General features: G+C 56.5%; 4 protein-coding genes across 5 annotated transcripts in view; 2 read left to right on the top strand and 2 right to left on the bottom strand.

The window, feature by feature from the left end:
- The window catches only part of ALG8 (ALG8 alpha-1,3-glucosyltransferase), a 13,072-nt gene extending 3,163 nt beyond the window's left edge, over positions 1 to 9,909 (bottom strand). Inside the window, exons 1-11 of one of the 2 annotated variants that reach the window (XM_078881233.1) lie at positions 9,746 to 9,909; positions 7,699 to 7,777; positions 5,996 to 6,189; positions 5,296 to 5,411; positions 4,461 to 4,537; positions 2,946 to 3,072; positions 2,713 to 2,816; positions 1,717 to 1,837; positions 1,096 to 1,235; positions 585 to 724; positions 14 to 111 (exon numbers count right to left, since the gene is read on the bottom strand). In XM_078881233.1, coding sequence (XP_078737359.1) covers positions 14 to 111; positions 585 to 724; positions 1,096 to 1,235; positions 1,717 to 1,837; positions 2,713 to 2,816; positions 2,946 to 3,072; positions 4,461 to 4,537; positions 5,296 to 5,411; positions 5,996 to 6,189; positions 7,699 to 7,777; positions 9,746 to 9,828 — 1,279 coding nt within the window. In that variant the 5' untranslated portion in view covers positions 9,829 to 9,909. The remainder of the gene's footprint in view (positions 1 to 13; positions 112 to 584; positions 725 to 1,095; positions 1,236 to 1,716; positions 1,838 to 2,712; positions 2,817 to 2,945; positions 3,073 to 4,460; positions 4,538 to 5,295; positions 5,412 to 5,995; positions 6,190 to 7,698; positions 7,778 to 9,745) is intronic. The other variant, XM_078881234.1, reaches the window with a different exon arrangement.
- Positions 9,910 to 13,537: 3,628 nt separating this feature from the next.
- LOC144950951 (protein diaphanous homolog 1-like) lies at positions 13,538 to 29,348 on the top strand. The gene is made up of 4 exons (XM_078881134.1): positions 13,538 to 14,049; positions 26,502 to 26,681; positions 28,317 to 28,453; positions 29,297 to 29,348. Exons 1-4 carry the CDS (start codon positions 13,831 to 13,833, stop codon positions 29,346 to 29,348), a joined length of 588 nt encoding a protein of 195 aa, XP_078737260.1. The 5' UTR covers positions 13,538 to 13,830.
- A 632-nt stretch (positions 29,349 to 29,980) lies between these two features.
- Positions 29,981 to 76,839, top strand: LOC144950996 (protein diaphanous homolog 2-like). Its single transcript, XM_078881206.1, has 24 exons — positions 29,981 to 30,201; positions 31,022 to 31,096; positions 32,162 to 32,231; positions 33,117 to 33,253; positions 33,907 to 34,027; positions 34,563 to 34,673; positions 35,397 to 35,515; positions 36,677 to 36,793; positions 37,056 to 37,174; positions 38,283 to 38,347; positions 38,913 to 39,017; positions 40,194 to 40,454; positions 40,961 to 41,075; positions 48,798 to 48,896; positions 50,769 to 50,863; positions 51,485 to 51,586; positions 52,295 to 52,534; positions 52,993 to 53,122; positions 56,061 to 56,185; positions 69,999 to 70,163; positions 70,748 to 70,886; positions 72,599 to 72,694; positions 73,095 to 73,157; positions 73,569 to 76,839. The coding sequence occupies exons 1-24, from the start codon at positions 29,996 to 29,998 to the stop codon at positions 73,724 to 73,726; spliced, it is 3,033 nt and encodes a 1,010-aa protein (XP_078737332.1). The 5' UTR covers positions 29,981 to 29,995; the 3' UTR covers positions 73,727 to 76,839.
- A 1,245-nt stretch (positions 76,840 to 78,084) lies between these two features.
- On the bottom strand, positions 78,085 to 100,053 carry LOC144950995 (protocadherin gamma-A4-like). The gene is made up of 7 exons (XM_078881205.1): positions 99,690 to 100,053; positions 91,665 to 91,762; positions 89,793 to 90,701; positions 85,291 to 87,180; positions 83,994 to 84,043; positions 82,258 to 82,496; positions 78,085 to 81,390 (listed from the first exon to the last, which is right to left on the bottom strand). Exons 2-7 carry the CDS (start codon positions 91,752 to 91,754, stop codon positions 80,708 to 80,710), a joined length of 3,861 nt encoding a protein of 1,286 aa, XP_078737331.1. The 5' UTR covers positions 91,755 to 91,762; positions 99,690 to 100,053; the 3' UTR covers positions 78,085 to 80,707.
- Positions 100,054 to 103,369: the final 3,316 nt, after the last annotated feature.

Here is a 103,369-nt window from a genome sequence, read left to right as displayed (position 1 = left end):
GGCCGCCGCTCACCAGGCAGGGTGAAGATGAGCGGGAACAGCGAGAGGTGGCCCGTCGTGGCCAAGATCAGGAACGTCTCCGCGTCCTCCCGGCTCTCCACCGCCAGGAGTCTGCGAGGAAACGGCGTCGTTAGCGGCGCCGCTCAGAGGACGCCGCCGGTCAGAGGTCGCCGCTCAGAGGTCGTCGCCGGTCAGAGGTCGCCAGTCAGAGGTCGTCAGTCAGAGGTCACGGGGCACGGCCTGCGCCCCGCCCGCCGAGCTGGGTCGTTTGCCGTCACGGGAACGTGGAACTTCCGGCACTTGCGCAGGAGTCTGAGCGCCGTTCGATGCTCGTTTTGTTCCAAGGCATCGGAGACGTGACGACGCATCGTCGTCGTCATCATCATCGTCGTCATCGTCGTCGTCATCGTCGTCGTCATCATCATCGTCGTCATCGTCGTCGTCGTCATCGTCGTTGTCATCGTCATCATCGACGATGAATATCGAGTGGCACCCGAGCGCGGCTTCTAACACTAAGCGACGGCATGCACGTTCGGTGGTGGCGTTGGTGGCGTTGCCGCCGGTGGCGATGGCGCGGCACGTACGTGAGCGGGAGGATGGCGATGAGGATGGCCTTCTCGTGGACGTGCCACCCGAAGAGGAACGCCGCCAGGGCGCAGAGCGTAGCGCAGCGCACAAAGTGGCGCGGGCCGCACGGGCGCGACCACAGGGCCCACAGCGCCGGCTGCATCGGCCCTCGCGCGTCACCCGTGGGAGGGGAGGGGGAGGGAGGGGGAGGGAGAGAGTGAGGAGGGGGGGTTGAGGGGGGAGGGGCATCAACTATCCAAAGGCTCGGAGGAAACCAACGTGCAACCCAATCGTCGTCATTGTCGTCGGCCATTGTCAATCCACTGCTAGCCTGAGCTCGCAGCCATCTTTATGGGCAGTAGGCGAGTGGGGGGGTAGGCGAGTGGGGGGTAGGCGAGAGGGTGTTAGGAGAGGCGGGGTGGGTGCAGGGTTGGGTTAGGCGAGGGGTGGTAGGTGAGGGGGATTAGTTGAGTGGGTAGGAGCTGAGTGGGTAGGAGGCGAGTGGGCGGTGTGGCTGGCCCGTCTCACCAGCGTGGCGAGCAGCGTGCAGGCGACGGTGGCGCCGGGCGGCACGGAGGGCAGCACGGCGTGCTCGGCCTCGCGCACCAGCCCTCCTGTCATGGCCGCCGTGGCCACGGAGCTTCCGTTCCAGAGCCCCGCACGGACGCCTGCAGCGGCGCAGAGGAGACGCATGGAGACGGCGCGGGGGGGGGGGCATGGGAGGGGGGGGCATGGGAGGCATGGGGGGCTGCTGCTGCTGCTCTCTCTGCTGCGTGCGCGGCCGTCTGCTGTCGGGTACAGCTGTCTGCGAGTGCTGTGAGCGAGTAGCACCTATGAAGGTCGGTACGGCACACGAGGGGGTGGGTGGCCAGCACCACGCCGCGCCAGGTACTAATTTGAGGCCAAGTCAACCTAGGGGGGGTCCAGGACCGGTTCAGATAATTGTCATTGGGGTTGGCCGCGAGCGGAAATCTAACTCGGGTCGCCAGGTTCATAGCGCCCCGCGTTGACCGCTACACCACCGCCACCATGGCGTTCCGGGTCGTTCCGGCCCCATTTCCACCGCTGGCACCGTGCGAGTCTCCACAAACAATTCCCCGGTCGGGGGGTCACCGAGCGGAGGCCATCGCTGTGGCGGCAGCAGCTCACCGGCGATGGCGAGCGCCTTGTCGGCGGCGTTGTAGAGCGCCCACGCGTTGGGCGCCCAGTAGGCGTGGCAGAGGCCCCGCCGGAACGGGAAGAGGCGCGACAGCACCTGCGGCAGCTGGCCCTGCACGCACACGCCAGAGCGCCACCGTTCTAGCGCCAGCGCAAGCCTCTTACGGCCGGGCCGCGGTGGCCGCCCTACTTAGCCAGGCGATCCAGCACTGTGGAGCGAGGGTTGGTGGATCACGCACAGATGGTGACGACGACGACGAGCTGCCTTCAAACGAACCGTCAGCAACAATAACGGCGGCTCAGATTTGGCATCGCGAGTGTCATCGTCACCATCGTCGGTATCGCCACAATCGCCATCGTCGTCATCGTCGCTATGCGCGTGGCTGCCCGTGACCCAGCACTGAGCGGGAGAGGGTTGGCGGATCACACACAGATGGTGTGCGCAACTCCCTTCCCGTGGGCGTCGAGTAGGAGCCGTAGCCCGGCTCTGCCAGGAGAAGGCTCCGCCAGTCCCAGGGTGTGAACCCAGGGTGTGAACCCAGGGTGTGAACCCAGGGTGTGAACCCAGGGCGTGAACCCAGGGTGTGAACCCAGGGTGTGAACCCAGGGCTTGAACCCAGGGTGTGAACCCAGGGCGTGAACCCAGGGTGTGAACCCAGGGCGTGAACCCAGGGCTTGAACCCAGGGTGTGAACCCAGGGCGTGAACCCAGGGTGTGAACCCAGGGCGTGAACCCAGGGCTTGAACCCAGGGCTTGAACCCAGGGTGTGAACCCAGGGCGTGAACCCAGGGTGTGAACCCAGGGTGTGAACCCAGGGCTTGTACCCAGGGTGTGAACCCAGGGCGTGAACCCAGGGCGTGAACCCAGGGCGTGAACCCAGGGCTTCGGAGCTAACCAGCTCGGTGTCTCGTTACAAGCCCTCCCGTTGCAGACGCCCGTTGCGGGGATTGAACTGGGGCCTTTGAGACGCGGGCAGGGGCCGCTCACCATGGCGATGAACGGGCCGAAGGAGCAGGCGAACACGGACAGGACGATCGCGGCCAGCCCCAACAGGCGGGCCACGCTCAGACTTCTCCAGAGCACACCCCCGTCTAGACGCACGCACACACGCACGGGAGACGGTGACGCACGTGGAAGATGGACACGCACAGGAGATAGTAGACAAGCATATGGAAGATGGAGACGCACACGGGGGACGGACACGCACACGGGGGCCTCACCGGGGCGACTGCGCGTGAAGCAGAACGTGCGCAGCATGTAGACGCCGTACGCCGGCGCCAGGTACAGGTAGATGTGCTTGAAGTTGAGCAGCAGAGAGAAGAGGAAGGCGGCCGTGTAGACCTTGCCCTGCGGGCGGAGAAACGCGACGCGTCGCCAGCCACTCGGAGGAGATCGCGACAAAAGCTCCCGCTGCTCAAACTAAAAACTTCAGTTTTCATTGTTTACTTTAGTGAAGGCCCCGCTTAGCTGTACGGCTCTCGTTTCAGAAGCGACCTGGCCGTCACGAGTGATAGCTCGACCAAGTGGCTTATCATCGCGTGGGAATTTACGGCGGCCAAGTGACTCTGAACGCAGCGTTGTTGCCTCTAAATGTGGAGGGGAAACACTGGAGGACCCGGAGACAAATCCACGCGACCACGGAGAGACACGCAAACTCCAAATTTACAGCAGCAGGCGTCAGGGTCGGGATTGGACCCACGACCTCCTGTACACCAAGCGAGGTAGTTAACATCTCACCACGGAGAGAGAGACACGCAAACTCCAAATATACAGCAGCAGGCGTCAGAGTCGGGATTGAACCCACGACCTCCTGAGGACCAGGCGAGGTAGTGAACATCTCACCACGGGGAGAGAGAGACACGCAAACTCCAAATATACAGCAGCAGGCATCGTCAAAGTCGGGATCGAACCCACGACCTCCAGTATACCAGGCGAGGTAGTCAACATCTCCTAGCCACTGTGGAAACCCAAACAAGCATCGAGGCAATGAGGCTCACCTCCTGTTAACAGCCCTGCAGAGCCGGTGGTGGGAAACTCCACATTCCTATGGCAGGAATGTGGGCAGCCATTCGTGTGGACCTGTCCCACAAATTGTTGCTCGTTTTATCTACCCCGGAGGGATGACGATGATGGGCTGATGAGTCAACACCCCCCCCCCGCCCAAGTGGGATTTGAACTCGTGACCTTCCGACTGCGAGGAGCTCGCTCTGCCGCCGGGGCCACCCGGCCGCTGGGGCACGGTCCTCGAAGCGCGGTTCTTTGACGAGCGATTTATTGTTCTCATTACGACCACCACGATATAAAGAGATTCGTCACCAGCACCAACCGGTTGATCGGCTTGGCAGAGCTCGCAAAGTAACTTAGAGCAGCTGCCACACGTCTGGGAGGCCCCTCCCACCCTCCGAGGCCCCGCCCACTTTCACGTAGACACGCCCACTCCGCCGCCAGCCCCCCCCCGGCCACACGGCGAGTGGCACCTTTCCGACACCGTCGCCCTGCCCATGTTGCCACATTCCCAAAGCCTGACTGTGCAGCGATTGTTAACGACACAACCGCTATTTTTTTATTTAAAGCTTTCGTGACTGCAGGGATTCATATTCTTGGTTCTTTCGGTAAAGTGACTTTACCGAAAGAACCAAGAATATGAATATACAACCGCTATTGTTCATGATGTAACCGTGACGAAGATTTGGCCTCTGTGCAAGAAAACAACCAACCACAACAAACACGCTTACGGGCATCACCTGGTACAGGCGGGCAATGGACAACAGCATCAGGCCGGAGAGGAAACCGTTGTATTGAAAATGGATATCTGACAGGATGGGGTTTAGAAACAATGACTTTAGACAGAAGGGTAAACAGAAATGGATTTGGCATTGGCTTTATAACATCCTCTTTACGGCATGCAGGGTCATACTCTTTATTTTCACGCGGCAAATTATCTTATTTACTATGAATTATCAATAATATTTATTATCCAGAATTTTAATCAAATTGTGCTATTGGTGTCAATGCCATTAAAACAAAAATATCCAATCAGGAGCTCTCGTGAGAAACAGTGCTGTACCCCCCATGCCATAGGACGGGCTGCAGAAGCAGCCCTCACAGAGCTACTGCCGAGATCCCTCCAATTGACTCGTGGTCCACGTGGTAAGGGGCAGCACTTCCCCACGGCGCTCCCCCACCGAGAGGAGTGCTCGCTGCACGACGGCCAATCCCATATTTTTAATTCTCAGAGATGGAGTGTCGGCCCGTAGTGGCTCGTATAGGGGGGGGCGTGGCTCGTAGAGGGGCGTGGCTAGTAGAGGGGCGTGGCTAGTAGAGGGGCGTGGCTAGTAGAGGGGTGTGGCTCGTATAGGGGGTGTGGCTCGTAGGAGGTGTGGCTCAGAGAGGCGTGGCTTGTAGGGGGTTTCCCACATTCAGGAGGCAGGATGTGGGGGGGGAAGGACGGCTGCCCCTTTTTTTTTAAGTAATCAACCACAAGAAGAAGTCGATTATACATTTTCTAGCCGACTAATCGACTTTGTTCGACGAATCGCCTCAAGCGCCAAGGGGCGACGGCCAGGATACGGTCAACGAGCAGCAGCCCGACGTTGGTGACGATCAGAGCGGCGAGCACCAGGCCGGGGCTCAGCGTCAGCTCTCCCGGACGACCCTTGGCCTTGCCACGCACGCACCGGCTGCACCTACACGCGGCAACGGTCAGGCACAAGGCGGGGGGAGTGGGGGAGGGGGGTAGTGATGCCATTGTCCACTGCCAAGTTGATTCAAGTCGTTGAGTGAAGTCAAGTTAGGGTCACGGTGTCTTGGTGGGAATGCCACATTCTTATGAAGGGACCAAACTAGGATGGACAAAGCCATGCTGATCATATTGACACCACCAAAGACTCGTCTATCAGTCTATTGTCTAGAGACCCCACCAGAGTCTCGTCTGTCAGTCTATTGTCTAGAGACCCCAGAGACTTGTGTATCAGTCTATTGTCTAGAGACCCCACCAGAGTCTCGTCTGTCAGTCTATTGTCTAGAGACCCCAGAGACTTGTGTATCAGTCTATTGTCTAGAGACCCCACCAGAGTCTCGTCTGTCAGTCTATTGTCTAGAAACCCAATCAGAGACCGGTCTGTCAGTCTATTGTCTAGAGACCCAATCAGAGTCTCGTCTGTCAGTCTATTGTCTAGAGACCCAATCAGAGTCTCGTCTCTCAGTCTATTGTCTAGAGACCCCAGCAGGCTCTCTTCACTGCACTTGCGCGGGTGACGCCGCCACTCACTCCCACGCGGCGTAGATGAGCAGCGCGTCGGTGGCCGTGACGGACAGGCGCTGGAAGAGCACGGTGGCCGGGCTCGCGTAGCCCACGTTGCCCACCGCCAGCATGGCCGGGTCGAACCAGCGGGCCGCGTGCGACAGCGCCAGCTCCAGCCACGCGAAGAGCGGCGGGTAGTCCAGCGTCCACTCCGACGTGTCCTGCCCGGCGAAGCGGCAGCGCATCCGGGTCAAGAGACGCGAGCGCCTTCTCGTCGTCCGTCCGTTCGTTCGTCACGCATATTCCAGCGAGGGACTGTCGCACCAACAGTGCAACGCGCCCTCTCCCGACGGCGTTTGAGTAAACTGATCTGGGCCGCCGTAGAGCGGCGTCTCGGGTGATCTGTGTGATCCACGGATCGTGGCGGGGAGGCAGGGGGGCGACGCCATTCCTTTTGAAGGTCGGAGTCGGGTTCGCGGCCGTCGTTCGAAGCGACAAGTGCGCAATTCACTGCAGGAGTTCGCGCGTCGAGAAGGGGGTGGGGGGGGCGACGCGGTACACAAAGTGACGCCGCGGGCCGTCCCCCTCGAACTGAAGCTCTCGGTCGCAGACACCAACGGTGACGTCCCTGACGAAGTCGAACCATCGGGTTGTCAAGAAGGGCCGTCGTTGGCATCGCGCGTGGAAGGACTGGCAAGCCGATCCACATCAGCTGGAAGCAATGTCCAGGCCTCGACACCGTACCAACAACAACGCTGACAAAGCCTTCTCATCACGTGCGGTGTTCGCTCATCAAACTCGGGCCGCGAGTTCGCAGTGAAGCGCGTTAACCACTGCGCCACCGCTCCTCAGCTAAATAAACAAAGTATGGCGATTGTGCCCGGGCGTAATGATGCCCCATCGAGTCCTCTGCGTATGTGGCTGCTATTGTTAGTTTAGAGCAGTGTTCTTCACTGCCAGGCCCCGAGAGCCACTGGTTGCCCCTGGTGGCCTATAGTGCAGCCCCCGACAATACAAAAGAGTGAAAACACCACCACCCCATCATCTCCATCGTCGTGCTGCTGTCAAACCCACAATGGTTTCCAACGTGTGGCGGCCCTCGCAACCGACGATGTCTTATCGGCGCAAAGTGGCCGCGCCTCTGAAGATGAATGACGAACGCTGGGCCAGAGCTACTTGTATGATTTTACATCGGCGGAGCTTTGACGAGCCAGATGGTTGCGTGTGAGAGTCGCCGAGCGATGCGTCGCCACTTATCTTAACGTGATTTACACAGCGCCTTAACCAAGGCGCTTTACAGAGAATGAAGAACGGTACAATAACGACGACGCGTGTGTGAATGTAATGGTGGAGATGCGGTGAATGAAATGGACGAGAGGGAAGCAACGGGGGCGAAACTGTGATGCGTGAATTTGGTGAAAGAGAAATTGATGACAGTAGGTGATGATGGTGATTGGGGTGAATGAGTGATAGCCCTCTAATGCTAATTATTCTGACAGTATATGATGATGAATGGAATGAATGAATGGGGTGAATGATATAATGAAAATATGAAGAGGGAACAGGAACGGTGATGGCGGTTACGAGATGGAGATTAAGGGGGGTCGTGGGGTGATCTCGGGGTACCAATAAGTGAGTTGTAAGGAGCGAAGGTGACCGATCACCACCAACTGGGTGAGCGAGCGAGCGAGTGAAACGCCGCATGCGTTAAACACAAGCGGCGGACTCACCTCGTAGTACCATTTGGAGATGGGCAGACTGTGCGTGATTGCCAGCCAATTGCGGTGCACCTCAAAATCCGTGGAACGACTTCGCACACGCGAGACAGAGAGAACGCACGCGGGCAACACAGCACACAACACAAAGGCAAAAATTCCCCGTGTAGCCTTAACAAGCTGTTGGGGCAAGTGCTGTTAGCGAGTAGCAGCACCTACGATGGCCGGAACGGCACACGAGGGGGTGGGTGGCCAGCACCACGCCCGGCCGCCTTTGTCTCCCTAGTGGCGATGTTTACACACCGCACCAGGTACTCGTTTGAGGCTGAGTCGACCTAGGGGAGGCCCAGGATCGGTTCAGATAAATCGTCACCGGTGTTGGCCGTGAGCGGGAATCCAACTCGGGTCGCCGGGTTCGTAGCGCAGCGCTCTAACCGCTGCATCACCGCTTCCCACCAGGTCAGACACGCTTCGCCAGCATGTTCAATCCACTGCTGGATGGGACGCAATCCCTGCCGGGTGCGGTGACTTTATCGACGGTTGGTGGATCACGTAGAGATCGGTGCGACTCCCAAACTACTTTCACACCACGCTGATCGGCGCGGTTTGGCGAAGGCGTGGGAGCATGCAAGTACAATACAATACAGGAGTACACAAACGAATGCCCACAGAACGTGCAAATTCGTCACCAGTACAGCACACCGGTGTGATGGAGAGCCAAGCCACAACATTTACATTAATTTACAAATGAATGTGGCTTCGCTGCACTGCCCTCTGCTGCCCACTACACTGCTAGGCAGCCCTGCAACTTATGACACCTGCCCACGTGTGCCACACATTACAGAGGAAAGTTTAAACAGATGCCGAAATGTGCAGTGGACACCTACGGCCTTCTGCCCATGGATCGGGATGATGATGACGTATGGTCCCAGTAACATTGCAGTAACTGTGCGAGTCTGTGGGTCTCTGTGCGAGTCTGTGGGTCTCTGTGCGAGTCTATGGGTATCTGTATGAATCTGTGGATCTCTGTGCGAGTTTGTATGAATGTATGGGTCTGTGCGAGTCTATGAATGTATGGGTCTCCGTATGAATCTATTGGTGTCTGTGCGAGTATGTACGGATCTATGGGTCTCTGTATGAATCTATAAGTGTCTGTGCGAGTTTGTATGAATGTATGGGTCTGTGCGAGTCTATGAATGTATGGGTCTCCGTATGAATCTATTGGTGTCTGTGCGAGTATGTACGGATCTATGGGTCTCTGTATGAATCTATAAGTGTCTGTGCGAGTTTGTATGAATCTGGGTCTCTGTATGAATCTATGGGTGTCTGTGCGAGTCTGTACGGATCTATGGGTCTCTATGAATCTTTGGGTCTCTGCGAGTCTGTACGGATCTATGGGTCTCTATGAATCTATGGGTGTCTGTGCGAGTCTGTATGGATCTATGGGTGTCTGTGCGAGTCTGTACTGATCTATGGGTCTCTATGAATCTATGGGTGTCTGTGCGAGTCTGTATGGATCTATGGGTCTCTATGAATCTATGGGTGTCTGTGCGAGTCTGTACTGATCTATGGGTCTCTATGAATCTATGGGTGTCTGTGCGAGTCTGTATGGATCTATGGGTGTCTGTGCGAGTCTGTACTGATCTATGGGTCTCTATGAATCTATGGGTGTCTGTGCGAGTCTGTATGGATCTATGGGTCTCTATGAATCTATGGGTGTCTGTGCGAGTCTGTACGGATCTATGGGTCTCTATGAATCTATGGGTGTCTGTGCGAGTCTGTATGGATCTATGGGTGTCTGTGCGAGTCTGTACGGATCTATGGGTCTCTATGAATCTATGGGTGTCTGTGCGAGTCTGTACTGATCTATGGGTCTCTATGAATCTATGGGTGTCTGTGCGAGTCTGTACTGATCTATGGGTCTCTGTGCAACGTGGCAATGTTTACTGCGGATTGTGACCACACAGATCCAAGCACGTTGCTCCCAGGCTACCCCCACCACCCGCTCCCCCTCGGGCTTAGCCTGCGGCGACGAGGCGAGGCGGCTGCGAGCGTGACCCACTAGGCAGGGACGAGGAGGCACTTGAAGAGGGTCACTCCGGCCACGGTCAAGATGAAAGCGCACGTGTCGCTGGGCGCCGCCATCTTGGGTAAGGGCGGGGTGGGGAGGAAGTCACTCACTTCCGGGCGCGGCGGGGGGTGTGGTCACGTGGTCGGGACCCGCGCGCGCGCGCTCGTAATCGGAGTTTTAGCAATCGTCGAGCGCAGGCGGTGCACGGTTAAATAAAACTCGTAGCGATTAATAACTCGTAGCGATTAATAACCTGCAGCGATTAATAACCTGTAGCGATTAATCGCCTATAGCGATTAATAACCTGTAGCGATTAATAACCTGTAGCGATTAATAACCTGTAGCGATTAATCGCCTATAGCGATTAATAACCTGCAGCGATTAATAACCTGTAGCGATTAATAACCTGTAGCGATTCATAAATTGTAGCGATTCATCTGCTTATAGCGATTAATAACTTGTAGCGATTAATAACTTCTAGCGATTAATAAATTGTAGCGATTAATAACTTCTATCGATTAATAACCTGTAGCGATTAATAACCTGTAGCGATTAATTATATCCATTCAATATAGGGACACGGTACCTTATACTGGTAGGAACCTCCTGGTTACACCAGCCCACAGGGGATTATTGTGTCCGTCGTGCAGGGACGGGCTGGGTGGGGAGGGAGGGGTTGGTTGGGGAGGGTGGGGTGGGGCTGGGTGGGGAGGGGAGGGTGGGGAGGGGCTGGGTGGGGAGGGAGGGGCTGGATGGGGAGGGGAGGGTGGGGCTGGGTGGGGTGGGGCTGGGTGAGGAGGGGAGGGGCTGGTCCCCCGTGGTGTCCTTATAAAACTCAACGTTTAACCTACTCACGCCGGCTTGTGCCCGCCCTCACAGTCGGGCATATTTGCGGAATACACCACGCCGCCGTTGACCCTGGCCATTGACCGAGCAACCCGACGTTCCTACCAGCTCCCTCCGCAGGAATGTGTTTCTTGTATTCGCGTGCGTGCGAATTAATAGCGGTGTAACGAGAGCGCCATCGCCTGGATTATCAGGGGGGCGTACATTCACCTTACAGCCCAGGCTTATCGACAGTAGGGTTTACATCTCGGGGGAAGGTGAGAGGCGGGTCCACCAGGGAAGCCTCTGGAACATTCGGGGAGGTTCCAGGAAGGGCGTGGCCAGAGGCGGGGCTTAGCCCCGGGAGGGGGATATAAGCGGGACCCCCGAGCAACGCGGGGCGTCGGTATCCGGAGTCTGAAGAGGAGCCAGCGGTGTGTGTCGGAGAGCGGTGAGCGGCACGCGGCGCGGGGCAGCGTAGCCGCCCCTAACTAGGAAGGAGACGGAGACTGTGGCTGTACCAAGCTTTATTTGAACTAAACCTACAGGTTACTGACCGTGTCGGAGGCCACTCATTACAGCGGTACGGATATGTTTTAATGTTGTGTTGCGGAAAAAAGACGAACGTGTGTTTAATGAAAGAGAATCGATGGATTATCATACCAGCACGATTCATACTCAGGATAGTGAGCGAGGAACCGATTCCAATTTGTAAGTCTGTGGGTCTGTTTGTGAATCTATGGGTCTCTGTGCAAGTCCGTAGGTCTCTATGTGAATCTATGGGTATCCGTGTGAGTCTATGGGTCTCTGTGCGAGTCTGTAGGTCTCTACGGGAATCTATGGGTCTCAGTGTGAGTCTATGGGGGGGGGGGGGGGGTCTCTCTTCTGTTAGGTTAAATTCACCCAAAAACACTACGCAAATATAACAACACACCCATCCCCAAAGACGCGTGTCTTTTTTGTCGAGAGAGCGTGACTGGTGGCTACGGGAATGATCGAGAAGGGGGGCGTGGCCTCGTGTAGGTATAAAAGGGGGAGATGCGTGGGAGACTCGGGGCTGTTGCAGTGGAGTCTCCGCCTGATATCGAGTGAAGTGTCTTCAATAAATTGCCAGCTCAAGAGAAGTGTGTCAAGCCGTCATTACACAAGTGCCGGAGGAGGCTTTCGCGACCACCATAATCCGTAAAGGTGTTTGCGGGTTAGATCGCGGAAATATAAATGTTGTCGTTAACCCGGCAGTACCCGGCACGGACAATTCGTAACTTCGTAAATGTTGTGGGTTTACTCTTCAGCACACTGGTGTGTGCTGAAGAGTAACTAAATGCCACGTTTTGTTTACGAGACAAAGCTTAATAGACGGCTGTGTAGGGTTGGTGGTGGGTGAACGGACTCATCGATATGCACGCGACCTAACCCAGGTGATGGAGGTTACCGGGTCTGAACACGGATGCCAGCTAGGTCCACATTCCCATCTCATTCGTTATCAATTATCACCTGCCATGACCCTATCCACTGCTGGATGAAGAATGTGGCCAACTCTCCCGGGGCCCTCAATGATGGATGCACCAATCCTCGTGGTGGGTGTCTGGGTGGCCTCGATGTCAGAGACGGTGCGCATGGCACCACTGAGAGCCTCGGTTCGAATCCGGGTTCCAGCCAATGCCTGCGATTAAACTCGTGTGTTAGAGAGCTGATGGCTTATATAGAAAATCCATCCATAGACTTACAAAGAAACTCATTACACGTACACAGAGGCCCCATAGACTTATGTTGAGAATCGTGGGCTTGTATGAAAACCCGAAGGCTCACGTAGCATCCCAGACTGACATAGAGTCCCATGTGTTTATATACCCAGGAAAATTGTAACTTTGGACCAACACGTTTACCGGGGTACGGCCGACTCGGGCCCATGCATTGGGCATGGGCGGATTCATTTAATTTGACTTCATTATTCTATATTTAGAAAATGTGAACGCCCCACTGATCGTACATGTGTGTGCGTGCATGTGGCTGTGTCCATATGGAGGAGACTAGTGAAGGATGCCGCTGGGCAGTTGGAGGCAGTCGCCCTCCAACAACAACGGAGGGCAGAGGAGCGACGCTCACAACAACGAGCGGAGCGCCGGGCGGATAAAATACTAGCTGGCACAGTAGGGGGTACAGCTGGTGGTGCATCTGCCAGACAGCCAACCCACGGCACCTGCCGGGTCTGTCCCGTGACCTCCTCCTGCCACCGAGGCTTCGACACTTCACGTGGCCTCAAAGTGCACCTAGCCTGGCACGGGCTCCGTGGTGACGTCGCCGTCACTTGGTGGCGAATGGCGTGAGTTGGTGGGGTGGGGGTAGGTGGTGATGGGGGTGGGGGGTGTTGGTGGGGGGGTGATGGGGGTGTTGGTGGGGGGTGATGGGGGTGGTGGGTGGTGGTGGTGATGGTGGGGGGTGGTGGTGATGGTGGTGGTGATGGTGGGGGGTGGTGGTGATGGTGGGGGTGGTGGTGATGGTGGGGGGTGGTGCTGATGGTGGTGGGTGGTGGTGGGGGGTGATGGGGGTGGTGGTGATGGGGGTGGTGGTGGTGGGGGTGGTGGTGATGGTGGGGGGTGGTGGTGATGGTGGTGGGTGGTGGTGGGGGGTGATGGGGGTGGGGGTGTTGGTGGGGGGTGGTGGGTGATGGTGGTGGTGGGGTGGTGGTGGTGGTGGGGGGTGGTGGTGGTGGTGGGGGGGGTGGTGGTGGGGGGGGGTGGTGGTGGCGGGGGGGGGTGGTGGGGGGGGTAATGGTGGGGGGGTGGTGGTGGCGGGGGGGGGGGGGCGATGGTGGTGGTGGGGGGCGATGGTGGTGGTGGGGGGGTGAGGGTGGTGGGGGGGTGAGGGTGGTGGGGGGGTGGCGGTGGTGATGGGGGGTGGTGGTGATATATTTTTGGGGTGCAGCTTGTAAAAGCGCCGCGCCCCACCCCACGTGTCCAGCCACGCTGGGCTCCAGCAGCAGCAGCAAGCGGTGCCACACGCGGGTACACACAGATACACACACAGATACACACAGTACACATACACACAGTACACATACACACACAGACACACGTACACTGATACACACAGAGACACACAGACGCACACTCACTCAGACAGTGGTGACACATGCGTGCTTTGCGGCACAGTCCTCGCTGTTGCTTGCTGTACCGCCGTCGACAACAACAACAACAGCAGCCACAACATCAACAACAGCAGCAGCAGCAGCGGCGGCGGCAGTGACCGTGATGGAGAGCGAGGGAGAGAAGGCGGCGGGTCCGGACTCCTCTCCTCCTCCTCCCTCTGCGCTGCTGCGGCGAGAGTCGTCGGCGTCGTCTCACAGGGACCAGTTCGGCGTCTCCACCACCAACACCACCAACTCCACCACCAACAACACATCCACCTCCTCCTCGTCTTCGTCGGCGGCTTCGGACGAGGTCCCGGACCAGCTGAGGAGGTCGAAATTTGTGAGTTGGCCTTCGGCTCCCACGGGCGTGTCGGTTGGTCCACTGCTGGATGAAGGCCGGCAATCATTTCTCGAGTGTTCGCCATCATCACCGTCACCACCATCAACATCATCATCATCACCACCATCATTATCACCATCATCATCATCACCGTCATCATCATCACCACCATCATCATCAACATCATCATCATCACCACCGTCATCATCACCGTCATCATCAACATCACCATCACCACCATCATTATCATCATCACCATCATCATCACCATCATCATCACCACCATCATCAACATCATCATCACCATCATCATCATCACCATCATCATCACCGTCATCATCACCATCATCACCGTTATCATCACCATCACCACCATCATCATCACCGTCATCATCACCATCATCACCGTCATCATCATCGTCACCATCATCATCACCGTCACCATCGTCATCACAATCGTTATGATTTCTTCTCTCGAGAGCATGTTTATATATGACGCCGTCATCGCTAATGATTATTGCGACGAAATAATCACCAGGGGCAGTATTGTAATCGTGATCGATAAACAGTCGAGTTATTGACGTTAATGATACGCGATCTGTATACCATTCAAGGATACTGTACATCAGCAATAAATCGGTGTTGAAGTCATCAATAATTAATGACTCTTAAATAACCAACAGTCGATGTCATTCGTGAGCATCGGTAATGCATCGTCATCAATAATATTGTGAAAGCGTCATTGGTGTTAAATAGTCGTAAATAATTCAACCATCACAGGATTATAATGAATGAATGTTCACCACCATCATCATCATCTGCTGCTGTAGTTGGTTAGTCTCTCCACTTATTGATGGAAACTAATCATCATCATCACAGTCATCACAACATCATCATCACAGACATCATCATCACATCATTATCATCACAACATCATTATCACAACATCATCATCACATCATCACAACATCATCATCACAAACATCATCAGCATCATCACAAACATCAACATCATCATCACAACATCATCATCACAGACATCATCACAAACATCATCATCACAGACAACATCATCACAACATCATCATCATCACAGACATCATCACAGACATCATCATCATCACAACATAATCACAACATAATCATCACAGACATCATCATCACAGTCATCATCATCACCACCATCAACTTTGTAGTCACCGCTGGTATCACAATCATCATCATCATCACCACCATCAACATCATCATCACCACCATCATTGTAGCCATCACTGGTATCACAACCATCATCATCATCACCACTGGTATCACAACCACCATCATCATCATCACCACCACCACCATCAACATCATCATCACCACTGGTATCACAATCATCATCACCACCACGTTCATGCTCAGCCATCGTCATCATGAATCATCGTTACAACAATTACCATCATCCTAAAATCACGACATCAACAAGACGCCGTCACGATGATCACAATCACTGTGAATTCTGTCTTAATCGTGGCGATGATTGCTAAAATGATGATTGTGATGACGATGGCTCTTGATTAAGATGGCAATGGTACAGTGATGTGGGTAGGCCTTCATCCAGCAGTCGATTGATCATCATTGATGATGATGGTGACGTCACATGTATAATGATCATGGCGATGATGAATCCATAGTGATGCTGACGATGTTGATGTATGTTTAGAACGACCGTTGCCATGACGATGGCTGTGGTGATGATAACAAGAACGAAAATGTCGCTGGCAATGATCACGACATTTTCATGATCATCAAATACAACCAGACACAGACAAAGATCCCCCGTGTAGTCATCACGGACTGTTGGGGCAAGGGTAGCAGCACCGGTGAAGGCCGGCACGGTGGCACACGAGGGGGTGGGTGGCCAGCAACCACGCCCGGCCGCCTTTGTCTCCCCAGTGGCGATGTTTACACGCAGCACCGGGTACTCATTTGAGGCTGAGTCGACCTAAGGGAGGATGCCCAGGACCGGTTCAGTGTGTGTGTACACGTGTGTGTGTGTACACGTGTGTGTGTGTACACGTGTGTGTGTGTACACGCGTGTGTGTGTACACACAAACACGTGTGTGTGTACACATACACGTGTACACACACACGTGTACACACACGCAAACACGTGCGCGCACACGTGGTAGGCATGACGTGTTGACAGCTGGTAAGGAAGTGGTTAATATTTGACAGCGCCTGTTTCATAAACCCAGAGTGAGACACCGACACATTTGAACATCATGTACTTGTAAGCGTGCGTGCGTGTGCTCGCCTCGTAAGTGCACCTAGCCTGGCACAAGCGCCGTGGTGACCTCACCGCCGCTGTTGTTGTTGTGCTCGCTAACAGCACTTGCCCCTAAAGTCTGTTCAGAGCACTGCGGTTGGGCTGGGGGATCTTTACCTTGTGTGTGTGTGCGCGCGTGGGGGAGCGGTGGCGCAAGTGGTTAGGCCACTGCCCATTCGCACCTGTCGATTCCGAGTTCAGTTCCCGCTCACGGCCAACATAGGTGACGAATATGTGAACATGTGCCCCACCTCTCCTAGGCCGGCTCAGCCGTAAATGTTGAGCCCGGTGCATTGTGTATGTACAGCACATCAGCGGTGGGGAGACAAAGGCGGCCGGGCGTGGTGCGCCGTGCCGGCCTTCATCGGTGCTGCTCGCTATAGCAGCACTTGCCCCTACAGTCTGTTGTGTGTGAGTGAATGACATGTGCGTGAGTGTGTTAGCCACTGCTGCTGTCACTGCAAGGGTCCATATTGCAGTGGCAGAAGCGAACAGAGGGGGGTGAGTGTGAGTGTGGGTCACCCGCCAAATGTATTTGAAAGTCCCTACACGGACCTCGGTAGTCCACTTGATTCCGTTTGGTGATGATGTTCGGTGATGACGCTCGTGTGTTGAACTTCTTTCGCACCGTACGGGGAGAAGGGAGAAGAAACTAAACACAAAGACGGTTAGACGGGCTCGTTCCCAATCGCCTGTACTGGACACAAACCTTTCGACTGTTTAACCACAAGCCAGAAAAACACCCCCCCCCCAACAGTTCAGCCCATGCGCGATGGCTTTGGTTTATTTCCTTATCAGCCACGGCCACTTTTTCTTACGTGGTTTCCACTTATTATTCTACTGGGAATGGGGGAGGGAGCGGCGGTGCAGCGGTTAGCACGCTGCGCTTGGGAACCTTGCGGACGGACCTGAGTTCGATTGCTGGTCGCGCATGACGTCGTTTGCAAGTGATTTCCAAAACCGGTTCTGGCCCTCTCCGCTTCACCAACTTGTACTGAGCATTGCGGTGAAGTATGGCCAAAAACCACCCCGTGACCGGTACGGCGAGAGAGAGGATGCCTTGGTCAAGCGGTGGATTGAAAGTGCTGTCGGTTGTCATTATTGACGTGCGCATGCAGGATCATGCTTGGTTAGAAGTTCATGGTAAGGGTGACCTAACTCCCTCGCCTGGTAAACCGATGAAGCCATATTGCAGGCGCGGGTGGGTTGATTCTAGGATCTTGAATTGTGAGAAGAGACGAGACGTTGGGAAATGAGTGACAAACGGTTACTCACCAGTGACTCACGGCCTACCTGTACCCGTACCCGGCCGCACCAGGGTCGCAAACGGGTACCCGTACCCGGCCGGGTATCGGGTAGGGTACGGGTATCGGGTACCCGATTGCGACCTCTGCCTGGTATACAGAAGGCTGTGGGTTCGATCCCGACCCTGCCACCTGTACATTTGGAGTTTGCGTGTTCTCCCCGTGGTTGCGTGGATTTTTCTCCGTCCACGTTTATCAACGTGCGTTTTAGAGTTTTTGGCTGCTGCTCTGCATTCCCACGTGATGATGATGATGATGACGATGAGCCACTTGGCGGAGCTGTCATTTGTGGCCAGGTCGCTTCTGAAAAAGAGCTGCACAGGACCCGGAGAAAAATCCACGCCACCAGCAGGAGCACACGCAAACTCCAAATATACAGCAGGCGTCGGGGTCGGGATCAAACTCACGACCTCCTGTGTACCGGGCGAGGGAGTTAACATCTGTGGTACCCATTTGTTTACCCCTTTGAAGTATTTACACAGCGGCGGACAGGGTGCGCACCTCCGTAGGCCGCTGTGAGACCACGGGGCTCTGCTGGGAGGGCCGGGGGGCCAAGGCCAGACCTTTTAGCGCTGGTTTGTTCCTACAACCTTTGGGCAATTGCCCTTTGATCAACGTGGCCGGTTTTCTAATAGGGCAAGTCCCTAAGTAGCAACGTGACCTCGCGCTCAAAGTTTCTATTGCATCGGACGGACGGGTGAGCGGACAAAAACAGACGGACGCAGAACGGAGAGAACGCGCACAAACGCATTTGAAAACTTTTATCTGCAAAAGCGCTAAAAGTGTAAATGACTCATTGGGACGTGAAATGCCACGGCGCCCTCACTCCCAAGCGGTAACCGCGGGGCGCGGCTGTCTGCCGGCTTACGCGTCCGCCACCTGGTTAAACGAGCCGGCGGACGAGTTCCGCGCAGCGTCGCACGGAGCCTCCACCTCTTCGATTAAAATGCCGCGGCGGCGTCGTCATCGTCGCCGTCCGATGTCATTATCCGCCCTGTTCGGGCGACGCCGCCCTGCGGTCCGCGCGTCGCCCGCGGTTGTCCGAGTTCGAATCCCGGTCGGGGCGAGGAGGGGGGGGTTTGACTCGGCGCGCAATCGTCTGGCAGCGTCGGCGGTCGTTGGAGTGGCCGGATTGTTCGGAGGTCAGGGCGCTGGGCTGACGACCGCTCAAGTGTTGGGGTTTAAACCCAGGCAGGCCGGCCACCCGTGCTTAGACCGGGTTGCCAGGGGCAGTGAGTTTGATGGTCTCAGCCCAGTCCCGACCGCTAATAAAACCATGAAATTTAATTTCTGCGTTTTATAATTTTGATAAATTCCAGCTGTGAGAAGTAATGAAAGCTACCGTTGCGCGCTGAGCGTTACTCTCTGTTGGCGTAGCCGGCGTGACCGCCGGAGGGGCGTGCTGCTTCCGAACATCGACGGGGGGGGGCTGGGGCGTACTCCGTGGGGACCCGGCCGTGTGAAGCAGGAGAGCGCGGCGCACATCGACTCCGGCTGTGAAGTGCGTCGGGGCGTGCCGGGCGGTACTGCTGGTCACCGCTGTACGTGGGAGGAGGAGGAGGCTCTCCCGTGGCTTTGTTGCTACGTGGGGCTGACGTCCAACTCATAGAACATCGACACATCCATTTATTTAGTTTGTTATTTAAAAAAAAAATCACTTGGTGCTCTTAACCGCGTCCAAAGTAACGCGCAAAAAGCATTCGCCAAGTCAAACGCGGCGTGGCGGGCGGGAAAGCGCCGCTCCCCCCCCCCCCCCTCGTTGTGAACCAGAGTTCGCTTGAAAAAGTCATTTCGGGGAGGTTGTTCTGTGATGTCTACTTCCGCGGGCCATTCTTCCATGAAGGGGGTTGGGGGCGGTGACGTAGCTGGGCGGCGGTGCCTTTGCCCCCCCCCCCCCCCCCGTGGCTTCAGCCCGGCGGCCGTCCTGGTTTAACACCAGGACGGCCGCCGGGGGGGGGTGGGGGGGTTGAGTGTAAACTCGCGTCGCCCGCTTCACGGCGGACGTTAACGATCCCGTGACGTTCAGAAAAGCGGGCCGTGGATACCGACTTCGCCGTCCCAAATTCCCCCCCAAAAAGATGTATTACCCACAAATTAACACGTTTTGTGATTCCGCCTTGTGCGATCAGAACGGCGTGAATGCCACGTCATCATTATTATTATGATGGTACTGGATTCCCAGTCAGTGTCTCATCCAAGTACTGACGAGGCTAAAAACCCCGCTTCGCTTCCTAGATCTGATCTCATTTGTTCAGAACTGCTTGTTGTGTTTAGTTTGTTGTCTTTCCCCCGCACGACCAATTGGCACGGTTGGCTACGTGCGGTGCGAAAGTCGTTCAACATACATGCATATGTGATCTGGGGCGCCGGAGTGGCGAGATGTTCACTCCCTCGCCTGGTGTACAGGAGGTCGTGGGTTCGATCCTGAACCGGACGCCTGCTGTACATTTGGAGTTTGCGGTGTCCCTCTCCCCGTGGTCGCGTGGATTTTTCTACACATTTTCGAATTGACGTCGCGCGTTCAGATTAATATTTGCCCGCCGCTTTAAATTTCCCCACGCGACGCTAAACCACTTCGTTGAGCCGTCATTGGCGACGGCCAGGTCGCTTCTTCAGAGAGAAAACGCCGAGCTAATCGCTCGGTGGGGCTTTACCTGGTAAATGAAGTGAATAATACATTTAGTGATCGGCGCGATTTCCAGGCTACAGCTGCTGCAGCGCTACGCTTGTCGCTACTGGCGGGAAGCCCCCTCTTTAGAGCGCCGGGGTTGACACCTTTACCATCTCCCTCGCGTCAAAGTCCGGAGAAGTACTAAACTTGTTTTAGTTTCGGAACCGCACCCCGCTCCCCAGCCCCACTCCCCCTGCTCCTGCCTCCCTCCCGGTTGGCATCCCGTGATTTTCAGACACCCTGCCAGCGTCTTTGGGGCAGGGCCTCGGGCGGAGGCTGAATTCATGGAATTCCTAAATCGTCACTCCGCCCTCTCCGCATTCATCGTCACGAGGTCGGTCTGTCGGTCGGGGAGCTGTGGAAGCCGCGACGCCACCGGCGCTCTGCTGCGCTGTGCACCCCCCGGCCACCCGAGTTCGATTCCGGACCAAGGATGGACTGTAGTGGGCACCCCTTTACCAACTCTTACTGACCAATCTTGATTTGAAGCTTTCGTGACTGCAGGAATCCATCATTAGACGTTTCGATCGGACAACCACAGCAGTTTGTTCTTGCTGTGGTTGTCCCACCTGATGACGATTGCTTGTGTTGCGATCGAAACGTCGTGATCTGTTATTTTTCTACCCACGTGACTTTACCGAAAGAACCAAAGAGTAGTATGTCTTACTGACCAGTGTGGTGAAGTATGGTCAAAACAACAACCCCTGTAGTTGTAGGGGTGGAGCGGTTTCGCGCGCTGCGCTGTGAACCCGCTGATACGCGAGATCGATTCCCAGCCATGGATGGACTTTAGTGGGCTTCCCTCTACCCCCCACCTCACCAACTCTTACTGACCAGTGCGGTGAAGTATGGTCAAAACAACAACCCCTGTAGCTGTAGGGGTGGCACACTGCAGGTGGGTACTCCCTTCAAGCCATGCTGACCAGCGTGAAGTACAACCCGCCATGGCTGACACCGCATGGGCAGGCCTTCATCCAGCAGCGGATTGGCTAAGGGGCTGTGAATTAGTGGCGTGTCAGCCTACCGTTGGGAATTCGTTCAACCGGCGATATGGATACTTTAAAGTCGCGTCTAAAAACACATTTTTCTTAAGTCTGTTTACTCTATTTAGCTCTCCTGTTCTCTTGGCCTTCCCTTAATCTTATTTACAAGGCGCCCTTGCAAATAAATGTTAATGATTATTATTTTATTTTCTGTATGCATCGAACGTGCGTTAGTGTGCCAGTCGCTTCTGTTCCTGCTGCGTTGGCCGCGGTGGTGCGCCAGCTCAGACATTAAGCGAACACATTCCTCCACAACACCGTGCTTGGCCTTAAAACAGACAGATATATAAAGATAGCCATCGTTACGGGCAGAGGCCCTTTGTCATGGCACGGAGCCATTGCCCGAAACGTTGCCTTACGATTAAATGTTTCCTTTTGAGGCCCCACGGCGTTCTTGAGGAGTGTGAGTCTTCGTGTGACTGGAAGAGAGCAGTTGCAGTGGCAGTAGGGAGTCGAGGTTCGTGTGTGTCGGTGTGTGTGTCAGTGTGTGTGTCAGTGTGTGTGTCGGAGTCTATAAGTGAGTGTGTGTCGCTGTGTGTGTCAGTGTGTGTGTCGCTGTGTGTGTCAGTGTGTGTGTCGCTGTGTGTGTCAGTGTGTGTGTGTCAGTGTGTGTGTCAGTGTGTGTGTGTTGGTGTGTGTGTGTCGGTGTGTGTGTCGCTGTGTGTGTGGATGATGGTTCATCTGAAAGAGTGATGCTGAACGAACATTAAGTTGCCCACGCCTCCTGTGCAAAAGCACGTGGTGGTGGCGGCGGCGGTGGTGGTGGTGGCGGCGAAGGTTTATAATTTAACCGTGGCATGGATATTCTCCACGGTTCGCTCCCACACAAGCTGTCACGAGACCCCAAACCCCGGAGAGTCGCCGCAGTCAACCGAGTAAAACAAATCATCCGTCTCCACTGCGATTCTGTTGGATGGCCGACTTGCGTTTAAAAAAATTGACTTTCATTCCCTGAAGTTCTATTTTGCCATTCCCCCCCCCCCCCTCAATGTATCCCGATCACGCTGACTGCGTCACATCACTTGGTCGAAGATTCCATTTGGAAATTCCGCATATCAGTGCAATGCCTTCTTGTATCCGTCGGCCGGTTTATTATATTATGCGAGGCACCCTTAGAAGCCCTTGCAGCATGGCCCACGGAAGCTGATATCAGAGAACTACCTCTTGAGGTCCCTTCAAGTAACGTCTGGTCCCCACAGTAGGGGGCAGCACTTGCACACCCGCTCTGCCACAGCGCAATGTTTGTCGGATGACGGCCAAACCGATATTTACATTCTTGAAGCTGCAAGGTGGACACATTGAGTGCGGATTCAGTGATTTGTTTTTTGCAGTCGTAGGTAGCTCGGCCGAGACAATCAACTTGTCACTGTACTTGAGAACCCGGTTTAAATCTGGAGTGAAAACTAATTTCTTTAGAACCTACTCGCACGGGCAGCTACGTACAGTGCGAAAGAAGTTCAACATACTTGCTGTACGTACAATCGCAGGCAGCGGCTGACACCTGGACTCGAACCCAGATTCTCGGCGGTGCCGGCTCGGTGGCTCGGCAGCGTCTCCGCCGCGCGAGCCGCTCCGGTTTGTTGTTTTAATTTTCCCGCTTTTCTGTTGGCCGGCAAAAAACGTTTCGGTGCAAAGTCGCCCACTCAGCTCACCGTCACCTTCTTTTTGTTTTCAAACGGGCGCGGCAACGGCACGCGATTGGCCGGTGCGTCGTAAACGCGCGCACACACGCACACACAGGTAAGCGCGCGCGCACACAGGTGCGCGCGCTCCCACCCACACACGCAGCACACCTGGCGCGCTCCGACCTCTCTCCACGTCCCGGCGGTGACGGAGTTTTTCGAACGTCGCCCGCCGCTCAAATCCTCCGCTCCGTGGAGTGCGCCCGCCGCCGTGAGTCTCTCTCTCCTCGTGCCTGCGGTAAACTCCTCCTCCCCGCGTCGCGCTTCCCGACCCGGTGTTTCTCCCCCACTCGCGTAACGTGGACCCCCCCCCCCGGCCAAACAACACGCCGCGGGCCGCGGCGTTGGCAGGGGTGCGCTGCCAAGCGGTACGGATTTTACCACCATCGTCGCCGGCGGTTGCGGCGAGGGCACGTCCGTCCCTTGGGGACAGGACGGTGACACCAGCGGCAGCAGCAGCTCGCTCCTGGCCGATGCGCGATTCACAGCGTCGGCAACACTCGCCGGTAAAAGACCCCCCCCCCCCCCCTTTGTTGTGGAGGGTGGCACCCATCGTATCTTGCGATAGGAATGTGGAAATTCCACATGCCTACGAACCATGTGGTTATCGGATTTAAAAATCAGGTGTCATGTTTTGATCCAGTGATCTCACAAACGTTCGGATGCAAAATATGTTTTGCATAAATACCCAAAAAAAGTTAAACATTTGTGTTCTCTTCCTCCCCATTCAGAATTATTATTTTTCGAGTTGGATTTGTTCCAAGTGTGCTTCTTCCTAACCCTTCTTAGAGCAACGTTGTCCTTTACAACGAATCTCCGTCAGTCAGCCCCAGCTGGCTCCAGATCAGTGGTTCTTCTTAGCTTGGGGTGCACGCACCCTCTGGGGATGCGAGATGCCATAGACTAACACTGCCCATAGACTCAACACTGCACCATAGACTCAACACTGCCCATAGACTAACACTGCCCATAGACTAACACTGCCCATAGACTAACACTGCCCATAGACTAACACTGCCCATAGACTAACACTGCCCATAGACTAACATGCAGTAAAGGTTACGAACCGCTGCTCTATACATGCGCTGGATGTGAATGCGTATAAAGTTGTTGTTGTTGTGTTGTTGTTGTGTTGTTGTTGTTGTGTTGTTGTGAATGAATGCGACTTGAGCATCGGCAGTGGTAACCGCCGGCCGCCCCGCTCGTTGCGCTCAGCACGGCAGATTGGTGCTCGCGTGGCGGTGGTGGGCGGTGGTAGCGGTGGTGGCGGTGGCGGCGGTGGTGGCGGTGGTGGCGGTGGTGGCGGTGGTGGGCGGTGGTGGCGGTGGTGGCGGTGGTGGTGGTGGCGGTGGTGGGCGGTGGTGGCGGTGGTGGGCGGTGGTGGTGGTGGCGAGTGTGGCTGAGTCAGAGTCCCAAGTCCACGAGTTTAGATCTTGGTCAGCGACTCATCTCATCATCATCATCAGTCATTGTTGTCGTTATCACGATCATCGAATAATCATCATCGTCGTCGTCGTTATACTGTCATTGTGGTCACGATCGCAATCATCGAATAATCATCATTGTCGTCATTATCACAATCATCATTATTATAAGCATCGAATGAGCATCATCGTCATCATCCAGTCATTGTGTTCATTATGATCATCATCATAATGGTCGAATAATCATCGTTATACAGTCATCTTCCTGGTGACAACCGCTTGTGTTGCGATCGAAACGTCGTAGTTTTTTGTTATTTCCTTTGAACTTATCTACGTGACTTTAACGAAAGACCCAAAGAATATCAGAAGCGTCGAATCATCATCATCATCGTTCTACAGTCATTGTGGTCGTTGTCACGGTCATCATCGTAATCATCAGCAGCAGCATCATCCAGTCATTGTTGTCATTTCCGTGTTCGTCATTCTAATTATCACCATCTAATTATTCATCATTGTCAACCAATGATCGTAATCATTGTCATTTATACCGCATCCGCAATATTAATCGTCACATTCTTTTGTATTATCCATAATCGCGGTTATTGGGGTTAGATGGCGTGAATTTAAATGTGTCGTTAAACCCGCCACCACCCAACGCAGCCGATTAGTACGGTTTATCGCGTAAACAGAACATGCCACTTAGTTACTAGTTGAGCTAAACCGTATCGGTTGAAGGGTAAATTTCGATTTAAAGCTTATGTGACTGCAGGGATTCATCTTCTTGGTTCTTTCGGTAAAGTCACGTAGAAGGGAAGTAATAAAATAATAAAATTAAAACATAATAAAATAATTCTCACGACGTGTCGGCTGCTTGCGTTGTGGCCGAAACGTCGTGAGAATTATTTTATTATGTTTTATTTTTATTATTTTATTACTTCCCTTCTACGTGACTTTACCGAAATAACCAAGAAGACAAAAAAAGGTTGAAGGGTATTCGCATATTCTTTTTGTCCAATTAATTAAATCACTGCACGATGTCACTTTAACGATTACCCGCCTCTTCAAAGTGTCCGAGACATAGGTCTGAACATTTTTTATAACCTTTTACCGGGTATGGCGGTGGGGAGGGGGGGCTTCTTATTTTGCTGCACGTTTGTTTTGATCTCTCTCAAGTCCGAAGTCCGTAAGGCGGAAGTGAAACCAGCCGTTCCCGTGTCCGCCCACACTCCGCGATTTGTTTCTGCTCCGTGAAGGCTCCAGTCCCGCGATGAACTCGCACGCAGCGCGATAACATCGACACGCGCGGAGCCAAGGTAGAAACAAAGTTGCCCCATGTAGCCTTGATAGACTGTAGGGGCAAGCGCTGCTAGCGAGTAGCACCTATAAAGGCCGGCACGGCACACGAGGGGGTGGGTGGCCAACACCACGCCCGGCCGCCTTTGCCTCCCCAGTGGCGATGTTTACACCGCACTGGGTACTCATTTGAGGCTGAGTCGACCTAGGGGAGGCCCAGGACCGGTTCAGATAATCGTCACCGGTGACAGCCGTGAACGGGAATCGAACTTGGGTCGCCGGGTTCGGAGCGCAGCGCACTAACCACCACACTACGGCACACACGCACACATGCACACATGCACACACGCGCACACGCGCACACACGCGCACGCACACACATGCACACACATACACACACGCACGCACACACATGCACACACATACACACACGCACACACGCACACACGCGCACGCACACACATGCACACACGCGCACGTACACACGCACATACACGCACACACGCACGTACACACGCACACACACGCACACACACGCACACACGCGCACCTCGTGAACGGCTGCCGCGTTGCTGTGCAGCCGGGTACGGGTAGCCGGGTAGGCGCTTGTGGTGAGCATTGATCTTCGTCATCATAACGGCAGAGAGATGATGACGTGGTAAACGGCGATGATGGTCGTCGTCGTTGTGGTAACGGCACCTGTGGATGACGTCGCGTCGTGGTGCAGATGGACTTCATGAGGCCGGGCGGCCGGCGCGAGCGCCCCAACTCGGTGCGCTACGCCAGCGGCGGTGCCGGCGGCGGCCCCGTCGAGATGTCGGAGCCCGTCCTGGCGTCGCCCTCCGCCGTCCTCGCCTCCTCCAACCTCTCCGAGAAGGAGATCCAGCCGCTCTTCGAGAAGATGATGGTAAGCCGGCGCGCGTGCCGTGAACCGGGGGGGGGGGGGCGGCTGGCCGCTCGCCACCGAGTACGCGGCGGGGTGGGGGGGGGTGGAATGGGCGCGGCTTCCCGTGGCCGCCGGAGCGACGCGGGGAGCCAGTGGCGCAGTCGCGACGGGGGCCCCCCCCGTGCAGCTGTAAGTGCTGTGATACGCGTGGCGCTGTCTTCGCTAGGCCATGAAGAAGGCCCTGACTGGTGTAGGCCAATCAGTTTCAAAGACAACGCATCAAACTCTTTGGTTTTTTTGGTAAAGTCACGTAGGTATAAAGTAACGCATCGTGTATCTTCAGAGCCACGTGCTTGTTGACATGTTCACCGCAGTTACTGTGTGTGGTTAATGCCGTAATTTGATTCCTTGCAAAAAGGTTTCTATTTGGTGTTTACGCATCTTAACACCATCCCTTTTATTGGCAGGAAAGGTGAAGCCTCCTCGTGTTTTTTCATGCGTTCGTGTTTTTGTTCATCAATCTGAGATCGTCAACCATCAATCGGGATCTTTGTTTAGGCCGCGTGAAGAATCCGAAAAGCTACGAAGCTCTTTTTGTGTCACCGATGTCCGGGGGGGGGGGGTCACAGCAACGTCGCAACAACAATCACAGACACGAGCCCAGTCACAAACTATAGGAAAGGTAAACGAATTGCTAAAACTTTTATCGATTTTTATTTTACCGGGTGAAGCCCCCTACACCAGGTGCCATGCGCTCCACCACCATACAAAGGCAAAGGTCCCCCCCTCCCCCATGTAGCCTTTAACAGGCTGTTGGGGCAAGTGCTGTTTGCGAGCAGCACCTATGCAGGCCAGTTGGGTGGCCAGGTGGTGGGGTGGCAGGGTGGGACACGGCAGGGTGGGACACGACAGGGTGGGACACGGCAGGGTGTGTGTATGTTGAACTTTTTCGCACCATACGTAGCCAACTGTGCTAATCGGTGGTGGTGACGGTAATGGTGGTGATGATGGTAATGGTGGTGATGGTAATGGTGGTGATGATGGTGGTGACGATGGCGATGGTGGTTGTGGTGACGACGGTGGTGGTGGTCGTGGTGACGATGGTGGTGGTGGTGACGTTGGTCGTGGTGACGGTGGTCGTGGTGACGGTGGTCGTGGTGACGGTGGTGGTGGTGACGGTGGTGGTGGTGGTGACGATGGTGGTGGTGGTGACGATGGTGGTGGTGGTGGTGACGGTGGTGGTGGTGGTGGTGGTGACGATGGTGGTGACGGTGGTGACGGTGGTGGTGGTGGTGGTGGTGGTGACGATGGTGGTGACGGTGGTGGTGGTGGTGGTGACGACGACGGTGGTGACGATGGTGGTGGTGGTGGTGACGATGGTGGTGGTGACGATGGTGGTGGTGACGGTGGTGGTGGTGGTGACGGTGGTGGTGGTGGTGACGGTGGTGGTGGTGACGATGGTGGTGGTGACGATGGTGGTGGTGACGATGGTGGTGGTGGTGACGATGGTGGTGGTGGTGACGATGGTGGTGACGATGGTGACGGTGGTGACGATGGTGGTGATGGTGGTGGTGGTGGTGGTGACGGTGGTGGTGGTGGTGACGGTGGTGGTGGTGGTGACGGTGGTGACGGTGGTATTGGTGGTGTGTGCCGCAGGAGGACCTCAACCTGAGTGAGGCTAAGAAGGCGCCGCTGCGGGAGAAGGATCTGTGCACCAAGCGTGAGATGGTTGTCCGCTACGTGGGCAACTCGTCCAAGTCGGTGAGTCGCCACGAGCGCTGGCTGGGGATGGCGTTAGTGGGTGAGTCTGTGTGTGTGTGTTAGTGGGTGAGTTTGTGTGTGAGCAAGTGAGTCTGTGTGTGTGTGTTAGTGGGTGAGTCGGTGTGTGAGCGAGTGAGTCTGTGTGTGTGTGTGTTAGTGGGTGAGTCGGTGTGTGAGCGAGTGAGTCTGTGTGTGTGTGTTAGTGGGTGAGTCGGTGTGTGAGCGAGTGAGTCTGTGTGTGTGTGTTAGTGGGTGAGTCGGTATGTGAGCAAGTGAGTCTGTGTGTGTGTGTTAGTGGGTGAGTCGGTGTGTGAGCAAGTGAGTCTGTGTGTGTGTGTTAGTGGGTGAGTCGGTGTGTGAGCATTTGAGTCTGTGTGTGTGTGTGTTAGTGGGTGAGTCGGTGTGTGTGTGTTAGTGGGTGACTAGGTGAGTGGGTGGGTGAGTCGGTGTGTGTGTGCGAGTGTGTGAGTAGGTCAGTGGGTGTGTGTGTGCGAGTGTGTGAGTGGCAGCGTTTGCCCACACGTGACGCGACGACTCGGTTTGACCGTCGCTCGAAGTCGTCGTGGCCCCCGCGACGACCCGGCTCTACGACAGGCGGCTTGTGCACCTCGACCAATTTCCCGTCGCTGTGACTCTTAACGATCTCTGCAACCCCCCCGCCCCCCCCCCCCTTGTCTGTGTCGTCCCCGATGCCGCCCCCGCGTGCTGCCGCTCGCCTCGCGCTCTCCTCCCCCAGCTGGTGAGTAGGCCGCGTGCTCACCCCGCACGTCCACCTTTACGCGACAACCGGTTTGGGAACTTTCTCCCATCCCCCTCGGCCCATCGTCAAACATCCGCTCTGCCTCGGCACTTTCCCCCGCCCCTGTCCGCGTCAGACGCGTGTTGACGCCCGCGGGCGGGGGCCGGGCGGTGCCACGGCTTTGTTGAACTTGCGTCTCCGAGGCCCTTTGAAGTCGCAAAGAACCCAGAGACGCAACATCTCCGGGCCACCGTGGGGGCGCCACGGTGGCTCGGAGATGTTGACTACCTCGCATGGTCTACAGGAGGCCGTGGGTTCGACCACGACCCTGACGCCTGCTGCTGTATATTTGGAGTTTGTGGTGTATCTCTCTCTCTCACCGTGGTCGCGTGGATTTTTCTCCGGGTCCTCCGGTTTTTCCCTCCACGTTGAGAATCAACGTCGCGCATTCAGATTATTTTGGCTGCTGTAAATGTGCACGTGATGATGCTGATGAGCCACTTCGTTGAGCTATCATTTGCGATGGCCAGGTCGCTTCTGAAAAAGTAATATTAAAAAACTTTTAAAAAACACGCTTTTATTAAATGTACTAGTAATGGCAGAACTCCACGACTCCAGGAAGTGGCCCCGAAGCTTGCCATAACGTAAGGGACCGTGGGCAATTACAGCCAACGGCAGTTCACCGTGGAAACATTAAAAAGAATGTTCAAAATATATATTTTTATGATAGAATATAGTATTGTCATCAGTATGACATAAGTATACCAAGTTGCAGTCGATACCACATTGGGAAGTGGGTTAAAATTGAGTTGCAAGATTTGAGGATACAACAACAATGACAACAACAGACAGAGTCCGTTCAGGCTACGCGGGGGATCTTTGTCTTTACTTTGCGTGCGTGCAGGGCGTGCGCTCGAGCGAGGAGAGCGCGCTGTGCTCGTCGCAGGAGTACGTCTACGGCCTCAAGACGAGCCTCAACGACGAGAAGCTGCTCACGTGCCTCGAGTCGCTGCGAGTCTCGCTCAACAGCAATCCCGTCAGGTGCTGTGAGTGTGTGCGTGTGCGTGCGTGTGCGTGCGTGCGTGCGCGTGCGTGCGTGTGTGCGTGTGTGTGTGTGTGCGTGCGTGCGTGTGTGCGTGTGTGTGTGTGCGCGTGTGTGTGTGCGTGCGTGTGTGTGCGTGCGTGCGTGCGTGTGTGTGTGTGTGTGCAGGTGTGCGCGTGTGTGTGTGCGCGTGTGCGTGCGTGTGTGTGCGTGCGTGCGTGTGTGTGTGCGTGCGTGTGTGTGCGTGTGTGCGTGTGTGTGTGCGTGCATGCGTGCATGTGTGCGTGTGTGTGTGGCGCAGCGGTCGGCGCGCTGCTCCACCAACCCGGCTAGCCGAGTTGGGTTCCCGCTCGCAGCCATCGACAGTGACGATTTTCTGAACCGGTCACGGGCCTCCGCTAGGTCGACTCAGCCCCTCAAATGAGTGCTTTGTGTGGCGTGGAAACATCGCCACTGGGGAGACAAAGGCGGCCGGGCGTAGTGCTGGCCACCCACGCCCTCGTGTGCCGTACCGGCCTTCATAGGTGCTCGCTAACAGCACTTGCCCTGACAGTCTGTTAAGGCTATAAGGGGGGTCTTTGTCTTTTGTGGAGCGGTGGATTAGTGGTTAGCGCACTGCACCACAATCCCAGTGACCCGAATTTGATTTCCACTCAGAACAAATACCAGTGACGAATATTTGAACCGGTCGTGGTGTTGGCCACCAAGCCCCTTCCCTCGCGTGCCGTGCCGGCCTTTACAGGTGCTACTCGCGGACAGCACTTGTCCCAACAGTCTGTTAAGGCTACACGGGGGATCTTTGTGTTTGTGTGTGTGCAGCTGGGTGGAGAATTTTGGCAAGGAGGGCTGCGGGCTGCTTCTGACCTCGCTGAAAACTCTGCAGGACTCAAACCGGTAAGAGGCAAGCTTGGAGGTCATTACAACTTGGTCAATGTGACGTTCGGTCTATGCAGAGTCTATGGGTCTCTGTGTGAGTCTACGGTTCTCCGTGTGAGTCTATGGGTCTCTGTGTGAGTCTATGGGTCTGCGTGTGAGTCTATGGGTCTCTGTGCGAGTCGATGGGTCTCCGTGTGAGTCTATGGGTCTCTGTGAGTCTATGGGTCTTCGTGTGAGTCTATGGGTCTTCGTGTGAGTCGATGGGTCTCTGTGTGAGTCTATGGGTCTTCGTGTGAGTCTATGGGTCTTCGTGTGAGTCTATGGGTCTTCGTGTGAGTCTATGGGTATGCGTGTGAGTCTATGGGTCTTCGTGTGAGTCTATGGGTCTGCGTGTGAGTTTATGGGTCTGCGTGTGAGTTTATGGGTCTCCGTGTGAGTCTATGGGTCTGCGTGTGAGTTTATGGGTCTCTGTGTGAGTCTATGAGTCTCTGTGTGAGTCTATGGGTCTCTGTGTGAGTCTATGGGTCTCAGTTTGAGTCTATGGGTCTCTGTGTGAGTCTATGGGTCTTCGTGTGAGTCTATGGGTCTTCGTGTGAGTCTATGGGTCTCTGTGTGAGTCTATGGGTCTTCGTGTGAGTCTATGGGTCTTCGTGTGAGTCTATGGGTCTCTGTGTGAGTCTATGGGTCTTCGTGTGAGTCTATGGGTATGCGTGTGAGTCTATGGGTCTTCGTGTGAGTCTATGGGTCTGTGTGTGAGTTTATGGGTCTGCGTGTGAGTTTATGGGTCTCCGTGTGAGTCTATGGGTCTGCGTGTGAGTTTATGGGTCTCTGTGTGAGTCTATGGGTCTCTGTGTGAGTCTATGGGTCTCCGTTTGAGTCAATAGGTCTCCGATGTGAGTCTGTGGCTGAGACCCGGATTGGAACCCAGGCTCTCAGCTGTGCCGGCTCCGTGTCCCTGACCGCTGGGTCACGCGGCCTCATCAGGCCCGAGTCTGCGTCCGCTGCGTTTGCAACGACGAATATTCACCCTGGGCGACCACCGCCGCTGACCCCCCCTCCCCCACCCTGCCCGTCTGGCCGTAGCTCCGACGCGATCTGCAAGAAGAACCAACACGAGATTATCCGCTGCCTCAAGGCCTTCATGAACAACAAGGTGAGCCGCTCGCTCGCCCACGTTGCCACGCTCCCACGTCCCGCCCGCTCGTCCACGTTGCCACGCTCCCACGCCCCGCCCGCTCGCTCGCCCGCGGACGGAGGCGGTGGCGCCGGCCTTCATCGGCGACGCTTGCTCACTAACGGCGCATGCCCTGGCAGTCTGTGAAGAGCTACGCGAGGGGTCTTTGTGTGGGCGCGCGCGTGTGTGTGTGTGTACGTGTGTGTGCGTGTGTGTGTGCGCGTGTGTGTGCGTGTGTGTGTGCGCGTGTGTGTGTGTGTACGTGTGTGTGCATGTGTACGCGTGTGCGTGTGTGTACGTGTGTGTGCGTGTGTGTGTGCGCGTGTGTGTGCGCGTGTGTTTGTGTGGGAGAGCAGTAGCGTAGTTCATCTTCTTGGTTCTTTCGGTAAAGTCACGTAGAAGGGAAATAATAAAATAATAAAAAATCTACATAATAAAATACAATTCTCACGACGTTTCAGCTACAACGCAAGCAGCCGTCCTCAGGTGAAGAACAGACAGACCGAAAGAACCAAGAAGATGAATCCCTGCAGTCACGAAAGCTTTAAATCGAAATTTAGTAGCGTAGTTGTTCGCGTGCTGCGTTTCGAACCCGGAAACCCAAGTTCGATTCCCGCTCACGGCCAACACCGGTGGCGATTATGTGAACCGGTCCTGGGCCTCTCCTAGGTCGACTCTGCCTCAAATGAGTACCCGGTGCGGTGTGTAAACATCACCAACAAAGGCGGCCGGGCGTGGTGCTGGCCACCCACCATCTCGTCGGTGCGCACCGTGCCGGCCTTCGCAGGCGCGACACGCTAACAGCACTTGCCCCGGCAGTCTTTTAAGGGCTACGCGGGGGACCTTTGTCTCGTGTGCCCGTAGTACGGCATCATGCGGATGCTCGCGGAGGAGAATGGCGTCTACCTCCTGTCCCGGGCCGTCGACCCGGCCTACCCGCCCATGATGGCCGACGCCGTGAAGCTGCTGTCGGCGCTGTGCATCCTGGATGAGGGCGGCATGTGAGTGTGGCCCCTCCCTCCCTCCCTCCTGCCCTCCCTCCCTCCTGCCCTCCCTCCCTCCCTCCAGCCCTCCCTCCCTCCAGCCCTCCTTTTTTTTAACGATCAGACGAGAAAGATGCTCGGTCTTTCGGCACTTTACTTCGTTCATCATGTCGTTTTTTGTTTGTTTTGTTTGCTTATGTGCTCCCTTTTTTTATCAAAGACATAACGCGGGTTTTCCCGTGTAACATTAGTCCCATTGTGTGTTACTGTGTTCATAGACACCAACAAGAAACACAAATCACCCTCAAAAACCCATCACCAGATCCCCTGCTGCTGCGCTACCAGCACCATAGCGGCGAAAGCACCTGCCTGACCTCCCTCCCTCCCTCCCGCCCTCCCTCCCTCCCTCCCGCCCTCCCTCCCTCCCTCCCTCCCGCCCGCCCACGCGGCAAAGCGAGAGTTTGCATCCCGAGAAGGACCAACGTACGCGGCCGGCGGAGGCGCGGTCCGTCAAAGATCAGCGCTCACCTTGACGGTGGCGGTGTTTCCCGTCGTCGTCATCGTCGTCGTCATCGTCGGCTACGATCGTCGTCGTCGTCGTCACATGACCGTATTCGTTATCGTTGTGTTTGACCCCCACCGCTGACCCCGCCCCCCTCCCCCGTGTGCAGGCACGGCAGGATCCTGGAGGCTCTGACCCGGCACGTGGAGGCGAGTGCGGTGGAGAAGGAGGAGGAGCGCTTCTCCCGCATCGTGCGGGGGGTGCAGCAGCAGCAGAGCTTCCCACTCAAGGTGCGGACCCCGTCGCCAGAAGCAACCTCGCCGGCGTCACCATCACACCCACCATCATCACCATCATCATCACCATCATCACCATTATCATCACCATCACACCCACCCTCATCACCATCATCATCATCACCATCATCATTATCATCACCATCATCACCATCACACCCACCCTCGCCATCATCACCCTCGCCATCATCACCCTCGCCATCATCACCATCATCATCCTCACCATCATCATCACCATCACACCCATCATCACCATCATCATCATCACCATCCTCACCATCATCACCATCATCATCATCATCCTCACCATCCTCACCATCATCACCATCCTCACCATCATCATCCTCACCATCCTCACCATCCTCACCATCATCACCATCATCACCATCATCACCATCCTCACCATCATCACCATCATCTTCACCCTCACTGCCAGCTGAGCCTCTTTAACATCAATCGCCCTGCCCTCCCTTCCTCCCTCCCACTCCCTCCATCCCCCCGCCCCCCCCTCCCCTCGCCCCCCCCACAGGTGGCGTGCATGCAGCTGATCAACGCTCTCGTCACCTCCGTGGACGAGCTGGACTTCCGGCTTCACCTGCGCAGCGAGTTCATGCGCTGTGGCCTCGTCGACCTCCTGCCGGTGAGTGGTGGTGGTGAGGTTCAGGTGAGTTGGTGAGTGGTGGTGGTGTTGAGGTTCAGGTGAGTTGGTGAGTGGTGAGTGGTGGTGGTGGTGGTGGTGGTGAGGTTCAGGTGAGTTGGTGAGTGGTGGTGGTGACCGCAAGGTTCAGGTGAGTTGGTGAGTGGTGGTGGTGAGGTTCAGGTGAGTTGGTGAGTGGTGGTGGTGTTGAGGTTCAGGTGAGTTGGTGAGTGGTGAGTGGTGGTGGTGGTGGTGGTGGTGAGGTTCAGGTGAGTTGGTGAGTGGTGGTGGTGACCGCAAGGTTCAGGTGAGTTGGTGAGTGGTGGTGGTGAGATTCAGGTGAGTTGATGAGTGTTGAGTGGTGGTGGTGGTGGCAGCAAGGTTCAGGTAAGTTGGTGAGTGGTGGTGGTGGTGAGGTTCAGGTGAGTTGATGAGTGTTGAGTGGTGGTGGTGGTGGCAGCAAGGTTCAGGTGAGTTGGTGAGTGGTGGTGGTGAGGTTCAGGTGAGTTAATGAGTGGTGAGTGATGGTGGTGACCGCAAGGTTAAGGTGAGTTGATGGCGAGTCATCGTCTGTCAGGCGAGTGTCGTCAGGCCACCACATTCACAGGACGGCTTCCCGCGCGTGCGTCGTTGTGGAGACGCAGTGCCATCCACTCGCTCCCCCCCTCCTCCTCCTCCTCCTCCCCCCCTCCTCCTCCCCCCTCCTCCTCCTCGTCGTGGCCGCAGGAGCTGAGGAAGCTGGAGAACGAGGAGCTCGAGGTCCAGCTGAAGGTGTTTGATGAAAACCGCGAGGAAGATTCTCTGGAGCTCTCTCACCGCTACCACGACATTCGCTTGGAGATCGAATATCCTTTGGTCGCGACGGAGAGAACGCACGGAGATTCGTTTACATTCAAAAGATAACATTTTCATTTTATTTTAGCAGGCTAGGGCCCACTGAGCAGCGTGGCTCTTTTTCGGAGGCGACCTGGCGAACACGAACGATAGCTGGGCCAAGTGATTTGTCGTCATCGCCACGTGGGAAATTTATAGCGGCCAAATACTCTGAACGCGCGATGTCAATTCTAAATGTGGAGGTGACCCGGAGACAAATCCACACGACCACGGAGAGAGAGAGAGAGAGACACGCAAACTCCAAATTTATATAAGGTGTCAGGGTCGGGATCGAACCCACGACCTCCTGTACACCAGGCGAGGTAGTCAACATCTCCTAGCCACCGTTACGCCCCTATGGTCAAGTGCCGCCAATCGCTGGCACCGCTGAAATTCCGATTTCGAGCCGTGGCCCCGGCTGCGCCACCGTTGCCGAGGTCTGAGGACGGTGCACCCGTCAAGAGCTGCTGAGCTGGAGAACGTTGAAGTCGAAGCCGAATGCGCCGCACTCGAAAACCCCATTTAATAACAAACCCAGATTTGAACCCGGGGTCAAATCCGTGGCTCGGTTCGGCGCCCCAGAGCCGCGGTGGCGAGGAGATGTTAACTCCCTCGCCTGGTCTACAGGAGGTCGTGGGTTCGATCCTGACCCTGACGACGCCTGCTGCTGCTGTATATTTGGAGTCTGCGTGTCTCTCTCTCTCCGTGGTGAGATGTTAACTACCTCGCCTGGTCTACAGGAGGTCGTGGGTTCGATCCCAACCCTGACGACGCCTGCTGCTGTATATTTGGAGTTAACGTGTTTTCCCCGTGGTGTGGATTTTTTCTCCGGGTCCTCCGGTTTTTTCCGTCCACATTTATATTGAATGTGCTTTTCGAGTATTTGGCTGCTGTAAAACATTGCCACGTGATAAGCCACATCGTTGAGCAATCATCTGTGGCCATGTCGCTTCTGAAAAAGAGCTATATAGCTCCGTAGGCCTGACCTGGTAAAATACAAATAGTTAATAGTGGAACCCAGGACCTCAGCGGTTCCCCTCGGCGCCCCTGACCCCTGACCCCTGAACCCCCTGAGCCCTGAGCCCCGAGCCACCCATCCCATCTCAACACGGCGCTCCTTGACGGGCACTCACCGATGTCCAGGAGGTCTTCTCGGTGGTGGCGAACGTGGTGAAGGACACTGCGGCAGAGGGCTTCCTCCTCTCCCTGCTGCAGCACCTCCTGCTCGTGCGCAACGACTTCTACGCCCGGTACGCCCGCCCGCCCGCCCCCGGGTCCGCTCGGCCCAAAATCTCTGGGGGGAAACGACCGATATGGCGGCAGCGATATGATGTGTGTGTGTGTGTCTGTGTGTGTGTGGCGCGGTGGTGTAGTGGTTAGCGCTACGAACCCAGCGACCCGAGTTCGATTTCCGCTCACGGCCAACACCGGTGACTCGCTACACTTGCCCCACACCAGTCTGCGAAGGCTACACGGGGGCCCTTTGCCTTGTGTGTGTGTGCGTGCACGCAGGCCTCAGTACTACCGGCTGGTGGACGAGTGCGTCTCTCAGATCGTGCTCCACCGGGGCGGCTGCGATCCCGACTTCCGGCACGGCAAACGATTCTGCCTGGACGTGGAGCACCTCATCGGTGAGGGGGGAGGCAGGGAGGGGGTGCTCCCCCTCCCCTCCCCTATTGGGGTGTGGAGGGAGAAGCCTCGCCAAGTTCTGGGTTCAATGGGAAACCACGGTGGCCAGGAGATGTTGACTACCTCGCCTGGTCTACAGAAAGTCGTGGGTTCGACCCCGACCCTGACTACGCCTGCTGTATATTTGGAGTTTGCGTGTCTCTCTCTCTCCGTGGTGAGATGTTAACTACCTCGCCTGGTATACAGGAGGTCGTGGGTTCGACCCCGACCCTGACGCCTGCTGCTGTATATTTGGAGTTTGCGTGTCTCTCTCTCTTCGTGGTGAGATGTTGACTACCTCGCCTGGTATACATGAGGTCGTGGGTTCGACCCTGACCCTGACGATGCCTGCTGCTGTATATTTGGAGTTTGCGTGTCTCTCTCTCCCCGTGGTCGCGTGTGGATTTATTCTCCGGGTCCTCATTTAGAATCGACGTCATGCGTTTAGAGTATTTTTGGCTGCTATGAATATTAATTTGATGATGATAAGTCACTTTCTTGAGCTGTCATTTGTGATAGCCAAGTCGCTTCTTGAAAAGAGCCACGTAGCTCAGTGGGCCTTTCCTGGTAAAATAGAATACTTTAAAGTCTTATGGGAATTTTTTCAGGAGGGGTGCTGCCATGAACCGATGGTGAAATGAAAAAAATTGATATCGAGAGCAATGAAGGATCGATTTTTGAGGCCGACGGTCGCTGTGTGCGATCGCAGCCCAGTCGCCTGCGGTGAGATTCCTCTGATTTGGCTAATTTGGAACCGCGTCGCCGGCACGCGACGGCCCAACCAACTCTAGCAAACGACGCCGCGGGATCTTTAAAGTCGTCCGCTTTGAGCGAAGCAATGGCGTCTTAACCGGGCGCGGCCGCCGAATTTGAACGCGCGATGCTCTCTGCAACAACGAGCGCCGAACACGCCACCGCTGCTGCGTGTAGTCGTGCCCATTGCTAGGATTGCGGCCAAATCACGCCGTGGAGCACCGCGGCGGCCTTCGTTAGTGCCACTTACCGCTCGCGGCACGATGGAGGCTACACAGGGAACCTTTGCCTTTTTTTGGTGTGTTTGTGGGCCCGCAGAGGGGATGGTGGACAAGGAAAAATCGGCGGAGATCGAACGGAAAGTGGAGGAACTCGCAAAGCAGGTGACGGAAAAATCTTGAGAACCCCGCCCTGTCCAATGCGTCCGCAACCGGCGTGCGATGTAAAACATTTTTACTCTGCCGGTCGGGTTGACTCAGCCTCAAATGAGTACCCGGTGCGGTGTGTAAACATCGCCACTGGGGAGACGAAGGTGGTCTGCGGCCACACAACCCCCTCGTGTGCCGTGCCGGACTTCACAAGTGCCGCTCGCTGACACGGCACTTTCTCATCAAGGAGCATAAACCATCACGCTAACGCCGGTCATCCTCGCAGCGGCAACAGCAGCAGCTTCTGGCTGGCCATTGAACAAAGGCGGTCGCCGCATCGCGCCGGCGCTTTCGGACGCCCTTCTGTGGCCGTCGGGAACGTTCCTCCGATACTAGGAAGCCACTGCAGCTGTGTGCACTCTTACATCGAAATTGAAAGCTAATTTCTTTTAGAACTGCTTTTTGTGTTTAGTTTGTTGTCCTTCCCTGCACCTCCAATTAGCACGGTAGGCTACGCACAGTGCGAAGGCTACACGGGCGGTGTGTGTGTGTGTGTGCGTGTGTGTGTGTGCGCGTGTAGCTGGAGATGGAGCTGGCTGCGAGGCAGGAGATGCAGGTCGCGCTGCAGCAGAAGGAGAACCGGGAGCGCGAGCTCGAGGGCGAGGTGGCGCGCATCCAGCAGCAGGCGAGTGGGTGTGCAGCCGTCCCTGGGCGTGTGTGTCACTGTGCGTGTGTCACTGTGTGTGTGTGTCCCTGTGTGTGTGTCCCTGTGTGTGTGTGTCACTGTGTGTGTGTCCCTGTGTGTGTGTGTCACTGTGTGTGTCCCTGTGTGTGTGTGTGTCCCTGTGTGTGTGTCCCTGTGTGTGTGTGTGTGTCCCTGTGTGTGTATGCGTCCCTGTGTGTGTGTGTCCCTGTGTGTGTGTGCGTCACTGTGTGTGTGTGTATGTGTCCCTGTGTGTCCCCATGTGTCCCTGTGTGTGTGTGTCCCCATGTGTCCCTGTGTGTGTGTGGGGCCTTGTGGAGAAACACTGTCGCTCCACACGAAGCTTCGTGTCTTCTCAGCCACGGTCTGGCCTGCCTACGATCCATCCTGGGTTTAACGAGGCTGGATTGTGTGAGGAGCTTACAATTCCTTGAAAGATGTGGACAAAGTCCCATCGGTGAGCTCCTCCGGCAGGCAAGGCTGCGTTGGCTGGGTCATGTAGCCCGCATGCCCAGCCACCGCATGCCCAAACAGCTTTTGTTCGGCCAGATAGAGGGGGCTAAACGGGTGCGGCACGGCCTGCAGAAGAGATGGAGTGATGTGGTACAGGAGGATGTGGAGCTGAGTGGACTTGCCGATGACTGGTACCAGCGGTGTCAAGATCGGCCTCTGTGGAGGAGGCTCGTGAAGGACGCTACAACAACGGAGGGCGGAGGAGCGGCGCTCACAACAACGAGCGGAGCGCCGGGTGGATAAAGCACAGCAAGTTGGCACAGTAGGGGCACGGATGGTGCATCGGCCACTCATTTCAGTCAGTCGACCTATGGCACCTGGGTCTGCCCCGTAACCTCCTGCCAGCGGGCGTTCGACACTTCACGTGGCCTCAACGTGCACCTAGCCTGGCACAGGCACGATGGCGGCATCGCCGCCACTTGGTGGCGAATGGCGGCTGTTGTTGTTGTGTGCATCCCTCCTGTCTGTGCGCGTCGGCGTGCGACAAAAGGCCTTCAACACCCCCCCCCCCCGTCGCCGGCCTTCACGGGCAGCGCTCGCTTGACCGCACTTGCCCCGACAGCTCGGCGCAGGCTACGCGGGGGACCTTTACCCCTCGCCCGCCACGCGCGACGACGACTAACGGCCGCCCTCTCCTCCCCGCAGATCGTGTCGGGCGGCGGCGCCGTCACGGGCACCGCCGGGGCAACCTCGCCGCCCCCCCCGCCGCCCCCCCCGCCGCCCCCGCCACCCCCGCTACCCCCCGGCCTCGGGGGACCGCCCCCTCCCCCGCCGCCCCCTCCCCCTCCGGGGGGGCCTCCGGGCGCGCCGCCGATGGCGGGGGCCTTCAACGCCTTGCCCCCCGGCGTGAAGCCCAAGAAGGAGTACAAGCCCAGCGTGGTGCTCAAGCGCGCCAACTGGAGCAAGGTGCCCGCCCCGGGGGGATGTGCGTGTGTGTGTGAGCGTGTGTGTGAGCGTGCGTGTGTGTGCGTGCGTGTGTGCGTGCGTGTGTGCGTGCGTGTGTGCGTGCGTGTGTGCGTGTGTGTGTGCGTGTGTGTGAGCGTGTGTGTGTGCGTGCGTGTGTGTGAGCGTGCGTGTGTGCGTGCGTGTGTGTGTGTGCGTGTGTGTGAGCGTGCGTGCGTGTGTGCGTGCGTTTGTGCGTGCGTGTGTGTGTGTGCGTGGTGCATCGGCCACTCATCTCAGCCTTCATAGGGGCTTGCTAACAGCACTTGCCCCTACAGTCTGTTAAGGCTATTTGGGGGGTCTTTGGTTTTTGTGCCAGTCATCTCAGTCAGTCGACCCGTGGCACCTGCTGGGTCTGCCCCGTGACCTGCCGGCGGGCGTTCGACACTTCACGTGGCCTCAACGTACACCGAGCCTGGCACAAGCGCTACACGGGAGATGTTTGTCTCTGTGTGTGTGTGTGCGAGTAGATTGCACCACAGGAAATGCCGTCGGACTGCTTCTGGCTGCAGACGAGCGAGGATCGCTTCGAGAGCCCCGAGCTCATGGCTCAGCTCGCCCTCACCTTCTCCTCGCAGGGCAAAGGTGCCGCCACTCACTCCTCACCCACTCACCCGCTCGCTCACTCATTCACGAACCCGCTGGCTCGCTCACTCACGCACTCACTCGGTCGCTCACTCCCTCGGTCATTCACTCACCCGCTCACTCACTCACCCGCTCGCTCGCTCACTCACCCGCTCGCTCGCTCACTCACCCGCTCACTCACTCACCTGCTCATTCACTCACCCGCTCGCTCACTCACGCACCCGCTCGCTCGCTCTCTCGCTCACTCTCTCGCTCACTCCCTCGCTCACTCTCTCGCTCACTCCCTCACCCGCTCAATCACTCACTCATTCACCCACTTACTCTATCACCCGCCCGCTCTCTCACTCATTTCTTTATAGAACTGCTTTTTGTGTTCAGTTTGTTGTCCTCCCAACCGCCGCCTCCGACTAGCAGCGCGGCTGGCTACGTGCTGTGGTGCGATAGGCGCTCAACGTGCCCCCACACACACACCATGTTCAACGTGCACACACACACACCACGTTCAACGTGCACACACACACACCACGTTCAACGTGCACACACACACACACACCACGTTCAACGTGCACACACACACACACACCGCGTTCAACGTGCACACACACACACACCACGTTCAACGTGCACACACACACACCACGTTCAACGCGCACACGCACACACACCACACTCAACGTGCACACACACACACCACGGGCCTTTGCGACGACCTTTCCTCCATCCGTTGGTGTAGTAGCGCTGCTCAGACGCTTGGCGGGGCTGTGGCATTGCCACTGTTTACGTTCTGGACTCTGGTGAGCTCACTGCCCGGCAAGAGCCGCCTGCACATGCGTCTGTGCGTGCGTTGAACCGTACAGACACAACCATGCTCATCGGGCGGATGTCGACTGCACGTCCGTTTTAAAACTACTGGGACATCTGTGGACGCAGAGCTTCGCGGATCATCGGATTCCTCCAGTGCAGATAAACATTCTGATTCTCATGAAACATAGGCATCGATTCGGATCGATTTGGATAGATTCATCAGTTTATATCGAATTCTCCAATCATATCGATTATTTGCGATTCAGATTAAATTCTGATCGATTCGTAAAGTTAGATTGATTATTTGATTTATATGGATTTGTTGGACTCGGATGGATTATGATCGAGTCGTCAATTCACATTGATTATTCGATTCGGTTGATTCTGGTCGATTCATCATTCCGATCGATACAGATCGACTTTTCGACTTGCATGTGTGCGTGCGTATGAGCGTGTGTTTGCATGAGCGTGTGATTGCGTGTGAGCGTGTGTGAGCGTGTGCGTGCGCGCGTATGCGTGTGTGCGCGCGTATGCGTGTGTGCGCGCGTGTGTGTGTGTGCGCGCGTGTGTGTGTGTGCGTGTGTGAGTGCGTGTGTGCGTGTGTGAGTGCGTGTGTGCGTGTGTGTGTGCGTGCGTGCGTGTGTGAGTGCGTGTGTGTGTTGTGGTTGTTGTTGCTGTTTGCTGCTGCAGCGCGGGAAGTTTTGGGGCCTTCACCAAAATTCCCCCAAAATTCTTTGGGGCTCCCCCCTACCGCCCCCCCCCCCCCACGAGTGCGCACAGTTTCTCCTTTCCCCACCTCCGCCCTCGTCCGCAAGCCAGTGGGCGCGCGGTCGTCACACCGCCTTGCCGGGATTCTGCGAACCGCGATTTGCGCCCCGCGTAGCCGACGGCGGCGGCGGCGGCCGTCCCCCCGCTCCACTCCCGCCCCCACCCCCGCTCCACTCCCGTCCCCCCGCCCAATTCGAGAGGACGCCGGGAACGCTCGGCGTGCCAAATGCTCCGGAATCCGGATCTCGACTCCCCCACCTGCGTCCGTGACAGAATGCCACGTCGAGCGGACACGCGTGTCCGTCCCCGCGTCCTCCGCACGTGTCCCTCGTCCTCGTAAACCACGCGCCCCCCCCAGCCCCCCCCCCTCCCCCCCCCCCCGCTGTTTTCCTGCCGGCACAGATTTTACCGGAAACTCCGCGAGCCGCGCAAGTATCGGGAAGCGGCACCGCGGCATCGGCGGGGTGTGTGTGGGGGGGGGTACGAAGCGCGACCAACACAGAACCCTCATCCCATCCGATACCCACAGACCCCGCCGATACGGAACCCTCGCTCCTGCGCCCCACGTCACCGTCTACTCGCGGTGCGCAAGGCGACCGCAGTGGCGGCACACGCGGAGACTCGCGCACTCTCTCTCTCTCTCGCTCCACGCGGCCCCTTACGTTGTCACCGCCGACGTCGCCGTCGTCATCACCGCATCCCATCTGTTGCCGACGTTTCGCTGTCATTCATCTCTACTCTCGTGTCACCGCCACCTCCTCCTCGTCAGTCCGTCTTTCTGCCGCCCACCATCTGCCCTCCTGCTGCCATTGCTTTTGGTCAATTGCTCTTTGGTGGCGTTGATCTTACAACTGGGCCCTGGGGACCGTGGGGTCCGTGGGGTCTGCGGGGTTCCGTGTGTCGTCTCCACGTCGGAGAATTTCCCGTGAGCCAGTCGCTCCCATCGCTACCGACAGATAATCTGGATCGGAATTTATGAAAAAAAAACAAAAAATGTCACTTCACTTGTTGGGTGGCGGACATCCGCTTGTCGTGTTCGCAACAGGATGAGCGGCCCTTAAAAGCGAGGTCGCTTTGACGCAAAATACCACGGGACAGGAACAAACACGGGGCGGGCGGGAAAGGCTTCCCACGTCCATCAGTCGGTTGTTAGTTTGCGTGAGCGCACGTGCGTGCACTTGAGCGCACGTGTGCGAGCGTGTGCGACTGTGTGTGTGTAATTGTGTGTGTGTGTAATTGTGTGTGTGTGTAAATGTGTGTGTGTGTGCGGAGCGAAAGTTGTAGCGGTGAGCGCGCTGCTGCGCTACGAACCCGGCGAGCCGAGTTCGATTGCCGGTGACAAATGTCTGAGCCGGTCCCTGGGCCTCCTCTAGGTCGACTCGACCTCAAATGAGTACCTGGTGCGGTGTGTAGTAAACATCGCCACTGGGGGAGACAAAGGCGGCCGGGCGTGGTGCTGTCCACCCACCCCCTCATGTACCGTTGCGGCCTTCATAGGTGCTCGCTAACAGCACTTGCCCCTACAGTCTGTTGAAGCTATATGGGGGATCTTTGTTTTTATCTTTGTGTGTGCGTGTGTGTGTGTGTGCTTGCAGAGGTCTCAGTCCGAATCAGTCGAGCGGCAATATTTTTTCATCGGTTGCGTAACGCTGTGTGGAAGCTACCTGGTCTGTCGCTCCGCACGAAGCTTCAGGTCTTCTCGGCCACGGTCATTCCCTCCCTTCTCTACGCTTGCGAAACATGGACCCCCCTAATGGAGCATCTTCGCCGGTTAGAAACATTTAGGCTGGCCTGCCTACGATCCATCCTGGGTTTAACCAGGCTGGATTGTGTGAGGAGCTTACAAATCCTTGAAAGATCTGGGCAAAGTCCCATCGGTGAGCTCCTCCGGCAGGCAAGGCTGCGTTGGCTGGGTCATGTAGCCCGCATGCCCAGCCACTGCATGCCTAAACAGCTTTTGTTCGGCCGGATCGAGGGGGCTAAATGGGCGCGGAACGGGCTAGAGAAGAGATGGAGTGATGTAGTGCAGGAGGACGTGGAGCTGAGTGGACTTGCCGATGACTGGTACCAGCGGTGTCAAGATCGGCCTCTGTGGAGGAGGCTCGTGAAGGACGCTACTGGGCAGTTGGAGGCAGTCGCCCTCCAACAACAACGGAGGGCGGAGGAGCGACGCTCACAACAACGAGCGGAGCGCCGGGTGGCTAAAGCACAGCAAGTTGGCACAGTAGGGGGCACAGGTGGTGCATCAGCCAGTCATCTCGGTCATCTCAGCCAGTCGACCCGTGACACCTGGGTCTGCCTCGTGACCTCCTGCCAGCGGGCGTTCTACACTTTACGTGGCCTCAAGGTGCACCTAGCCTGGCACAAGTGTCGTGGTGACGTCACCACCACTTAGTGGTGAATGGCGGCTGTTGTTGTGTGCGTGTGTGTGCTAATAGCACTTGCCCCTACAGTCTGTTAAGGCTATATGGGGGATCTTTTATGTTTTTGTGTGTGTGCGTGTTTCCGTACGATGGGGCAGGGTTTATATCCGGCCGCGTTCCCCCCAATGTGGTGTTTTTGTTCTGTCCACAACAAAACAGAACCGCGTCAATATTATGTCCTGTCGGTGCTGTGGGTGGTGCCGTCGATTTAGAAACCCACATTTATTTATAGAGCCAGAGATTCACATGTACGCTCATGGATCGAAAAACAGATCAATAGACTTGGAAAACCACATATTTAATATAGAGCCATAGATTCACATAGGAACCCGCAGATTTAAATATAGTAAAACCTTGGATTGCGAGCATAATTCGTTCCGGAAACGTGTTTGTTATCCAAAGCACTCGTATATCAGTTGTGATCACGTGACGCTCGGCAGACAAAGCGTGTATACACGTACTACTCGTATTGCAAGACCTCACTCGTTTATCAAATTAATGTTTATTTTAAAAAATTGCTCGTCTTGCAAAACACTTGCAAACCAAGTTACTCGCAAGTTTAAACTTACATGGAGACCCACAAACTTCTCCACAGACCCAGAGACTTGAATCAAGATCCGCAGACTTATAGACCACTGGACTTCAATAGAGACCCAGAGACTGAACTGTTGAGTGGCCAGCGATTGATCGCAGCAGCTTTACGAGCGAGCGGTGGCCAACTGGCTGCGGCGCAGCGAGGCGTGTTTGTGTCAACAGGAGCGGTGTGGACGTCCGTCCGGCGAACGACACACACGGACGGAAATAATATTTCCCCGGGAAGAGCGATTATTCGGCTGCCGGTTTGAACAACAACAACACATTTAGCGGCGTGAACAATGCCCGGCCCACCTGTCGCATCTCCCTCGGAACACAACGTGGCGGGCGGGCGGGCGGGCTAACGAGCGCGGCTCGCTATCGCGACATCCGCCAATTAGCGGAGTCAGGACAAATGCACGTGGGGCGGTGGGGGGGGGGCGTGTGGGGGGCGGTGGTGGTGGTATTCATTGTTCCCGCGCGGCCACGTGCGTCCGCGTGCGCGTCGCAAACATCCTGCACGCACGCGCGGGAAGCGGAGGTCCCGTGGAGCTCGTGACGACTCCCGCACATCCTCCCTCCAGCTCGCTCTCCCTCCCGCTCGCTCTCTCTCCCGCTCGCTCGCTCTCCCTCCCGCTCGCTCTCTCTCGCTCGCTCGCTCGCTCTCTCTCCCGCTCGCTCTCTTTCCCGCTCGCTCTCTCTCCCGCTCGCTCTCCCTCCCACTCGCTCGCTCTCCCTCCCGCTCGCTCTCTCTCCCGCTCGCTCGGTCTCTCTCCCGCTCGCTCTCCCTCCCACTCGCTCGCTCTCCCTCCCGCTCGCTCTCTCTCCCGCTCGCTCGGTCTCTCTCCCGCTCGCTCTCCCTTCCACTCGCTCGCTCTCACTCTCGCTCGGGTCGAGACCCGGCGTTGTCGTGTTTTGCGAGTTGGCGGTGTTGGCGAGAGCTCCCTGGTGTTTGCGTTGTCCTGCGTTGTTGTGTTTGTGCGATGTTGTCCACGAGAGGTCGGTGTCATGTCCGACGTTTCCCTCCACGTTGTTTGTGGTTGTCGTGTCGCCGGCGTGTCCCGTCTTGCGCCTCAAAGAGGGCGCACCTGGCCCGGCACGACCGCCGCGGTGACGTCACCGGCACCGAGTGGCGGCCCTCTCGTGTTTGTGAGATGTTGCCTTTCACGAGCTGCGCTTCGAGCGTTTGTCTCTTTCGCACCGTCTCATCCGTTCCGCCCCATTCGTCTTGGCTTTCCACCTCCGTCGTCCGGTCTCGTTCCTTCCCTTCGTCTCCCGCACAACGGAAACATTCGCAGTTCGCCAAAACCTTCCCCATCTCGGATTCGACCGTTCCCGCCAAAGTTCGCCGGTTCGCCGGTTCGCCGCGACTCGATCGGCCGCGAGATTCCCGCGCGCCTCGTAACCGCGCTGCTCGCGACGACGACCACGATGACGACGACGCTGCTGCTGCTGCTGCTGCTGCCGGCGGAAGAACGCACGCGGCCGCCGTCTCGCGCCTGCGAAGCGGCCCGTCGCCGGTCCCAGACGCAGCGAGGTTCAGCTGCCCCGTGATTATATTTGTTAATTGTGCTTAACATTTTTAAATACACCTCCTGTTTCATGTTTGCTTTACCCCCGCGGCGTGGGGGGGTGGGGGGGGGAAAGCCTCGCCGAGTCTCGTGACTCTTTTCGCAGGAGGGTCCTGGAATCGCTTCGCAGATTCCCGCCGTCGAGAAATCTGCGGTGAAACCTCTCAAACTTGGATGGCGGCACCCCGACGGGCCCGCCTCTTGCGAGCGACGTCACGGGGATCTTTAACGCTCACCGCGAGCGACGCGGACGGCGCTCGGTGGCATTATCATCACCGTCACCGCAAGGCGGTCAATACGCGCACGGCAGTATTTACCGGGGGCGGCCGCTGCATTCGAACCGCGAACCTCTCGCAACGACGAGCGGGGGAACGGACGACGCTGTTGTCACGCCCCCCGTCTCCCGAGACCCGCCCCGCGTCTCGCGTCAGCCCTCCGTGTTGTCGCTCGGCACTTTTCTGCGACGGCGCCGAGCGACAACAGGATACGCGGCAGGCACTCGACGCCGCCCGCGGCTTTCCCATTTTGGCCTTTGTTTTTGTTTTCTTGTTTGCGTTCGTTATTTCCAGCGTCCGAGTCTTTTTTTGTTGCTTCGGATTCGACGCTTCCGGAAATATGCACGTTGCGGTTTCGTGACGCGCTTTCAGGGTTCCTGATTTTGTGTGTGTCCTGTGTGTGTGTGTGTCCTGCGTGAGTGTGTGTGTGTCCTGCATGTGTGTGTGTGTGTCCTGTGTGTGTGTCCTGCGTGAGTGTGCGTGTGTCCTGCGTGAGTGTGCGTGTGTCCTGTGTATGTGTGTGTGTCCTGCGTGAGTGTGCGTGTGTCCTGCGTGAGTGTGCGTGTGTCCTGTGTATGTGTGTGTGTCCTGCGTGAGTGTGCGTGTGTCCTGTGCGTGTGTGTGTCCTGCGTGTGTCCTGTGCATGTGTGTGTCCTGCGTGAGTGTGCGTGTCCTGCGTGAGTGTGTGTGTGACCTGTGCGGGCGTGTGTCCTGCGATGAGCGCGCTGTCATAGCGGTTAGCGCGCGTTGCACTATCCAACCCGGTGACTCGAGTTCAATTCCCTCCCACGGCCACCACCGGTGACGATTACCTGAACCGGTCCTGGGCCTCCCCTAGGTCGTTGTATTGTCAACCCCGTTTGTATTGTCTTCTCCGTTTGTATTGTCTGGTCGTTATCACGTCACTGGCGTCAAAGTCGCCCAACAGCCCTCGTTATGACTGCACTGCTGAACTAGGACGAGGGCCTCCCCACGCCCACGTGGGTCGCGACGGGGTTCGTTGCTTGACCTTTCTGTACCGCGCTGGTCAGCCGCGTGGGCTGGCGAAGGCCGGGAGCATAGACGCGGCACAGCATAGATGTGCAGTACAACTCCGCTGCTCTTTGCTGACCGCAAGAGAGAAACGATGGGGAACATCGTAGCTGGCACCTTGGCGTGGCCACATGGCGACAATGATGACGATGGTGACGACGACGATGATGACGTCGATGACGACGACGATGACGACTGATGACAATGATGACGACGACGCCGCCCACGGAGGTGCAAATGCTAACGGCTCGCGGCGTTCTCGTTTGGCTTCGGCAGGAAAGAAAGACGATGACGCGGACGGCAATAAGCTGCTGACGCAGAGGAAGAAGGTCAAAGAGCTCAAGGTCCTGGACCCCAAGGCGGCGCAGAACCTGTGTAAGCCTCGCCGCGATTCTGCATCGTCGCGTGTAGCCAGCTACCCAGCTAGGTTTGCAAGCGAAGGGACCGGTGGTGCCGTCGGCGCGGAACGACGGCGACGGCGTTCGTCGTGCGGGCGGCATAACGCGACGGAACGCGTCGGAGGCGGTGCGGGTTCAGACTTGACGCGCAAAGAACAACACAAAATGAACGACGTTCACAAAATGAACAAACGGGCACGCCCCGTGCGGGCAACGGGGACGAGGCGACGAACGGTGGGACAGGAGGGGAGGGGTCGAGCGAATCGTTCCCAAACAACAGCAGCCACCGTCGCGCAAAGGAGAGAAGTGAAGGCACGCGGGTTTGGGTGCGGGGTACAGTGGCCCAGCCGTGCACTCTGAGCTCGGAGAGATTCGAAGCCCTAGGGGGGAGGGTGGGAGGGGAGGGGAGGGAGGGAGGGAGGGAGGGGGGGTAGCGGTGGGAGGGAGGGGAGCGGAGGGGAGGGGTTGGAGGGAGAGAGGAGAGGGGAGTGGATGGGAGGGGAGGGAGGGAGTTGAGGGGAGGAAGGGGGAGTAGCGGTGGGGAGGGAGGGGAGGGAGCGGAGGGAGGGGAGCGGAGGGAGGGGAGGGAGGGTAGCACAGGGGAGGTCGCCGGGATTCCAGCTGGTGACCTCGATGTCCGCGGGTTGAGCGCTCTGACCTCCGCGCGACCTGACACGCTCACATCACCTCCACTTGACCCAGAATAATCATGAAGCCCGTTGGAGGATGTTAATGATAATCATAACAGAGTAAATAACGCCTTCCCATGTTTGCCAATGGACATTAAACAAATATATAAAAGGCTTATTTACTATGAAGGATTATTTACTCGTGTTAATGTAAGTATAGCTTCTTACAATCGGTCGGCCGCACGGCCTTTCGGGAGTTAATCTTATCGGCATCCTTGCCTTCATTACAAACAAGCGTTTGTTGAAGCGAGTAGCCTGGCTCTGCTGATGGGAGACTGAATGTTGAAACCGGCCCAGAGTGTTCCTTGTCGGCAATCAATGCCGCTGATAAGATGTCGTCCCAGGAGGAGGTCGTGCGGCTTGTGGGTTGTGTAAGAAACTAAAATAAGTTTAACGGTTTTTTGTGGAGGAGTTATTTATTTAATTACCTACAGCAAAGCCTCGTCGCTTCTCCAGACTCTGGAACAGTGCAAAACCATTAACCCTCAGTGCTGATAGTGACTCTGCGTGTGTGCGTGTGTGTGCGTGTGTGTGCGTGTGTGTGTGTGTGCGTGCGCGTGTGTGTGCATTTGTAGGGAGCGGTAGTGTAGCGGTTAGCGCTACTCTGCGCCATGAACCCGGCGACCCGGGTTTGATTCCCTCTCACGGCCAACACCGGTGACGATTATCTGAACCGGTCCTGGGCCTCCCCTAGGTCAACTCAACCTTAAATTAGTACCTGACGCAGCGCGCCATCGACGGGCAGGCGCGGTGCTGACCACCCACCTCCCTCGTGCGCCCTCCGTCCCGACCCGAACAACTTTCCCATTCCGATGACGTACGCGTGAGGACGGTACACACGTACGTCATCCAAACGGAATCGGAAGTCAAAGGCCACGTGGGTGGAGGGCGTGCGGCACAGGTTGGCGCCGGCTATCGCAGAGCCGTGTCGCTGCGGTTCCCTGAGTGACAACGTCTTTCAAAACAACGCCGCCGCAGCCACGCCTCTCTCAATTAAATTGACCGCTAACTGCTCGGCGGTGAACGGGACGCCCGCTCGCCCCACCCTGCGACTCGCAGACGCCTCGGAACGGGAAGGGGGTTAACGGGCTGCTCGCTGACCGCTCAGCGGGGGGCGGGGGGGATCCCCGCCGTGACCGTGCGCGCGTCTGTCTCGGCAGCCATTTTCCTGGGCTCGTTTAAGATGTCCTACGTGGGCATCAAGAACGCCGTTCTCTCCGTGGACGAAGAGAATCTCACCGAGTCCATGGTGCAGGTGAGAGCTGCACACCCCCCCCACGCCCACCTCCCCTACCGCCCACACCCCGCACAGACATCCGTGCCCGCCACTCCCTGCCCGGTTCAGGTCCAGGCAGGCTTCGAAGGCCTCTATGATGTGGAATTCGATTGTTTGGATCTCTCAGAACACTCCACCAAGACGCTTTGTCGGGCGTTAATTTCGATTATTTGGCTGCTGTACATGTCCACGTGATGATGAGAGCTGTCATCTGTGGCCAGGTCGCTTCTGAAAGAGAAGCAAAATAGCTCGGTCGGCTTCAACTGGTAAAATAAAAATAGTTTAGTTAAATTTCTATATTCGTTCAGCGATTTGTTTACATTTCCCGTACTTGGAACTCCTATTGTGGTTTTGTATTGTCGGTTGTTGAAACGTTCTGACCCCGTGCCCCGACTGGACGCCTGCGACAAAGCGCTTCACAGCTCATCGGGTTCCTCCCGCAGTCTCAAGTCAACATTCTGACTGCGGTGTGTGTCGTGACGGCGTTCTCGACGTCGCTTCTGTGCGACGGCCCGTCAACGACGCGTCGGTGTGGCGCGTCGCTCGCTCTGACGGGTGTCCGTGTCCGTGACTCGGTACCCCCACCCCCCACCCCCCCAGAACCTCATAAAGCAGCTGCCGGAACCGGACCACCTGGCGTCGCTCATGCAGATGCGCGACGACTTCGAGGAGATGTGCGAGCCGGAGCAGTTCGCCGTGGTGGTGGGTGCCTCTCGCCGGTGAACGCGCGCCGGGCCGGTGAACGCCGGTGACCCTGGGTTCGAGCCCCGCTGTGATTAAGCCACGGGGAAACGACGGCGAAATCGACCGTCGCGAAAAGGAATAGAGGCTCGGGGCCCGGGAAGCATCGCTCCACCGCTCCCTTACGGACTTAGCGGCAGGCAAAGATAAAGATCCCCCGCGTAGCCTTCACGGACTTTTGGGGCGAGTGCCGTTAGCGAGTGTCACCTGTGAAGGCCGGCACTGTGGCACACGTGGGGGTGGGTGGACAGCACCACGCCCGGCCACCTTTGTCTCCCCAGTGGCGATGTTTACACGCGGCACCGGGTACTTGTTTTAGTCGACCTTGATGAGGCCCAGGACCGGTTCATATCATCGTCACCGGTGTCGGCCGCCAGCGGGAATCGAACTCGGGTCGCCGGGATCGTAGCGCAGCCGCACTAACCGCTAACACCAGCGCTACGCGCAGGCACGTAACGCACACGCAACGCACACGCAACGCACACATAACACACACGCAACGCACACGGACGATGCTCGGTCCCTGAAGGAGATGCCAGCATGCCGGGGGTGGGTAGGGGGAGAGGTGGCGAAACGTTGGGACATCATGACGACAGCCGACCCTTCGTAACGTTCACGTCGTCGTCGTCTCCATCCGTACCCCCCCCCCCCCGCCGTCGGTCGGCTCAGATCGGCTCAGTGCCGCGCCTGCGTCCGCGCCTCGCCGCCATCCTCCTGCGCCTGCAGCTGGCGGAGCAGGCCGGCGTGCTGAGCCCGGCCATGGTGGCGGTGAGCGCCGCGTGCGACGAGGTGCGGCGCAGCGCCGGGCTGGCGCGCCTCCTGGAGCTGGTGCTGCTCGTGGGCAACGTGATGAACGCCGGCTCGCGCAACGCCGGCGCCCACGGCTTCCAGTTCTCCTTCCTGAAGCGGGTGAGCGAGCGACGGCGCGGACGAGGGCGTGGACCCGACGGGAACGGAGATACGACGGGACATTGACACACGGGACGCGACGGGACGCGACGAGCTTGGACACGCCCGACGTGGGGGGCCCACGCGCAACGCGGTGCGGTGTAGAATGCCGTGAGACGCGGGACACGAAGCGACGTGGGACACGACGAGATTCCCGCTCACGGCCAACACCGGTAACGGTTATCTGAACCGGTCCTGGGCCTTTTCTAGGTCGATTCGGCCTCAAATGAGTACCTGGTGCGGTGTGTAAACATCGCCACTGGGGGAGACAAAGGCGGCCGGGCGTGGTGCTGGCCACCCACCCCCTCGTGTGCCGTGCCGACCTTCCTAGGTGCTCGCTAACAGCACTTGCCCCAACATTCTGTTAAGGCTGTACGGGGCATCTTTGTCAGTTGTTGTCGTCGTTGTTGTGCATGCAGCTGAAGGACACGAAGTCGCACGACCAGTCCCAGACGCTGCTGCACTTTCTGGCGCGGCTGTGCGAGGAGAAGCACCCGGACGTCGCGAGGTTCACGAGCGAGATCGCCAGCGTCGAGATGGCGGCCAAAGGTGAGAACCTACGGGAACCAGCGGGAACTCCGTGGGAACACACGGGAAGGCACGGGACCCTACAGGAACCAGCGGGAACACACGGGAAGCAGCGGGAACTCCGCGGGAACCTGCGTGGCCAGTCGGAGGCCGCACCGTCTCCCGCGCGCGGCGGGCTCCTCTGAGCTAGGAACTAAACTCGCTTTCACTTGACCAGCGGGGCGATGCCCACCGAGCTACGTCGCCGGCTGTTCAGACGAGCGCCCCTCAGGCCAGCGCGGGCGACGGCCAGAGGTCACAACCGGGTACCCGATACCCGTACCCTACCCGATACCCGGCTAGCCGTACCCGGCCGGGTACGGGTACGGGTAAGGAATCAAAACCCGTTTGCAACCTCTGGCGACGGCTCTCGAGGGGCGCCGCCACCGCTGGAGGCGGCCGTCGTTGTCGTTGGCCTCGCCTCTCCCCGGAAGGAGGGGCAGCAGCAGCAGCAGCGGTAGCAGCAGCAAAGCCATCGTGGCGTTGGGAGGGCTTTCCCACCGTTCTCTAGGGAACCTCCACTTGCGGGGGGTGGGGCGGGAAGGTGGGGATTGGGGGGATGTGGGGGAGGGGGTAGAGTAGTTGCCCCCCCCCCCGTTTTGCCGAGTCGCCCGCGGCGGGCCTGCCCGGGGCCTAGGGAAGAGCGAGCCTCGTCCGCGAGCCTCGTCCACGAGCCTCGTCCGCGAGCCTCGTCCACGAGCCTTCCTGTTGATTGTTCTCGTCTCCTGCTGCGCGAGGAGGAGGAGGAGGAAGAGGGGGGGGGAAGAGGGGGGGAGGAAGGGGGGGGGGTTATTTATTTCGGAGGAAGCAGCTGCAGTGGAAGAGCGCGAGGAGCAGGGGGGGGGAGGTGGAGGAGCGGTGGCCGCGTGGACAGGGCAGCTGCGATATCCGATTCGTCGAAGCCGTCGATTCTCTCCGCCCACCACGACCGTTGGGTTCGATTCGGCTCGACCAATCGGATAAGACGAAAAATACGCAACGGGTGACGGTGCAGCCCCCCCCCCTCCAACCCCCTCACCTTGCAATTTTCTTGCGCAAATATTCCTTGAGAAATTCATCTTCACCCACCCCCCAGTACAATCCCATCATGGCCACGGCGCGGGGGAGGCCCTCATCCAGCAGTGGATTGAGCATCCGCAGGGGCTGCCGCCTGCACACAGTGGGCTGGGCAGGCCCCCCTGTTGTGGGCGGGTGGTGTCGAGATGAAGGTGCAGACCCGCAACCGCTGGACACTTCCCTGCTGGAGGCAGGGCCGCCCCTCTAGAGGGAGCCCTGGAAAAGGTTTTCTCTGAGCGACTCGCTAGGCTTGAGAACCCGGTTCAATCGCAACCCCCCGTCTGTGTGAGTCTGTGGGTCTCTGTGTGAGTCTATGGGTCTCTGTGTGAGTCTATGGGTCTCTGTGTGAGTCTACAGGTCTCTGTGTGAGTCTACGGGTCTCTGTGCGTGTCTACGGGTTTCTATGTGAGTCTATGGGTCTTTGTGAGTCTATGGGTCTCTGCGTGAGTCTATGGATCTCTGTGTGAGTCTACGGGTCTCTGTGTGAGTCTATGGGTCTCTGTGTGAGTCTACTGGGCTCTGTGTGAGTCTATGGGTCTGTGTGTGAGTCTACGGGTCTCTGTGTGAGTCTACGGGTCTCTGTGTGAGCCTATGGGTCTCTGCGCTTGAGAACCCGGTTTAACCACAGAGGGCAGCTGAAGCCCAGATGAGAACCCAGGATCCGTGCCGAGTCGGCGTCTCTCACCCCAGAGCCACCCGGCCGTCTCGGGCAGGCGAGGGTTTAATTAAGCGCATCAGTCTAGACTCAGCATTAGCGCGTTTTATTACATTAGGGACACGTGCGTGACACTGTGCCTGTGTGTCTGGAACTGAGCATCGTAAATTTTCCTAATGAACAAATGAGGCCGCATAGAACGTGGTAAGAAAGCCACGTGGACAAATGGCTTGGATTATAATTTTTATAATTTTTTTATATTGCGATTTATATTTTTTCGCTATTGTGAATTCGCCCGTGAAGATGCGGCCGTTCTGAACGCCGCCGGCGTAAGCCAGCGGTCACGTGGGCTGTAGCGGCGCAGTGGGAACACTTGCAGCTCACGGATGCGAGTCAGTGAGTGTGTGAGTGAGTGTGCGAGTGAGTGTGCGAGGTGAGTGTGGAACGGAGTGGACTTGCCGATGACTGGTACCAGCGGTGTCAAGATCGGCCTCTGTGGAGGAGGCTCGTGAAGGACGCTACTGGGCAGTTGGAGGCAGTCGCCCTCCAACAACAACGGAGGGCGGAGGAGCGACGCTCACAACAACGAGCGGAGTGCCGGGTGGCTAAAGCACAGCAAGTTGGCATAGATGGTGCATCGGCCAGTCAACCCATGGCAATTGGGTCTGTTCCGTGACCTCCTGCGTTCGATACTTCACGTGGCCTTAAAGTGCACATAGTCTGGCACAAGCGCCGTGGTGACGTCACCACCACTTGGTAGTGAATAGCGGTTGTTGTTGAGCGAGTCGGTGAGTGTGTGGAGTTTGTATGACCGGGCGAGATGTTCACTACCTCGCCTGCTATACAGGAGGTCTGTATATTTGGAGTTTGCGTGTCTCTCTGCCTGTGGTCGCGTGGATTTTTCACAGGGCGCTCCAGTTTTGTCCTTCCACATTTAGAATCGACGTCGCACGTTTTAGGGTATTTTGCATCTACGCGTTTGCACACACGACGATGATGATGGCGAGCCCCTTCGTTGAGCCGTCATTTGTCGTGGACAGGTCGCTTCTGAGAAAAAGAGCCGTATAGCTCAGTGGGGCCTTTACTGGGTAACATAAAAAAAAACATTGTTTTGGTTTCAATAGCGGCATTGTCGCGTTATCACCGGACCGCCGTCGTTTTAATCCGGCATTCACCCGCCCGGCATCGCTGTGCCCGCCCGCCCGCCAGTGTCGACGGAGAACGTGCAGAAGAGCGTCACCGCCATGGGCACGCAGCTCCAGCAGCTGGACAAGGAGCTGAAGACCTTCCCGGCGAGCGGCGACCCCAACGACCAGTTCGTGGCCAAGATGACGATATCCTCTCTGGCGCGCGTGACGTCCTCCGGAGGTGCCGCCGTGTGGGGTCACGGTGGGGGGTGGCGGGGGGGGGCGATCGTTACTCCCCTCGCGCGCCGGGCGGGCGGGAAGGTTTGTCTCCGGGTGCTCCGGTTCCCTCGCGCATTAATGGAGTTGGGTCGGACATCCCGATGTAGGACCGCGAGAGCTTGGGCGATTGTCGTTGTTGAGATTGAGTGGTAACGGACCCCCCCTGTTAACACGTGCGGGGTTTGTCTCCGGGTACTCCGGTTTCCTCACACGTGGAAACACTCACGGTCTGGTGTTGGTCAAGCATAACAAGATAGGAACGCAGAGCTTGGATAATTGTTGGAGTGTTAACACTTTTTACTGGTACCGGTCAGGCATAGGACCCCCACAGACCTTAATAATAATCATTCTTTCACTTGATTTGGCGTCATTCATGCGAACAGCATTACATGACGCTGTACATTAATTATATACAGGGCGCTTAAAAAAAAAGTTCACTTCTGAGAATTTGCAACAACACCACGAGAAATGTGCCTCCTCCTCCAGGCTCTGGAGACCCCCTGGAGAAGATCCCAGGCCACGCGTTGACAATGATGGCGGACAAGTGGGAGACTTTGACTTTTAGAAGCTAGTTACATACAATTTGTTATGTTACAGGGCATTATCCATTCTTTTTCCATTAAAAACGATAGTCCCATATAAGTGTTAACATTTTTTTGAAGCACCCTGTATATATGAGGACCAAATCCCATATACAGCCACTGCCAATCAAATGAAAACCATATGGCTGCCACTCCTACCACGCAGAATCAAAATGAATTAAAAAAATTGAGAAATGGCACCAAAGCAGCTTGATAGAGGGCCGCAGAGCTGGGCAATTGTTGGAGGTGTGTGTGTGTGCATGCCTGCATGTGTGTGTGCGCGCGTGTACGTTTTTGTGTGCGAGTGTGTGTGTACGCGTGCGTGTGTAGGTGTGTGTACGCGTGTGTGTGTAGGTGCGTGTGTGTGTAGGTGCGTGTGTGTGTGCGCGCGTGTACGTTTTTGCGTGCGAGTGTGTGTGTACGCGTGTGTGTGTACGCCAGTAAGCTGCACCCTTTATTGACCCAAGCAGAAAGCTCTCCGTTTGCCGGGATGTCGTCAGATACCAGAATAGTTCCATTTGAACGCGAGGCTTAATGGAGGCAGAGGAAATGGGTGTGTGTGTCCGTCCCTTTATGTGTGCGCTATTGTGCGCGTGTGCGCGCGTCCATGCGTGCGTGTCCTCCTGCCGGGCCGCTAAAACGCAGCGAGTTGGCACGGCAGGGGGCACGGCTGGTGGTGCATCTGCCGGTCATCTCAAGTCGGTCATCCCGTGGCACCTGCTGGGTCTGTCCCGTGACCTCCTCCTGCCAGCGAGGCTTTCACACTTTCACTTGGCCTCAAAGCGCACCTGGCCTGGCACAGGCCCCGTGGTGACATCACCGTCACTTTATTGCAAATGGCGGTTGTTGTTGTTGTTGTCAACAATCAACATTGAGAAGGTGGCCGGGCGTGGTGCTGGCCACATCGTTGCGCCGTGTCGGCCTTCAGAGGTGCCGCTCGCTCGCAGCACTTGCCCCAACAGTCTCTTAAGGCTATACGGGAGGTCTTTGTCTTTGTGTGTGTGTGTGGTTGCGTGAGTGCGAATGTTTCTGATTCTCAAGTCTCTCTCATGTGATGTTTTACATCTGTAGCTGTTTATTCTCCTACACTATCATGGGGTGACGTGGGCACAATTCTATCTCGCAGCCTGCGCTTGTCCACTCGCACGCGCGTGTGTGTGTGTCTGTGTGTGTCTGTGTGTGTGTGTCTGTGTGTGTGTGTGCGTGTGTGTGTGTCTGTGTGTGTGTGCGTGCGTCTGTGTGTGTCTGTGTGTGTGTCTGGCCTCAAGGTGCACATGGCCTGGCACAAGCGCCGTGGTGACGTCACCGCCACTTAGTGGCGAATGGCGGTTGTTGTTGTTGCGTGTGATTCTGTGAGTGTGTGTGAGTATGTGTATGTGGGGAGTGGTGGTGCATCGGTTAGCGAGCTGTGTTACGAACCCGGCGACCCGCGTTCGGTTCCCGCTCACGGCCAACACCGGGACAATTATCCGAACCGGTCCTCGGCCTCCCCTAGGTCGACTCGGCCTCAAACGAGTACTTGGTGCTACTCCGCGAACGGCACTTGACCCCACAGCCTGTTTAGGGCGACACTGGGGAAGGGAGAGGGGGTGGGAAATCTTTGTTTATATTTTTATTTGCTTACGACGGAAATCGGCGGTATGTGGAACGCATTAACGGCCTAGTGGAATATAATGCAACCACGGTGTTTTCTCATTTGTTCCATTATGTCACATTTTCAAAATCTAGCGCCCTTCCGCCCCCTCCCCCGCCCCCCCGACGTCCCCGCGATGGCGCTGCTATCGGCGTCGATCGACTCGGAACTCTTAACGGCACCGCGCCACCCAACGAGACCGTTACCCCCCCCCTCGCCCGGTACGCGGGAGGCCCCTGGTTCGATCCCGGACCCTGCGACTGCGTTGGTGGAATTATTTATTGTCCACGAGCTTTGGGAGGGAATTCAGGGTGGGAGCAGAGCGTGGGGGGGGGGGGGGGAAGAATCTGGAAGGTGTGAACCCTGTGAGTGGGCGAGTGTGTGGGTGAGTGGGCGAGTGTGGGGGTGAGTGGGCGAGTGTGGGGGTGAGTGGGCGAGTGTGTGGGGAGTGGGCAGAGGTCGCAATCGGGTACCCGATACCCGTACCCGATACCCGGCCGGGTACGGGTACCCATTTGCGACCCTGGTGCGGCCGGGTACGGGTAAGGAGTCTAAACCCGTTTGCGACCTCTGGGAGTGGGTAGGCAAGTGTGTTGAGAGTGGGTGGGCGAGTGTGTGGAGAGTGAGTGGGCGAGTGAGTTGAGAGTGGGTGGGCGAGTGTGTGGGGAGTGGGTGAGTGAGTGGCTGGGCGAGTTACTTTTCGTGAACCTGCACGTGTGGTGGTGGTTGAACACAGCGCGGATGATGGGACGACGACGCGGTGAGCGTCTGGTACAGACCGAGTCCTCAACACGGCTGTCGGACTCAACGAGTGCAGCTCACGGGAACAGGAACCCGCGGTGGTGGTAGCGATAAAAGAGCGATGAGGAGGTGACTGACCACCGGTGAGTGAGATGAATTGGCGAGCGCCGGTTCGTCAGTCCACCCTGGCTGCTCCCAGCAGGTGCTGCGGCTAGGTAGGTTGGGGCCTGGGCCCAGGTGTGACCGCAACAAGGAGTCCAGCTTTGGTCTAATCCGTGCTCTTGTATGGATCGATCGATCGAACGATTGAGCGAGCGAGAGCGACGCACCCAGCCCCAGAGTTTGAACCCAGCAGCCTCGGCCTTGGCAGCTTGGTGTATCCAACACGGCCACCTCCATTATTGTTCGTTCTTAATGATGGAGGGGGGGGTGTAACTGCCTGCAGTAAACAGTGCTAACAAAGTCATCCAATTCAAACAAAGAACACGTTTAACTTTTCCCAAACAACAGATTATAAAAATATTGAGATGCAATCTGCCGAGGAACAACGGAAAGGCAATTATTGTTATTGTTTTATACCGATTATTAATATGCAGCTGTGTGTGCGTATTCGTTTGTGCGTCTGTGGGGGGTGAGCGGTAGTGTAGCGGTCAGCGCGCTTTGCTACGAACCCGGCGACCCGAGTTGATTTTCACTCGCGGCCATCACCGGCGAATATTATCTGAACTGGGACTGGGCCTCCCCTAGGTCGACTCGGCCTCAAATGAGTACCTGTGTAAAACAGCGCTGCTTAGGCGTGGTGGCCCCCCGCCCTCCCCCGTGTGCCGTGCCGGCCTTCATAGGTGCTGCTACTCACGAACATACAGCACTTGCCCCAACAAGTCTGTTAAGGCGGCTATACGGGGGATCTTTGTCTTTGCTGCTGATTTTATCTTAGCAGGAGGAGGGGGGGGACGCCTTCATCCAGCAGTGGATAGAACTGGGCCGATGTTGTTGACGATAAGCGCCGTCCCCCGCGAGAGGAAATCTGCACAAAGCCTGACGTAGGCCGCCGCCTGTTTTGCAGGCGTCCGCCCCCTCCCCTCGTGTCGCCACCTGTCCAGGTCCTCCCAGGCCACGTCCGCTCGTTGGAGGAGCTGACGTCAATACGCGAGTCTCCCTCCCCAGGTGCGCGAAGAGTTCGCCCGGCTTTTGTGAGTTTGCGCGCGGCCGTGCGCCACGCACGACGACGACGACGACGATGCGTCGTTTGCACGGAGCTCTCCCGCTCCCTCCCCGTGTGGCGAGGGTCGCTCCCTCCCCGCTTTGTTGCGTCGCCCCCGGAGGTGGCAACCAGAAGCTTCCTTCCCCCCGCCGCTTGTCCGGCGACGCAACGCAGATGTCCCCCGCTCGGACCCTGGGGGGGGGGGGGGGAACGAACGTTTCTCTCGACACGTGCTCCTAAGTAAAGGGGCCCCCCGAGCGAGGAAAAAATTAAAAACCGCGGCGGCGACGGCTTGATTGCCAAATTGAGTTTGACGTTCGCGTGGAGCCGGTGGCGTGGGTGCACGTGCACACCCAACGGGCGGGTTTAATGAGATCGCCAGCAGGCCCTCTCGCGTGAGGTCATCGGACAGAGACGCCCCCCCCACCGCAGCCTGGGTTGTTCGCCGAGTGGCTGCCACGGTGGCTATGAGATGTTAACTTCCTCGCCTGGTCTGCAGGAGGCCGTGGGTTCCATCCCGACCCTGAAGATGCCTTTTGTATATTTGGAGTTTGCGTGTCTCTCTCTCTCCGTGGTGAGATGTTGACTACCTCGCCTGGTCTACAGGAGGTCGTGGGTTCGATCCCGACCCTGAAGATGCCTGCTGTATATTTGTAGTTTGCGTGTCTCTCTTTCCGTGGTGAGATGTTAACTTCCTCGCCTGGTATGCAGGAGGTCGTGGGTTCGATCCCGACCCTGAAGGTGCCTGCGGTATATTTGGAGTTTCTCTCCCCGTGGCCGTGTGGATTTTTTCCGGGTCCTCCGGTGTTTCCCCTCCACATTTTGTTATAATCGAGCGTTCAGAGTAATTGCCTTGCTATAAGTTTCAATGTGTTGATGATGATGATGATAAGCCACTTTTTTGGAGCTCTCATTTTGTGTTGGCCGGGTCGAATCTAAACAACAGAGCTGCATAGCTCAGTCGGGCCTTAACCCGGTAAAATAAAAAGTTATTTTTGTTCGTTGGTGGCCGGGGGAACTCCTAAATCTTTGGCTGAGTTTTTTCGCTCGCCCAGTGACGAGCCACGGAGGCCACTGGGGGGGGCCCTGGGTATAATACTCAATAATAACAATTTAAATTTCGATTTAAAGCTTTCGTGACTGCAGGGATTCATCTTCTTGGTTCTTTCTGAATGTTCAGACGCTGTCTTTCCGACAGACCTGTTCTTCACCTGAGGACGGCTGCTTGCGTTGTGGCCAAAACGTCGTGAGAATTGTTTTATTTTATTATGTTTTATTTTTATTATTATATTATCTCCCTTCTACGTGACTTTACCGAAAGAACCAAGAAGAAGAAGAATTTACTTGTTTATCCAGGAAAGCCACAATACCAACCCGTGCCGTGCGTTATAACACACGGCAGCTCGTGACGTGTCATAACGCACGGCAGCTCGTGGCGTGTCATAACGCACGGCAGCTCGTGACGTGTCATAACACACGGCAGCTCGTGACGTGTCATAACACACGGCAGCTCGTGGCGTGTTATAACACACGGCAGCTCGTGACGTGTCATAACACACGGCAGCTCGTGACGTGTTATAACACACGGCAGCTCGTGGCGTGTTATAACACACGGCAGCTCGTGACGTGTTATAACACACGGCAGCTCGTGACGTGTCATAACACACGGCAGCTCGTGACGTGTCATAACACACGGCAGCTCGTGACGTGTCATAACACACGGCAGCTCGTGACGTGTCATAACACACGGCAGCTCGTGACGTGTCATAACACACGGCAGCTCGTGACGTGTCATAACACACGGCAGCTCGTGGCGTGTTATAACGCACGGCAGCTCGTGGCGTGTTATAACACACGGCAGCACGTGACGTGTCATAACACACGGCAGCTCGTGGCGTGTTATAACGCACGGCAGCACGTGACGTGTCATAACACACGGCAGCTCGTGGCGTGTCATAACACACGGCAGCTCGTGGCGTGTTATAACACACGGCAGCACGTGACGTGTCATAACACACGGCAGCTCGTGGCGTGTTATAACGCACGGCAGCTCGTGGCGTGTTATAACACACGGCAGCACGTGACGTGTTATAACACACGGCAGCTCGTGGCGTGTTATAACGCACGGCAGCACGTGACGTGTTATAACACACGGCAGCTCGTGACGTGTTATAACACACGGCATCACGTGACGTGTCATAACACACGGCATCACGTGACGTGTTATAACACACGGCAGCACGTGACGTGTTATAACACACGGCAGCTCGTGACGTGTCATAACACACGGCATCACGTGACGTGTCATAACACACGGCAGCTCGTGACGTGTCATAACACACGGCAGCTCGTGACGTGTTATAACACACGGCAGCTCGTGACGTGTTATAACACACGGCAGCTCGTGACGTGTTATAACACACGGCATCACGTGACGTGTCATAACGCACGGCAGCACGTGACGTGTTATAACACACGGCAGCTCGTGACGTGTCATAACACACGGCATCACGTGACGTGTCATAACACACGGCAGCTCGTGACGTGTCATAACGCACGGCAGCTCGTGACGTGTTATAACGCACGGCAGCACGTGACGTGTTATAACACACGGCAGCTCGTGACGTGTTATAACGCACGGCAGCTCGTGACGTGTCATAACGCACGGCAGCTCGTGACGTGTTATAACGCACGGCAGCTCGTGACGTGTCATAACACACGGCATCACGTGACGTGTCATAACGCACGGCATCACGTGACGTGTCATAACGCACGGCAGCACGTGACGTGTTATAACGCACGGCAGCACGTGACGTGTTATAACGCACGGCATCACGTGACGTGTCATAACGCACGGCATCACGTGACGTGTCATAACACACGGCAGCGCGTGACGTGTCATAACACACGGCAGCTCGTGACGTGTCATAACACACGGCAGCTCGTGACGTGTCATAACACACGGCAGCTCGTGACGTGTCATAACACACGGCAGCTCGTGACGTGTCATAACACACGGCAGCGCGTGACGTGTCATAACACACGGCAGCTCGTGACGTGTCATAACACACGGCAGCTCGTGACGTGTCATAACACACGGCAGCTCGTGACGTGTCATAACACACGGCAGCTCGTGACGTGTCATAACGCACGGCAGCTCGTGACGTGTCATAACACACGGCAGCTCGTGACGTGTTGACTCTGGCTGGGCGGGAGGGGGTTGGGCGGCTGATAACAGTTGGCGTGTTTCGTGTAACCCGCGCTCGCTCGCTCGCTCCACTTTAATAATTTTCTTATTCTGCCGACTTCCTGCCATTGAATGTTGGCCCCAAACGAGTGGGCGGGCCTCCAACGGGATAGTGGGGAGGCGTGGGTGGTGGGGGGGCTCTTTGTGTGTACGCGAGAGTTACAGATTAGCGGCGGTGCGATCGCTCTCTCCGGCTGCACTCGATGGACGCGACGCTAAGCAGTGGGGGAGGGGGGGCCCCCGCGCTGGCGTCCCCCCGCGCCGGCGTCCCGGTGACTGCCGGAACCGGATGTAGAGCAAGCGAGAGAGAGCGAGAGGCCTTTCTTGCCATCCGCCGTTCGCCGTCGGCTGGTGCGACTCTCACTACTTTTGGACGCCCCCCCCCCCACCATCTCCCGTCTCGATGCGCAAACTCCTGCAGCGGAATTGCGCTCACTTGGGTCTCGCGGTCGACGTTCGAAGTGTCGACGTGAGAGAGACTGCGGCCCTCGTAGGAACGGTGCCACCCTCACCCGTGGCCGCCACCCCCGCCCCCCCTCCCCCGACGTGATCCGCGGATCAAACAAAATCTCTCGAGACGCCGGCGTATGGCAGCCCGGAGCGGTTCACGCGAAGGCCGTCGCAAGAGGTGGCGCGTTTTGGCGCAAAGCTCCTTCGCTGGACTACGCGTGACGAGCGAATGGCTTCTCCTGCTACCTGTCTGCCAACCTGCGTTCCAATTGATATGCCGACCTTACCCGGCACACGTGGAGTGGTAGGCCAACGTTGAGGCCAGCCGCGGGCCCGACATACCAATGAACCTACCCACCAATGTCGCTGCCCTCCAATGTACCTACCCGTACACTCATCTACGTTAACGACGTAGCCACCAACTTGCTGGCACGCTCGCACGCTAACCGCGCTGGTAAGCGCACGGCGCAGCGTTGCATTTTTTCGAACGCAAAACACAAACGGCCCGTTGCGTGATGTTGTTATTTTTTGTGGAGGAGGAGGGAGTTCCGTTGCGTGCGTATCCACGTACACACGCGCACGTGGATATATGCGTGTGCACGCACGCACGTACGTACGTGAGCCTTTTGCCGGCCACCGCGGATCTATCGGACCCCGGCCCGGATATGTTCTCATGCGGTGTGTCCGGCCTGAAACTAAACAGACAGTTTCCATCTCGCGAGCGAGCTCCCTTTCGGCTTCTCCAAGTCCCCCGCCCTCAAAGCAAGACCCACCCCCCCCACCCCCCCCAACAAACAGCAGCCCCCTACCACACGGTGCCGGCCGCCCGCCCGATTGTTCCCACGCCACGACCCGTTTTCAAAATAAGAATAGTAAAAAAAATGTTAAAGTACCGGCGGTGAAAAATGAGCGAGGCCGACATTGGGAGGGGGACATCAAAGCGGCCCCGGGAGGCCGACGCCGCGGGAGACGGGAGGCGGGCAGCGAAGGGAGACGGGAGGCGGGCAGCGAAGGGCGTCGCGGTGCCGACGCGCCGGTGGCGGTGGCGGTGGCGGTGGCGGCCAGCGCTCTGGCCGGATTAACGGAACCGCTGCCGCGGGTGGACGGGTCGCCGGGAACGGCTCCAGGACCTCGGAATCGCCGAGAATCTCATTTGGCGGGAGACTCGGGAGTGTCGAGTTTGGACGATACACGACAAGTGTGGGTGACCTCGCGGTCAAAATGTCAAACTTGGTCATCATCATCAATCACAATCATCATCAATCACAATCATCATCAATCACCATCATCATCATCAATCACCATCATCAATCACAATCATCATCATCAACCGTGCACCGTCCACCGCCGCGTGGATTCCTCCCCGAGCCGTCGCCATCTCTCATTGCGACGCGATGATCCACCGGGTTCCTGCGCCACGCGTGGATTAACTCGCTCCGCCTCCGTGGTGGACGTCCTCTGGAAGCGCGTTCCGTTCCTCCCCCCCCCTCGTCTCTCTCGCTCTCCGAGGCTCTGTGAGAACCCATCGCGAAAGCGGAAGCCCCGACTTCCGCACAGAAACAAAGTCGTGAATATATATTTTTTAAACGTTAAGGAAAGTCGAACGAAGAAGGAATGGCTCCTTCCTAAGGCCCTCCCTTGAAAGCTGCTTCCTTCCTTCCTCACTCCGGCTTCCTGCCTCAGTGGCTCCGAGTGGAAACATCTCCAGCGCGCCTCTACGAGCGGCGATGCTACCGCGGGGGTCGCGGGGTCACGGGGTCGCGGCGTCATCGTTTTGGGGGGGCGGTCGTTGGGGGGGGTGGTTGGTCGGTGGTGTCGGTCGTCGGGCGATCGTTTGATGACCACATCGCCTGACCTAAAGTCGTCGTCATCGCGCAGAGCCCGGCGCTGGGCACGCTGACGAAGTAACGACGATGGATCGATCCTCTGGCCCCTGCCCAGAGGATCGGTAAACGTTTCGTGCAATCGAACGAGATGCCGATTGTTTTACTTTGAGGCCGACAAGGCGAAGGAGACCCGTTGGCCACACGAGATGGCGCCGATGGGATCGGTTCCGTGAATGGCATCGCGATTCCGCCCCAAGCGGCTCATCACGTTGTACTGTACTGCTCCGCTCCCTGCCCCGACAAACTCTCGCACCGACCGGCATCATCAATTCTAGTCGACGACAACGGCCGCCCGTTCGCTACTAAGCGACTGTGACGTCACTGAGGCGTCTGTGCCAGGCTAGGTGCACGTTGAGGTCACGTGAAGTGTGGAAGGCTCGCTGCTGGCAGGAGGTCACGGGACAGACCCGGGTGCATGTGCGTTGAACTTTTTTCACACCATACATAGCCAACCGTGCTAATCGGAGGTGCAGTGTTGAGCCTATGGGCAGTGTTGAGTCTATGGGCAGTGTTGAGTCTATGGGCAGTGTTGAGTCTGTGGGCAGTGTTGAGTCTGTGGGCAGTGTTGAGTCTATGGGCAGTGTTGAGTCTATGGGCAGTGTTGAGTCTGTGGGCAGTGTTGAGTCTGTGGGCAGTGTTGAGTCTATGGGCAGTGTTGAGTCTATGGGCAGTGTTGAGTCTATGGGCAGTGTTGAGTCTGTGGGCAGTGTTGAGTCTATGGGCAGTGTTGAGCCTATGGGCAGTGTTGAGTCTATGGGCAGTGTTGAGTCTATGGGCAGTGTTGAGTCTATGGGCAGTGTTGAGTCTATGGGCAGTGTTGAGTCTGTGGGCAGTGTTGAGTCTGTGGGCAGTGTTGAGTCTGTGGGCAGTGTTGAGTCTATGGGCAGTGTTGAGCCTATGGGCAGTTACACTATGAGATCTCTTTTACCAGTGGCAAAATATAATGGTAGGTTTTTACCCTTTTAACTGGTACAAAACTGCCTTGAATCAAGGTGTCAGTTTTGTACCAGTTAAAAGGGTAAAAACCTATGGGCAGTGTTGAGTCTATGGGCAGTGTTGAGTCTATGGGCAGTGTTGAGTCTATGGGCAGTGTTGAGTCTATGGGCAGTGTGTGTGTGTACATTGAACTTCTTTCGCACTGTACGTAGCCAACCGTGCTTCCCGGAGGTGCGGCGTTGGAAGGACAACAATACTAAACACAAAAAACACTTCTATAAAGAAACGAGTCGCCGTGGGTTTGACCGAGCATGCCGACCTTGGTCAAACAACGACCCACGCAGGAGCGGGGAGAGGGCCCCCCATCCATCCAGCAGTGGATTGACAATGAGTCTGGGGGGGGGTGGGGTTGGGTGGTGGGGTGGGGGTTTCTGTTCGACTCCCGTGGGGGTGCTGGCGATCTGAGTGGGTGGGGGTGGTTGGGGGTTGGGGGCGGCCGTGCTATTGTGTTTGCCGCGGTCCATCCTGGCGCTCGCCTTCCTGCGCCGTCCATCGCGGGCCGAGCGGGAGTCCGCAGAGGAAGGGCGTGGGGGGGGTGGGGGGCGCAAACGCTCAGTCGGAGCTCCCCTCGGCTCGCAAGCCTCCACCGCACAACCACGGCCAGATGTTGCCCCCCCCCCTCATCCCTACTTGTAGGTAGGCCCCGGGGGTGGGGGGCGAGGGGGGGACAGGGAATCTGCCGACTGATTCGGAGCCCGAATGTGACTTTTCAGCCACCTCCGCCACCTTGGCGTTGTTCAATTTTAACGCAGAATAAGAATCGGGGCTCGCCGACTTGCAGATGGCGGAGTTGCGCTAGAACTAGAAGCATCGGTGTTGCCCGGTCAAACTTATCCTCCTGCCTCCCAAACTCTCATCCCTGATTGTTGGGTGCCGTGGTGGCGAGATGTTAACTCCCTCGCCCGGTAAGCAGGAGGTCGTGGGTTCGAGCCCGGCCCTCTCTCTCTCCTCCCCATGGTCGTGTGGATTCTTCTCCGGGTTCTCCAGTGTTTTCCCTCCATATTTAGAATCGACGCGCGCGATAAATTTGCACGCGATAGCAAGCCACTTGGACGAGCTATCGTTTGTGATAGCCAGCGATACAGCTCAGTGGGGGCCTACCTTACCTGGTCAAATAAAAACAGTTGAGCTCTTAGTTTGGTCTGAGCCTGGTGGCCGCGGAGTGGCGGCTCATCGCCGCCGTGGTGCCTCCTCCTCCTGCTTCGTTTCTTCCTCCTTCCCCCGCACCTGCGATTAGCACGGTCGGCTAGGCATGGCGCGAAAGAAGGTCTACGTGCGTACGTAGCCCTCAATCGGCCCGCGAGTCGTCTGTTCTGGGTGGGGACGACGGTCGCTGTCCACTGACCGGAGAGATTTTCAATTTCCGACGTGTGCATCAACGTCGTCGTCGTCGTTGTCGACCTCGTGTCCCATATCGGCTGCGTGGATGATGCCGTTCACGGCTTTTGTGGCCTCCCGGAAGCTTCAGGAGGCGGGTTGATGGAAGCCCCGAGGGCGCCTCCCGCTTCGTCGTCCTCGTATCACGTCTCTCTCGCGACGACGGCGACGACGACGAGGAGGAGTTTGTTTGTTTGTGGCTCGGAATTCTCGACCGCTGGCCAGGAGCGACCTCCAAAACCGTCGCTGGCCCCTTCCCCTGCGCCGGCTCGTGTCGTGCCGGGTCGTGTTCCTTCGTCGGCACTGGGGAGACAAAGGTGGCCGGGGGGGGGGGGGGGCGGTGCTGGCCACACGCCACCCCGCCACGCGCCGTCGCCGGCCTCCGTCGGTGCTGCTCGCTCACGGCACTTGCCCCGACGCTCCGTTGAGGCTACGCGGGGCACCTTTTGTCTCTTGTCACAGCACCTGCCCCAGCGGCCTGTAAGTCTACACAGATCGTTGTTCTCCGTCTTAACGCAGTTTCCTTAATGGAGGTTCCGCAGCGCTCGGGTAATAACTTTAAATGTAAATGTTTTATTTAATTATCGTGGCCGGGATCGAGTTAACAGCTTTAACTACTTATCGTTCCGCTCGCCGTTACGGGGTGACAGGTTCAGCTCTCGCTGTCGTCATTACCATCCCCACTCCGGGTTGGATAAAATACCAAGTACCAATTTGTGGGCCCGCGGTCGTCAAGTCAGCCGGAACGCATCCGATCCCCTCGGATGTCGGAGGCTAAGTGGGGTTGAGCCCGGTCAGGGCTTGGATGGGCCACTAACAGAGGGCGGTGCGGCAGAACCATCGTCGCGCTGTCGTACGTTCCTCGGCGTTCGCCAGCCCCCCCACGGTGACCAGCGTGGTGAAGTACGGCCGGGGGGGGGGGGGGGGGGAGTCCCCCGACCGGCAGTGGATCGCCCGCAAAGTGCCCGCGTCGAATCCCGTTGACTCGCGTGTAGATGACATGAAGGGAAGTGCACCACCGAGTGTTGCTACCACTACTACCCCCGCTGCTGCCGCTGCTGCTGTTGTTGTCAATAACAAGGCAGGAAATGACTGTACAGGTCATTAGCAACAACAATGGGGGGAATGTTTTTGCTGAGAATTTGGGGCGGTGTTTGTGCCGACGACGTCGCTGTCGTTGTCTTTGTTGTTGTGACGCCAAAACAACAACAACAAGCACCACAACGCAACAGCGTACAACAGCACAACAACACCACCACATCACAACACCACCACAACAACACACCACAACAACACCACACAATAACACAACCGCACAACAACACCACCACATCACAACACCACCACAACAACACACCACAACAACACCACACAATAACACAACCGCACAACAATACCAATAACACCACAAAACAACAACCACCACACAATGCAACAGCGTACAACAACACAACACCACCACAACACCATCACAACACAACAGCGCACCACAACAACACCAATAACACCACAACACAACAACGCCGCACAACGCAACAGCACCGACACCGCGCGCTAACACCACGGGAGAGAAGGCCTGGCGAGTTCCCCCCTTGACTCCGTGGCGGCGTTGGCGGCGGGGCTCACGGCTTCCTGCGCGCGGCGCTCGAGACGCACAGCAAGCTGGTGCAGCAGCGCGACGGGATGGACCGGCGCTACCGCGAACTGGGCCGCTTCTACGCCTTCGACATCGCCAAGGTGCCCCCCGAGGAGTTCTTCGCCGATCTCGAGGAGTTTCGCTCCGCCTTCCAGGTACGGGGTCGCGGGGGTGGCGGGGGTCGTGGGGGTCACGGGTTTTGTGGGGGAAGCGAGGGTCACGGGGTCGTGGGGTCACGAGGGTCGTGGGGTCGCGTGGGAAGTGGGGTCGCTGAAATTGTCGCCGCCATAGCCACCGTCAATATCACCATCGACAGCGGTGGTTGGAATCGAACTCGGTTCATCGAGTTTGTAGCGTAGGGGGCTAACCACTGCTCTGCCGCTCTCCACCACAATAAACATCACCACCACCACACCATCACCACCACCACCACATCATCACCACCATCAACAACAACAACACTATCACCATCACCACCACCACACCATAACCGCCATCAACACCACCAACAACAACAATACTATCACCATCACCACCATGACACCATAATCACCATCAACACCAACAACGACAACAACACTATCACCTTCACCACCATGACACCATAATCACCATCAACACCACCAACAGCACCACAATTTTCGCCTCCGCGGTCGCTGCGACGTCTCCTCAACTCGATCGCCCCCCCCCGCCTCCCCTCCCCCCGTCCCTCGTGCCTCGCTCACCGCGCGGGGGGCAGGACGCTCTCCGCGACAACGCCAAGCGTCGCGAGACGGAGGAGAAGATCGGGCGTGCGCGCATCGCCAAGGAGGCGGCGGAGAAGGAGCGCTCGGAGCGGCGGCAGCGGCGCAAGCACCTGGCGGACATCGAGCGGCCCGGTACGCGGCGCCGGCGTGGGCCGTGGGCGGGTCGCGGCGCTCTGTGGGAGCGGCCCAGGGCCCCGGACTGAGCCGTCGGGCGAGCGGCACCAGCTGGGCCCGGCGGGCCGGTCCGCGTGGGGACATTGCAGATGCGACCGGAGGTTCATTAAACAGCCACGGCGAGATTTCTTCAAGTATTTGATTGCATCTTTTGCACGAAATGGCGCTATACAAATAAAGACGTGATTGATCGGTTGATCGCTTATTTACGCTCTCGGTTGGCACTAAGCCCCCGATATTCGGCAGCGCCCAAAAGTTCTTCCTCACCGGCGACCCGTTTGGTTTTTCTTGTTTGGACCCAGCCCCAAATTGGGGCCCGGTGAGGATAGCCCGGCAGTTGGAGCCCCGCTGTGAGATGGCCCGGCGTGGCTTACAAACGGCCTGCGCCGATTTTTATAGTCCCCCGGTCCGTCGCTGGGACCCGTCGACAATGCGGAGGCTAAGCGGGGTTGAGCCCGGACAGGGCTCGGATGGACCAGTAACGGATGGCCGTGCGGCAGAACCCATCGTCGCGCTGTCGCGCTTCTACGCTCCCGCGCCGTGCGTTCCTCGGCGTTCGCCAGCCATTCCCACGGTGACCAGGGCGGCGAAGTGCGGCTCGGAGCACACGTCCGCCGAGTTTCTTGGTTTGAAGCTGAGGTGGGGGGGGGGGTTACGGAGGCAGTCGGGGTTAAGGGTTCTGAGGTCCTTGTGTGATGGTCATGTCGGAGAGAGCCCGGGGTTCAGGTCCTGAGCCTTGGGTGTGCGTGTTGTGTGTGTGTGTGTGTGCGTGTTGTGTGTGTGTGTGCGCGTGTTGTGTGTGGGTGTGCGTGTTGTGTGTGGGTGTGCGTGTTGTGTGTGGGTGTGCGTGTTGTGTGTGTGCGTGTTGTGTGTGTGCGTGTGTTGTCTGTGTGACAGGCAGCACCCGTGTGTCTGGAGGAGCGGTAGTGTAGCAGTTTGCGGGCTGCTCACGGTCACCAACACCAATGACGATTGTCTGAACCGGTCATGGGCCTCCCCTAGGTCGGCTCAGCCTCCGATGAGTACCCTGGTGCGGTGTGTAAACATCGCCACTGGGGAGACAAAGGCGTTGGCCACCCACCCACTCGTGTGCCACAACGCTGGCCTTCACGGGCGCTACTCACGGGACTATCTTGAGGATCTTAGTCTCGTGGAGTTCATAATGGCTGGGTCACGGTCACGGCGCCGGTGACATCCTGCGTCTGGATGTGGCACGCTGGGCACCGCAGGGGGTTTGCGATGGCCGTGTTGTGCGTCACCGATCACCACCGTGACTTGGAGTCTCGCCTTCTCCCACGTGTTTCACGATGGCCAGCTTGGAGACACTGAGCCGGCATCGCTGAGTTGTGTGGTTGTCATCTTGGAACATCCTTGTCACCATGTGCTCACGTTCCTCAATATCTGCGTGTCTCCGTGTCCTCACATACCCATGTTCCACTTTCCCTGTATTTGTGTCTCCGTGGGTCCCTCATGTCTCCCCGTGTCTCCCCGTGTCTCTCTCTGTGCCCCCCGCTTCCCCCCATGCCCCCCCCCCGTGTCTCCTCATGTCTACCCTCTGTCCCTCCCGTGTCCACCCCCCGTGCTCCCTCCCCCCGTGTGTCCCCCCCCCCCCTGTGTCTCCCCCCCCACCGTGTCCCCCCCCCACCCCCCCGTGTCTCCCGGCGTCTCAGAGGGTGGTGAGACGGGAGTTATGGACACGCTGCTGGAGGCGCTGCAGTCCGGCGCTGCCTTCCGCGAGCGGCGCAAGCGGAGCCCCCCCCAGACAGGTACCGCTGCGCTGGAGCACCGGTGGCACGGGGGGCACGGGGAATACGGAGGGGGCATGGGGGGCACGAAGCACACGGGGAGAGAATGAGGGGGGGCACGGGGAGTACGGGGGTGGGGGGCACGGGGGGCGCGGACGCTCGGCGATCGCCGATGAAGGCGACGACGCCCGCCAGTGTTACTCTTGTTAACGACGTTCATGATGGAAATGTTCGACGGGAGTTTTTATTTTTTATTTAAACAAAACTATTAAAAATTACACTATTTTTTTATTTTACCAGGTTAGGGCCCACCGAGCCGATTTGGTCGCTCCATCTCCGCGGCCGCCGTAATCTCACCTCTCTCTCACCTCTCTCTCTCTCGCTCGCGAGTGATTCAATCTTGTTCCGTGACTCGTTGCAGGAGAGGAGAACTGCGCTCCGATTGGTGCAAAGAAGCAGGCAACGGAGAAAGCGGCAGCCAATGGTATCTGCCCGTTAGCGCTCTCAGCATCGCTCTTGTCACATAAGCAAAGTTTGTGGGGAGTAATTAAAGCCATTTTCTGTACTTTTGAGGCATAAGCCATTAAAAAATAACACTTCGTACACAGGAACAAAAATTGTGTTACACAGTGTTATCTTTGATCCACGTCGATTCAAGAAGCCAAAATTACTCAAGAAATAATCGACTTAAATTGCGGTCACCTGGTACAAAAAAATTACACCGTTTAAACTGTTATTTTATCTTGATTTTAATAAAGAATATTTTTTTTTTACAAATATTGAGGCTTTAGGTGGGCTAACTGCCGCAGCCTGTTCTGTGAAAACCGTCGAACTCGTGATGGCGTCTTCACGCGGCCGTCCCTCCCGTTTCGCCATCATTTTTTTGTGTCCTCAGCGACGACGACGGCGACGAAGGGCGGTCAGAAAACCCAGGATCGGAATCGCGCCGCGCGGACTCCGGCATCGAATGCGGATCCGTCCACTCGTCACAATCGCAAGGCCGATCCGGTCGGGAACGCCGACTCCCTGCTGGCACGGCTGCGCAACCTGTGAGCCGCGGGCATTCTGGGACGAACCCCGCGAGCGGACGCGTCGCGGGATCGCCCCGGGCGGTTGAATGATCCATTCGGGGATGTCGCGGGAAGTGGCGCGGGAGGTGATGGGTCAAAGACGCGGCCTGGGATGGACTTGCGACGAGATGCGGCCGCCTGCCGCTCCTCGCTGCCGTGGGCACAGTTATACGAAGACGAAGAGACGCCTCGTCGCCTCCGGAGGCCGTCGGGCCAAGTGTCGTTAGCTGGCTGTGTGTGACGCTGTATCATAGGACACGGTGATTGTAGGTCAAATTAACGTGGGTGAGTGGTGAGCTCGGTTAGGCGAGTTAATTAGCGGCTCGGAAGGCTAATTTATTAACGAAGGAATGATTAGTCCACTCGTGCTGACGAATTCACGGGACCAATTGCTTTGCAATATTCGGTTAACGCGTCTGCACGACGCGCAGATGCCACAAACGTTACTGCGGCTGCCACTTTTACAGCCTTCGTGGGGGTCACGGCCACAATTCTCTCCGCGCGTGTAACGATGCCGTGTGTGTATTGGAGGTGTAATGATGCTTCGGTCGTTATTATTACTACTGTTACTAAGATCGTGTTGCGTAAGAATCGGGGAGTCAGATTCGTGTGCGTCGACCGCTGGTGTTTTCAGAGAATGGGTTATAGAGTCGCGGCAATTCGTGGAATCAACCCCCCCCCCCTCCCCCGTTACCACCGGTGCCGCTGGACGGGAGGTGACGGGTCGGTCCTGGGTGATGTCCTCGTTGACCTCGTAGGGGGGGGGGGTTTCCCGCCTTTGGAGGGTGGCGGTTATTTGGCGGCCGCCATTTTTAAAGGGGCATCTCCGAGTAATCGCCGTCGATGAGCGGGAGTTGTTTACAAAAAAATGTTTTAGCTCGTCCGATTTTTATATTGTCATTTTTATTAAAGCTGCCAACACCAGATTGAGAGACCACCTTTTTGGAAAAGAATCGATGAAAACAGCTCGGAAGCCCACGCAACCCGGCTCCACTTGGCCTGGAGCTGACGTGGCATGAGCTCAACCGAAGCGACTTCCGTGGGAAGAAAAAAAATCGACTTTTAAAATCGTGGTCTGTGGTTTCGGCCGCAATTTTATTTTAAAGGTATCCCTCGATTAACGAACGTTAGGTTTACGAATTTCCGCTTGAAAGCAGTTGACATTATGGACGCCTTTTGATGAACGAGATTGAATTCTCGCGCGGGCCAAAACTCACGACGGCACGCCGGGCACTGTGAGATCATCAAACGCGCGGAGGCTGCGTCATCATCCATCGGATACAGCGTCACGGAGTCCCTGCAGTGCAAACGTGACGCCTCCACATCGCCTCAGCCTCACTCCAACGTGCAGCAGATCTTTTAGCGAGTTCCCTGAAAAGGCGAATTGTTATAATTGTTATAAATTGTGATTCGATTGATTTAATGTCAACGTTCTTTATTACTATTTTTGGATTGCGAAACGTGATAGAGGTGGTGTATATTTTCAGGTTAGGAGTCCGAGTTGGAATGACTGTCCGAAACACATTCCGAATGTTCTTGTATTAAAGTCACGGGAAGAGCCATTCTGCGACATTTCCTGCTGCTCGTGGTTTTCGAAGGACGCGCGTCCCTTTCGTGAACCGAGGGATACCTGCAATTGTGTCTGTGCCGATAACACGGATTGAACCTTGGGGCGGATTATTATCAGACTCGTGGATTAACAACCCGCGTCCGTTCCGCACGGCGTACGCGTCCGTCCCGGTTCAATCTGTCGGTCGCTCCTTACTCGTCGCGGGCTCTGGAACCCGGTTTCCCACGTGGACCGGGCTCATCTGGCACTCGGATGATTGCCGCGAGCCGGGACCGGTGTGCGCTCGCCAGATCTCTGAGCCTAAATTTCGATTTAAAGCTTTCGTGACTGCAGGGATTCATCTTCTTGGTTCTTTCGGTAAAGTCACGTGACTTTACCGAAAGAACCAAGAAGATGAATCTCTGAGCCTCTCCGCGATTTGAGTTTCCCGGTGTTCCGCGGAATGGGCAGCGGCCGCCTCGCTCGCGATTGGCGGGGATCGGATCGTCGAGTCTTCTCGGCGAAGGGTTGACCACCTTGTCATTGGTCGATCGCAAGGGTGGATTTTAACCGAGATTGCCACCACGCGCTGCTGGGAGGACTTCACTAAGCGGGGAACGTGTCTCGGTTGTTTTTATGGAATTGCGTTTTTATTCAAACTGTTCTCAAACTTTGTCGTTTGTATTTGTTTTTATTACCTTATGTAGGTTCATGTGGCACCTTATTCCAAGGCGCTTTACAACAATGGTGAAATTGTACGCAAGAGTAAACTTCCCATTCTACATTAGGTAGCCCCCCCCCCCTTCCTTAACCGCCTTCCGTTCCTCTCTTAAAGCCTCAACATCAACATCTTCTCCATCGCCCCGTCATCCCTCCCCACGTGATCCCTTTTCGTGATCCCTTAAGCAACCCCCTCTATCGCTGCTCTCACTCGTCCCTCAATGCCACGTGGCATGCCCCCCCCCTTGCATCACCCGCATCGTTCCAACTTGTGGCACACAGAGAGGGGGGGGCAGCTGGGAGCGTCGTGGACTCGATGGGACAGAGCGGTGATGGACAATCCACTGCCCCGCTCTGTCGTTGAGGGTCCGTTTTGTATTTGGACCGGGGAGGATTTTGCGCTTTACTGTTTTAAAGGCGGCCGCTCGCTTGTTTTGATACTGAAGTGCATTCGCGTGTGTACGTGCTTTTTTATTAATAATAATATTGCAACAGTTTTAAAATCGCTGGTAAATTTTAGCGGTAATGGGCACGGCCATTGTCATTATAACTACCAAGCCTAATCCTTCGCATTGCACTAGAATATTGTTTTTATTATTGGTAAACAAAAAATATATGATAATGCAATACCCATAGCTATATTGTTATTGCTACGTGTTGGGTCCGATGCCAGGTTGAAGTCGCCAAAGTCGGGTTGAGTTTACCCGATGGGTTTTTGCGCATTGCCAGGCTCTCGCTGTGGATGGTTCAAAGCCATGGGTTTTCAACAAACCTGCACGTCCTGTCAGTTCTCCCAGCGGGACACGATACAATAAAACTTAACAATAAGCACGCAGGCGCGTGTGTGAGAGAGCTTTGTTAAAACGGCGCGCATTGAAATCGTCTACACTACATGCTACACTATACACTACACACTACGCTACATGCTACACTATACACTACACGCTACGCTATACATGCTACACTACATGCTACACTACACCAGTGGTTCTCGAGCTGGGGGGGGGGGCCTGGGGGTCTCTGCTCCGCAAAAAAGTTCAACTTGGGTACAAAATAAGTGGCGGGATATCTTTTGTACATTTTTTTGTTTTTAATTAGTTTTTTCTTTGGCTGGCTGCACAAATGTTTCCATGAGGTACAAACTGTTTCTCACGCGACTGTGAAGCCTCTTAAAATCGCAACGTCCTTGCAGCCAACGGACAAAATGTCGTCTCAGGTGTAGGCCATTCCGTTTCAAACACGATTGCGGATGTTAGGATGATCAGAGCGTGTTTGTTTGCATGCTTTTTTTATGCCACAAGTGCGACGATGTGTGGTTAATGCAGTAACGACGAGAACATTTAAATCCAGATCGTAGCCTATAACGATATAAAAGACCGTTCTAAATCATTGGTTGTAAACAACGCGCTTTCCAAGAGTAACCAGCGAGATGAGCAAATCACATCACGCATGCAGTGTCCGTTGAATTGTAATTAATTTGCTTGCAATTACTTCCGCTAGTAGTTAGGATACACCTCGCTAAAATGGACAGTTGGTAAACGCAATATTGACGTGCATTCATTGATAAGTTTATTTCCTCATTACCACGTCGCCAAAATCGCCATCACCCAATGACAGAGCATTGCAAAATAATTTTCGATAATAATAACAAACATGATGAATGCGTTAAAGCCTTGAAGTTAGCGGGCCGTGAAGTCGGTGCCGGATGAAGCCAGTGTGGGGCCTGTAGCATAAAGGGACCCTACATTTAAAAAAACACAAATATCAAAACACACGCATTTTCAGCTTGCATAGTAAAGTAATTGTATTTTTTAATTTGCTATACAGCCAAATATTACGACAAATCTCTAACCTTAAACACCCGGTCGTTCATAAAAGTCGAAGGCGGTATAGTACTATAGTAATGGAACAAGTGCAGAATCACTGAACCGGAATTGATGGCTTTAAAACATTTAGCGCGGGGCCCTTAGCTACATTTGTAGCCACTTTTGCCGCTGGGATAATGCGGCACTGAGATCAGCAAACACAGTCGCAGGGGGCAGAATCAATCGCACTGACGGAGTCAATCAGCGTGACCAAGAGGCTCACTTTATTGAGTGGCATGCCCAGCCTGCAAAAGCGGTCCAGTCACGTGGTGGTGCCCAAACACAACACGAAACTCGACACAAAACAGAAAATGTCAACAGGCAACGTTTCGGTCAACGGCCCTTCTTCACGGCGCACGAGAAGCGTTTGTTCGTGAGAAGAAACCGCCACCCTCGTCTGGCTGCTGTCGAGCCCCGTGAAGTTGCCTTTAATGGCACGGCATTTGGCCATGAAGTAGGCCCGTGTCCTGAAACGTTGCCCATTATATTGTTTCACTTTCAAGGCACCGCGGTTATTCAATCGCCCTCCGTTCGCGCTGCGGTTACAAAAAAAACGAAACTAAAATCACGGCGATATTTTCATCGGTGCGAGAGTAGGGGTATAAATACAGTGAGAATGTAAATAGGTGATTAAGTGATGTCGAAGAATACGAAGATATATATAAAAAATATATAAGTAATAAATTAGGGTTGGGAAGTTGACTTTATACAGCCATGCGAATGCAGGTCGTGCTAACGGGGAGCGGGGTAATGGACCACGTTTCTACAAGAGCCTTCAGTAGGCCTCAGGTTCACTTGTTGACACTTCGTGTGACAACCATGATGATGACGATGACAACGATGATGACGATTACAACGGCGATGACGATTATGACGATGACAACGGCGACGATGACGGCGATGACGACAATGATGACAACGACGACTACGGCGGCGACGATGATGACGATGATTATGACGATGAGCGAATGAGCGTGGAAGGAACGCCTCTGCGTCAAGGAGGCCGTCCCGTCCACACTTCAGATCCTCACCAACCCACCGCCGTCCACCTTTACAAGTTTGCTAAGCTTTGTTCTCAGGCAAACGTCGCCGTTGTACACACACTGCACTTTCCCGATGATTGGTAAACACTTCCCCTGTGACGGGACATCATGTGGAATAAAGACAAAGATCTCCCCCCCACTCACCCTGTGTAGCCTTGCGCAGGCTGTTGGGGCAAGTGCTGTTAGCGAGCGCCTATGAAGGCCAGCACGGCATGCGAGGAGGTGGTGTGGCCAACACCACGCCCGGCCGCCTTTGTCTCCCTAGTGGTGTTTTGCACATAGCACCAGGTACTAATTTTAGGCTGAGTCGACCAGGGGAGGCCCAGAACCGATTCAGATAATGGTCTTCCTTAATGCGAACCGGCGCTCTCCACGTCACAGGTGCCGTGTTTCACCAATCATCAGGCGCGGTTGGCGTGCGACTTCAGCCGTGTTTGAGCGGAGAGCCAAACCCAGTGTCGCCTGCTGCTGAAGGAGGAGCAGGTCACATGATGGCAGTACAGCAACTGGGTTTTGTGAACCATCCCCTCACGGATGAACCTCGCAATCCCCATCGCCGTGGCGTTAGCTTTCTCCGGAATCTCCCAATCTCCAACCACGCGGAAGCCAAACTTCAGCAAGTTGCCCCGTGTAGCAGGACCCTCCTGCACAACGAGTCTTGAGCCTCGGCGAGGCTGACCTGGATCTATATAAAGTTGCGCCGAGGTGGTGTAATCGTCATCTGCAACTCGAACTGGACGTTGCGCGTATAAGTGAAACCTCACTCCGTGCGCGGATTCTTAAAGACTAAACCAGCATCGTCGCCGGCACCGCAGCTCGCGTATGGAGACACCGAGACACCGAGCACCACTTACATTGAGCTAACCGCACAACAACTTAACAACAATTACGTTCGCAACCACAACGTTTAATTGCAGACCTGCGGCGATCCACTGCTGGATGAGGGCCTCCTTCCCCCGTGCCGGTCACGGGGTATGTTTGTTTGACCATTCTTCACCACACTGGTCGGTCTGGCGATGGCTTCGAGGGGGAATGTCAGCCGTGCCCGGCGGGCGTGGGGGGGGTGTGCGCTAATTGCAGCGCCACCGCTCCCCGCGTCCAAATTGCGTGCAAGGATACCGTGAGTCATGTGGACATCACCGGAGCCATTTTTAACCAAGACGCGTTTCGCTTTACGCGAGTTGGGTGAGCGCTGACGACAAGGGGGGGGGGGATTGGTTTTCCACGTCCCGGTATTGAAGGAGGCGCTCGTTCGACTGGCCCCGAGCCAGCGGTTGAGCTTTCCACGTTCCCATGACAAGTGCCAGTCTATCCATAGGACAACACACACAAACAGTGAGCACTCCGCGCATTATACAGTTTAATAAATAATCACCGGCACGTCAAATCTGTCTGTCCGCGTGGGAAGTGTCGTTCTTTTTGTTTAGTCCATCATTGGCCAGTCGGCCTTCCAGACCAACACTCAACAGAGGCAGCGTTCGTCTTCAGCGGACGATCACGTGGAGAGGTTTTCGACCGCTCTTAAGACTCATCGGCAGAGCGCGGCCGGCGAAACCACACAAACAACAACAACAGCAACAAATAACCCCACGCCAGCGTGCGCGGGCTGGAGAAATCGTCGCGGCAACGTTGCCGCACCGTCGGATTGAACGTTGGACAAAATGTGAACGCGTGAGCCGTGGCGGCCATTGCCGAGCGTCCCACATTGAAGCGACGACGACGACAAACATCAACAAACATCAACAAGCCGGCATTGCCACGCAACAGCAGCGAGCGAGCAAGCCGGCTCACAGCGCCAGCGCGTCCCTCGCCCCGCGCGCCGGGCCGCCTCCGGCCGCCCCCCGCACTCCGTCGACACCGGCGGCCACCCCGCAGCGGTGGAACCTCACGCTCCGGCCGCCCCTTCCGTCGTCTTCGCCGCCGCCACCGCACTCCTCGTCGGACGAAGAGGACGACGACGAAGAGGACGACGAGGTGCGCCGGGACGCGAGGGCCTTGCCCGTGCCGTCGGCGAGCGTGCCCGAGCTGTAGGCCTGCATGCACTCGCCGATGAAGCGGCTCATCTCCGGCACGGCGGGGTTGACGAGCGAGCGGCGCTGGGGCCCCGAGTTGGCGCGCTTCACGTGGTGGTAGCGCGCCGTCGCGTGGTGGCGCGGGATCGGCAGCTCGTCGTCTTGCGGTTGCTGCTGCTGGTAGTAGTTGTTGTTGTTGTGGTAGTTGTTGTTGTGGCGAGAGTTCGACGCGGACACGTCTTGGTGGGAGATTGCCATGCGGCGCCGCCGGCCGCCGTCCGCTTCCGCCGCGTGGCCGTGGTGGTGGTTGTGGTGGTGGCGACGGCGCTGGGCGGGAGATCCGCCGGGAGTGGCGGCCGCCGAGGCGCTGGGCGGCGTCGGCGTGGGGCACAGGCAGCGGGCGTCACGGTGCGGCATGAGCTCCCACGTCGGCGTGGTCGCCTTGCGCCGCGCCAGGTCTGCCGGGGGAGAGACGCAGGAGGAGACGTTCAGACGAACGTCCGTTCAGTCCATCGCACGGACACACAGACGCGTGGACAAACGCACGGACGGACAGACGCACGGACAGATTGGCGAAAACCCCCTCGCTCGGCCACCACCCTCGTCACGTGGAGTCCACCTCGGGTCCCACTGGCGGCTCGCCGACGCTGCTGACCCCGGACGCCCCAGGCCGGCGGCCTCCCTCACAGACTTTCCCTGCTGCCACACGCGAACCGCGCCGGTACGAGGCCATCGCGCGTTTCCCGCCGGCCCATCTCAGTGGAAGGAGGAGCTGGCGCCTGCCAAGCTGCGCTGCGCTGGCTCAGCACGGCCTCGGCCCAGATCGGTTGCGCAGTTTTTTGGGAGGTTAGATTGGGTAGGAATAAAGGTGTCATGAAACCCGACACCACCCGACACAGCCAATTAGGAAGGTTTGTCACGTCAACAGAACGTGCCAATTCGTTACTGGTTCAGCACGCCGGTGTGTTGGAGAGTAAACCCACAACATTTACAATTGGTTGCAAAAGCCGATGTGTTGAACTAACTAAGCTCCATAAGCATCGCCATCTAGCACCACTTTCGTCACCGCTGCCACCGCCGCAGCTACCACCGCTACCACCACCACCGATACCACCGCCGCCACCACCGCTGCCACCACCGCTACCACCACCACCACTGCTACCACCACCGCCACCGCTACCACCACCGCCACCGCTACCACCACCGCTACCACCACTACCACTGCCACCACCACCGCCACCACCACCGCCACTACCACCACCACCGCTCTCAAGCGTTATCCCATTATCCGGGTCCACCACTCGGCCTTCTGTCACCGCACGTACCGGGGCGAAGTGGCCGCGACGAGCAGAGCGGCCCGGCGCCGAGTGCCACGCGGCGCCCTCCGGCGGCGCCGTCGGCGGCGGCGACCGGCGGCGGCGGTGGCGGCATCGCCGCCGCCGCGCGGATCCCGGCCGCGGCTCCCTCCGCGTCGCTGTCCGCGTCGCCGGGGTCGCTGTCCCGTGGGTCGCTCCCGCGGCCGCTGTCCTTGCCGCTGATGCCGTCCGCTTCGGTGCACACGCGCCTGGCTCGCGAGACACGGGGGGACGCGATGATGACGACGACGACTACGACGATGACGACGACGATGACGAGCTGCCTTAAACGAACCGTAGCAACAACTTCAACAACGACACCAGGGACGGCAGCCTTCTTTAGGGCCTCGTCAGACCAGAGAACGACGCCAAAAGGCGAACAGGACAAGGGCAATGCCACTATCAGGGCACTGAGAGCTCGGGGTGAGCAGCTACAACATGGGACCTCTTTTGCCAGTGTCGTTGTCTCATATCATTTGTCCCATCTGTATGGGATCGAGCGTTGCCTCCTCGCATGCGTGGGGCTTCTACGGTTTGCTCCCGCGTGTATAAACGATGCTCGCTGACAGGCTGGAAACATCTTACTGTGTAGAGAACTGCAGAGCAAGGTATAGCAATCGGGTTTACCCTTCCTGGCAATAAAGCACTGGCAGGAAAGGTCCCACATTGCAGTTGATAGCCCACGCTCATCGCCTCGTAGCCTTCCAGCTTGGTCTGTGGTTCCACAGCGGCGATTGTGAGATGCAATTTTCACGATCGATGCCGCCGTTTAAAATGAATCACGAGGTTTTTTAAAATCTTGATTTGAAGTTTTCGTGACTGACCAAATCCATACTCGTTGGTTCTTTCAGTAAAGTCACATATACATACGTGACTTTACCGAAAGAACGACCGTATATTCAACCATCACCAACATCACCATTGCCTTCATCATCATCTACATCACCAGCTTTATCACCATTATCATCAATCGTCAAGATCATCATCATCACCACTGTTATCAGCAGCAGCTGCGGTCGATGCGTTCCAGGCAATCTAAACTCGACTACGAACTAAAGTATTGAGGCGAGGCCCACAGAGTTGCTCTGTAGCTCTTGCTCAGAAGCGACCTGGCGGTCACAAATGACGGCACAACAACGATGACGACTCCCAATCACGTAGAAACTTATCGCAGCCAAATACTCTTAACGCGTGGTGACGTTGATTCCAGATGTGGAGGGAAAACCCGGAGGACCCCGATAAAAATCCACGCGACCACGGGGAGAGAGAGAGAGAGATGCAAACTCCAAATATACAGCAGCAGGCGTCAGGGTCGGGATTGAACCCACGACCTCCTGTAGACCAGGCGAGGTAGTTAACATCTCACCACCGTGGCGCGCCCCGAAAGAGAGAGAGACACGAGAGAGGTAAAGGTACTGCTGTATGTTTGTTGGACTTCTTTCGCACCGTACGTAGTGGCCCTACCGTGCTGATCGGAGGTGCAAGCGCCTCCAGCTCGAGTCTTGAGTTCTCGAGTGGATACCCGCAAAATACAACTTGACCATCGCAGTGCTAGTCCGAGACAAAACTACGACGGCTGCTACCCCGTGGTTGTTATGCCGTGATGCAGAACTCCGGTTAGCACGGCTCGCTACGTTCGGTGGTGGAGAGGTTGAACGTGCACACAAATATATATAGAGACACACATACAACTCCGGCGCAATCACCTGAAAGCGTCGGTGGGAAACTTGAGCCGGTGTTCATTGCTGGGCATCAGCTGCTCACGCAGACACAGGGCGACAGCCGGGCGGGCGTCATGGCCACGCGGCGACACAACGGGGACACGGCGCAAAGGTCAAGGGGTCATCGTGGGGCCAATGCCGCCGCCTCCGCAGCGCAGGGTCAGGAGGCCGCGTGGCCCTGTGACCGCAGCGTAGCGGTCAACTCACGGCCACCTCGCCTCGGACAACTCAGCTTCAAATGAGTACCTGGTGTTGCGGTGTGTCCCCCCCCCCAATATCTATGATAATGACGGCCTTGTCATACGTCAATGATCGACGCCGCCTTACCAAGGCATACATGGCGGCGTTGTCTTTTCATTCTGATAAAGTCCAACGATGACGATGAGGACGATGTTGATATTGTCACTCAATGTGTGACATCACAGTTTATCGCTACACATCACCGCTACGAACGCGTGAGCAAGTTGTACCCCCACGCAACGGACGGAGCCAACCGTGCTAATCGGAGATAACATTGACACTGAACGTACGATACCATCACCACCATCATCACCATCATCATCACCATCAACATCACCACCATCATTATCACTATCATCATCATCATTGTCGTCATAACCTCGGTGCTACCTCTCCCCCGTATCTCTCACCGTCTCTCTCACCGTATCTCTCACCGTCTCTCTCACCATCTCTCTCACCCCGTATCTCTCACCGTCTCTCTCACCGTATCTCTCACCGTCTCTCTCACCGTCTCTCACCCCATCTCTCTCTCACCGTATCTCTCACCGTCTCTCTCACCGTCTCTCTCACCGTATCTCTCACCGTATCTCTCACCGTCTCTCTCACCGTCTCTCTCACCGTATCTCTCACCCCGTCTCTCTCTCACCGTCTCTCACCCCATCTCTCTCACCGTCTCTCTCACCGTATCTCTCACCCCGTCTCTCTCTCACCGTAATTCACCCCATTTCTCTCACCGTCTCTCTCACCCCGTCTCTCTCACCGTCTCTCTCACCGTATCTCTCACCGTATCTCTCACCCCGTCTCTCTCACCACGTCTCTCTCACCCCGTATCTCTCACCGTCTCTCACGCCCTATCTCTCACCGTATCTATCTCACCATCTCTCTCACCCCGTATCTCTCACCGTTTCTCTCACCGTCTCTCTCACCATCTCTCTCACCCTGTATCTCTCACCGTCTGTCTCACCGTTTCTCACCGTCTCTCTCTCACCCCCTTTCTCTCACCACGTCTCTCTCACCCCGTATCTCTCACCGTATCTCTCACCGTATCTCTCACCGGCGAGCCGTACCGCGCCGCAGCGCCAGCGGCCGCCGCCGCGGCGCTCGTGGCCTCGTCCCAGCAGCGGAAGGTCCGCATCGACCCGCGGGCCGCCCCTCCGAGCGCCGGGTAGCACGCCGGCAGCGACTCCGTCTCGTCGGCCATCCAGGCGTGCTCCCGCGCGATGTCGACCTGCGAGCCTCCCCCCCTCCCACCCGACGTCTCGGCCAGCAGGCGGGACAGCCGCTCGAGCGAGGCCCTGGCCCCGAGGCCCAGCATGACGTCGGGCGGCGGGGCGCCGACGCCGCCCGGCTCGGACGACGAGGGGAGGCCGCGCTCCGCCTCGCCGCCACCGGCTCCGCCGCCGTTCTTCTCGGGCTTCCGGCAGTACGTGGTCTCGGCGGCGCGGCAGTTGTAGGTGCGCATCTCCTTGTTCTCGCGCTTGCACACGACGGCCACCACCACCATGGTGATGAGCAGCACCGAGCAGACGGCCGCGAGCGCCACGATGAGGATGAGCGGCAGCCCCATGAAGAGGCCGCCGTCGTCGTCGTCGTCGCCGTCATCGCCGCCGTCCCGGTGGTAGTGCGCGGGGATGATGTCAGTGAGCACGACGTGGATGGTGGCGAGTGACGACAGCGACGGCTTGCCGTGGTCCCTCACCTCCACCAGCAGCTCGTGGCTGGCGCGGTCGCCCTCCGCGAAGTCGCGCGTCGTCGCCAGCTCGCCCGTGTCCCCGTCGAGCCGGAACAGGCCCCCGTCGTTGCCGCGCAGCAGCCGGAAGGCGAGCTTCCCGTTGTCGCCGGGGTCTTCGTCCACGGCCTGGATCCTGGCGAGCTGCGCCTCGGCGGGCGTGCTCCACAGCGCGTACACCGTCGCGTTGCCGCGCCGGAGACGCGGCCGGGAGACGGCGGGCGCGTTGTCGTTGCGGTCCAGCACGTCCACGGCAACGGTGGCCGTGGCGCTGAGCGCCGGCGAGCCGTGGTCCCGCGCCACCACCTCGAAGCTCAGCGACTGCAGCCTCTCGTGGTCGAAGGGGCGCAGTGCCCGCACCTCGCCGCTCCGCTCGTCCACCGACACCAGCGCCGCCGCGGGCAGCCCGCCGGCCTCGCCCGCGCCGATCGAGTAGCTCACGCGGCCGTTCTCGCCCTCGTCGGGGTCGCGGGCCGACACGGCGAGGATCGGCGCGTTGGCCGCGTTGTTCTCCGACAGGGACGCGCGGTACGACGGCGCGCCGAACCGCGGCGCGTTGTCGTTCTCGTCGGCGACGATCACCGCGATCTCCTTGGAGGACTCCAGCGGCGGGCGCCCGGCGTCGCGCGCCACCACCGTCACGTTGAAGCGGCCGGCGCGCTCGCGGTCGAGGGCGTCGCTCGTGACGAGCGCGAAGCCGTTCTCGAAGGACGGCCGCAGCGCGAAGGGCCCCGCGCCCCGCAGGACGCACTCCACCCGCCCGTTGTCGCCCGCGTCGCCGTCCGCCACGCGCACGAACGCCACGAACGAGCCGGACGGGCGCGACTCCCCGACGGTGACGACCGCCGGAGAAGACGGCGCGCCGGCTCCGGCTCCGCCGCCGTCGGTCGGCGCCGAGACGAATATCTCCGGCGCGTTGTCATTGTCGTCCAGCACGGCGACCGTCACCTTGCAGTGCGCCGCCACGCCGTCCGGGCCCATGTCGCGCGCCTCCACGTACAGCTCCTCGACGGCGCGCCGCTCGCGGTCCAGTGGCGCCGCAAGCCGCACGACGCCCGAGAGCGGCTCGACGGAGAAGAGGCGGCGCGCGCGCTCGCCCGCGTGCCGGCTCAGCGCGTACGCCACGCGCCCGTTGGTGCCCTCGTCCGGGTCGATTGCGCGCACGCGCGCCACCTCGGTGCCCAGCGGCGCGCCCTCCCGCACCTGGGACGACACGGAGGGGGGGGGGGGGGGTACAGGAGGGCGACCGTCAATCGCCGGCATCGTATCGAGCCCCACGGATTTCCGCGAGGCTCAACCGGGACGCGTGCAACCGCGCCGAGGCTCGGCACGGCTAGGGGAGTCGTTTTTTTCCACCGCGCAAAACCGAGTCGTGCCACAACTTCACGAACTTCTTTCGCACCGTGCGTAGCCGACCGTGCTAATCGATGACACGGCATCTGTGCGTGATGCACCAACCATCGCTGCTGCTGCTGATGCCTGAGAGCGCTGGATCACTACAGGTGTAGCCACCACCACCTACCACCGCCCGGTCACGTGCCCCCTTAACCAGTGACGAGTTAGAGAAAACAAATATTGAGCTATAAATTCCAGATGATGTTGTCGCAAGCCGAACGACGCTGGCTACCCCGGCGTGACACAGCGCCAGAGTAATTAATCACGACAGGAAGCCGTCTCTCGTGCGCGCATTTGTGGTGTTTTGTTTGCAGATAACGAACGTGACCTAGGAAGTAGGCGGAGTGATTCACATCTCCGAATGAGGATCGTGACGAAGGCCACGCGATTCATCATCGGCGCCCGATGGTTGGGGCGAAGTCGGGGGTGCGGGGTGTGTGTCATCACCGCGAGCGGATTCGCACGGCGCACGTTTCGAGGAACGAGACGCGAGTGGCAAGAAGGTCAAGGTCCGCGATGGCCAGCTGAGCGACGTGGCCGCTACGGCCCTCCCTTGGCGACCCTTGCTGCGCCCGCTATGGCTGCCCACCGCAGTGCTCCTGCATTGCGAGGCCCGCGGGGCCACTGGGCGGCCCCCGGTGACCTTTGTAATGCGGCCCCCGACGTGCGGCACCCCGACAATGCACAACACGTGCGGCGGCCCCTCGCACCGCTGATGTCTTATCTGCGAAAGTGCCCCCCCCCCCCCCTCTGAAATTTAGTGTGGAACGCTGGCGCGCTCCGCAGTCCCCGGACTGGAGGACAAATTCGTCACTCTGGGAACTCCCTGGACGGCAGCAGCAGGCAGCAGCAGGCAGCAGCAGGCAGCAGCAGGCTGCAACTTCCAGCGAGATGTCCGCACGGACCTGATCGTTCGACGCTCCAGCGGCATGAGCGAGAGGAGCTGCTGCTACCTGCTGCTACCTCCTTCTGCCTGCTGCTGTTGCTGCCAGTTGCTGCTGTTTGCTGCTGCCTGCTTCTGCCTGCTGCTGCTGCCTGCTGCTGCTGCCTGCTGCTGCTTGCTACTGCCTGCTGCTGCTGTTTGCTGCTGCTTCTGCCTGCTTCTGCCTGCTGCTGCTGCCTGCTGCTTCTGCCTGCTGCTGCTGCCTGCTGCTGCTTGCTACTGCCTGCTGCTGCTGTTTGCTGCTGCTTCTGCCTGCTGCTGCCTGCTGCTGCTTGCTGCTGCCTGCTGCTTCTGCCTGCTGCTGCTGCCTGCTGAAGCAGTGATAGCTCGGCCGCATTTTTCTTCATCACGCGACAACTTCGCTGTCGTGGATTTGCGAATGAGTGTTACGAGACACACGCACGCACGCGCGCTACTGTTTGCTCGCTCCGCGGCGATCAGACCCAACCGAACAAAAGAATTACGAACCCGTTTGCAGTCGTTTGGTCAATCCGTTGCTGGCTGAAGGCCTCCCCCCCATGCCGTGCCGAACCAGGAATCCATCTCAGGCTTTAGGTCGGTCCCGCGCATTGCCTAGCGGCAGAACGGCCGCATCTCCGCGACGGATTCCTGCCAAGTTTGCTAAGCTGCCTTGCGAGCCTTCGTCTGACCCTGGGAGTGGCCCGCCGGGCCACGGCCACACCGAGAGATGAGGCTCGGCTGCGACGCAAGCAGCGTACGGATGAGTGGGATGAAGCGATAGATAAACAGCGTACGAGAGAGATGAGAGAGAGAGAGAGACCTCGAGGGGCCTAGATAGAGATCAGTGCGATGCACCGGAGATAAGAGGGAGAGAGATGGGGGAGAGACCTGGAGAGGAGAGATATAGATCAGTGAGATGAAACAACAGATAAACAAGAAAGAGAGGGAGGGGAGGGAGGGGGGTTGGTGAGCCGCAAGAGTCGAAGGCAAAATGAGAATGGAGACCGCGGCGCGCCCCAGCGTCGAGATGTCGCGACGCCGGCTCTCCGACGTGCCGCCTGCCGGCACGCGGCCGCTTTCTGTGACGCTGCCCGCCCCCCCCGCCCACTGTACAATGCCTCTGCTGTCCCCACCCCCTCCTGCCCGCGAGCGGCAGCCCCTTTATGAAGGCCGGCACGGCAGCAACACGACTGGGTGGCCTCCCTGGTGGCGATGTTTTACGACACACCGCCCCAGGGGAGGCCCACGGATCGGTTCAGCGAATCGTCACCGGTGCCGGTGGTGGCCGGCGATCGGGAATCGGACTTGGGTCTCTGCCGCGCCGCCGCTTCCCGCGCACAGGGGTCAGAGATAGGGGTCATGGGGTCAGAGATAGGGGTCATGGGGTCAGAGATAGAGCTCATGGGGTCAGAGATAGGGCTCATGGGGTCAGAGATAGGGGTCATGGGGTCAGAGATAGGGGTCACGGGGTCAGAGATAGGGGACATGGGGTCACGGTCAGCGAGCGGTGCCTCACCTCGACGCGGTAGTGCGGCCGCTCGAAGGCCGGCGCGTTGTCGTTGGCGTCCAGCACGCGCACCACCACGCCGCACACGCCCACCTGCGCCGGGGAGCCGCCGTCCGTGGCCGTGAGGCGCAGCCGGTGCTCGGCCTGCCGCTCGCGGTCCAGCGGCCTGCGCAGCACCAGCTCGGGGAACCCTCCTCCTCCTCCCCCTCTCTCTCCGTCGTCTCCGCCATCGTCGTCGTCGCCGTCTCCGCCGTCGTCGTCGTCGCCGCGAGACACCCTCAGATAGAAGGCGTCGCTGGCGCTGGCGTTGAGGGCGTAGCGCAGGCGCGCGTTGGGCCCCGCGTCAGCGTCGTGGGCCGCGGGCAGCGCGAAGCGCGTCCCGGGCCGCGCCGACTCGGACACGGCGACGCGGGCGCAGCCTTCTTCTTCTTCTTCGCCGTCGTCGTCGTCACCATCGTCGCCGTCGTCGCGCCGCGAGCCAGCATCGAAACGCGGCGCGTTGTCGTTCACGTCCAGGATGTCGAGCACCACGCGCACCGCCGAGCGCCGCGGCCTCTCCAGCACGGCGTCGAGCACCACGGAGCACGCCGCCGGCTCTACCCGGCCGGCGGCGTCAGGGCCTCCGATGGCGGCCGCCGCCGCGCCGGCGGAGAGAGACGCCGGTGGCGGCGGCGGCGGCGGGGCGACTTGGGCGGCCGCGGCGGGGCAGAGTGCCTCGCGGTCGAGGCGGCCCAGCGACACGAGCTCGCCCGTGGCCTCGCGCAGGCGCACCAGGAGGCGCGGCGAGGAGGAGGCGGCGCCGCCGGGGCCCGGCGGTGGCAGCAGCCGGAACCCGCGGTCGCGAAGCTCTCGTGGCGTCAGCCCCAGGGCCTGGGCCAGGCTGCCCAGCACGGAGCCGGGCGGCTGCTCCTCCAGCACCTGGCGAGGGCGAGGCGAGGGGGAGGGCCGGCGGGGGGGTTGAGAGGCGCCAGACCACCACTGACCCAGCCGCTGGGTTCTAATCCAGGCATTGCATGGGGTGGGCTGTGCGAGTGGAGTCTAAACGTACCTCATCTGGCCTATTGATTACCGTTGGGCAATCCAAATAAAATCTGCGATGCACGTCGGATTGCCTGTTGACATTTCCCCAGATTTCGCACGTAATTTGGATGATCAGTTTTTTTCATGTAGCTGCTGCTGCCCCAAAAGTTTTTGGAACCCACCCGGTTTGTTTCTTGGCATCTCCATTCTGCTGCCATCTCTCTCCTCGTTTAAACCGACTCTACGGTTAAAATCACTAAAGTCTGAGCGTGAAAGTGATTTTACAACCAAATTGCTATTATTATTTGTCACTTGTTTTTTTAAATCTGTAAATTGTGGAATGATTTCATGTTGCCTGGCAGCCGAATCACCCTTCAAAAAAGAGACTCTGAGCTCAATGGGCTATCCAGGGCACCACAGTGGTGAGATGTTAACTACCTCGCCTGGTATGTGGGAGGTCGTGGGTCCGATCCCAACCCTTGACGCCTGCTGCTGTATATTTGGAGTTTGTGTGTCTCTCTCTCCCCGTGGTCGCGTGGATGTTTTTTCTCCGGGTCCTCCGGTTTTTCTCTCCACATTTAAAAACGTGCATTGACGTTGTTTTGATTATTTTGTCGCTTTAAATGTTCAAATGATGGGCCACTTCGTTCAAACTCTCATTTGTGGCCAGGTCGCTTCTGATAAATAAGCGAATACCTCAGTGGCCCTTATCTGGCAAATTAGACATCGTGAAAGAGTAATAGTCATAACATTTCTGATGCTGATGCATGTGCGTGGAACTTGGTTCAACGTCGTACGTAGCGGACCGTGATAGTCGGTGTGGGGGGAGTGGGGGGGGGGCGCCCGTGCTTAGAATCGAACCTGGAGCCGTAGTTCCGTGGGGCTGGCGTGGCAGCAGAGCAGCGTGGCGAGGCAGAGGGACACGAGGCGGAGTCCTCGGGCTGCTGCCATCGCTCTCCCTGGAGTCGAGAAAGAGAAATATGTCATTTAAACAGGAGGCGGGGGGGGGGCACATAAAGCAAAGCATTGAAAAAAAACAAAAAAAATCGAAATGATGAACGAAGCAAAGTGCCGACTACACCGAGCATCTTCTTGTTTCCTCTGATCGTACAAAAAAAGGAGAGAGGGAGGGAGCGAGGATGGGAGGGAGGGTGGGAGGGGGGAGGGAGGGTGGGAGGGAGCGAGGATGGGAGGGAGGGGAGGGGAGGGACGGGGGAGGGTGGGAGGGGGAGATGGAGAGCGAGAGGGGGGGGGAGATTTACTTGGACTAAGCCCCAACAATTCCAGCCCCTCCCCCCTCCCTCCCCGTGTGTGTTGTGACAACACCGCGCGCTCTGCAGCCGTCCGTCTCCGCGGAGTGAGAAGGAGCGAGAGCCGCCCCACCCTGCCCCATGCACCCACCCTGCCCCATCCACCCACCCTGCCCCATCCCATCCACCCACCCCATCCACCCACCCTGCCCCATCCACCCATCCCCCCATCCCATCCACCCACCCTGCCCCATCCACCCATCCCCCCATCCCATCCACCCACCCTGCCCCATCCACCCATCCCCCCATCACATCCACCCACCCTGCCCCATCCACCCATCCCATCTACCCATCCACCCTGCCCCATCCACCCATCCACCCATCCCATCCACCCACCCTGCCCCATCCACCCATCCCATCCGTCCATTCCTCTTTATTGGCGCATCGCCCCCAAGGTGGCGGGGCAAGCCACCGTGGAGTGGGTCGCGGGCGCGGTGCTAATCCGAGCAGGGAGCCGCGTCTGTGCGAGTCGTGGGAGGTGACCTGGGCAGGTGGGCACAGTGCCAGATTATCCCAGCAGCAAAAGTGGCTGCACGTGTAGTAGCTACTACACGTGTAGTAGTAGCTACTACACGTGTAGTAGCTACTATACTACATGGTAGCTACTACATGTGTAGTTCGTAAAAGTTGAAGGCAGTATAGTACTATAGTAATAGAGCAAGTGCAGAATCACTAAACCGGAATTGATGTGTAGTAGCTACATGTGTAATAACTACATATGTAGTAGTAGCTACTACACGTGTAGTAGCTACTACTACATGGAAGCTACTACATGTGTAGTTCGTAAAAGTTGAAGGCAGTATAGTACTATAGTAATAGAGCAAGTGCAGAATCACTGAACCGGAATTAATATGTGCAGTAGCTACGTATGTAGATATGTAGTAGCTACATATGTAGTAGCTACTACATATGTGGTACTACATGTGCAGTAGCTACTACACATGTGTAGTAGCTACAGGCCCCGCACTTTCAAGGGCCCCGCGCTAAATGCTTTCAAGCCATCAATTCCGGTTCAGTGATTCTGCACTTGCTATATTACTATAGTACTATACCGCCTTCAACTTTTACGAACGACTGGGTGTTTAAGGTTGGCGATTTGTCGTATTATCTGGCTGTATAGCAAATGAAAAAATACAATTACTTTACAATGCAAGTTAAATATTTGTGTTTTGAATATTTACGTGTTTTTTTTATTTTATTTAGGGCCCCTTTATAACATCGTGCTACAGGCCCCGCACTAGCTTAATCCGACACTCGGTCGGCATGTGTTGATGGTTGCGTGTTGAATGTTGGAGGTGGGTGAGGTGACAGACGTGAAGGTGGGTGGGTGGGTGTCGAGATGGACAGATATGCAAGTAGGTGGGTGGCTACGTTGGTCAGTATGTAGGTGGGTGGCTTGGTTAATCCGTGGGTGGGTGGATAAGGGTGGGTTGGTAAGTGGACTGGTGAATGGATAGGTGTGTGGGTAGGTTGGGGCAAGTGCTGTTAGTAGCGAGTAGCAGTATCTATGAAGGCCGGCACGGCACCTTTGTCTCCCGGACCGCGATGTTTACTACACACAGCACCAGGTACTCATTTGAGGCTGAGTCGACCTAGGGGAGGCCCACGACCGGGTAAGATAATATAATCGTCACTTTGTGTTGGTGGCCGTGAGCGGGAATCGAACTCGGGTGGCCTAGTTAGTAGCGCTGACCGCTACCAGACCGCTCCACCCACGGCGTGCAGTGTCAAAGATCCCCCGTGTAGCCTTAACAGACTGTAGGGGCAAGTGCTGTTAGCGAGCACCTATGAAGGCCGGAACGGTACACGAACGAGGGGGTGGGTGGCCAGCACCACGCCCGACCGCCTTTGTCTCCCCAGTGGCGATGTTTACACACCGCACCAGGTACTCATTTAAGGCTGAGTCGACCTAGGGGAGGCCCAGTACCGGTTCAGATAATCGTCACTGGTGTTAGCCGTGAGCGGGAATCGAACCCGGGTCGCCAAGTTCATAGCGCAGCGCGCTAACCGCTACGCCACCGCTCCCCAGCGTCCCACACCGTGTCACAGACATGCCCATGATCAATAACAATAACAACCACAGCCATAATTCCCACACAATGACCCTCCGTCAGCACTGATTGAATTTGACGCAGCATTGTGCATTGTTCCCGTTCAAGAAAGCCACTAAATTTAAGCTCAAAGGTAAATGATTGTCGCGACGCGGCCCTTTGACTGGATTCTGTAATTGTGTTTCTCCCGCAGGAAGGAAAATAGATGAACTTGTGAGAAATACTCGTGAAGGTGAACTCTGCAGTTAGGGGATCACACCTCGACACTGTGCACAGATTTACTGTGTGTGTGACTGTGTGTGTGACTGTGTGTGTGTGACTGTGTGTGTGTGTGACTGTGTGTAGTGGTTAGCGCGCTGCGCTATGAACCTGGCGACTAGGGTTCGATTCCCGCTCACGGCCAACACCGCCAGTGACGATTATCTGAACCGGTCCTGGGCCTCCCCTAGGTCGACTCAGCCTGAAATGAGTACCCGGTGCGGTGTGTAAACATCGCCACTGGGGAGACAAAGGCGGTCGGGCGTGGTGCTGGCCACCCACCCCCTCGTGTACCGTTCCGGCCTTCATAGGTGCTCGCTAACAGCACTTGCCCCTACAGTCTGTTAAGGCTATACAGGGGATCTTTGTCTTGTGTGACTGTGTGTGTGACTGTGTGTGTGTGACTGTGTGTGTGTGTGTGTGACTGTGTGTGTGTGTGTGACTGGCCACCCACCCCCTCGTGTGCCGGTGTCCGACCTTCACAGGTGCGACTCGCCAACAGCACTTGCCCCAGCAGTCTGTTAAAGGCTACACGGGGGATCTTTGTCTTGGCTGACCGCGTGTGTGATGTGACAGCCGAGGGCTGGTGGATGTCACGTGGAGACGTTTGCTGTCTGCTGTAATTTAGACGTCAGTCACGAGCTCTTTGCAGCCAAGGCCTCGCTCACATCTCAACACTTCTTTTCTCAAAAGTGGAAAAGTGGCTCTGGGCTACGAACGATCTAATAACAATTATTATATCACGATAATGATGATCACGTGCTTCATGCGTCACAGAATGTGTGGATCGTCGCACTCGGGCGATGCCACGTCACGTGGTCATCGGCGTCGCCCGGTTTTTTTGTGTGAACGGCATTGAATGGCTTAGATCGTAATTGTCGCCGCTTGTTTAGCTACCAACAACAACAAGAACAAGAAAACAGACATGAAATAAAAAAAAATCCTGGCTAAATGTTTGTGAGATTTAAACAAACTGTTATAGCTGTTACCGATTAGTCAGACTGTGTATTTATACGGCAGGAGGAATCCGATGAGCTATAAAGCTCGTTTTTCACAGATGTTCAGGCCAGGGACGAGTCAGAAAGTAACACCAACAAACAGTTTTTAAAAAAACACAAAAGTAGTTGCAAAGTAAAGGAGAGGTAAGCGCATCGCAATGTGTTTTTTTAGTGAACTACATTTTTATTTTACCAAGTAAAGCCGATTTCACCACTCCGACGAGCGCGGTTGGCTATGCATGGTGCTGAAAGAGGTTCAACCTTCATGCATCAGACTCAGGCGTTCATTAACTGTTATCACTATTTAACGATGTTTATTTTTGCCAGGCGTAAGGCCCCCAATGGGCTGTGCAGCTCAATCTTTTTTGCAGAAGCGACCCATCACAAGTGTTTTCTATTTATTTTATTTTATTATTTCCCTTCTACGTGACTTTACCGAAAGGACAAAGAATATGAATCCCTGCAGTCACGAAAGCTTTAAAACAAAATTTGACGTTTAAGTGATTATAAATGTATGTGTATGTATGTGTAGGTACAGCTGGTGGTGCATCTGCCAGTCATCTCAGTCAGCCAACCCATGGCACTTGCTGGGTCTGTCCCGAGACCTCCTGCACCTAGCCTGGCACAGTAGGGGGGTACAGCTGGTGGTGCATCTACCGGTCATTTCAATATCGCTCAAGTTAATATCGCTTCGATTTGCATTGCTTAGATTGATATCGTTTAGATTAATATCGCTTCGATTAATATCGCTTAAATTAATATTGCTTAGATTAATATTGCTTATATTGATATTTCTTAGACTAATATCGTTTAGATTAATATCGCTAAGCTTAAAATTGTTAAGCTTAATATCGCTTAGATTATTATAGTTGAGATTAAAATAGTTTAGATTAATATAGTTGAGATTAATATATTTTAGATTAAAATAGTTTAGATTAATATCGCTTAGATTAATATCGTATCGCGGAGAGAGAATGACATTGCAGAAACTCTCCCACCAAGCGAAGCCAAAAGTATCACGATGCTTTTTTCCCCAGGAATGGTTCTGTAATTTTTTCGGGTGTTTGACCAATTCATTGATCGAGTCTAACATTTAAGATAAATGTATACATAAGTCGAAAGATAAACTAAACGCGCGGTTAGCAGACAGTCAAAAGGGTTCTTTTTGTTGCTTTTGAGCATTCCATGACCCACAGAAAACATTTCCCGACAAAAAGGTTTTGGGGATTAAAGCGGACCATTACCGAACGCTGCCCTATAATAATGCCGATGAAGAAATAGATGATGATGATGATGATAAACCCAAAATTACCGTTCGTGTGAATCTAAAGGTGCCGGGGGTCAATTGGCACCCGCTTTGTCACAGAAAGCCGCGTGACGGCACGTGCGGGGTGGTTACCGGCGATAATTGCCGTCAATTGCAGCCCGCGAGAGAGTGGCTCTTCATGCCGGGCTGACGCAAAGCAGAGTTGAGCCGTGGTGGCCAACCTCATCTGAGACATTCCACCAACCAGCGCTCCAAGGTTCTCTGTTTACACAAAGGCGGCTGATTGTTGCAGGCCGCCCCTGAGCGCGTGCACACAGCCAGTGTCGGATTATCCCAGTAGCAAAAGTAGCCACACGTGTGTAGTAGCTACTACTAGATATGCAGCTACTACACACGTAGATATGTGGTAGTAGCTACTACACGTGTAGTAGTAGCGACTACACATGTAGTAGCTACTACACATGTAGTAGTTACTACTACACATGTAGTAGCTACTACATATCTAGTAGCTACTAAACATGTAGCTACTACACATGTGTCTACGGGCCCCGCACTTTCAAGGGTCCCCGCGCTAAATGCTTTTCAAGCGATCAATTCCGGTTCAGTGATTCTGCACTTGCTCTATTACTATAGTACTATACCGCCTTCAACTTGTATGAACGACTGGGTGTTTAAGGTTAGCGATGTGTCGTATTATCCGGCTGTATAGCACAAATGAAAAAATACAATTACTTTACTGTGCAAGTAAATTTTGTATGTATTTTAACATTTGTGCTTTTTAAATGTAGGGCCGCTTTATAACAACATATGTTACACTAGCACACACACACATAGATGGACTCTTGCACATCGACGTTGAGGCCACGCGTGGCAACATTCACGCCCCCGTACGGGGCACTCAACAGCAACAATCAACTGCGCAGAACCAACTATGCACAACTAACTATTCACAGCCGACTATTCACAATCAAGTGTTCAGAACCAACTAACTATTCACAGCCAACTATTCAAACCAACTATTCACAAGTGACTGTGCACGCGCCTATTTACAAACTGGTCATCCGAAAATATATATATATTTTTTAATTGAATTATCATCAGCCGCTCGCCCCACACGGTGTAAACTATTAAGCGAAACTATTTTTACGATTGAAACAATTGTTTTTATTTTACCAGGTAAAGCCCACTGAACCACTCGGCTCTTTGTCAGAAGCGACCTGGTTACCACAAACAATGGCTCAATCAACTGGCTTATCACGTGGGGATCTATAGCAGTAGACAAACTATCTCAAGTCGCGATGTTGAGTCTAAATGTGGAGGGATAAAACCAGAGGACCCGGAGAAAAATCCACACGACCACAGAGAGAGAGAGACGCAAACTCCAAATATACAGCAGGCATCGTCAGGGTCGGGATTGAACCCACGACCTCCAGTAGACCAGGCGAGGTAGTTAACATCTCACCACGGGGAGAGAGACACGCAAACTCCAAATATACAGCAGGTATCGTCAGGGTCGGGATTGAACCCACGACCCTCTGTAGACCAGGCGAGGTAGTTAACATCTCACCACCGTGGCGCGCCCAGAGAGAGAGAGACACGAGAGAGGTAAAGGTACTGCTGTATGTTTGTTGGACTTCCTTCGCACCGTACGTAGTGGCCCTACCGTGCTGATCGGAGGTGCAAGCGCCTTCAGCTCGAGTCTTGAGTTCTCGAGTGGATACCCGCAAAGTACAACTTGACCATCGCAGTGCTAGTCCGAGACAAAACTACGACGGCTGCTACCCTGTGGTTGTTATGCCGTGATGCAGAACTCCGCTTAGCACGGCTCGCTACGTTCGGTGCGGGAGAGGTTCAATGTGCACACAAATATATAGAGACACACATACAACTCCAGGGACAATTAGCACGCAAAGACAACGCAATTGGTTGATCACGCGTTGAACAAACCCAACGCGTTCGTCATTCACATCGCTGTGCGTGGCCTCAAAATAATACGATGATATAACATACGACGTTTCGGGAAATGTCCCTTCTTCATAGCACCCAGACTGCAGAGAGACCAGTGGAGAAACCGAGGGGATAATAGGAGTTGGAGACCGCTGCGGTGGTGAGATGCTAACTACCTCGCCTGGTCTACAGGAGGTCGTGGGTTCCATACCGACCCTGACGATGCCTGCTGCTGTATATTTGGAGGTTGCGTGTCTCTCTCTCTCCAGGGTCGTGCGGATTTGTCTCCGGGTCCTCCAGTTTTCCCCAACCTCCACGTTTAGAATCAACATCGCGCGTTCAGAGTATTTGACTGGTTCTCATTTTCTCCGTGATTGTTTTCATTGTAACAAGTCCGAGAAGTCGAACTAGCGCTGCTTGGCTTGAGTTGCACAACGATCTTTAAACCGCCTACCAAAGTCAACTCATGCACGGGTCTTTGTTAGTAACATTAAATAATAATCCTAATAACAACGACGTCTTAAACGCATCCGTCAGTGATACGTGGCTGCAGTTGTCCTTCTTCATCGCACGTGCACGCGAAGGGCCAGTGCCCGAAACGTCACCCATTATTGTTGAGACTGCTTAAGCATCAAGTCCTGAAGCAGCAGCAGCAGCAGCAGCAATTCTTCAGATGCTGCTTCTGCGGCCGTCTGGAACGCTCTCTTCCTTACGACATTAGGAAGCCACAGGAGCTGGGCACTTGTAAATCATCATCATCGAGCTTCGACAAACTAATTCCTCTAGAGCTGCTTTTTGTTGTGGCCTTCCCCCGCACCTCCGATTAGCGCCGTTGGCTACGTACGGTGCAAACGAAGTTCAGCATACGGTACATCCATAGTTGCAAAAGCCACTGTTTCCTAATCACCAGACAGTTGGTGAGTGAATGACACCGCTGCAGACAGATTGACGCACAGGCGGACGGACGGACGGGCAGAGCTAACAATGCATCGATGCCTTCACGAATTAATATAAAAATGTAAAACAAAAACACACGCGCACACACATTACTTTACCTTGTCAGAGATCTTCGTAACCGCAGAGACACGGAGATGAACACGAAATGAATCTCACGCGAGGAGTGGGAGTTTAGAGGCGGGCCACGATCCGCGCAGGTATGCCGAGCATTCCTCCTTGCGGGCGAAATAAAAAAAAACAATGAAATAAACAAAACTCTTAGAGGCAACTTTTCCTGTTCGACAACCCCACGCCGCAAGAGATCTCGGCGAGCGATTTGTGGAGGTGCAGCTCCCGTCCGGGGCTGTTGGAGGACCTCTCCGCTGCTGCCACTGCTGAGTTAGAACCACACTGACTGGGAGCGGCGTGGGCGCACGGAGGGACTTTGAGAAGGGGGTTGATGGCCAGTCACCCACCAAGCACCACCCCACGAGGAAGGAAACGACGAGCTGCAGGGCTGGGCTTGTTGCTGCTGGCGCTTTGCTGCTCGTGACGAATTGTCATTGTTCTTGTGTGCGTGTGTATGTGTGCGTGTCTGTGTGTGTGTCTGTGTGTGCACGTGTGTGTGTTTCTGTGTGCGTGTCTGTGTGTGTGTCTGTGTGTGTGTGCACGTATGTGTGTTTCTGTGTGCGTGTCTGTGTGTGTGTCTGTGTGTGCACGTGTGTGTGTCTGTGTGTGCACGTGTGTGTGTTTCTGTGTGCGTGTCTGTGTGTGTGTCTGTGCGTGTGTCTGCGTGTGCGTGTATGTGTGTGTGTGTCTGTGTGTGTCTGTGCGTGCGTGTCTATGTGTGTGTGTCTGTGTGTGTGTGTCTGTGTGTGTGTGTGTGTGGGGAGCGGTGGTGCAACGGTTAGCGCCACGCTGCGCTACGAATCTGGCGATTCCCGCTCACGGCCAACACCGGTGGCGATTATCTGAACCGGTCCTGGACCTCCCCTAGGTCGACTCAGCCTCAAATGAGTACCTGTTGCGGTGTGTAGTAAACATCGTCACTGGGGAGACAAAGGCGGCCGGGCGTGGTGCTGGCCACCCACCCCCTCGCGTGCCGTTCCGGCCTTCATAGGTGCTCGCTAACAGCACTTTCCCCTACAATCTGTTAAGGCTACATGGGGGATCTTTGTTGTGTGTGTGTGCACGTGCGTGTGTGTGTGTGCACGTGGTGGACTTCATAGGTGCTGCTCGCTAACAGCACTTGCCCCGACAGTCTGCTCAGGCTATACGGAGGGAGCTTTTTGTCTTTTTTTTGGTGCGAAATAAGTTCAATCGCACAGAGCACGATCCAGCCAAAACCTGAATCAGCCACTCTGCAGGATAGCGACGATGCGAGAAGATAAGGAAGGAGGAGGGCAACCCCGCACAGGATCTGATGACACCCGGCAGATATAATCGACGAGGTCGCGATGCTTATGTCAGACAGACGGGTGCCCGCTTGCCATGCCGGAGACAGCTGCCAATGCCGCCCGTCTGAATCCGAGGTTGTCGTGACCCGTGGTGGGGACCGGACGCCTTCAACTTGATGATGGTCCCAGAGAACTCGGTCACAAACTACTGCACCACAACAACAACAGCAGCAGCATCAGCCCATTATCACGTGGGATTTCATGTCTTTTGGTAGCAACAAGTAGACATGGAAGCATTACCCAGGCGTAGTCATCCTGCTCGGTTGTTTTCCGAGACCTGACGAGATCTGGTGCATTGGGGGGGGGGGGTGATTTTTGGTGAATGTTCACAGACTCGTTCATAGGAACGTGGAATTTCCACCGCCGGCTCGGACGAGTGCCAACCCAGTGTGTGACAAAGTTTACAAACTTTCACCGGTACGCGGTGCACACGGTAACCACACACATTGCAAAAGTTCCTAGTTTGTTTGACGTTGTATTTGAAATGTGTTTCGTGTTTATATGTACACACACAGGCACGCGCACACACAGGCACACACACAGACACACACACATGCACGCACACACAGACACACACACACAGGCACGCACACACACACAGACACACACAGGCACGCACACACACAGGCACACACACACAGGCACACACACACTGGCACGCACACACAGGCACACAGGCACGCACACACACAGACACACACACACACAGGCACGCACACACAGATACACACAGGCAGACACACAGACAGACACACACACAGACACACACACAGACACACACAGGCACACACAGACAGACACACACAGGCACACACACAGACAGAAACACACACAGACACACACACAGACACACACACACACAGACACACACAGACACACACACACAGGCACGCACAGGCACAGTTATTGCGGCTCTGCGGTGAAGGTTCACAGTATAGACAACATCGCACGCGCGTGCATTTTCTTTGTTGACATCGTCTCTCCTCGTGTGTACAAAACAACGAAAGTTGCAATGGTAGTGATTACATATTGTGCGCAGTGATTTGTTAGTCCACCTCTGGATGACGATGGCATCCTTACTCGACCTCGTGTGGGTCTTGCGAGTTGCATGAACATACTTCACCACGCTGGTCACAGCGGGTACGGCGAAGTGGCAGAAGGAATGGTGCAAACTTAATTAGGAGCTTTCGTGACTGCAGGAATTACTCTTTGGTTCTTTCGGTAAAGTCACGTATAAAAAATTAACCCGTAAAAACAAAGTTTTTCACTATAAATCCTTTATATGCATGGCGGCTAGAGTCTTCTCGTCCTCTGGCTTGAAATGGCTGCCACCTATGGGTCAGATGAGTGCCTGCCATCATTAAGCAATTGGTAATTAAATATAAAAATAATTTCCCTGAAAAGTGTAAAGTTAGGGAAAAAAGTTTCACGAAAATAAACTATCACGCACAACGAGTCTGTGTGCAAAATGTCAGCTCGATTGGATCACGGGAAGTGGGTTAAAAAACGACCGAAAGATTTGCACGGTCGTAAGCGCGCAAGCAAGCAAGCAAGTGAACTTAATATAAAGGATTTAAAAAGAGAAAGTAATAAATTAAATATGAATGTAGGACTTTTCTTTTCAAGATTGCAGCTGTTTTCTTTAGCATACAAATTGAACTCGTTCGCCTTTCGTAAAATGTTTTTAGTTTTTTAGATGTCATCTCGTGCTAATGGCAGTGTTCAAATCAACGGAATTATCCTGCGTGTCCTGAATTCTGGGCCACCCTCTGTGTGTGTGTTATACAATTGGAGGAGGCTCGTGAAGGACGCTGCTGCTGCTACTGGGCAGCTGGAGGCAGTCGCCCTCCAGCAACAACGGAGGGCAGAGGAGCGACGCTCACAACAACGAGCGGAGCGCCGGGCGGATAAAACGCAGCGAGTTGGCACAGTCTGGGGCACGGGTGGTGCATCGGCCACTCATCTCAGTCAGTGAACCCGTGGCACCTGCTGGGTCTGTCCCGTGACCTCCTGCCAGCGGGCGTTCGACACTGCACGTGACTTCCTCAACGTGCACCTAGCCTGGCACTTAGTGGCGAATGGCGGCTGTGGTTGTTGTCGTTGTGCTCGCTAACAGCACTTGCCCCAAAAGTGTGTGAAGGCTAATCGGGGATCTTTGTCTTTAGGGCCGTCCATAAATGACGTCACGCACCTGGGGGGGCGGGGTCAGACATTTGTGACGATGTGTGACGAGGGGGGGGGGGTGAGAAATGTGACGTCACATCAAAATGCGCAACTTTAAATAAATATAGACAACACGTTCTACTTAATTAAATAGACTTTGTAATAAATGTTTTCTCCTA

The sequence above is a fragment of the Lampetra fluviatilis genome, chromosome 60 (genome assembly GCF_964198595.1).
Source record: "Lampetra fluviatilis chromosome 60, kcLamFluv1.1, whole genome shotgun sequence".
NCBI classification, from domain to species: Eukaryota; Metazoa; Chordata; class Hyperoartia; order Petromyzontiformes; family Petromyzontidae; genus Lampetra; species Lampetra fluviatilis.
The sequence above is the reverse complement of the archived record's forward strand: the minus strand, read 5'-3'. Positions and strand labels throughout refer to the sequence as shown.

Coding starts and splice junctions, on each gene's coding strand:
- LOC144950951 (XM_078881134.1), top strand. CDS start 13,831: ATGGAGAGCGAGGGAGAGAAGGCGGCGGGTCCGGACTCCTCTCCTCCT. Junction 14,050..26,501: donor AGCTGAGGAGGTCGAAATTT/GTGAGTTGGCCT, acceptor GTCGTGGTGCAG/ATGGACTTCATGAGGCCGGG. Junction 28,454..29,296: donor GAGCGCTGGCTGGGGATGGC/GTTAGTGGGTGA, acceptor TGTCCGCGTCAG/ACGCGTGTTGACGCCCGCGG.
- LOC144950996 (XM_078881206.1), top strand. CDS start 29,996: ATGACAACAACAGACAGAGTCCGTTCAGGCTACGCGGGGGATCTTTGT. Junction 35,516..36,676: donor GACATTCGCTTGGAGATCGA/ATATCCTTTGGT, acceptor ACGGGCACTCAC/CGATGTCCAGGAGGTCTTCT. Junction 56,186..69,998: donor AGTTCGTGGCCAAGATGACG/ATATCCTCTCTG, acceptor GGCGGGGCTCAC/GGCTTCCTGCGCGCGGCGCT.
- LOC144950995 (XM_078881205.1), bottom strand. CDS start 91,754: ATGGCAGCAGCCCGAGGACTCCGCCTCGTGTCCCTCTGCCTCGCCACG. Junction 84,044..85,290: donor GCTCGCCGGTGAGAGATACG/GTGAGAGATACG, acceptor CTGCGTGAGCAG/CTGATGCCCAGCAATGAACA. Junction 81,391..82,257: donor GTCGCGGCCACTTCGCCCCG/GTACGTGCGGTG, acceptor CTCCCCCGGCAG/ACCTGGCGCGGCGCAAGGCG.